The sequence below is a fragment of the Aedes aegypti genome, chromosome 1 (genome assembly GCF_002204515.2).
Source record: "Aedes aegypti strain LVP_AGWG chromosome 1, AaegL5.0 Primary Assembly, whole genome shotgun sequence".
Taxonomy (NCBI): Eukaryota; Metazoa; Arthropoda; class Insecta; order Diptera; family Culicidae; genus Aedes; species Aedes aegypti.
Genome location: NC_035107.1, coordinates 135,870,276 through 136,014,454, shown reverse-complemented (window position 1 = coordinate 136,014,454; position 144,179 = coordinate 135,870,276). Strand labels below are relative to the sequence as shown.

Below are 144,179 nucleotides of genomic sequence, written 5' to 3'. Positions count from 1 at the left end.
ATGGAGAGTTGCGCGAAGAGTGAAACCAAATCTACCTATCGAACTATCAAACCGTCTACCTATCGAGCAGACCAGCAAAACAGATAGGGGCTATTTTCTAGAGATGTACCGAATAGCACTATTCGGCCTTCGGCCGAATACCGAATAGTTGGAAAATTATTATTCGGCCAAACGAATATTCGGCCGAATAATGACCTAATATTCGGCCAAACAAAATCCTAATATTCGGCCGAATAACACCGTCTAATTTCTCTAAAACTATATTTTTAATTCTGGATAAAGGAAAAAAACGAATTTGCTTAAGTAGGGAAAGCTTCTACGGTGAAAATTTGAACGGATTATGAATGAAAATGAATGATCGTCCTCTTGAGCTTTTGAAACCAATTTGTAGAAATCACAAACACAGTAAATTTCAAAGATCTTTCGTATTTTTAAAGTAAGGGATCTGTATTCTATTGCTAGCACTTTTCATCTATCTCATGTTTTGTTAAAAAATAACCCAATATACGTCACTAGATTTCTCATCCGACTTTAGGAAGTGTTTCAAAGAAATTGGAATAAACAGACTGCAGACCACTGACTAGCATAATACAGGAACAACTTGAGCAGGTGTCTCAAACCAAACAATATCGAAAGAATAGAAAGTGCTAATATATGTTAACGGGTAAAATTAAAAGCATTGAGTCCATACACGTCAAACTAGTCTAGTGGTTCCTTACAGCCCCAGAAAAATGATCATAAAGCTATCAGTACACTATGGCAAATATTTGGCATGGATTGATACAGTGCCAAACAAATGATTGTCATCGCATAGATTTGGTTGGTATTGAAACCTATGTTTGACTGTTGGTTTATGATAATAAATCTTCGAGCTGTTTAGTAGAATACCTATAAGTAGATGAAAAAAACCGAATTTAGTACTATACCATTTAATTCCACTAGAGTATGTATCCTTTGACAGATACGCGTATTTCGACCTCAACTGTAAGGCCGTCTTCAGTGTCGTGTACTAGACTCGACTACTAGAAGTCGAGTCTAGTACACGACACTGAAGACGGCATTACAGTTGAGGTCGAAATAGGGGAAAAAGGGCAGTTTGGCCACCTTAAGAAAAAGTCAATTAAAGTGCTGAAAATATTATGGAAACTTTGGGTTTTTGCGTGATTTCCAACAATTCTTAGATCAATACACTAGATCTGTATGATTTCCGTTGTCTTATAATATTCCCGAATGAATGAGAAATTTTTCAAAATTTGTATCTTTTTTAGACGATTTTTTACCGATGGGGTGAAATGAGCACCCTATATTTGGTTGTAAAATTATCTCAGATATTCTAAAAAATCAATTATTTTTTTCACCACACTTGAAAGTTACTAGTATTTATAAACACTCCGTGCAAAAAGATTGAATTTTAAAAATCATTCTAACACTCAAATTTTATAATTCTGAAATGTTGGAATTTGAAAGAGCCATTCGGGGCAATATGGGCAGTTTCGAACATCATTTATTTATTTTTCTTAGAGTTTAGAACACTGACTTCTAGGATGTCTATTGCTTCATTTCCTTGTCAGCTTTGGGGTTGCATGTTATTTCAGATGACATTTCAAGAATTTGTGCAGTTTTCAAGGGGTGCTCATTCCACCCCATTGGCCAAACCGCCCCGACTACCCCTACGCGTATCTGTCAAAGGATACAAACTCTAGTGGAATTGCATGGTATAGTACTAAATTCGGTTTTTTCATCTACTTGTTGGTTTATGCCTAGCGAAATATTTGCACCATTAGCAAAGCTTATAATGTTAGCTTAAGGCTCATTTGCAGAGAATGCCTTATGTATTGAGCAGCACCGTAGTCACCTTAATGCAATAGATCGGAGAAATTCTTACATTTTTTTAATATTTGGCGTCAAACTCCATAGAATGTATGAAACGAAAATTTTAATGTATCATCATTTAAATAAATTCTTTGATTTTTTAACTTTTCTTAAATAGTTAATTTTGTTACTATTCGGTCACTATTCGGCCTATTTGGTCGAATATCAGAATTCATTATTCGGCAGACCGAATATTCGGCAAAATCAAAATAATCGAGATATTCGGCCCGAATATTCGGCCGGCCGAATATTCGGTACATCTCTACTATTTTCGAAGACGAAGAAGAACAACCATTCAAAGAAGCTTCATCGCGCAACTCTCCATTCATAGACTCTGCTTTCGAGGTGGTTGATGAGTTCGTCTACCTCGGATCCTTGTTAACGGCTAATAACAACCTTGATCGTGAAATATGGAGACGCATCATCAGTGGAAGTCGAGCCTGCCAACTATGGGCTCCAGAGGAAGCTACGGTCGAGAAAGATTCACCCCCGCACAAAATGTACCATGTACAAAAGACCGGTGGTCCTCTATGGACATGAAACATGGACCATGCTGAACCTGCCCTTCAAATATTCGAACGACGGGTGCTTAGGACCTGAGACGAGACTCGCGAAGACGGTCTTCTTTTTCTGTGATTGCTGAGTTTTTTTCTTATTCCGCTTTGTGTTTATATCAATTATGCGCATGCTGTTCAAATCCTCACATGAACTTCTCAGCAAAAAATGATTGAGTTTGCATCACATCGAATCATAGATAGCCGTTTGAGTGAAATTTCATGCCAGCAAACGTAGCAGACATTAGAAATAATTAATCTTCTGCTTAGATTTATCAGCAACTTTGGAAAAAACTGCTCCGCCGACTGAGGTTTTTAATAACAGTTTACTTTGAACACAATACTTTTCACTTTTTCAGCCATAAAAACGGTGGGCTGCATTTGACGTTTCGTGAGAGGGGAAACTGGGCTGCATATGACGTTGATATTTTTCCTCTTCGCGAGTCTCTCTCAGCTTAGGACCATCTTTGGCGGTGTGCAGGAGAACGGTGTGTGGCGGCGGAGAATGAACCACGAGCTCGCTAAGCTCTACGGCGAACCCAATATCCAGAAGGTTGCGAAAGCCGGAAGGGTGCGTTGGGCAGGGCATGTTGCAAGACTACCGGACAATAATCCTGCAAAAATGGTGTTCGCGTCGAATCCGGTCGGTACAAGAAGGCGTGGAGCACAGCGAGCGAAGTGGCTTGATCAGGTAAAACAAGATCTGGTCTAGAGAGCGTGGGCCAAAATCGAACTTGGAGGGAAACAGTCATGAACCGAGTTCGTCTACCTTCGTTAGGGACATTTCGAAGTAAGAAACACGTGAATATAAGGTGCGAGTAGCTCTCTTAAGAATGATTTAAGATATATTTCTCATTCATCAAACAGCGCACTTCACATTGTAGAAACATTCATTGTTGTTCTGTACCGTTTATGCGGTGGCCTTGCGGGGCTTGGCAACCTGTCCCTCACGGAAACCGTTGCGGAACTTGCGGCGCACAACCTTCAGGTAGCGCATGCGGCCAGTTCCGGTGGTCTTCCTCCTCTTGGCCTTGATGGACCAGTTGTCTAGAATGTAGAAAAGAAAAACAATCGTTAGTGACGTCCTGTTTAGATATGAAATAAGGTGTAATACAGTTCTATGATGTTATCTTATTTTCTTAATACGATAACCAATGTTCTTGGGGAGAACGACGTTATTCGTATCCTGTTTTAAGATATTTGATATTCGCCCCAAGTTGTATGATAAAAACATATTATGTTTCTATCTACTAATATCGAGAGAGGCGTTTTGAATGAGATAACCTGATAATTTGTTCACTTGTTTTTCGAGATATGTCAACCATTACTGTTTAAATTCAACCTTTGCAAAAAAATGATGTATTTTTTATTTGAAATTCAGAAACTTTATGATTTTTGCACTCATTTCCTTAAGAATTTCTGCATAATTAATTAATCCAGAAATTCCATGAAAAGGAAGTCTAACATGAACTTACTTACGAAGTGAGGAACGCAGGAAATTATCCGCATCCTTATTTGTATGTGCCACAAACATAAATTCTGGAAATCAAGCTTCGCTTTCACATTTTAAAAATCCAGCACGTACTTTTTCTTCTTCTTTTCTTCTTTCTGGCGTTACGTCCCCACTGGGACAAAGCCTGCTTCTCAGATTAGTGTTCTTATGAGCACTTCCACAGTTATTAACTGAGAGCTTTCTTTGCCGATTGACCATTTTTGCATATGTATATCGTGTGGCAGAGGTACGAAGATACTCTATGCCCTGGGAATCGAGAAAATTTCCTTCACGAAAAGATCCTCGACCAGCGGGATTCGAACCCACGACCCTCAGCATGGTCATGCTGAATAGCTGCGCGTTTACCGCTACGGCTATCTGGGCCCCACGTACTTTTTATTGATGCCAATCATACCAATCCAATATTTCGCACATATTTTCTACACAGCTGACAGATTTTAGGTGCTTTCTTGTATGGAGACTGGAAATACAAAACATATGGATTTTTACCGATAATCACATGTGGATCTATCGCCTAGATTTCCATTTTCTTCAAAATTGTAGTTCAGGATTTCTTTATGATTCCAACTAAGAATTTTCTTTGCAAAAATAAGTTTTCCCATAATAGATCCCATGCAAACTTTGAACGGCTGGTGCTAAAATATAGTTTCTCCGATCGAGCTGAAATTTTGCACAGTTGTTATGGGATTTTAATGCAATCCAAAAAGTGGCCTGGAGCGAGATTCTAAATTTTTCATAGAACCGTGTCCCAGGCTAATGTCCACTTCGAATGAATTAATTATTTGAAATGGGCATCAATTCTATCATTGACGCAGAATAATAATACCACCACTACAGTTTACGCCTTTGGTTTCCATCTGGGAGGGAGAAACCAATACAAAATTTCTGTACGTCATAGGCCTTTTCATGTGACAGATCCGTCTATGCATTTGTTTACATCGGTGGAGCACCGGTGCTAACACGGGCCTGTCATTTTCATAGAAGAACTGTCAAAGTGCTTCCCGATCAGCTGATTTGAGACGTCATGTGAATAGGCCTATAGTGAGCCGGGATTCCGCTGTCACGAACTGTCACTGTGAGCCCAGATTTCAAACATTGGACTAACATGGAAAAAGCACGTAACTGATTAAAAAACATTTTCGCATTTCATCAAAAGTGACAAAAATTGAATGAAAATCAATTCATGCACATAATGCAAGTAATGTCACGTGAGCACCTTTCGACTGATTGAATATAAAGTATTGAAAAACGCATGGTTTTACTTTTTCCAATGTAAATTAATATTTGGTGCATAGAAAACTGTGGCCCTTTTTGCATGTTTGTCAGGAAAGATCGAAAATACACAACAAAAGATAACTAGCGATTTTTCCCAAGCCTGCCTTGATTGTTGTTGGCAAGCTGGAGTTATCTTGCAGTTCAAACAAACTTTGTTCTATATTTCGTGTGTAGTATCGGTGCCTCCCTCCCAGGTTTCCAGCATATGGGCTAATGGATTATGCCCTCCCATCGCAACAAGGTTGCATAACCAAGGGGAGGGATTCTGGAAAAAACTTTTGTGGATTTTTTTTTTAAAACACCCACACGTTAATGCTTCCAGTGGGCATTTTGCCCTTTCAAGGAAGCACCACACTAGACAACGGACTAGCATGCAACGCCCAATGGTACAGTCTGAAAACATTTCTCACGAAAAGTTTTCCGGCCTGCAGCGGGAATCGAACCCACACTCCTTAGCACGATGCGGCTAAATGCCTGTTGACACTAACCGCACGGCTACGAAGCCCATATGCTGGATGATTTCCAAGAACAACAGTAACCGGTTGAAAAATTAGTGGAACAATATCGAGAGAAGATTAAGAAACACACTCTTGGCAATTTTCAGCGTAATTTCTATGATAATTACTGAGGGTAGTAACGTTGGAGTACTCAAGGATTGCCTGGAGCAAATTCTGTGGAAATTAATCTAAGCAACTCTTGAAAAATCGCTGCAAGTATTCGGATAATTTGTAGAGAAATCTGTAACTAGAGGGTAGGGATCCCTGAAATTATCTCGGAAGAAAACTCTAAGGAAATCACTGAAATTTCTGAAGCTTTCCTAGCAATCTGAGCAGATATTCATGAAGAACATGTGAAGTAGTCGCTTAATAGTCTACGAAGGTTTTTCTGGAGACTATAGAATTAGGCAGCAATATCTACAGTAAGCAGAATAATGAAATAGAGACTTTAGAGATCATTTTGGATTCAAACAGCCTTTGAACACCTTCCATTGAAAAAATTGTTTTAAGACTTGCATTAAAAGAGATACCAAGTCGCTAAAAAGAGTCCTGCTACCAGCCCTGCAAGTCGAAACCGTGGCAGCTAAGAAGCATTTTTCGATCTGCCATACATAATAATATCATTGTTAAAATTAAAAGGAAAATTAATTGTTTTTCTTTTGTTTTGAACTAGAGATGTACCGAATACCACTATTCGGCCTTCGGCCGAATACCGAATAGTTAGAAAATTACTATTCGGCTAAACGAATATTCGGCCGAACAGTCGGCCGAATATTAACCTAATATTCGGCCAAACAAAATCTTAATATTCGGCCGAATAACACCCGTATATTCGTCTAATTTCTCTAAAACTATATTTTTAATCCTGGGTAAAGAAAAAAAACGGATTTGCTAAAGTAAGGAAAGCTTATACGGTGAAAAATTGAACGGATTATGAATGAAAATGAATGATCGTCTTCTTGAGCTTTTGAAACCGATTGAAGAAATCATAAAAATAGTAAATTCTAAAGATTTTTCATATTTCTAAAGTAAGGGATCTGTATTCTGTTGCTAGCACTTTTTATCCGTTTCATTTTTTGTTAAAGAATAACCCAATATACGTCACTAGATTTCTCATCCGATTTTTGGAAGTGTTTCAAAGAAATTGGAACAAACAGATTGAAGACCACTGACTAGCATAATAAAGGAAGAACGTGAGCAGGTGTCTCAAACCAAACAATATCGAAAGAATGGAAAGTGATAATATATGTTAACGGTTAAAATTAAAAGCATTGAGTCCATACGCATCAAACTAGTCTAGCGGTACCTTACAGCCCAAGAAAAATGATTTTAAAGCTATCAGTACACTATGGCAAATATTTGGCATGGATTGATACAGAGCCAAACAAATGTTTGTCATCGCATAGATTTGGTTGGTGTTGAAACCGATGTTTGTCTGTTGGTTTATGCCTAGTGAAATATTTGCACATTTGGCAAAGCTTGTAGGGGAAGGGGTGGTAAAATGAACATCTTAAGGAAATCATCTCGTTTCTGATAGAAAAACGAGAAAAATGTATAGTTCTATCGCACAACATCAAAAATAGGGATGTAATCTATAGCAGCGACATGGATTCAGACTAAAATAGCTAAATTTTCACATATTTTCATCGCTATCAAAAAGCGATGCAAATGTTCATTTTACCTGCACTATGTGGGTAAAATGAACAGCGGTTGGTGGTAAAACGAACACCATGCGTGAGCAAAACAAATATTTCTAAAAAAAATTATTGCCTCTCCGAAAATACATCCATTAATGATTGTAACCCATTCAAAAAGAATTCTAAAGGTATCAGATTTGACATCATATCATAACGATATTCACGTCACTAAAAAACCTCAAGTCTTCCGAGCTAAAAGTTACGTCAGTTCTAATTTTCCAGAGTGGTTTTTTGTTTTTTTTGTTGATATTTTCACTTCAATTCTTCTACGTATCAACTCGAACACTCAGATTTATGCTCTAAATCGTCCGTGCGTGATAAAAATTCATCGAAATTCGTTTTGTCTCGGTAAAAGGCACGGTGTTCATTTTACCACCCCTGTTCATTTTTCCACCACTTCCCCTAATGTTAGCTTTAGGCTCATTTGCAGAGAATGTCTATATATTGAGCATCACCGTAGTCACCTTAATGTCAAAGATCGGAGAAATTCTCAGATTTTTTAATATTTGGCATCAAACTCCTTTCATAGAATACATGAAACGAAAATTTTAATTTTAAATTTAAATAAATTCTTTGATTTTTTTTCTTATTTTTTTAATTAGTTAATTTTGTTACTATTCGGTCACTATTCGGCCTATTCGGCCGAATAACAGAATTCATTATTCGGCAGACCGAATATTCGGCAAAATCAAAATAATCGTGATATTCGGCCCGAATATTCGGCCGGCCGAATATTCGGTACATCTCTATTTTGAACCAATTTGGACGAGTAAATGAATGTAGCTCTATCATATGAATGTAATCTACTGAACACAAAAAGTTTCATGCTGATTGGCTGTGTAAAACGGTGTTTAATCCACTATGTCTACAACTGGCGTATGGCCAAAAACCGGTGCTTCTCCCCTAGCCCGATATTCTTATGTTTGAAATACATATTTCTCGCGTTGAGTATCATACAAGCGTATCTGCAGTGATCGACTTCTCTTCTTCGATTTTCTCTTTGCATTATTTCAAGGAATTCAATCGATTTTCGAAACATTTTACGGTTCAGTACGATGAAGGATGATGAATACTTTATACTGAGGCAAAAATAACAGTTGAAAGCAGTCGCTCGGCCAAGTTATTAGCCAAAGAGAAAATCGATGAAGAGAAATCGATCACTGCAGTTACGCCCTTATGATACTGAACGCGAGATTTTTCCGATGTGTTCTTCAAATTCTCCATTATATTCAGCCGGTCATTTGAATTTCCCAGGTTTTTCCCGGATGGATGGACACCCCAAAGGAATTTCTAAAACGGACACCTGGAGAGAAGCCTGACAGTTTTCCAGAAGAAATTGCTAGAAGAATTCTTAATGCTTTTCTTAGACGAATCTGAGAAGGAATTTCAGGAGAATAATCGCCTAAGAGTCTCGGAAGATTTTTTTGGAGTCTCTAGTTTTCTTAACTGGGACTCACAACAAAAAAAATGTACCAGGTTTTGTGGTGGGATGTACTATAATTATACTAATTTGTTCTGAAATTCCATGGTAGTGGGCGTAGCCAACTAAAATAGTAATTTTTACCACAGATTTTTGTTTCCGTGTAGGCTTGTACAGGCTTGGATGCGATAGTGTCTTAAAAATAGAAACTTTTGAGACCTTATTTTCTCCAGGGATTCCATCATTAAATAACCCATTACGATTCGAAGATTTTTTAGGAATTTAGCGATTCTGTTACGGACTTCTCAAGAAATTTCTCCATGATTTTCGTTCAAGATGCCTTCAGATATAACACAGAGATACCATGAGGAATTCATTCGAAGATTCTTTCAACAACTTCTGAGAGAATTTACAAATCATCCGTAAATTTATCTAGTGATTTTTCCATCGAATGAAGATTATATTCAAGATTTTCGTTCGGGACTACTTTCAGAATTCCAACAGTAATTTCTCAGGGGATTCCTACAAAAAAAATAGTGCAGAATTTCTTTCAGATTTTAACAAGGAACTTATCTAAGGATACCTGCAATACTCCAGAGATTCTTTGTATGACTTCTTTAGGAATTCCATCAGGAATTCTTTCAGGATTGTCTCCACGGAGAGGCAAAGGATTTTTTTTAGAAATTATAGATATTCCTAAAAATACTCGGGAGGTACTATAATAGGACTTCTCTCATGAAACTTCTGTAGAAATATCAGATGAACTCCTGCAAAGTTCTTGAAGCTCATGAGGAAGTTTTCGAATATTCTCTAAATAAAGACAATCCCTATTTAAGATTATGCAGGATTTTAAGTAGAAAAACATCGGACGGAATCTTATCAAGTAACATGTAGGAATGATCGTTACAATGATTGGGATAATTCCTGTAGTATGTATTTGGTGGTGTGAAACCTACTTTCGAAAAATGCATGGAAATTTTACTTGAGAAATGTTTGGAAGACCTGCAAGAATTATTCCAGCATGGAATGGAATTTATGAAGTTTATGAGGAATCCCTGGACGAATTAGTTGAGGTATTCCTGGAAAATTCTCAACAAATTCCCTGGAACAAATATTGGAAAAATGTTTTGAGCAAATCCCTATAAAAATGACTGGAATAACATGTCGACGTATAAACTTTTTTCAATTCTGAAATTAGCCATTGCATATATGTTATTGGTAGACAGCAAGAATCTTTGTAAGATCTCCTAGAGTAGCAACTTAAGAAAAAGGTGAAATAATTACTGGAAAAAATTTGTGGCAAATCCTAGAATGTTTCAGAGTTATCATCAATAATAAAAAAATAAGCGTAAGACCGCTCAAGTTGAGGCAAATTCTGGAAGAATTCTTCTAAGCTTCCACGCTAATTTTGGAAATAATTTCAGGGAAAATAAATGGCGAAATCTTCCGAGAAACTTCATGCTTCGGAAAGCTGTTTGAGGAGACCATCATAGTAACCATGAAATTCTGTCCATGAGTCGATATCGAGTCAAAGAACATGGACTCAATAAGGTTTCACTGTTATTTTTTTTCTTCTATATTTGCTGGCTTTTTTAAATTAATAAAATCACTTCAATCTCAAAAATATGACTAAATTTTTTGAGGAATAAATACAAGAATTTTCGTCAAATTTTTTTTTTTTCACTAATAAATGAACAAAATTAAATTTATATCAAGTTCGAACTAATGTTCTCGAAAAAAAGTTTAACCTTCCAGTCGTCGCGTGGTTTTCCACCGTCAGAACCATCACGCTGCTGTTGTGAACGAAAAGCGAGTTTTTACTTTCAACAGTGTTGAACAAAATATAAAAGCACGACGACTGAAGTGTTAAGACCAAACACTTACTGGTAGATTCTTGCAAACTTCAAAGCATGAATTTTATACAGAAGAAAGATTTTAACAAACATGAGGCGGATTAATAAATAGTTCATACAATTTTATACCGAATTCTCACAAAAATCATAGTTTCCAATGTTTAATATCCAAATTCACTTCGTTCGTTTCCTTGACCTGAGATTTGTAATTTGTTTTATTGATTACGTTAGCCTGTTAGTCATACTGTATATCAGGTCAAGGAAACGAGAGTTGAGATATAGTTTGTAAACTGACAGGGTATCGTAACGTTAATAAATTACAATTACAATTAAATTTTACGGAAAAGTTGGGCAGAATTCTTACCAAATGTTAAGATTTCACAAATTTTGTAGGATTCCACATCCTAGCCAGGGTTATTACCGAATCCAGAACATGATCCTGGGAAAGGTTTTAAACAATCATTGATGAATTTCTTACAGCAGAAAATACTTCTTCAGATTTTAGAACAGGATTTTATAATGACTTTATATTGGATTCTGGAGGAACTCTAAGGATAATGTTCATAATCCTGCGCTAGATTCTTACAAAACCCGGGAATTCATTCTTAGAAAATCCTGAAGAGGGGTTTTAATTAATACTTGAGGTTCTGACAGAATCCAATACAATTTGTTGATAGAATTCTAAGACTTTTTTCAACTAGGCTGGCCATTTGCCAAAATAATCGTGGACAACACAGGATTACAGCAAGCACAGGATTTTGATGACCAAATAGTGATCAAAATGTGAAGAGTACATAGCATATTTCCTCGTATAATCTCAGAAGAAATTCTAGAGTATCTGTATGAACTCAGAAATCCTAGCGATCATCTCGTAAAATCCATAGTTGAATAAATAAAAAAAAACTAATGATTCTTTGTGGATATTCTTGGAAGAACTCCTGTAGGAGCCTTGGGAAGATTTCCTTTGGCACCAACTGGGAAAATCAGAGGAAGAATTAGTCAAAAACTATCTGGAGAAAGCCCTGGTACTCCTGTGAAAAAAATCCTTGTGGATATTACAGAAGGTAGAAGCATTAGAGTGCCCAAGGACTTCCTGTTGCGAATTCTAAAAAAATATCCAGGCGTTCCTTAGAAATTTGGCGGTGGAGGAATTGGAGGACATTTTGGTGAAATCACTAGAATTCCTGACGCATTTCTTGGAGGAATCTGTGAAGTAATCTCATAAATGAATGAATGAATGAATTTTCTTTATTAAAGAGACTTTCAGCCCTTGGGATAATCTCATAAAGTTTTTTTTCTGTAATCTGTAGATTTTGGCATCAGGATTCGTTGCAAGCAGAAAATAAGGTAAAATTTTTAGAGACTACCTTTATTAAAATAAAGCAACTTTCAATTCCTTCCTTTAAACTATACATTTGAAGACTTAAAAGGAACCCCGCTACCAGCCCTGCATAGAGAAAGGCTTGTTTGTAAATGGAACAGTAGCTTCTAGAATTCTAGAAATTCAACAAAAAATCCTAAGCATTGACGATACGCCCTTGTTATGCCGGAACCCAACACTGGGCTATCTTCCAACGGAATAATGTTTCCTTACTCTTTAATGAAACGACACTGACAAACATTCGTTTCATTTTGATCGGTAAGATTTGGTGTTTAATCTACGTCTGTTCCACAGTTCGAGGGAAACCAATGATTCCCCCGAAAAGTCTATTACTGGAAGAGACGATACTATGAGCACTAAATTCATTGAGATACTTACAGGAACGGATCTTGGCCGCCGGATATCCGCACTGGGAGCAGGTGTGCTTCTGGATGTGGTAAGAAGACCGACCGCAACGACGACACAGCGTGTGGGTCTTATTGCGACGTTTTCCAAAGCTGGAAGTACCCTTGGTCTGGAAGTAGAAAGCAACGGGTCAGTTTCGGCTTCTCGGATCGACGGTTCCCGTAAGCGAATTACAACATAACCTAATATTTTGTTTACATGTCAGAGTTAATGTTTTGAATCACTATTTTCGGCAAGTTCGAAACTTTCAGTCAAGAATTTTATTAAAACATACGATCAAACTTCGGAACAGCAATTTTACACTAATAGATGCGGATAATCACAAGATTTATTTCACATGCAAATGCATTTCGTCAAAACTATCGCAGCCGTATCGCACACTCAACACATCAGATTTTGTAATTCGCTCACAAGGACACCGGTAAATTGCAATTCCTCTGATGAATATTATCAAGCACCAATAGTTATCACAATTTTCACTTAAAATAGCACAATAAAACATATATTAACCATTTTGTAGCCTTAAATGCCAAGCGGTATCGAATTTTAAGTGCGAACACTTTTCTACAACAAAACGGAAAGAGAGATTGTCATTCCACCGGAAACGAGGCTGACGTTTCGCTATCGCTGGCCTGATTTCAAGAAAATTATTTGTACGTTGCAGGCAATCAAACCATTGCGGGGGATAGGACGCTGGCATATTTCACTTCTACACGGGGAAATCAGACTACTCAAAAATAAATTCTTTTAACTAAAATTTTTACCCACACAGCAAAAAGTAATATAATTTGCATCGATGTAATTCATATCGATGTACAAAAAATCCGATGTAACCGCTAAATTTCAAATAAAAAATAGTTTTTTTTGGATGTTATATTACATCGATTTGAAATTACACCTAAACAACGTTACAATTCTCCATTACATTGATTTTTCGTATTGCTGTTTGCATTTGAGATGCAAATCCCCGGTCAACCATATCTTCAAATTTCTTCACATTTCTTTAGGGTTCATTCACAAATTTCATAACGCTAAAAATGGTCATTTTCAACACCCATCCACCCCCTCATAACGCTTTTTGTATGAATGATTCACAAATTTTGTATGAACCGTAACATCACAAGGACACCCACCCACCCCCTTCAGCGTTATGATATTTGTGAGTGAGCCCTTATATCGAGCTTTCAGACGCTCAAATAACAAATAGATAGCGATCGTCATCGATTCATAAAAAAATAACTGTGCATACAGAATATTCGATAAATGTTATCAAAATTTCGATACCAAAATAGCGGGCATCCTCTGCTTAATCGACCTTTAAAAAAATAATCAATAATCAAAAACGTTTGTGGGGTTCCATGGGACCACCTTAGGGTTCATTCACATATTTCATAACGCTGAAAATGGTAATTTTTGACTCCCACCCATCCCCTCGTAACGCTTTTTGTATGAATATTCTACAAATTTTATATGAGCCTTAACACCAGCAGAACACCCACCCACCCCCTTCAGCGTTATGAAATTTGTGAACAAGCCCTTATTTATTTATTTATTTATTTATTTATTTATTTTATTTTTGAGAATTCATCTGATACAGTTTGTGTTTCTAGATTTCTAATATTGTGATATGGGATTCCTTACAGCAATTCAATTGGACAAGAACTAACATTTAATGATAATGCGAGACAAACAACAACTTATCAAAGAAGGAAAATTGCAAAAAAAAACCTCCGAAGTAACTTTAGGAAAAATGAGATAGGAAAGAAAGCTTAATATCTAATATCTCATTTCTTTGCGGCCAACTCTTGTTTGGTTGGAGATGGTTTGGAGAGGAAGAGCAACTTAGTAGAAACTTGGGGATCAATCTCTGGAACCAGTCGTCAATAATCCAAGTAACCACAAGCATTATAACATTGCACGTATTCTACTGCATATCAACACCATTGATGCAACATTGCTTCTATTCAACAAATTTCAAGAGTTGTCAAGCAATAAAGCATTAACCCTACATTACAAATGTATCAATGCACTAACATCACTTTATAAATTGTACTGCTGCATTAATATTAATGAGCCCTTATAAGTTGCTTCATTGCTTTATCATCCTTTTTGCATTGATTTAACTGTAAAAGTGCCCTTTTCCGAGCATACAGCAGTCCCAAGTAACCATACAGCTGTATATAGTTGCATCAATATCACTTTATATGCTTCTATAAAATATGGCATATAAAGTCATACTGCATGACATGTCTCATTAATGCAGTATTATAGTGGAAAAGGGCGCTATTAAAGTGTCAATACGGCTACATTTCCTAGCTCTATGTTGGTAATTGCTAAAGTATAGATACTGTCTGTACCGTATAAAAGCTTAAGCCAAAGTGTATTTAATGCATGAAAGAAAGGATCAAAAATAGAAACACAAAAATATTTTCGTTCGTTGGATGTTGCTTTTTTTTGGTATGATTCATATGTGTATTTTGTTTACTTCCTTTCGCTGGGATTTGACCCCAAATTAATTGTGTGATGTTTTCAATGACTCGCCGCGCCTATCCTCCGGACCATGAATGCTGCATGTCTTGGCTGGGAAAATTGTGCAACTTCAAGCAGCGCCCTTTCGTTGCCAATGATAAACATTGTCGATTTCACTCCAAGATGGACCGTCCCAAGCTCCTTCAAAGTGTGTAAGCAGCTCAGGATTACGTCGAATCATGATGGTGTTTGTAGTACACTTATTTCTTGTGGTTCAAGGAACAAGTTTCCTAATACGTTTTAATGATCCGATGCAAGCGTGAACCCTTATCACACTTTTTTTGCACTCTACGAATTTTGTGATAGTCCAATGGATCATTGAATGTAGTTTTTGTCAGTGCTCACCGCATCAAAACAAAGGCGCCAGTGTATATGGGATTTAACATTGTGGCAGCATTGCTGTTCTGTCAAACACACAAGGCTACGGTGGCGCTATCTATGCTTTTCATGGCGGCCGTTTTGGTTATTTTAATGATCCATTTGGGGTGAAGTGCGCAATAAGTAAGTGGACACGACTGTTGCACTTCCGCAAGTTTACCACGGCTGTCGCTTTTTTGCTGTTGAGATTTTGTTTTGTTTTCATTGTGTAAGGGCTAAATCTTCACGTTTTGTATATCGTTTCAGCATCTCAGCACATTGAATCGTCGATAGCCGTGTGGTGTACGCACGGGCCTATCAATCGTAAGGTTTTTGGTTCAATTCCAGGTTGGCTTATTTTTTGTTTTCAAATTCTGGTTTCTCGTAAGACAAATCTACGAATTTCAACAAGATTTCTTGTGGTGAACTTTCATTAGGAATATTTAAGTATTTTTATAGTCTTTTTTCCTGAGTTAGGGAAAGATTGACATTAAATAGAGCAATGAAATCTTGTCATTTTTGTTGCGATGAAGCATTGAGTAAGATGATGCAATGAAGCATTGAATGGTGACCGTATATCACCCATTAATGCACATTTCATTGCTACAATAGAACAATGCTACATTGCATTCATAAAATGGAATTAAAGCATTACTGCACGCATATTGCACAATAAAAGTAATGATGCATTGCACTCGTTGAATTAAAGTTAAAATACGGTAATACCTTAATGCTTGTGGTTACTTGGGTAGACTTTATAATGTTTATTCAACATTTTATCCACCAGGTATACAGCGAACATCCAGAGATGCTTATTAGGCGTTTGTTTGACAGGATTTCATGACGTATTATTTATAAATTGTCGAAGAAAAGTTGTAGATGCCATTATTACTCATGGTAACAAGTGTACAAAATAGTAGACTTTGTTCAGCATTAGTTCAACAACAACACATGCTGAACACATTCACATTAGTCTTTTTAAGTGTTTTGTTCAACTGAATTAGACATCACATTTATTTATAGAATTAATTGTATAAAGGGACAAAAAAGGTTTGTTCGATGTTTCTTCAACATTTATTTTATAATGGAAACAGCAAAAACATTGGTAGTTATGTGCGCACTTCATCAAATACTCATATCTGGATGTCCAGGAATTTGGCACTTCATTATTAAATTTCGAATAATCAAACATTGTTGGGATGCCGAGGATCGAACTCAGGACCTTCCGATTTACAGGCGCATGCTTCTGCACTGCTCTAACCAAGGTTATGTAGAACAGCAGATAAAGAGCAGTATTTAAAGATATAATAAGATAATCGAACAAATTATCGTACATATGTTGTTTAAACATTGTCTAAGTATTTTGCTTGCCTGCGGTGTATGTAAACATCAATGTTGAACATTGTTTGTAAATGGTCTCAAACGTAAGACTTATTCAAGCTATCAGTTTTATTATAGTTTAATAACAGATGAATCATCACCTTATCAAAACATGCTGTTGAACTAACACTGTACAACGGCTATTTTTGGAATAACGGTGATCATAAGCAATAAGGACTTCTTCAACTTTTCTTCCACAATTTAGTTATTACTCGTTATAAGTCCCTGTTAGACAAACGCTGAACAAGCATTTCTGAATGATCGATGGATAAGTATGCTGCTCAGCTCAATTAAAGTAAAAATTTCTGCGGAAGAAATGGTCAATCAATTTTCTACAGTGAGCTCCATTTGAAATGATATTTCTTTTCAACTGCGTACTGCGATCAGAAAAAAGCGCATTCTTGATCGATTCCTTGCAGAAATTTTCCATGCATCAAGATAGGCTGATAAATTACTTGTCAGCAGCGAATCATGCTTAAAGCTAAGTATGCTGTTCCGCTCAAGAAAAGTAAAAATTTCTGCCCAAAAAATGGTCAAGAAATTTCCTACAGTGAGCTCCATTTGAATTGACATTTCTTTTCAACTGCGTACTGCGATCAAAGAAAAATTCTTTTCTTGAGCTTTTCTTGCAAAAAATTTCCCACGCATCGAGATAGGCGATTACTTTTCTGTTGAAGTGCATACTTCGCTTAACAGTTGGCGCCAGCAATAGGCAAAAAGTACAGGCAACAACCTTTCGAACATTCAGTTTCTTGCACTGGTCGCCGAGCAACGACTCTGTTGTTTGTATTCAACCCACTGATCGCGCTACGCTGGATTCTCAACTTTCAACACAAGCGCATGGAAGAATGGTAGTCGGAGAACTGTCAAAATGTATGGAAAATAATGAAAAATGCAAATTACTTGCAATTAGGAAACTGGATCAAAAAAGTAGTGATTAGAAATCAAGTGTAAAGTGAATACATAACTTTTTGTGTTTAGTTCATTTTCCGCGGTGCTTTCTTCGCTTCAGGATTTTGTTTTTACTACCACTGAAATAGAGCCATCTATTGCCTTTTCAGTTTTGAATATCGCCCTATAAGTTCGTTCAAAATTTCGCTTCGGAAGTCCAACCGGCAAACTCCAGATTGGTGCTGCGAAGTCAATATTAAATAAAAACAAGATTTCATTAAACATTTTAGGACCCTATCCAGGCTTTTACGAGCGCTAATAGTCCATTTTACGAGCCGTTTTGGATCAGCTGATCGCTCATTTTATGAACGAAAATTTGACAGTTGCGTATCGTTTAAAAGTAACAGCAATATCATCAATGTTGTCGTTTCATAAAATGGACTATGACTGCCGCAAATAGGCTCGCTTTCTGGTAGGGATCAGACGATGTGACGTTTGGCTTAGGTCGGTTTGATATAAAACGACCCAAGCCAAACGTCAAATCAACTGATCCCTACCGAAAAGTGAGCGTGTTTGCGGCTACTGAGGTGGACAATCCCGTAGTCCTACGTCATTCGACCTAAGCGGCGAAACCCCTTCGCGCGCATTTTTGTCGTCAGTAGCAACAATAACAACTGTGGCAATTTTTCGGATCGCGCACGCTAACTTTGCTTTTGATAATAAAACCGTGTTTATTCGCCGACGGACGTATCGAGAATTAACGCGGCGCTACTTTTTCCTCACACTTCCTGCTCGACAAAGCTCTGCACGGAAACGGTTTGACGCACAACGATTGCGTTTTGCTTTTATAAGTTTGCCCCTTTCGCTTTGTAACAACGTTTGTTACTTTTATTTCGACGATCGAACCATTCCCTCATTAGCGGCAGCCATTAGCGCTTTCAACACTTCAGTCGTCGCGCTGTTGTATTTTGTACAACAGTGATGAAAAAACCTCGCTTATCGTGCACAGCATCAGCGACGACCGAATGGTTAAAAAGCTGGATTCGACATTAGATTGACAAACCTCCTTTCAAGAAACCTTGGTCGTGTCACTGACGCGTGACGGCACAGGTGACGACCGTAACAAGTGTCAAACGAAGAGCAAAAAAAGGTTTTAGCTGTCCAAAACGTCACATCACAGAGCAAAAAGAAAGCGAAGCGGACTCGCGGTGAAAAACATTTTCAAGAGCATTCTGGTTAGACTCCGGAGTTGAAACGGTAAAATTGCGCGAAAACTTACGATTGCGGTGCTTTAAAGATCCGGCGGCCGGTTATCGATACTTACGGTGGTGATAAATAGTGCAAAAAGTGACGGATTGTGGGTGTTTTGTTTTGGGGATAAGAAAAGAATGCATCAAGTGTATAAAGTCTATCATCACCAGTGTTGAAAGAAGTTTCGGGTTTTAATTTACCTTTTCTTACGGATACCGGTTTCCCGTTGGCGACTCCCATGGATGCCAGAACCAAAACCTGCTTATTTTGCCTGAAACCTCGGCAAATTCTGGTGGACAATCCAAATACCGCCAAAGCCATCGAAGAAATTTACAACATTAAGGTGAGTAAGATTTGTGGCCTCTGAATGTTTTCTTTGCTTTCTTCGTAGTTATCACTTGACATTGCAAACGGAGACAAAGTTGCTCGGATGGCGGAATCAAAAAGAACACGGATGTGAATGGCCACTGCATAAAGGAATTCGGATGGATATTGATGAGAATATCGGCGGCAAATATGGCTACCATTGTCCACCGTAAAAAAAAACTTCGCGGTATTGTTTGAATGGGACATGCGCAAATTTCAGCACGAACTGGAAATACTCCTCAGTAACGAGGATTGGGTAGGATAGTACTGGGTCCTACTATCTAGAATATACCCTCTCTTGACATGGAACTCGCTTGATAACTTTAATCTAAGGTTTCCAAAATTTAGGACTTATGGGTACATTTCTTATTTGAAATACTGTGTCATTATTCGGTCTCTTATTTTCGTCTGTGTCTTCTAAACCACTGCTTCCATCAGTTAGGAATATTGTGGTATGACCCAAAATTTATTTGGTGCTCATCAAATATCCTTTAACAATTGAGATGTGAAAGACATTGATTGATGTTGCACACTGCCTAACCGGGTACAACTCAATTTATACAGTCTATAATAATTACTCTGCTAAATGTCCAAGGGCTCTATTAACCCTTTTCCAAATGTTGACATTTTATGATAAAGCAATGCTCCGCTGTTTCAGAGTGTATACTCAGAAGTTTCGTTTCCAGCTTGACAATTGGATGAGGATTGGATTTTTTTTATATCTTTTTAAGATGATACCTGCTTGTACATTGACAGGTCATCAGGTCAGATATTACCCTAAGATTTCCCTTATTAAGATTCAAAATAGCACGGGCTTTGCCAGGTTTTATTAAGTTTTTCGCTTGCTTGGATGTATCCGTCGAATTCGTTTTTGGCGCAACCCGTTTTGGATCACAGTTTCAACCCCAACCCGATTCAGGTTCGACCGAACTACACTTTGCTTGATGTTGTTTTGTTTATGTGTTGATCACCGACCCAGTTCCTGAAAACGAAAACGACATATGTTAATGCTACGCCTTGTTACGCCATGAGAAAAATGTCCGGTAGGTTTCGCTAAGAAGTCCTGTCTGTTTTTGTTTTGTTGTTTTGTTCCTGTTTAATCTCGTTTTTTGTTCTATTTTCCAGGCATGAGGTATCTGATTTTCCTTATTTTCAGACACGCAGTCGCTGCCAGCCCCTCAAACTAAATTATAAAAAGAATCCCATTTGATATCATTTCTTTATCTTTTGTTTCAGCTTCCCCAGGATGGATGTCGTATTTGCATCGAGTGTCATTTCAACATTGCACGGGTTCAGGATTTCAAACGGACCATTGAAAATGCCGCCGATTTCGACGTCGACAGCTGCTTCGTGTGTAAATCCGAAACCACCGTCAATGAACCGGGTGTGGACAGAGTAGTGGACTATCTCATAAAGCAGTGCACGACGATCGACTTTGGGAACACCGATACGATCAAAGCATGTGTCACGTGTATGCATGTGCTAGAAACCAGCATCAAGTACGAAAAGATGGCCAGGAATTATGCCAATGCGCAACGCTTCTGCAAACAGTATTCTACATTAAAGGAATGTAATATTGCACTGTGGAAGATCGATTTGGATACCCTGGGGGAAATTTGCGACGACGGTGGTGGCGGACGTCGCATTGGTCCGAAGGGTTGTAAGAACAAAAAGAAACGTGCCCGCAGTTCCTTAGGTGGAGACGATACTCCGGCGAAAAAATCCAAGCTAGAGGACGGGTCTGTGCTTCCGGTTATGCTGACCAAGTTGACCCCAACCGGAGCGAAGAAAATATCGCCACCCAGTTCGAAAGGCAAAAGTAAGTTCTAAGTCAATATGATAAACAAGATGATAATCATAAATTTGCAATTTTCAATTTTAACTTATGGTAAAACTTATTGGAAATTGGGTTTTTGAAAAAATGCACTGAGTTTTCATTTTTGAGGGATTTCCTGATAATAAAACAAAAATGTAGCTAATAACTTGTAGGTACTATAAGTATTTGTTAACCTACATTGATTCCTTGATGGCTACAGCGTAGCGTCACGCCATTGCCTCGTAGTTTTCCCCGAAGCCGCCGACCTCTACCTGGTTCCCTGCTGAATATTATTTTCGCAATCCTTTCTTCCGACATTCGCACTAAGTGACCAGCCCACTGAAGTCTGCCGTATTTTACACGCTTGATAATATTCGCATCTTTGTACACTTGATACAACTCGTGATTCATGCGTCTGCGCCACACACCATTTTCGAGTTTCCCACCGAGTATTGTCCGCAGCACTTTACGCTCGAAAACACCGAGAGCTTTCCGGTCTGACTCTTTCACATCCACGCTTCGTGCCCGTAGAGAGCCACCGGAAAAATCAATGTTTTATACAGGGCGAATTTTGTTTCCGTTTGCAAGCTGCGGGACCTAAGCTGGTCACGTAGTCCGTAAAAGGCCCTATTCGCAGCCGCAACACGTTTTTTCACTTCGCGGGAAACGTCGTTGTCACATGTCACAAGTGTGCCAAGGTAAACAAATTCTTCAACAACTTCAAACACATCCCCATCAAACACTACCTCAGCACCTACACCACCATGCCTGTCTCTATCTCTACCTGCAACCATGTACTTCGTTTTGGTGAAATTAATGGTCAGGCCTATCCTCGCAGTCTCCCTTTTCAGAGGCACGAAGGTCTTTTCCACTGACCTGCGATCGATTCCAATTAGGTCTATATCGTCCGCAAAGCCAAGTAGCATGTGCAACCTTGTGATAATAGTGCCATTTCTCTGCACGCAAGATCTCCTAATAGCACCCTCGAGTGCAATGTTGAACAGTAAATTCGAAAGTGCGTCTCCCTGCTTCAATCCGTCTAACGTCACGAACGAGGTTGACACCTCGTCTGCGATACGAACACTTGATTTCGAACCATCCAGCGTAGCACGTATCAGCCTAATTAGTTTCGCCGGAAAACCATTTTCAGACATTATCTGCCAAAGCTCATTTCTTTTCACTGAGTCGTACGCCGCCTTGAAATCAATAAACAGATGGTGAGTCTGCAAGTTATGCTCCCGGAATTTGTCTAGGATCAATCGCAAGTTAAACATCTGGTCCGTTGTCGAACGGCCCTCACGTAAACCAGCTTGGTATTCGCCGACGAAAGACTCCTCGAGCGGTCTCAGTCTGTTAAATAGGATGCGCGACAGAATTTTATACGCCGAATTCAGCAGGGTAATTCCTCTGTAATTGGCACACTACAGTCTGTGCCCTTTCTTGTAGATAGGGCGGATGAGGCCATCCAACCAGCCGGTGGGCAATTCTTCGTCCTCCCATACCTTCAGAAGTACTCGGTGGATCGACTAGTAAAGCTGCTCGCTTCCGTGCTTGAGAAGCTCGACCGGGATCTCGTCCTTCCCAGCAGCCTTACAGTTCTTCAGCTCGCTGATAGCCTTTTTAACCTCTCCTATGGTCGGTGGGTACACAGCTTGATCGTCAACATCTATGTCCATCCTGTTCCTCGCTACATTTCCATTTTCACCGTTCAACAATTGCTGAAAATGCTCCTTCCACCTGGCAGCCACCGCCGTTTTATCGGTCAGCAAATTCCCTTCTCGATCATTGCACATGGTGGGCACAGGTACGGTATTGTGCCGCGCACCATTGGCCGTTGCATAGAATCTCCGCATATCATTCCGGTTCATGCTTTCTTGAGCATCAGCTAACACACTTTCTTCGTGCTGCCTTGTCTTTCTGCGGTGGAATCGCTTTTCTTCGGCTCTCGCTGCCCTGTACCGCTCTCTGTTCTGTCGGGTACCGCCCACAAGCATACGGCTTCTGGCGACATTCTTCATGTCTGTCACCCTCTGGCACTCTTCATCGAACCAGTCGTTTCGTCTTCGTCGTTGACCAGTGCCGATCACTTCCCGCGCCGTTGTTGTCACAGCTTCGTCTCCAGCAACGTTGATTCTTCGGTACTGCGCAGCTACCTCATCAGACGCCAAGCGTTGTGTATTGAAGCGCAGCGTTCTGTTTGTTGTGGAACTCGTGACGCTGGATAACCGCGCCCGAATTTTAGCTACAACGAGATAATGATCCGAGTCGATGTTAGGGCCTCGGAAGGTCCTGACGTGGTCTATTTGGGAGCAGGCATCGCCACTCGGGTGTCCCCAGGTGTGTTTGCGGATATTCTTTCGTGCGAAGTAGGTACTGCTGATTGCCATCCCTCTAGCAGCAGCGAAGGTTACTAGCCGCAGGCCATTATCATTGGTTCCGTTACGCTTTCCGTTCCAATTACTGGTCGGAAGAAATCTTCTTTCCCGATCTGCGCATTTGCGTCGCCGATGACTATCTTGACGTCTTGTTTTGGGCACTCTCCGTAGGACTTATCCAGGCTCTCATAGAGCTCATCCTTCATGTCATCGGGCTTATTGTTCGTTGGCGCATATATGCTGATCAGGCTGTAGTTGAAGAACTTGCTCTTCATTCTCAACACACAGATTTGGTCGCCTACCGGTTTCCAACGAATAATTTGCTTCATCTGCTTCCCAATCACTATGAAGCCAACTCCACGTTCTACTCTGTCGCCACCGCTGTAGTAGATGTGTTACTTGAATGAAGTGTTGGCGATGGGGTTCACCGCTCGGAATTCGCGTTCTCCGGTTCACGGTCAGCGTATTTCCTGGATAGCTGCCACGTTCACGCCGACATTCCGCAGTTCACGAGCCAGGAGCCCAACACGCGCGGGTTCATTCAAAGTTCAAACGTTCCAAGATCCAACTTTCCAATCGTTGTCCTTTATTCGTTGCCGGGTCTGTAGCCGTAAAATCAATTCGTTTGCTCTACTTCTGCCTGTCTTGGTTGATGAATTGTCTTCGATAGGCCACCTAACCAGGGTTGCGCATCTACATCTACCTACATCGTGCTAGAGGGGCTGCCTCCTCGGTGCTGACACGATACAGCATTGTCCGCTTGTTTTTTACATGATGACCACGGTCATAGCCATCACAACCATACACCTTTATCAGGGCTTTGGACATATTGCTCTGGTTCTCAATAGTTTCAAGTTCTTTCGGACATGCACATGGCGGGCACAGGTACGGTATTGTGCCGCGCAGGTAGGGTGGTAAGCCGTCATGCGCTAGCGGTGTTTATTTGTTAATAACTAATTTGAAAAAATAGAAATTGTTGATGAAAATTGTGAATTTTTCAATATTTTCAATTTAAAAAAAGCCCGTTAACATTGGAAACCACCTTACAAAAACCTTTATTCAGTAATTTCCCTAAATTTGTTTCCATAAATTTGAAAGAAACACTTTTTATAGCTATTTACTATTTATATATTTTATATATTATTCCAATATAATCCCAACTATGTTTCTGTTCTGATAATAATTCACGTGAGTTTGTGGCCGGCTTCTTATCAATGAAACTTTTTTTTTCTAATTGTAGTTTCCAAGCAAAATGATAAAATCTTCATCAAACTACCGCTGTTCACTAGGCCGAAGAAGAAATTGAAAAGCAAAAAATACGGTGCGCCACATTCGCCATCTCGATCGATTCCCGCCACTCCGTCCGTGGATGACCTGAACCGAATTTTCAACGTGGAACTTCGTCCACTGACGGTCCGAATAGAGCACGTCGATCTGTCGTCCTTTATGAACAAAACCATTGCTCACGATAAGGCGAACCGACAGATACGAAAGCCCAAAAAAGAGGAATTTATCGGGCTGGACGAAGAGGATGTAGTAGAGCTACAAAACACCAGTATGAACAGTTCCATTAGTAAACGGAAAAGTATTCTGATTACCGATCGAACCGAAAGTCCAAACTCGACGAAGAAGAAGGTGCAGTTTTCTGATTCGCCCAGTATCAAATACGTGGACAAGTTGGACTTTTCAGATGACGACAACAGTGCGAAAGATAAGTCTGATGAAGATGAGGATTATGAGGTGAAAACGGCCAAGAAACGAGGTCCTAAGCCACAGAACGGTACTTCGCCCAGTACGCCAGAAAATGGAAAACCACGTCCGAGGGGAAGGCCGAAAAAGATACCGAACGAGAATGGCGAGGACGGCCAGAAGGCAGAATCGGATACGGCGAACGAAAGCGAAGCAAAGGAAGTTAATGAGGATGTCACGAAAGAAAGCGAACCGGAAGTAGCGAAGGATGAAGCGGAACAAGAAGAGGTATCGCCGAAGCAGCAGCAAGAAGAACAGCAACCGGCAGTCGAAGAAGGGAAAGCAGTCACTGAGGGAAATGCTGAAGGAGAAACTAAGGTAACGCATCATGATTTCCATGGACGTTCGAAATTAGCAATTTTCAGAGCTGGGAGCAGGTCTTAGTTTTAGAGATTTGGTCCGCAAGCCTCTAAAATGTCTCTTGGTCAATGGGAGTTCTCCAAAGTCTCTTTTTTAATCAAAATGGTCTTTAAATACCGTAAATTAGGGTGTTAAGGAATGAAAAAAAAATCGACTCGAATTTTAAGCAACTTCTAGTATGTTAATAATAATTGAACAAAGGACAGCCCTACCATTCTCTCGGCGTGTTAAGGCCGCACGGGACGTCATCATAATCACCCTATCCATGTTAAAAAGCAATTCTCAAGAACCACTCCATATATCGATGCGAAAAATGTATCACTATGATTCTATATGTGTAGTGCACAACCCGATAAATTTTCAGCTTCATCGGTTCACTTAAACTCGAGATTTGCTTCCACAAAGTTTTGATGATACAGAATTGCAAAATGGGGTGTTAAAGAATTTGAGTTTCGAAAATAAAACCATATTCTGTCAACAACAAAACATATTTTTTTAATTCAATAACTTTGATGCTTTCATTCAATTTCATAAGTTATGTACAACCTTAATCAGATAATAAATCAATATTATTGAACTTGGAACTCCTGCAATTAGAGACGAACCAGCCAAGGGCTGAAAGTCTCTTTAATAAAGAAAATTCATTCATTCACTCCTGCAATTGCAAACCGTTTTATTTTAACTGCTAAATTTTTCATAGTTATTGATCCTATTTGGAAACTTTCAATACATCGAAAAATTGTCTTCAAATTATGTTTATACTTAAATGCAACAAGATCATAACCTATATATTTGCAGTTTGCGAATCCTATAAGCTATGCAGAGCAACTTCATAAACAATCTATAATATAAGGATAGTTTCAACAAGCTTTTAGTTTTAATAGGGTAAATGGCCAATTTGCCCTGTAAATAAAACACTACACTAAACAAGATATTTGCATGCAATACCCAGTGGCAAAATACTAAAGAAGAAAATGTTCCAGTATAGAGCGGAAATCTAACGCTCACTCTATAGGGGTAATCGGGGCAATATGGGCCACCTAAGAAAATCGTGGTTGAAAGCATAGAAAATATTAAAAAAGCGGAACAAAAATGTAGTTGACTTATGCTTTGAAGTCTTCCCTTTCATATTGCGTTGAGAAGTAACGAAAAAAACAATTAGGGGTATGGCTGGAAAACATTTTTCATAGTAATACATTTTCATGTGATTCCCGGCTGTACGGGGCAATATGAGCCACTATACGGGGCAATATGGGCCACCCTTCTAAAAACCTGTTCTTTTGTCAAAAATGGGTCGGGAGAGAGAAGAATATACAAAATTCAATACTTTTACAACAGCTCATTGTATTTTATACAAATTAATTCATTTTGGTATAAATCATAACAAAAAAATGACGATATTACAAAATATTCAATGATAAAACGCAACGTTTGCATCAACATGGGCAAATATTTCCATCGCAGCCAAGGACCCAAGAATGGCAACGATGGCATTGGTTCCACCCTTCGCCCTCAAAGGACGAGCTAAACTGATCCCCACATAAGCAACAAAGAGTGTCCTGGGGAACATTCTCATCGTTTTGCTTCCTTCGCTTTCCTCCTTTGTCGGACTGAATCTTAGAGCTTCGCTTAATTTTTCGGATTTGCTTGATTTCTTTGTTGGCGTGCAATGCCTTAAGCACTTCTCGATCCGGACTCAATGTGAGGATGGAGGCTTTTTCCGTTTTTCTCGTGGACATTGTCTTCCTGCGACTTGATTTTGGTAACGGCCGAATTGAGAAGGGAGAAACGCTGAAACAACCTTCCTTAGTCTCGGTCAAGCCTGATACCGTCGCAAGCGGTAACACTAAATCTTCGGTTTCACAAGTGGTCTTTGTTTGGTCGTTTTTCTGTGGTCCTGTCTTCTGTACCTTGCTCTTGGTAGTGGAAGCTGTTCCGGGCACTTGTGGACCAAACCCGTAAAATGGGCCTTCATCATCAGAATCTGGAAAACTAGAAAATGCCGTGTCCCTCTTGGATGTCGTAGCGATAGCCTCGCTCGGCAATCTACTCCCGGGATCTGTCTCGATGGAAGGTGCTTCTTCTGCTGGATCTACTGCAGCACAAGCTAATGCATCCGACAATGCTATGTCAGTAACAATTGATGGAGCAAAATCACTATCAGCGAATGCGAATCTGTTGAACGGGACAATTCCAGTCTTGCGGAATCCGTTAATCGCTACTTCTGCTCTTGCCGAACGGTGGTACGCAGTGGATAATAGGGAGCTCATCTCATTCAATGTCACAACTTCTCCTGGTCTATCTTTGAGGTAGCTTTCAATGGCTTGGGAAAAATACGTTTTAAACGGTCCCATAAAGCTCACGTCCAGGGGCTGTAACTTGTGGCTACAATGTGGCGGCAAGCTAAGTACGTGGACACTGCACTCTCTCGCCCGATCGACAAACTCGAGATTCTTTGTGTGGCTGCTGTGGCCATCGAGTATTAGCAGAACTGGATCCTCCATCGATGGTTTTGTGTGCCTGATAAAGTGTTCAAACCATTTGTTGAAACCTTCTGAAGTCATCCAGCCGCTGGGATTGCACGCGAAAACGGTTCCAGAAGGTGCGCCTTGCTTCAATCTGTCCGTCATCCGAACTCGTGGGAAGATTACAAATGGGGGGATGAAGTGTCCGGTAGCGGACATACAAATACAAGCGGTACTTAACACTCCTCGTTCAGCTGAAGTCAAACAGCCGACTTGCCTCCTTCCCCGTAATGCAAGCACTTTGGATCGCTTGGACTGGACCTATAAATGGAAATTATTAGTAGGTAATCTCCTGCTTACTCACAATCAAATTTAATCATTTACCGGAACGATGGAAGTTTCATCCACGTTATAAATTCTGTGATCCGGAATGTTCTTCGAACGGGTGATTGTTTCATAGAGATCGAAAAACTTGTCCACAGCTACACGGTTAAATCCTTGTGCCCTGGCTGCTGAGGTTGCTTCAGGCGACCGAAGGGAGATTTGCGGGTGGCGCTTACGGAAACCAGTCAGCCAATCGTTTCCGGCAACCTTATTTTTTTTGTTGAATGGATGATTGATGCCATTTTTTTCAGCTAAATCGAAGGCCAATTTTCGGATTTCCTTGATGGTGATTCCATAGAAGCTTTGTTCTATGAACAATATGTAGTCCAGTAGCTCCGATTCTTGCGCTTCCGTAAACACACAGGAAAATCCTCCAAGTTTCTGGATCTGTGGCGGGCGTACACTGTTTACATAGCGTTTCAACGTTGCTCTCGGAATTTGGTAGACGGCGGAAGCGCGACGAATCGGTGTTCCGTTTTTAACAGCTTCGATGGCCGCATTCAGGTTGCTTTGTGGCCAATTATTCCGCTCTGACCGCCGCTTGTAGAACCGCACCATGATTTGACCGTAATGAAACTGATGTGTTTATGTCTTTGATAACTGAATTTTGAGGTTATGTTACAAAAATAAAACTGATCATGTTGTTTCGATCAGGTATGACCATATTGCCCCGTAGCGAGAAGCTTTTAAAAAATCACGTTTTATTGTAAATGCGGTTTAGATCAGATTTGAACATGCTCAGAAAATGTTCAGTAATAGTGGGAGTAACGATTGCACCATACTTTTTGCTCGTAAAAAAGGCTGATATGGATTAAAAGCTTATTTCTGAACTCCATATATTATAACAATTTCAAGGTTCGAGGAAAAAAATACATTTTCAGAAATATTAGCACTTCAGTAACAAATTTTGACACGGTTTTCACTGTGAAGTATATTCGAAGCATTATCTAAAAGATCATATAGCCGGGAGACAATTAAACTTGTTAGTAAGGTCAATTTAAGGGTGGCTCATATTGCCCCGTATGGTCATATTGCCCCCACTGCCCCTAACACAATGCGTTTAGTGCCCGACGAGGCCGCGAAGTTTCTCAAAAAGAGCTCAGAATCGACAGAGTCTATATACAGAGAGTTGCGTGAAGAGGCTTCTTTGAATGATTGTTCTTCTTCGTCTTCGAAAATAGCCCTTATTTGTTTTGCTGGTCTGCCCGATAGGTAGACGGTTTGACAGTTCGATAGGTAGATTTGGTTTCACTCTTCGCACAATTCTTCATTTATAGACTCTTAGAAATTACAAAATATTATTATTGTTTACCACTTCATAGGATTACCACTAGAAGGATCAATAGCTTCAAAACCATTTCCAAATAAAAGAATCATTCGAATTTTTCAAACATTCTACCAGTGTGATTGAACAAGTTTTTCAAGAAAAGTCCCACATATATAGTACGTTGTTATCAAGATTTTCCTACCTGTTTTACCGATTGTCTAGATTAGACATTTTGGTGATATTCAGTAACAAACTTAATAGACCCCTTAAATTTTACAATGCAGTTTTACTTCACGGAACAAGCCAAAAGTATATTGGAATATATTTCGGTATAAATCGAATGAGTTTAGTTACTTGGAAAAAGTAGAACCGATAATCCCTTAACACCCCACTTATTATCAAAAAGAGACTTTCTCCATAAGAAATATTAAAAGTCGAAATCTAGATAAAATTTTCAAAAATGTTTGTCTGCGTTGTAAGCTTAATTAAATATACTTATGTTCTAAGTTACTCACATATTTTTCCTAACATTATTTCATAATTTTGTAGTTAAATGTATTTTGCCAAAAAAAAATTCGAACAAAAATGTTTTGAATCGTTTTCAATAGCTAGACTCCAAAATACTTTATTTTAATAGACATCCCCTATCGCATAATGCAGCTCACAATCCTCCGAACAAATCAAGCATTTCAGATGACTGATATATCGACTTTCTACGTTTTTATGACTTGTCAAACTTGATGGAGAAGTTCAATCCCTTAAAACCCCACGAGTCCTTAACACCCCATTTTACGGTACATTTTTTTTCTTTTGCGTTCTTGCACTAAATCTTGATGCAAAGCTATAGTAACTCCAGCGAAACTTTCCGAGACACTTACGCGACTATTCTACGGGTTTTCCGGTATTTCCTCTGAGGTACCTTGATGATAATGACAGATTTCTCCAGAGATTTTTTCTGGGAAATTTTCAGGCTCTTCTCCGGAAATTCCTCTAGAGATTCTCCAACCAATTCTTCAGGGATTGGTCCAGAAATTCTTCCAGCGGTTTTTAAGGGTTGGCATCAGGGGCGACGCGTAACCTCACTTTCTACCTGTTCTACATTACTAGAAATTGATATTTTAACAAATTTACTATCTAATTCAAAAGATAAATGATTGAAATTGACTATTTAAACCATTCTCTACTAAGTAGATACGCATTTGTCGTGAAAATTGAAACATTTCTATACGTAGAACAGGTAGATTTGAGGTTAGGGAATCGCCACTGGTTGGCATAGAGAAATTTCTTATGAATTTGCTCCAGGAAATTCATGAGCACTCCAATGCTACTACTTCCAGTATTCCCACAAGAATTGAGGGACGAATAACCTTCTGATTAAAGTCCCTCTTAAACGACAACAACAACAACCACAAGAATTACACGTAGAAAGGGGTTATTTCAGGATTTTCTCCAGATCATTTTCCACTTATGCTTCCACCGATTACTCCAGTTGGTTCTTTAGAAGATCAGAAGATTCAGAAGATCAATCCACATTGGGAGCCTTCCTTAGCCGAGTGGTTAGAGTCCGCGGCTACAAAGCAAAGTCATGCTGAAGGCGTCTGGGTTCGATTCCCGGTCGGTCCAGGATTTTTTCGCGGAAATTTCTTTGACTTCCCTGGACATTGCGTATCATCGTACTTGCCTTGCCGTACGATACATGAATGGTTCGTCACTCCAAGTGTCGGCATTAATTTACTTCCATTTGTTTTTTCTTTCATTGGTATTTAATAAAAATAAAATATATACTATCTACCAGCCCAAAGCCATTTTCACATGGATTCCAAAATTTTTCACGAATTAATTCAGGTAGTTTGTTTGGAACCTAAATAAATTCAATCAGGGATTACTTATGAAGTTCCTTCAGGAATATCTACCGTAAGGACGCCATTTAACAAAATTTTAATATGTTGGTTATGCGACCTTGCCGCGATTGGAGGGCATAATCCATTAGCCCATATGATGGAAACCAAAGGCGTAACCTAAAGCGACCATATATGTCCCGCGAAACGCGGGACACCCTGTCAGATCTCGTTCCCAATTAAACATTATTCGTATTGGATATGTATTTTACAAACATTTTGGGTCTAAATCATGATCTAATTGCTTAGTTTAGTCAAACAATTAAATTTGACGCAGTAAAATCATATTGAAAATTGCGTTGTCCCGCGAAACGCGGGACGTCTGGTCACCCTAGCGTAACCTGTAGTTGTGGTATCACATTTTGGCATTTTTTGCTTGAAGCCGCGTCATAATTCATATGGCATAGACGCAATAATATCTCGGATGTGATCCAACGGACATTCTGCGTTATTGATAGAATTGATGCCCATTTCAAATAATTAATCTATTCGAAGTGAACATTAATACTATTGGTGACCATCAGTTAGCCTTTTGCTAACCAGAATGATCCGTAGCCACTCTTACTGTTAGCTAGCTAGACACATCGTTATCATATACGACGTAGGGAATATTACTCTGAGGGAAATGACTAGTAGATTCACTGAGTAGAAATAAGTGGCGACAATCTTATTTTAATATGGTTTTTTCATTGCCATAAAAAGAAATACCTTTTTTGTAACAATAGTATAAATAATCTAATTCCAGTTTCATTTTCGCAAAATTACAAGCCACCGAAAAGTGAATCTTGTAGGAGACTGTAATAGAAGCCTAAGGTAACTTAACTCTTAAATATTCACTATAAAAATGAAAGTAAGACGCTGAGATCGATCGGTAGGGTACACTTGCTAGTTTCGAGAAATTGAAAGTGACTTTTTTCTTTAAGGATATATGAACATAATGACCAATAAATACTTTTAACAACAAAAAATGAAATTAACTTGAACTACTACTAAAAAGCCTAATTTTATTAAGACTTGACGACAATTGACATTTAAGGCCCTAATCTTACGTAAAAGACTACACTACTATTTCAGACAAATTCTGATGGAGCTGCTGATTTTCACAATGCTTCCTTTTCTCAGAAGCAAGGGAATATGGGTATTTTTCAAAAACTACCACGTCACAATACTAATAAAAAAAACAGTGTTCATGTGGGCACCATAGCCTAGTCCGTCTGAGTATTGGTCCTGGTAGAGGGAAAACTTGACGAGAGCCAGTCCGAGGGTTCAACCTTGACAAATAAAGCTGTCAGACAGTTCCAACAATAGAAATATTAGTAGTAGAACGCTAATGGCGCTGTTCTCACAAAACTGAATTAGTTTATTATCACCTTTAACTGTATCTTTTCATTGTTTGTTCGATGCCATGTTGTAGTGGATGATTTTAATATTTATTTGACACTTTGAGGACCGGTACTCAAGCTGTCAGCGCGTGGCAAACTAGATGTTAGTAACACAAACAGTAGCGACATTAGCATTCTTAGGTTAATGCTTCTACTGTTCCAACTGAATACCATACAAAAAAAAATTAGGGAACATCGAGTAAGGCAGGTATCGACTTACTGAGGGTTCAAAGTATGCTAAATTGAAGGGAAAAAGTCGATAAAAGTGCTGGAAACATTATGGAATCTTCGGATTTTTGCAAGATTTCCAACAATTTATAGATCAATACACTACACACTTAAATTATTTTACGGATTCCTGTGAAATCTGAACAGCTGAACAGTTCGGTGAAATAAATTAACGGAGTACGGTAAATTTTTACAGTATTCGGTAAAAATTCACCGTAATCCGTTAAATTCCGATGAAATACGGTGTTTTATTTCACCGAATTGTTCAGCTGTTGAGATTACGGTGAAATTCACCGTAGTGTGTTTAGTGTGTAAATCTGTATGATTTCCGTTATGTCGTATAAAGTTCACGAATGAATAAGTCCTTTTTTTAAAATTTGTCATTTTTCGAGTCTATTTTTTACCGATTATTTTTTTTGAAATTAGCTCATATAATCTAAAAATTCTAATATTTTTTCATCACACTTGAATGGTATTAGTATATAAGCTTTCTGTGCAAAAAGATTAGATACTTAAAAAAAATTCTAACAGTCAAACATCATATATCTGCATCGATATAAGCAGTTTTTTCGAACTTCTTTTATTTCTTTTTGTCTGAGTTTATAACACTGACTTATAGCATGCTCAAGGATGGAAAAAAATCAGCTCTAACGACAAACAACACAGTATTTGAATGGTCCAAGAGGGCCGTCGCTCTTGCAGCAACATGATTTCAACACCTCAACAAACGCGCTAATCATAGATATATGAAGCATCCGATGAACTGTTTGTCGTAGGACAAAAGGGTTTATCGGATATTGTAACATGTTGCGATTGATGCGAATCAATTCAAAATTCACGGATAAACTTTCTCACATACCATGCACGATTGACTTTCTGATTAAAAACGACAAGGTAGAAGACGAATCGTTGAGTGCAATCAGAAAAATCCTCCAAAGTTATGACTTTGATTCGCGAACAATTGATCGCCAGCTCACAGGCCGAGCGATTCATTTTTCGCGGAGCGTAGTTTGTTGTGATGGCTTGACGACTAAGGGTTTATCGTTGTTGCTATGATCGCATGATAAAGAACAACCACGATGCATCATTTGTTTTATCATGATCACTAGATATCCATCCTTCAGCATGCTTATTGCTTCATTTCCTTGTCAGCTTTGGAGTTTTCACATATTATTTCAGATGAAATTTCAAGAATTTATGCAGCTTTCAAGGATTGCTCATTCCACCCCATTGACCCCGACTACCCCTATTTGAAATACCGTAGCAAACTACCTAAATTAGTTGACTCTGAAATCCAATATGGAGACTACATTTTTACAAGTCATTTACTCTATGAGTTATAAAATCAAAAACATTTTAAATTGCAGAATACGCCTAATGGTAGGCAATTTCCTAAGGAAATGTTTTATTCTTAATAGTAATTCGTTAATGTAGCTATATTGAAGATACTTATACAATTTTTAACATGGGAATCGTTTACGGTGATTACATTACATCATTTGCAGAACTCATCTGCTTCTTATTCTTCTTCTTCTTCTTGACATTACGTCCCCACTGGGACAGAGCCAGCCACTTAGCGTAGTGTTCTTATGAGCACTTCCACAGCTATTAACTGATAGCTCTCTTTGCCTAAGTTGCCATTTTCGCATTCCTATCTCGTGTGGCAGGTACGATGATACCCTATGCTCAGGGAAGTCAAGGAAATTTCCATTATGAAAAGATCCTGGACCGACCGGGAATCAGACATCTTCAGCATGGCTTTGCTTTGTAGCCGCTGACTCTAACCACTTCTTCTTGGCATTACGTCCTCACAATATTGATACAGATTCTAAAAATAGAAGAGATTTTTGAGGGCTTGTGAAAAAATGGTGCAATTATAGGGAGCCGGATCCTATTCTTGGCAATTTTGATTCACTTCGGCAGTGGGGTTTATCGAAAGTTACAAAGCAACTAGGGTTGTCATGCCTATTACGGATTAAACCCGCCGACGATGTTTTGAAAAAAAAAACCTGTAGGTCATAGACACAAGTCAATTTGGGCAAATTGAGATGTAAAATTGTCAAACATAATAGAATCGTTCTGGTGGGCTTCGATCCCATGACTCCCAACACACTAGACTGGGCGCGTCAACTTGTAGTTGGAACAGAACGAGTAACGATTCTACATCGCAATCGGCCAACCTGAAACCAAAGTCCGTGACGACCCCATATTCTCCTTCGCAACCCTACATCTCCTTCGGCTCTCTTAGATGCCCAATTTGACTCTCCTAACGCTAAAAATAAAATCTCTCGCTGTTATTCGTAGGCACGCTTCAATTTCTTGAAAATGCGAATAATGCCGATAGTTTTTGAAATCATCTTGCGGGGTTATCAGTTCTTGCAATGTTTTTGAATTTTGTTAAACTTTCTGGATCACTAGTGAAACTTATAAAAAAGTGTGGTTTGACCAACAGATTTTTTTTTTCTTTTGTTAAAGTAAAGTGCTAAAGTTCAATCAGTGATTTTTTTCATTTTTCACTTTTCAAAACATTTAATGATTGTAGTTTGAAGTAATATTTTTTTTTTTTTTTTCTATCTTTATTAACGAGATTTTTAGCCCTGGGCTAGTTCATCTCGGGACCAACGGCTTTACTTCCCTTCCGAAGGAAGTCGTCACTGAAATTTTTAGTGACTATCTCGGGGATGGGATTCGATCCCAGGTCCTCGGCGTGAGAGGCGTGTGTTCTAACCACTACACCAGGTCCGTCCCCATTGAAGTAATATTGCTGTTTGCATTTGAGATGCAAATCTTGACTAATCGTCCTCCAAATGCGGTAACACAAAACAATCAAAGGACACCTAGCAACGATTATAAAAATCATCGCCGTCCTAGCAAGAAAAATCTATCTTTGACATCGCATTTCTTGTAAAAAATCTTACCGCATTTGGTGTTCCCGCATTTGATATTTGCATTTCAAACGCACACAGCAATAATATCATATGGTTACTAATTTTACCAAAATAAGAATGTTTAATTAAATCGAGCTCAACCTTATGGTGGATCATAGCCCTATATCGTGTGGCAAGGAGGAAAAAGTAAAACGAAAATATCGATGGGATTCGACCACATGAGCTTTAGCATAGTCTTGCTGCGCGTTAACCTTTACGGGTTATTAGGGTCCCTAAGCAGTTCATAATACTTATCGTGATTGAACATACTTATTTCATTCAGATAAATGTCGCTCTCTTTTTTGCTATTGATTTCCATAAAAAGTTTCATATCGTCAGTATAAATAAGAATTTTAACATGTTTTATCACATATGAAATATCATTAACAAACAATATGAATAACAATGGGCCTAAATGTGAACCTTGGGGAACTCCTGATGTAACATGAACAGGTTTAGATAGCTTTCCCTCAAATCTTACTACCATCAATGCTCCAGATTCCGCTCATTTAAGGGAAGCTATGTGTCTAAATGTTTATTATAAAATAAATATTGTATCGATCAAAACTATTTTCATGTCACAATGTAGCTCCAAGTATAGGTAATCAGTGGCAAAATAAAAATAATTTGAAAAACTTTCATAAAAAAATATTGAATTGCATTTGTTACTGCATCTAAGTGTTCCTATTTCCGCTCACGTTAAACAGATTTCGGGACGAATTTACTAAAACATGCGTTACTTCGAATTTCGTTATTTATCCTGATATTTTTTATGATCAAACCCCCTGGGCTTGGGATTATATTTTCCAGGGAGCGATGAATTTTGATAATTGATCGCTGTTGTTAGTAGTTTTGATTAGATGTTGGGTAAATTTCAAAGCAATGGCAACCTTTTTATTACAAAATTTAGATTTTATCTTCTGACCTAAAGATTCTGGTTAAACTACTGTACTATGCAGTTGGGCTGCACTACGCTATCACTCATCAAAATTACTTTCACTTCGGGAAAATATAATTTCAAACTGGCGAGAAGATTACAGACTGAGGGTGGGTTAGGAGCACAATCAGACCCTTGAATGTGCAATGTGGGGTAGTAATTGGGAATGCCATTGACGGTTTGTAATCTTCTACGAGGTTTTCGAAAACCAACAGGGCGCGTGCACCGGGTTGCGGATAGGAGCAAAGGGAGATCAATAGCATCTACCTAAAATAATAGAGCAAAAAGCCGTTCCATGATTAGGTAATGTTAAGCGATCTTCTATGGTGTTCTAGTACTATAAAATTCTTCACTCACTGGGAATTCTGGCCTTGATAATATCAATAGTGATAAAAACATAAAATAATACCTAATACTTAATAAGTACAATGTAGCTTCAATGTAGTAATAAATGAAATAAAATTAATTTTCTATACTTGACAAGGTTTTGAAGACAATCAATGAGTGAAAAAACTACCTATTCGAAAAGCCACATCAGCTAAGTCTATACATATACAAATGTTGGTCATAGGGTCATGGCGAGCATTCGATATGTATGTCTATGACTGATTCTGATCTAATAGGGGCACTAGAAGACCACGCGGACAATTTCGAAACAAATTATTTTTATACATCGGTCTTACGTTCCGAAAGGCTCAGCTATGCTGCAAAGTAATTTTATAAGTTATTTTTTATTTTCATTACTGCTGTTTAATTGTTTATAATTCTAACAAAACTACATAATTAACTCATTACTAATCACTGTTCCTATATTCTCTTTTTCTCTCCTTCTTATCTGTTGCATGATTATGAGCATCACTAATATAATGCATGAGCATGCACAATAAGAATAATTTCAGGATTGAAAGCAGTACATGGATACCTGGATAGAATAGCTTCGAAAAGGGCGCTCAAAATATAATATTTCTGGTCAGGGAAGTATTTCATCAAGGATATGTAAAATTTTTCCATTATTAACACCTAGATCACACAAACAAATGAACTAATATCAAATATTTTTTAAATATTTTTATATAAATCAGCATCGTCAATCAGTGTAAAAACAGATAAAGTTTGTAAAGTTATCATTATCGATTAAATTGCGCTCTGTATAGTAATGTTCATTCAGTATCAAAATCTCCTAAAGCGTCGCATTGTGCCATCAGCAGCCCTTAGCATCACTCTCATATTGTTATTATTTTGTTGTTTATAAAATTTCTAGAAAGCGATCAGCATATTCTTTCTTACTTGTACAATGGCCGATCTATTTGGAATTTTAATAAGTCAAATCAAACTTCAAAACTCAAATTAAATTGCTTTCAGCACATTTACATTTTGCAGCATTAATCGCATTACTGTGTCAAGTCTTCTTCATTCCCTATACCCTACCCCAACCCTTCTTATCCTTTCCGATGGTGTTCAAGTGGTCCGCATAGACTATTACGGCCATTACCTATCCCTTACCCCGGCTTTGGACTGACTTGCGCTCTCATTGCCCCACCAAACGCTGCAAAATGAAAAATGAAATGATATTTTTTATGATCAAACCATAGCTACTACTGCAATAAAGAAAGCTGTATACTAAAATCGACATTTCTTTAAAATTTTATTTGATTTTCTGCATGAGCGGTTATTGGAACACATAAAAATACCTAGTGGTCCAATAACCGCTCACGAGGTCTTGTGTTTTCAATATAAAGAAATATTTTATCAAATGAAAATAATGTCAGACGACTTCATTTAAAAGTTGTTAGTATTGCTAGAATATATCCGTGCGAAAAATGTTGGTTTTTGACTCGAAAAATCGATTTTTACACTAGTGAGCGGAAATAGGGGCATGAGCGGATACTGGTACACTGATGGTATTTGTTGGCGAATAATTAGAAAATTTTGCAGAATATTATCCTGGAACTCAATTGATAATATTTTTACTAATAATTTTAGGGCCTGTTCACAAATGTCATAACGCTGAAGGGGATGGGTGGGTGTCCTCAAAATGTTACAACTCATACAAAATGTTTCAAAAATGTTCATTTTTGGCGTTATGAAATTTGTGATCGAACCCTTAGCAATTTCCCCAAAAGATCCTCCAAGTCTAAAAATTCTTGCAGGCGTTCATCATAATTTCTTCAGAAGTTTAATCAAAGATTACCTTACAATTTTCTTTAGAAATATCTCCTGGAACATTTCCGGCTATTTTTCCAATCAGTTCTGGAAAATTTTACTAACAGTTCCCTGGGGACATCCCTGGAAGAACTCCTGTAAAAAATCTTTGAGGTCTTTCCTTGTTAAATTGCTGACTATTTTCTGGAGGAAATCTGGAAGGAATCTACCTGGCAAATTGCTGGAGGATTTCCGAAAGGAATTTCTGGAGTAATTTCTGAACGTATCTTTTTAAAATTCCCACATCAATACGTATACAAATACGAGTACTTCTATTTTCTGGCGTTACGTCCTAATTGGGACAAAGTCTGCTTCTCAGCTAAAGTGTTTTGTGAGCACTTTTTTGTGCTCTCTTTTTTCAAGCATGAGGTCTCTAAAGTTCCTATTTTAAGTTAATCGGTCGCTATCAGTCTCGAATATTTCCTGTGGTGTAACAAATGTATCTTTAAAAAAGTCTTCATCTTTGCCATAGAACGTTTAAAAGTACTACATATACATTTGTTTCACTTTTTAAAAGTATTACATATAATTGTTTCAATCAGTTTATTTATTTGATAAATGATGTTACTAATTGATTGTTTTAAATTCATTCAAATGTTTTCAGAGTGACAAGCATGAAGACGACACCGGTAGTAGTGAACCTAAAAATGACACCTCTGTAGAACAACCAGAACCACCAGTCGCCGCTGAGGAAGATAAACCGTTACCCGACGCTTCTGCGGTAGCTGAAATGGAAACCGAGGATGCAGACTCTTCAGAATCTATGAAAATTGACCAGATTGATCAGCCACCTGCAGACGCGGAAATGAAAGCTGTGGATTCCCCGGAAGACGTAGAGATGGCCGAATCCAAATCTCCTCCAACCGAAGACGTTGAAATGAAGGAAGTTGCCAGTACGAGTCCTGAAGCGACAGAAACCGAGAAGGAAACAGCTCTAAGCAACGATACTGCTTCTACTATTCCAGAAACGACGGAGAAGGTAGATTCCGCAACGGAATCTAAAGAAACTGTTAGCACAAAAGAAGACGAGCCCACGCCAGAGTTTGAAACATCCGATAAAGAGGAAGAAGAAATGGACAAATTCAAGCAAACTCTCAGCAACATTTTAGGCCAGGAAGTTTCGGATTCCGATCAAGGTTTAAGTCAAGACAGCCAAGATAATGCACCTTCGAAGCCAGTAGCCGACGAAAAGCATGAGGAATCAGAAGCAGCGCCACCAAGCGAACCATCTGAGAAAGACGAACCCAAATCTGAAACACCCAACAATACAGATCTAGAAACGCCACCAGTAAACGATTCGGATGAAAACCCAGCTGGAAACGAATCTCCCGAGAAGAAGAATCAATCGTTCGCTTCACTGGAAGACGTAGATGATATTTCAGACGATGATGACATCCTCGATCGGCTAGATGATGCCGACGAATTAACCGGACGGAAACGATCGCCCGATTTGCCTCCCCTGGGTGAGGACAGTCTTTAGGATCATTAGGCCATAAGGATACCGAGATTTATGTTTATTATTCCTTGAGTTTAATGTTTTACTGTATGACCGCTGGCAAACAAAAAAAAAACCGACGGCGATATTATACGCTTTTGGCGACACAGAACATTTGTACACATTTATGGAAAGTGTTTGAATTCAGGATTGAGGAAAACGGCGACTGCGAGTTAGTCCACAGAAATTTTACATTTTAAATAAATTAAACGGCAGAGCATAGTGCGGACACAAACTTTAGATGTAAAATGTAAATGTTCTAGATACATCAGATGATTTGTAGAGGAACAAAAGGCATTAAAATACAAAAATACTGAATTAAGTTTGCACAAGCTTCTGTTGGTTGTATTTAATATCCGAAAAACAAGGTTTGCAATCATCTATTAAACATATCCCCAGTAACCGAGCTACTCAAGCTGCAATTTATAAGTATAAGGTACAGTGGGGGAAGTGTATCAGTGGGGTAAGTGGATCATTTGTCAATATAAATCATAAATGCTTGAATATGTGTAATGTTTTCGCACCATTGCTTCGTTTTAGGTTATATTCTTATGCCCACACTGATACTATTGCAAAACTGGTACTACACGTATACTAACACAAGCAAATTTGTTAGCTGCAAAAAGTAATTTATTTCAACATTGTTTTCCATCAATCAAAAATCCATTGTATCTCTGTCTTAAATCGAATTCTATAATTTTTTTCGACACATGGTGAGCACTTCAGTTCTAATTGAATGAATCACAATGAAAAATATGTGATTTTTATAAATAAATACAAATATATTGGACATGGTACACTTACCCCTACTTTTTAATGGGGTGGGGTAAGTGGATCAAGAATTATTATCATTTATTGGCAGACTGCTTACGAGAATTTTATTAAGCTTTAATATCCGCAAATGTTTTCCTTTGTTTTCTTCCATTCCCAGCTTGAATTTGTCAAATTGACCATAGAAAATTTGAATTAATCCACCTAAAAGTTTTTTTAACCTTTCTGGCATAAAAAAAAATGTAAAAGAATAATAATATCAAAATGTACACGAAGCTTTTCGTGTTTTATCTAAGTTGAGTTGTAAAAGAGCAAAATATACTAATTTTCCAATTGAACGCATAGTATCGTACCTTATTTGACCATATAAATTGTTCTAGACAGATGATACACATATGTTCATAAATAAAATAGAAGTATTTCAGTTTGTTATTCCAGAGTAAAAGTAACTAATGTTTTTAAACTAAGAGTGTTTTTAGAAAATATCGTTAGGAATAATCCAACAATACTTCTTTATAACTTATGCGTATAAATGGATGAATTTTCTCCAAATTTTTCTAGAGTCAATGTTTTTTTTTTTGTTAGATTTAGTATGAACTAATATATACATACTTTTTATTATATTTTGATTAAATAAAGGAACTATTTTTAATTTTAAAGTATTATAATGTAACATTACTAGCACTAATAACAAGAACGAGAGTAATATCATTTTTATTATACACTAGTGGTCCCGGCAAACTTCGTTTTGCCATCAAGTAGGCTGTTGAAAATCGCTTTGAATCGTCCCATACAAAATGACAGCTCCGTTCAGTCCCGTTTTTCCTACTTTCCCGGTGAACATCCTAGAACTTTTATACACACAAACACGTCGGAACCCTTGACGAACAAAATGGAGAAAGAATCATCCAAATCCGTTGCCCCATTCGTGAGCTATTTCGTGACATACAAACACCATTCCATTTTTATTTAGATAGACTAGTGGTCCCGGCAAACTTCGTCTTGCCATCAAGTAGGCTGTTGGAAAACGTCAAGAAATCCCCTATACAAAATAAGATTTTAGTCTTCTCCCGTTTTCCTGATCATTCTGGAGACTTTTCAAAACTTTTTCCTCGCACAAACACGTCGCATCCCTTGTGGATTGCAACAGTGAAAACCTTGCGTCAATCCGTTGACCCGTTCTCGAGCCATTTCGTGACATACAAACACCACTCCATTTTTATTTATATAGATAATCACACCACATTTGTTTCGAGAACAGGTTTTTTTAATTGGTGATCCACTTACCCCATCATGGTGGAACAAGTGGATCATTTGGCGCAAATTTTTAAGTCTCTCATACTCAATACATAGCAATCAGAAAAATAAAAATAAATGACGATTTGAAGTATAATAGTCCCTCATTTGTTATCCACAGAAAAAAATTGATTTACCTTATTCACGTTAGCTGTACATAACAATGAAGTTAATTATTGATTTTTCTGTATCCACTTACCCCACGGTACCTTATATAAAGTGCACAAATCTTCCAAATGGCGGGGAACGTGCCTTTGGAGTCGGCCTTCTGATACATTAACCACAATTATTGTCATTAGGCGAAAAAGATCCCTAATTCCGCGCATTTCATACAACATTTTTTATAGGTGTATGGAAAAGCAGATTAATATTGCAGCAACTTTTTATGCCGTTTGAGGCTTCTTTCATTTAGAATAAGTTTGAATCACAAATAAAAGCAAATAAGACATTTTTTTGCGGCGTTAAAAAATACTCAGTGGAGGCCCGTCTAAGTAGACGCCATTTTTCTAATTTCCTTAGCGTCCGTGCTAAAGCCTGATTCGCTGCTGACAAGTAATTTCTGGGCCTATCTTGATGCATGGGGAATTCCTGCAAGGAATCGATCAAGGAAGCGCTTTTTTTCTGATCGCAGTACGCAGAAATGTCAGTTCAAACGGAAGTCGCTGTAGAAAATTTCTGCAAGGAATCGACGAAAAATTTCTTTAGCGATTTTTTTCCAGCAGCAAATTAGGTTTAAGACTGTAGGACAAAAACAAAAGCGATTTCTATATTGAAAATGTTTCATTTGTTATGCAATATTCCATGGTACTACTTGCTAAAAATATGTTTCTTCTATGAAATCTTATCAAATATTAGCATATTTATTGAGTTTTACCCAAAAAAGTATTGCGCGAAATCAGGTCACGGCTTTGTTTTAAATAATACCACTTTTTTTAATTTCTTTATTAGTATCATTCCAAACATTACATTCATTTCTTAAATCTAGGTGTTCTGTGTTATTAGACAACACTATCATCCTAATTTGGTAAAACAAATTTAAGATTTTATTAACATTTTGTTAACTACATATTACATTTCATTTGCCGTAGCAGTTCAGATTTTTTACAGGTGAGTTGATTACACCTGCTTATAAGAGAAAAAAAAAGTTTTTAATTCACTTAACCTAACTTAACCTAAACATATAACGCATTAATCGTGGCAATAGAAGATTGTAACGATTTTTGCCTAAAATTATTAATTATTTTATTTGACATTTGTTCCAATGTTTCAACATTGGATATTCTATGTAACTCATTGGTACTATACCAGGATGGAAGCTTCAGAATCATTTTCAAAATTTGATTTTGAATTCTCTGTAGAGCTATCTTCCTGGTTTTAAAATTGGAACAACCTTAGCATTTTTCCATTTGTCAGGAAAATATGCTAATTAAGGTGACACATCTCGGAATCCAAACATAGCTGGCACAATGGCCTGCTTGTGCACCTACTCGCGATTTTAAAGGCACTAATCTGCTGAAACAATGAATGTACAAAGTAGAGCTCCTTATTTTAAGCTTTCTGCTAGTGCACAAAGCTAAAATAGAACTTGCACTGTAGTATGATGCTTTTTTCGCGAGATTTGTGCCTTCAAAGTATTGGTAGGTATATCATTGAATTTTGATTCCAAGCTGTTTCACCTTAAAAACATGATAAGCTACTTTCTGGAAGTTTCTTGATGAGGATGTAGAAAATTCCATCATCGCCAGGAGCTTTCATATTTTTGAATTTTTTAATAATAGGGTGATGGCTAGCATCCATCGTATTAAGCATTGATCAGTGAGAACTGCAATTTTCCCAGTGTTGCAGTGAATGATGCTGATACAAACCGATGCCAAACAATTCTTTCTCAAAACGGCTTTAGCATTGTACAATAACATTTTGATAAATCTTGATCTCTTAATGCAAAGAAAATGCATCTGACCGTATTCTCAATCCGTCGTATCGTTTTCAACTCCGTCGCAATCAGTTTCCAGATTCGTCTCACAACTAACGGCTCACTGTGATGTATTGAGTGGTTAAAACACAACATATCAACACTATAATGAAATGTTTTACTAGAATAAATAGATCTACGGGCATGTCCCTCCATTCCTTCAGCATGATGGAATTTACTAATTTTCTTTAAGATTAACTGTTCGTCATCAAAAATCAGCCCAAACATGTGAACACAATTCTTTTTGACCGTACAATTATGGCATTTGCTCACAATGCAGCGAAAACAACACAATCAAAGTAATCATATTTTTACGTGGAGCGTCGCGCACACATTGATGTGCACAAGCTTTTTTCTCAGTACGACGGATTGAACTTTGTTTACATTCTCAATTATACGCGGCGATTGAGGAAATTTCGTAAAATTTGGTGATATATTGAAGTTTTACGGAGTGTGATTGGAATGAAATCCTTCAGTGAAGAACTACGAAAGTTTTCCATAGTGAAAATAAGTGCCCGGCGAAATAAGTCACCCACGGGGGCGGGAAGAAACTTGTGTTGGATAGTGGTGTGGCTCAGTCGATCGCTAAGCATTTCTCTCAAATCGTGTTCGTCCATGCGATTTCGGTGAAAAAGTGCAAAGTGGATAATTGAGCTGAAGTATTTATCGAAATACAGTAGTTTTATTGCATTTTTGGTGTACAATTGTACGAACCATAACAACTTTCACAAAATTACACTTGGATAATGAATCTATGTTGCAGGTAAGTTTGAATATCCGCCGTAGTGGAACATTTAAAGTTTGATACGACGAATAATAGCGCTTACGACGAAGTAGAACAAAACCCTAGGTCTCATTTCTTCCAAATCAGTCTCCCAGGCATTTCCGAAAACGTTCTCTAGATTGAGAATACTTTCGAAGTCCTGAGTATCTTGATTTTCTATTGGACTAGTAAGTCCTAAAATAAAATTGTGCGCGCTTTCAAACTGCATAGCAAGTTTTTGAGCTTTTTCGTAATTAGTTAGTAATAATTTGTTTTCCTCTCTCAATGCCAGTATTGGCTTCTGATGTTTTTTCAAAATTTTAGATAATTTCCAAAAGGGATTAGAGCCAGGGTCCAATTGAGAAACCTTGTTTTCAAAATTTTTGTTTCTCAATTGTGCAAAACGTTTCTTGATTTCTTTCTGCAAATCCTGCCATATAATTTCCATAGCAGGACCGCGAGTGTGTTGAAATTGCCTTCTCCTCACGTTTTTAAAACGGATCAAAAGTATAAGATCATCGTCTATAATCACGGATTCAAATTTTACTTCACATTTTGGATTTGCAATGCTCCTGGCTTCAACAATGGAATTTGTTAAAGTTTCAAGAGCATTGTCAATATCACATTTTGTTTGTAATGAAAAACATCAAGATTAGAGTCAATAAATGTTTCATATAAATTGCAGTCGGCTCGAAAATAATTGAAAGTGGAGCTGATAGGATTGATAATCGCTTCATGGGATATTTGAAATGTAACAGTATGCACGTTATTAGCTGTAAGAAAATTAAACAGCTTGTCCTCTTTACCATTCATTATATAATACCCTAATTCCGCGAGCTGTTCTTCGCTGAACAACAACAAGTTTAACATGCTATATTCGTCTTCACATTTGCCTATTTATCTGACAAGTATCTTCATGCATAAATACGTTTCACGTACAAAGCGGAATATCCGGGTAGTCCACTTACAGGGAAATCAGAAGCGGCCGTCCAGCAACCACGTGTCATTCTAGCGGGAGGAAAAGACCAAATTTCATAAAAATTTAAAAATTGATGTGTGAACAATTCTAGATGTGTGAGCAATATGGAAAGCCCCAAAGGATTATTCTATACATTTACTTAACAAATTTACTTAACATTGTGAACCACAAATAACATTGCCAATGTATGTTTGATTGCAACTCTTATTTATATTATACAATCCTTTTAATCTTATTGAGAAAACAACAAATAAGGATCTTCTTTAAACAACGACGCACTATCGGTGAGTGATTCACGGAAACGTGATACTGCGTATAAAGTTCTTTGTATTGTATGAACAGTGTAGAATACAAATATAGGGGTATACGGGGCGATTTCACCAATGAGATGGAATGAGCACCCCTTTAAAACTGCATAAATTCTTGAAATTTCATCTGAAATACCATGTAATCCATGTTATAAGTCAGTGCTCTAAACTCAAAATAAACTGTATTCGAAAAAACTGCCCATATTGGCCCTGATGGCTCTTACAAATTTCATCATTCTAGAATATTGATGATTGACTGCTACAATGTTCTTTAAAATTTAATGTTTTTGTACAGATTGTTTCTAAATACTAATAACTTTTTTGTTAAGTGAACAAAATAATTAAATGTTTAGATTCTCTGGGATAATTTCACAACCTAAAATAGGGCGCTCATATTCGTTAAAGTTAACGACGGAAATCGAGCGGATCTAGTGTATTGATCTAATAGTTGTTGAAAATCATATACAAAACACAAAAATGCGCTTCTATCGACTTTTCCTTAAGGTGGTCAAGCTGAAATTCACACGTACCAATGCCGCGGTATTGAAATTACCATAACAAATGTTTATCTTTATATCATGTGATAGTCAAAAAATTATGAAAAAAAAACTAGACTGAAGCGTTACGGTTCATACAAAACTTCACTTTTTTCCATACAAAAAGCGTTACTGAGGGGGGAGGGGGTTGAAAATGTTCAATTTCAGCGTTACGTATTAAAAGGATGCTGTCTTACATTAAAATTAATGTTAATTTGTTTGTTTCGCCAGTGCTCGAAGTTAGGCATTCTTCTGCGCGGAATATGGAAAAGCGTTTCAAAAATGCGTGGAATTAGGAAATTTCGACAAGTCAACTTTGTCAATTAAATCACACTTGTCAATTATGAATACAGTATAGTTTATATTTTCCCCATAATCAACAAAAGATTTGCTAGCGATTCACTCATAAAGCTTTTTTGTTGATTCAATACTCATTTTTAATGGTTATTTATTTATTTATTTATTTATTTTAACTAAATAACTTAGAAAGAGGGAAAAGCCCCTTTGAGTGATTATCATTAAAGAAATCGTTCTCAAAAAGGCATAAAACCTCTTTATCTTTTCTAAAATCGTTATAAAAAAATATTATAAACTAAAGGCTCAAACGGCATTGATCCATAGCAGAGCCACAATCTTCAAGGAGGACCAGGAACCAGAATCTACTTGAAATCATCAAAACGGGACAGAGCTGGGAAAATTTTCTTCAAACCAATTCTGAAATAAAAAAGAAACAAGTATCAAACATAATATGAAGCATCATTAAAAAATCTATAAAGTAATTTCAAAGATGGTAGAAATCTACTTCCTAATATGTCTCGTACAGATGAAGGAAGATGATCATAATGGTTCTTTAAATCGTTAACAAATTTATTTCTTGGAATAATGTATCGAGTAGAGGGTCTTGTTTCCCGGGCTCGAAAAAATCCCGGGATTCGGGATTTTATTTTTCAAAATCCCGGGATTTCCCGGGATCCCGGGACAAAAATCAAATGCTTCATAAACGACTTTAGAACGGCCGGAGCGGGTATTGAAGCAATGTTTAGTTTTATAGAGCAGAGTCAAAATAACCAAACCTGTTTTTGAAGGTTAAGTTAAATTATAATAGACAAAACCAACGCTATCTCAGATTTCGTTCAACAATATTTCACCAATTTACAGTTTCGAAGTCAATGGGAATTTGTTTAAAGTAATTTGAAACGAAACGTAATGCATAAAGTAAAGGTACAGATGATACCAATCACTCTAAAATTTTACAAAATCTACTAAAATCTACTCTCATGACTATGCAACTTAGTCACATTGTTGTGTCATATGGAATCTTCATTAAAATTATTGGCATTGTCATTAAAACTATTGGTATAACAACCACAGGCATGTTAGTCCTGGAAAAATGTAAGGTACACCGGGCAAACTAAAACGGTTACGGAAAGATAAAATGGCATCGGTAAAATTTGAATATAATGAAAAATTCAACCACCAAAGCATTTGTTGACAAATGAAACAAACCGTGTAGAAACCTGCCAACGTTTATTGAAAAATTTTTTTCTAACATACCACAAAAAAACAATACGTAAAAGTTGCCTTGAACTTCAATTAAAACGCTTATTGAATAAGCTACACTGAGAACAGCGTTGCGGTTGAAAATACTATATCAGAGGGTTAAATTAAATACACAACGCCACTTGATTTGTGCAGACTAAATTCGCATTTATTTCGAACAGTTTGTGTTTTCAATTTTACCATGGCACCATTCCGACAGTAAAAATGACTATATCATGGTTATAAACTTGCAGCAGGCCAGAATCGAACCGAGGATCTGGTGATTGTCAAGCGCGAACGCTTACCGCTCGGCTAGCGATGCGGTTGGATGGAGAGGGAACAAAACGCAAATAAAAAGCTTCCATCTTAGCTTGGAATAGTAAATTTAAAAACTTGTTCATGGTTCTCATTACTGCAACGCTTGTTTCAGTGTACTTGCAATAACTAAAATACATTCTTGCATCAAAAGTCACCCATAAAGCATGCAACTTATTTTGTGCCATTATTTGAAAATAATTCAACAGTATTTTCTATTTCAACATGTAATTTCGGGAAATCCCGGGATTTTCGTAAATATCCCGGGATTCGGGATTTTTCAAATCCCGGGATTTCCCGGGAATTTTGTCCCGGGATTCCCGGGACAAGACCCTCTAGTATCGAGTACAGTGGAAAACTATATAATCAATATCTTCATAAGTTTCACAACAATCACATAAATTAGAATCACTTATATCAATACGATATAAGTGACTATTACAAATGTAATGATTAGAAATTATTCTTGATAATGTACAAATAAAATTTCTTCCGACAGATAATTTTTTGAACCATGTAGTTTGATTGACAATAGGTAAAATAGAATGACACCAACGTCCTTTATCACTAGAATTCCAAGAAATCTGCCAATTGTTTAAAGAATGTTTTTTTTAATTCAGTGTAATATTCAGATGGTGCAATTTGACGATCATACCATATTCCACAACGAACACCCAATTTAGCTAATGAATCAGCTTGCTCATTACCATAAATATTGGAATGAGAAGGAACCCAAACAAATTTAATAATGTATCCCTGAGTATGTAGATAAAATAGTTCTTCTTTAAGTTTCAAAATGATATGATGAGTTTTAGAATTAAAATTGATAGTTTTAATTGCATTCAAACAACTCAAGCTGTCTGAACATATGATAAAAATATTGGGTAAAAATTGTTTAATCAAAGAACATAAAATATAAGGCTGTTAATTCAGCTACGAAAATTGAACAAGGTGATTGGAGTTTGAAAAAATATGCTGAATAATGATTATACACTCCAAAACCAGCAATACCTTGGGACAATGATCCATCTGAAAAATAAAACTGTTTGGCATCAAGACCTATAAATTTACGTTTAAAAAATAATGGAGCAAAACGAGAATATTCAGTATTTGAAATTTGTTTTAATTCTTCATGCAATGACAAATCAATATTAGGTTGAAATGAATGAATATATACACCAAAACTATGGAAATAAAGAGAATGATTTGAATTTGGTGCCACATTTATAGAACAACAATAATTGAAAGAATCTAAAATTCTACAAGTAGGATTTATGTCATGCAAACATTTCAGTATATTAACTATTGGATGGTTTATACTGAAGCATTGAATCATAAATTTACAATTCAATTCATGTAAACGAATTTTCAACGGATGAATTCCAGCTAAAACTTCTACAGATTTTGTGTGAGTAGAATTCATTAATTTTAAACAAATTCTTAAGCATCGATATTGAATTTTTTCAAGTTTACAAAACTTGGATTGGACCGAACTTGCAAAAGTAAAACATCCATATTCCAAAACAGAACGAATAGTGGTTTTATAAAGTGTAATTAAATCAGAAGGATGTGCACCCCACCAGGTACCTGTAATGGTCCTTAGAAAATTTATTCTCTTTGCACAAACAACTTACATTCATGAATATGTTTATTCCACGATAATTTCGAATCGAACCATAATCCTAAATACTTATACTCATCAACTTGTTCAATTTCGTGACCATCAAGATACAAATGAATATTAACAGGGGAACGCTTGCGAGAAAATAAAATGAATTTGGTTTTAGACACAGAAAAAGAAAATCCATTATTATGAGCCCAAATATTAATGTTATCCAATGCATTTTGCATAAAATGACAAATGATTTCTCTATTATTACCACAAATAGAAATAACCTTATCATCAGCAAATTGATAAAATTGACAACCGTTGGGAATAACAGAAGAAATATCACTCGTAAATAAATTATATAAAAATGGAGTCAAACAAGAATCTTGAGGAAGTCCAAAATAACTATAACGAATAAGTTTAGAAGAACCATCATGAAAAAAATGCATTATTTTAAAAGAGAATAAATTATATAAAAAATTTGTAATTATATGTGGAATTTTAAAACTATTTAATTTATAAAAAAGTAGATCAATTAAAACAGAATCATAAGCTCCTGAAACATCGAGAAAAGTAGAAACCATATCTAGGCTGACCAGAAGCAAACAAGATCAAAACGGGACAAATGAAGAACAAAAACGGTACAATCCAAAAGTTACAAAATATGTAGTGCCACGAAATACGTCAAAACTTGAAGATTTTTGTATAAACCGTAGATATTTTAAAATTGTTTTTTATTTTTTATTATCGATTTTTATCGAAGTTGCAAGTATATCAGATCTTTTTTACTTAAGATAAGCACCCTAAAAAAATTTGCAGATTCTTAAAGTTTAAAAATATTCTGTAGAGAAATTTAGATTTTTTGAACTTTTTGACTTTTTTCCATACTAAGGCATTTCAATAATAACAATTTTGAAGCTCAATCTGTCCCACAAAAAATTAAAAGGAAAATTTTTGACGACAGAATATTTTTTAATTATTTACTTACGAATGCTAAACGTTTTTGCAAAAATATCCCCGGTACATGGAAATTTGATAATTGCGATTGTGACACCGACAATGGATATCATGTTAGTAATAACCTATTTGTGTTTGAATTGAAAATTTAAATTTTCTTAAAAAATCTGTTCAAAATTAGGAACCGCGAAATTTTAGGTTTCCAAATTGAACGGACTGTGATGTTTCAAAATTGTGGCCAGGAAATTGTTCCTAATAATGGTGGTCCATATTTTTAGTTTTTCTACTGTACTCTTCGAATCTCTAGTCTTCTAGGTTATTTTTTCCGTTCTTTTAAGAACGTTGAAAACTTATAAAAAAAGTGATTTTATGCTTTTCTCAAGTTTTTGTATCAATTTTGAAGTCGAGTTTCGGAAATATGTTACAGTTTAGTGTGAAATTTCTTTCAACATAACATTGAGAAAAAAATCATTAAATAAATATACATTGTTATGTTCATATTTATGTTAACTAATTGCAGATTTAAAAAAAATGATCTGATTCTAAAAAAAATGCGAATGAGTCAACTCAAGTCAAGCAGTCTTCAAAAAATCCCTTTCCAAGAGCTGCTGAGATTTAAAATCACCAGAGCAAGATTTGTTTCGCGCGCATTTTTTGTTCAAATCCAGGCATGCAATGAATCATGCCACGTGTATGGGAGGATTGAATCCCAGGATTCACTCCTAGATCAATTGTTTGATGGTAGAATAAATCGAGTCGTCATTGATATTTCCGGCAATGTTAACTGAAAATTTTTGTCTGACAGGACGTTTGTGATGAGTCTATCGATGTATATCGACATATCGAATATGAATAAAATTCTATCAGAATTTCAGATTTAGACTTCCGTGAGAGAATGTCTGAATATACCAAACATAGTGCTGTGACGCTCAAATATTTGACTTGATACACTACACCAAGGCTAGTAATGACCGCCAGTAGGGCCAACCACTAGGTTGGTTTGATACAACTCTTGAACGTTTCTGAAGACGGATATAATTTTCCCTACTACTGCGCCTCTCTTACCATAGGTTTTTCATTCCAATCCTCATTGAAACGTTGAATATTTAGATTGGACAGGAGGAACATTTTGTACTATTCAATTCGGGGAGCTTCTTGCATTCAATTGATCTCCTGTGAGCTTATGACAGTGATTCAATCCTGAGATTGAATCCTGGCGCAAATCCCGCACGCTGAGATTGAAACAATCAGGATTCAAAACGATCCCGCTCATTGAGATGAATTCAAAGCATGCTTGTTTAAATCTTGGAGTAGAAGGATGATCTTAGAAGACTGAAGTCAAGTCAAAAAAAATGTCAACCTAAAATATGGCAAATCGAGACTAAATGTAAACTGAATACTCTCAAAAATATTTTGGAACCGTTGAATTTCATATGTTAGGCTTTCCTGATTTTTCATAAAATACGGGACAAATTGAACACTTTCAATAAAACGACGGGACAGCCCGTCGAGGTCGTAAAAACGGTACTGTTCCGTTAAATACGGGACGTATGGTCAGCCTAACCATATCCTGCTTTCTATGAAAGCAAAGATTAATTTGCGAAGCTAAAAGGGCAGTGCAATCACGAGTACTACAACGTTTCCTGAATCCAAATTGAGAAGATGATAAAATTTGATTATTTTCAGCCCATAATTCAAGACGATTTAGTATCATTCTTTCCATGAGTTTGCGAAGACATGACAATAAACTAATTGGTCTACGACTATCAACCAACGAAGGATCCTTGCCTGGTTTTACAATACTAACAACCTTAATTGAACGCCATTCAGAAGGGAAAATGTTTTGATGAAGAAATGAATTATACAATGCCAATAAATGAGACTTTCCTTCATGGGGTAGATTTTGCAATACAATAAATTTTATGTTATCTATTCCTGGTGAAGTGTTTTTAGTAATAGATAACGCCAAATCTAGCTCTTCTAAAGAAAACAATGCACAAAGCTCAGGAAAATAATTATATTTTTGATTATTTCTGAAAGAAGTAGCGCGAGGAACAAAAGCTGGACAAATTTTAGATGCAAATGTATCAATCCAATCCTCGGAATACTCTAAAATATTTGGAGGAGAAAAATTATAATTTCTCAAATTTCTAGCTACCGACCATAAAGAAGACAAAGCAGAATTTCTATCAAGATTCTCAACAAAATTTCTCCAATAATTTCTTTTTTTTTAAATTTAGTAACTCGAGTAAATTGAGCTTCAGCTATACAATATGAAAAATAATTTTCCCTTGATCCAATACGACGGAATTTTTTGAAAGCTTCTGATTTATTTTTAAGTGCTATCGAACAATCATTATCCCACCAAAATGAATGACGTCTGTTTTTAGTGCAAATATTTGATTTAATTTTTTTACTTTGAGATTTCAGTAAACAATGATTTAATGTCTTAGAAAATTGTTTATAATTTTCTAGTGGTGGTAAAGAATAATCAAAACTGATTAATGAAAAGGAAATTAGATCAGAATATTTTTCCCAGTCTACATTTTTATACAAAATTTTTAATGGTTGATTTAATCTTTTTATTCCTTAACTGCGCTGAATTACGATACTTTACGGTACCGGAAGGTAAGAATTAAACGCAATGTATTAGAGGATTCCCGAGTTATGTCCCTCATTTTCCAAAGCTTTGCCCGTCCTTCTTCTTAATCTTTCTGACGTAACGTTTCAACAGGGACAACACTTGCTTTTCAGCTTAGTGTTCTTCACTTCAAAAAAAAAGCGGGCCGTTAGGAATAACGGCCATTTAGCAATATTATCCGAAAAAAGGTGAAAATCAGGACCTGTCCTGCTAATTTAGGACGGATGTCAACGCTAGCGAAATTAGGCATTCAATTGCGCGGAATATGGGAGAGCGTCCTAAAAATGCGCGGAAATAGGGAATTTCAATGTGCAAACTATTAAAATAAAAAATCACGATTGTTCATTATGGATACAGCCCAGTTTATATTTTTAACATAATCTAAAGCAGATTTGCTAGCGATCCACTTATAAAGCTTTTTTGTTGATGCAATACTCATTTTTAACTAACCATTTGAATCGTTTTATTCCTTAACTTCGCTGAATTACGGCACTTTACGATAATTCCATTGTTGATCAATACCATAATGAGAAGTAAAATTCAAATCCGTGATTACAGTCAATGATCTTAAACTCTTGATCCAAAAAAGCAATAAAACTCGCTATGCAGTCTGAAAGCGAACATTATTTTAATTCAGGAATCACTAGTCAAATTGACAATCAAGTTACTCAGGACTTCGAAGCATTCTCAACCAAGAGAATGTTTTCGAAAATTCCCGGGAGACTTATTTGGAAGAAGTGAAAACTATTATTGGAAAACAAAAACGAAAATTTGAGAGCCCCTGCCGATGATGGATTTTTTTTACATCCTCATCAAGAAACTTGTGGGACCTTCCTTAGCCGAGTATTTAGAGACCACGGCTACAAAGCAAAGTAATGCTGAAGGTGTCTGGGTTCGAATCTTTTCGTGAAGGAAATTTCCTTGACTTCCCTGGGCATAGAGTGTCATAGTATCTGCCACACGATATACGAATGCGTAAATGGCAACTTCGGCAAAGAAAGCTCTCAGTTAATAGGTTAACACTGTGGAAGTGGAAGAACACTACGCTGAAAAGCAGGCTATGTCCCAGTGAGTAAACTTTTTGAAAAAGTCATTTTGAACAGAATGATGGTCCACGTCAACGAAAATTTATTTTTTTGACTAACTGGCACGATTTACCTGAGTTACCTCAGGGATGTCAAAAATCTTTGTTTGCGGATGACACAGGCCTCTCCGCCAAAGGATGATGCCTGCGTGTCATCTGTACTGCCCATAACTGCATACTTGTAACATTCGACAAAAGTAGGCATTGAGTAAATGAAATACCAAGTGTGCATTTTGTGGCACTATGAGAGGAAACTTAAATTTCTAAAAATGACCAGGAACTCAAAAGTGCTTATTTGCGGCTGATATTTTGTGCAACTCATATCGCATACTAGGTTAATAGTCAGAAAATAATTCTCACAGGAATTTCATTACTATTACATTACGAGGCTCATTTATAATCTCAATGTGACTGTTATGCGGTTATAATTACCAATGTGACAAAACAACTTGGTAATTTTTCCGAAATTTCTAGAACAATCTTACAGATTTCAGTAAGGTGATCGAAAGTATTAATCATTTGATGACTCTCCCCGCTATTTACTCCAATATGTCAAAAATGTCGAATGTGACTGTTATGCAGTTATGGGCAGTGTAGTAGATTGCAGTTTAGATAATTTTTCTTCATACTTGCAAAAATGGAAGATTTCTCCTAATGCTTCTAAAACTCAACTAATAATATTCCCACATAAACCAAAAGCTCTTAATTTGCAACCTGCAAGTAGACATATTGTTACGATGAGAGGAGTTCCAATAAATTGGTCAGATGAAGTTAAGTATGTAGGGCTCATGCTAGATAAGAATTTAACTTTCAAAAATCATATTGAGGGCACTCAAGCCAAATGTAACAAATATATAAAATGTCTGTATCCACTTATTAACAGAAAATCGAAACTTTGTCTTAAGAACAAGCTTTTGATATTCGAACAAATTTTCAGGACAGCCATGTTGTATGCTGTACCAATATGGAATAGCTATTGTAATACCAGGAAGAAAGCTCTGCAGAGGATTCAAAAAAAAAATATTGAAAATGATTCTGAAGCTTCCTTCCTGGTATAGTACCAACGAGTTACATACAATATCCAATGTTGAAACATTGGAACAAATAAGCAACTCCACCGAACATGACGAATTTTTTTTTAATTTAATTTTTGTTTTTTTGAATCGCCTGAAAATTTGCATACAGATTCTTTATGACCAAAAATGCCATTTTGCACCTTCAGACCACCATTTTGAACCTCGCCTTATTTTTGAGAAGGGCGTATCGGAAAATGCATGGCAAATCTTTAAAAAACTGTAACTCGAAAACGGTTTGTCCGATCGATTTGAGATCTTCTACAAAGTTGTAGGTATTGCTTAGGACTATATGGAGAAAAATATGCACGGTAAAAAAAAGTTACAGATATTTTTTAATTTCAAAAACAAAATTTTTAAATCGATTTTCTCCAGAAACGCAGTTTTGATTTTTTTTATTTTTGGATATGTTTTAGAGGACAACTTATGTGATTTATTGCACATTGTTTCAAAATGGAAGAATTATGGACAAACAAGTTATGATTTTAAAAAAAATACAGATTTTGAAAAAAAAAATCGAAATAGAGGAAAACAATAATTTTTTATGTGATTAGTTGAAAGTACAGAAAAATTGCAATCGAAAAGTACTTAAGTAATTTTTTTCTAGGTTGCATCAATTTCGAGATATACTAATTATTTATATAAAATTTTCAAATAAAAAAAGTAAAATAGGCCCTTTTCAAACATATTTCGTGTTTCTCCATTCCAGATTTTTTTTTATTTTGATTGAGTGAATCGTAGCTGAATTGTTTATTGTTTGATCAAAACCTATATACTAAAGTATTAAAAAAAGTATGCACGGTAAAAAAAATATAAACGAAATTTTCAAATGAAAATTTGAAGTTCATTGTTCTTAAAAACCGCAAAATTGATGTTTTTTATTTTTGGATATGTTTTGCAGCATATTGTTTGTAATTTCTTGCACTATGCCTCAAAACGGAAAATTTTTGGATAAAAAATAAATTATTTAAAAAAATAAATAAAACAAAGTTATGTAAAACCGTATTTTTGGTGCGTTTTTTTGAATACAGAAAAATAACTATATATTTTTAAATATGAAAAATTTCTATCGAAAAATACTCAAGTAAAATTTAGCTAATATACATCACTTCCGAGATATACACGGTAAATATAAACGTGGCGTTACAAATGTGATTCTATCACAACGGTGTACCTTAGGTCCCCAGGGCTAAGCCCGGCTAATGGGTAAAGCCCTCTCATCGCGGCAAGATCGTACAACCATGGAGAAGAAATTGATGCAACCTAGAAAAATTTTACTTAAGTACTCTTCCAATGCATTTTCTGTACTATCAAATAAACACATAAAAAATATTGTTTTCCTTTATTTCGATTTTTTTCAAAATTTGTAATATTTTATAAAATTATAACTTTTTTGTCCATAATTCTTCCATTATGAAACATTGTGCAATAAATCACATAAGTTGTCCCCTAAAACATGTCCAAAAATAATAAAAATCACAGATGCATTTTCATAGAAAATCGATTTTATTTTTTTTATTAAAAAAATCTGTCATTATTTTTTACCGTGCATATTTTTCTCCAAATAGTCCTGAACAATACCTACAACAACCGCAAAATATATCCAAAAATTAAAAACATCAATGTTGCGGTTTTTAAGAACTATTAGCTTCAAATTTTCATTTGAAAATATCGTTTATATTTTATACCGTGCACTCTTTTTTCAATACTTAAGCATAAATGTTTTGATCAAACGATAAACGATTTAGCTACGATTCGCTCAATCTGAATTTTTTTTTTTTTTTTTGGAATGGAGAAACACGAAATATGCTTGAAAAGGGCCTATTTTTCTTATTTTATTTGAAATTTTTATATAAATATGAGTATATCTCGAAATTTATGCAACCTAGAAAAAATTACTTAAGTACTTTTCGATTGCAATTTTTCTGTACTTTCAAATAATTACATAAAAAAATATTGTTTTCCTCTATTACGATTTCTTTTTCAAAATCTGTATTTTTTTTTAAAATCATAACTTTTTTGTCCATAATTCTTGGAACATTGTGCAATAAATCACATAAGTTGTCCCCTAAAACATATCCAAAAATAAAAAAATCAAAACTGCGTTTTTGGAGAAAATCAATTTTAAAATTTTGTTTTTGAAATAAAAAATAATCTGTAACTTTTTTTTACCGTGCATATTTTTCTCCATATAGTCCTAAGCAATACCTACAACTTTGTAGAAGATCTCAAATCGATCGGACAAACCGTTTTCGAGTTACAGTTTTTTAAAGATTTGCCATGCATTTTCCGATACGCCCTTCTCAAAAATAAGGCGAGGTTCAAAATGGCGGTCTGAAGGTGCATAATGGCATTTTTGGTCATAAAGAATCTGTATGCAAATTTTCAGGCGATTCAAAAAATACAAAAATAATCGGGTTTGCGAAACGGCGTGGAACCGCTCAAATGTCAAATAAAATAATTAATAATTTCAGGCAAAAATCGTTGCAATCTTCTATTGCCACGAATAATGCGTTAAATATTTAGGTTCTTTCTTAAGAGTTCTTTAAGTTCTTCTTCTTCTTTCTGGCGTTACGTCCCAAACTGGGGCAAAGCCTGCTTCTCAGATTAGTGTTCTTATGAGCACTTCCACAGTTTGCCGATTGACCATTTTTGCATGTGTATATCGTGTGGCAGGTACGAAGATACTCTATGCCCAGGGAAGTCGAGAAAATTTCAGTTAAGAAAAGATCCTCGACCAGGATTCGAACCCACAACCCTCAGCATGGTGATGCTGAATAGCTGCGCGTTTACCGCTACGGCTATCTGGGCCCCTAAGTTAAGTTGGTTAAGTAAATTGAAAGCGTTTTTTTCTCTTATAAGCAGATGAAATTAACTCACCAGCAAAAAATTTTAACTGCTAAGTTTAATATAAAAAAAAGTGTAGTTTAACTGCTGCGGCAAATGAAAACTTATATGCTGTTAACAAAATGTTAATGAAAGCTTAAATTTGTTTTACCAAATTAGGATGATAGTGCTGTCTAACACAGAACACCTAGATATAAGAAATGAATGTAATGTTTGGAATGATACTAATAAAGAATTAAAAAAAGGCTATGTCACAGTTGGGACGTTTCGCCAGACTGAACTTTGTAAAATTGTTTAAAACCCATTGCTCATTGTGAGTAATCAGCTTTCATTGCCGACTACAACAGACACTACATTCCACAGATTTTTTCAACACTCGTCATATATGGCAAGTTTTTACGATTTGTTTTCCTTCATTTCCCAAAAGAACGCACGCGACATTTCCAGCAGTAAAAGGATGTCTGTTCGTTCAACAATGAACCACACTGCACACGAATCTCGGCGTCGCCAATCTATTCAGGGGTAGCCGAGTGAAATGTAGCACCATGCAATGGCACAATCCCGGTACCTACCTATATAACATTTTAGTTTTATCGAAGTTTTATGTACCCCAGATTTTTTTCTATGACGATAAGTATCCTGACAAAATTTTCACAACCTGAAAATTCGAGACATGACTATTTTAATGCAAAATATATCCTTTACTGAATTTACAGAGAGAATTTCGTCGACAGTATATTTTTAACATTTTAATTTATAACTATCAGCCTAATTTCTGAACGAATTTATGAAAATATTCGAGGTACAAGAAAATTTGAAAATAATCGAGATTTTTTCACAATGAAACATGTCGATGAGTTTAAATGTCGGTAAATTCAGAATTTTGTAATTTTTTTATTTCATTATTTAAAATAATCTATCTAAAGGGAACGGTCTACTCCTTTTTCCCACGTGTATTCCATATACATATACACTGCAAGCAAGTTTGAATTTCCCTTTACAGTCATCCCACTAGAAACGTGGGTTTGCGATAAAAGCGTTTATGTAATAACGCAACTGTCATGTTCTAACATTATATCGTAATCTTAGTGCTCTATGGATCCGCAGTTCTATTAAACAGTTTATGGAATGTTTCGGAATTAAAACTTTTTGGTTTTTGAGTTGTGTATAATAACTTGGGAAGACTTGTGTAATTTGTCCTCCAACCTAACCTTGCAATGGGGGAATTCAGAGAAATGAGATGTAGAGTTATTCAACTTATTAGACAAAATCTGCAATAAGGAGTTAAAAACGTTGTTCTGAACTGAAAAACCAAGAAAATTGACAAAACAACTCTTAAAATTGGCCTAAATAACCGTTACCAGCGTTGAGAGAGAGAAACAAAATATGATTTACAATCAGCGAAAAAGCTTAGAAACATGCAAGGCACTTTGAAAGTGCGTACATTTTTAATTAAGGTCTTAGTAGTTCAATTGAAAATAATGTTGCACGTGATTTCGAACGATCTTGACAATTCTTGGGGAACCTTTTTGGTAGAATAAGAGACGAATTCCATCCAGAATGAGTCGAAAAAAATAATAAAAATCGTGCTCGATAGTCTTCAATTTGGATTAAATTTTGCACATCTTTTTTGTATGGTAGAATACGTGTTTTCATAGAAAAATTTATCATTTTGACTCAAGTGTAACTTCTGAAAATGGTCTATACATTTTTGCTTGCAACTTATTTGAAAAATTCTAACTCCGAAACTATTGATTTTAGAGAAAAATGTTCTATGAAGAAGTTGTAGTGAACCGTTTGTACTATCAAAAAAAAATATACACTGAAAAAATATTTTTTTTTTTTCATATAAAAATCAAAAATAAAATTTAATTTTAAATTACACAAGAACCCCATTTTAAATATTTTTTAAATTTTCACCACAGAATTTTGATAGTAAACAGATGTTTGAGACAAAGTTTCATGATGGAGAAATTTTTAATAAAAAAGTTTTTCTAAGAATAACTTTTGGTCGATTTTCAAAATTTTGAATTTTTTGTCAAAATAAATACGTTTTGATGATATAGTAAACATCTTGAAATGATTCTAAGCCATGATGATCATACTAATAATTTCTCTAGAAGTAGCCATTTTTAAATTATATCGAGTTTAATGCAAAAAATATTAATTAAATATTAAAAAAGGCCATTTTCATTAGTTTTTCGCGAATTTTGAAAATCGAGCAAAAATTGTTCTTAGAAAAACTTTTTTATTAAAAATTTCTCCATCATGAAACTCTGTCCCAAATATCTGTTTACTATCAAGATTCTATGGTGAATATTTGAAAAATATTACAAATGGGGTTTTTGTGTAATTTAACATTTAAGTTTTATTTTTGATTTTTTTATGATAAAAACAAATATTTTTTCAGTGTATATTTTTTTCTTATAGTCCTAACAGCTCACTACAACTTCTTCATAGAACATTTTTCTCTAAAATAATCAACAGTTTCGGAGTTAGAATTTTTCAAATAAGGTGCATACAAAAAATTATAGGCCATTTTCAAAAGTTATACTTGAGTCAAAATGATCCAATTTTCTATGAAACACACTTATTCTACCATACCAAAAACATGTGCAAAATTTAATGCAAATCGAAGATGGTCGAGTTCTGTGACTGACCGATTTGACGTGGAATTCGTCAAGAACTATGGGGTGGTCCATTAATTACGTAAGGGTTTATGGGGGGAGGGGGGGTTGAAGATTTCTTACGCGCCATACAAATTATTTTTGGTTTTCATACAAAAAATCTTACCATGGGGGGAGGGGGTGTTGAAAAACCGCTAAAATTGTCTTACGTAATTAATGGACAGCCCCTATTATTAAAAAATCGACGAGATCATCGAGAAACTGCAAGAAAGCAGCTTATCATTCTTGGTTGACATAGGGAAAGTGTACCAGTAATGACTATAGTGATTCCCTACTCATATGGCCATGTTTTCTCGAAAACTTTTACATTTTGATTTTTTTAATGTTTTAACATCAAGATATCAAACTACTCAAACACACAGAATGGTTAAAAATTTGAAGATAATCAAATTACCAAGTATGGCAAAATAGGGAACCATTATGTCCATAACTGGTGCATACACCCTATTTAACAAATGTTTTCAATTGCATATTTTCCTGAGAAAAAGAAAATGCTAATTTTGTCCCAATTTTTAAATTGCACAAAAGTCCTGCCGAAGCTTGTAGCTGTAGTCCAATCAGCTTGCTTTTTATCAATGAAAATCTTCTTGAAAAAGTTATTTAGAACAGAAAGTTTCACATCAACATAAATTCAATTACGCCTATACACAATTTGTATTCTATAAATAAGCCACTCATCAACTTTTAAGAATTTGATTCGTTCCAATAACCCTGAAAGCTATTCAACTGGTCTTGCTCTTCTAAACTTAGAGACAGTATTTAACAGTCTTTGGCATAAAGTTCGGATTGTAAAATAAAAACTTTAATTTTTATACTTATATTGTAAGAATTATCCAAAGTTACCTTGCAAAACGTACACTTCAGGTTGATTATCAGAACTCCAAATCTGAAAGATTTCCTGTAAGAGCTGGTGTTCCGCAAGACGATATCTGGAACTGATATCATAAAATATTTTCACATTTGACTTACCTGAGAGATGTCAAAAATTTTTGTTTGCTGTTGACACAGGCCTTTACGCCAAGAGCAGGTCTGCCCAACGTACGGCCCGCGGGCCGCATCCGGCCCGCCACTTCATTTTGTGCGGCCCGCAAAAAACTTCAAGATTCTTCTTACATCTGGCCCCTTCACTGCTCTAGAAACTATAGAACTAGATGTTTGAACATTCCAAGGCGGATTATCAAAACTTTAGATTCTTAAATTTTATTTCGAGAAATTTTATTTTGTGGATTATTTGCAAGTTTTTTATCCATGCAAATTCACTTTATTTCATAAATGGTTGAACATGTTCCATTTTAGAAAGTACCAAATTTTATGTGGAATTAAAATGTGCGAGGAACATTATATTATATAACACTTGAGCATGAATCCTATACATGAGAAAGATTATAACCAATATTAGGCAGATTAATAGCTTTTGAAATTTTATGTAGCACTTTCACATAAATTTCTCGGACAATTTAGGCAGGATTTTCACAAAGAGCAATTTTGTCATAGAATCCTTGTAGGAGTTCACGAAATGATGGCAAAATGACTATCACCAAATACTGGATATTAGTATGCAAAATTGTCTTAAGCTATCCTTAGTGAATTTATTACATAAATCTGAGTAGGACTGAGTTCTCCAGATTCTAGATCAGGATTTTATAATAATTTTAGAGAGTTGTTTTGCGGAATATTAAGGAAAATTTTCACAGAATCATGCACTGGACTATCGTTACATCCATGGCTTCAAATTTATAACATTATCTTCAATTTTATAAAACTAATCAGGTTTTCAAACAATAGTAGATGAGATTCTGGTAGAATCTTACTTAAATTTCTGATAGAATTCAGAGAACGATTCTTATAAAATCCTGGACAACGATCTTACAGAACTGTGCTGATTTTGCAAAGCAGGATATCACATTGCTCACCGAATTATCGAGATTATCACATAAGCAAGTATCTATTCAAATTTCTCCAAAAGATATTTTAATAAATTTTATTTCACATTGGATCGCTACATTAAAAAAATGTTTGGCCCGCCGTACAATATTGTTTCTGAGATTTGGCCCGCGGTTCAAAAAGGTTGGGCAGGCCTGGCCAAGAGTGAAATTGCTTAACACAGGCCTTCTTTAGCCGAGTGGTTCGAGTCCGTGGCTACAAAGCAAAGCCATGCTGAAGGTGTATGGGTTCGAATTCCGATCGGTACAGGATCTTTTCGTAATGGAAATTTCTTTGACTTCCCTGGGCATAGAGTATCATCTTACATGCCACACGATATACACTACCAACCATAAGTATGGAATCGCGTATTGCAACACTCACACTGAATATTGCAGCACCTTGAAAAGTTTAGCATCACCTAAAATGAATATTATCTCGTGATTCTGAAGTACTAGATCAAAGTATTTTTGAGGTCATTTTAAAAAATACGTCTTTAAGCCCCTGCGATTTTTTATTTTTGTTGAAAAAAAATTTATCACTGGATTTTGGGTGATGCTAAACTTAAAAGTGCTGCAATACTCAGTATTGCAACGATTTCATACTTATGGTGGGTAGTGTACGTATGCGAAAATGGCAACTTTGGCAAAGAAAGCTCTTAGTTAATAACTGTGGAAGTGCTCATAATAACACTAAGCAGAGAAGCAGGCTCTGTCCCAGTGAGGACGTTTATGCCAATAAGAAGAAGGACACAGAAATACAAGAAACTAATGTAATGTTTGATTTGATACTGAAAAGAAATTAAAACAAACTATCTCGTATGCTGAGCTGAGAAAAAAAATCTGGATTCTGTTTACATCAGGCCTGCCCAACCTTTTTGAACCGCGGGCCAAATCTCAGAAACAATATTGTACGGCGGGCCAAACTTTTTTTAATGTAGCGATCCAATGTGAAATAAAATTTATTAAAATATCTTTTGGAGAAATTTGAATAGATACTTGCTTATGTGATAATCTCGATAATTCGGTGAGCAATGTGATATCCTGCTTTGAAAATTCAGCACAGTTCTGTAAGATCGTTGTCCAGGATTTTGTAAGAATCGTTCTCTGAATTCTATCAGAAATTTACGTAAGATTCTACCAGAATCTCATCTACTATTGTTTGAAAACCTGATTAGTTTTATAAAATTGAAGATAATGTTATAAATTTGAAGCCATGGATTTAACGATAGTCCAGTGCATGATTCTGTGAAAATTTTCCTTAATATTCCGCAAAACAACTCTCTAAAATTATTATAAAATCCTGATCTAGAATCTGGAGAACTCAGTCCTACTCAGATTTATGTAATAAATTCACTAAGGATAGCTTAAGACAATTTTTCATACTAATATCCAGTATTTGGTGATAGTCATTTTGCCATCATTTCGTGAACTCCTACAAGGATTCTATGACAAAATTGCTCTTTGTGAAAATCCTGCCTAAATTGTCCGAGAAATTTATGTGAAAGTGCTACATAAAATTTCAAAAGCTATTAATCTGCCTCTGGATCTGCCTAATATTGGTTATAATCTTTCTCATGTATAGGATTCATGCTCAAGTGTTATATAATATAATGTTCCTCGCACATTTTAATTCCACATAAAATTTGGTACTTTCTAAAATGGAACATGTTCAACCATTTATGAAATAAAGGGAATTTGCATGGATAAAAAACTTGCAAATAATCCACAAAATAAAATTTCTCGAAATAAAATTTAAGAATCTAAAGTTTTGATAATCCGCCTTGGAATGTTCAAACATCTAGTTCTATAGTTTCTAGAGCAGTGAAGGGGCCAGATGTAAGAAGAATCTTGAAGTTCTTCGCGGGCCGCACAAAATTAAGTGGCGGGCCGTACGTTGGGCAGACCTGGTTTACATGGTACATGTATTCTCTATAATAGAAAACCTCATAAATTGAAAAATTTTAGTGCATTAAAAACATCATTCCACTCAATCTCAACTGGTTAACTTCGGCCCTTCATTTTTTTTTATGAAGTTGGCCTTCCTTTCCAGTAGATTCGAATAACTTAAACTGAAAAAAAAAATGCAAATTATCAACAGTTTCAGACAGTTTATGTACTTAGATTAAGTTTATTATAATGCGTTTTCTATCCCATGAGCTGGGCAATTCAATTCAGCTTTAAAAAATCTGAACTGCAAATGAAATGTTCTTCTTCTTTCTGGCATTACGTCCCAACTGCGACAAAGCCTGCTTCTCAGATTAGTGTTCTTATGAGCACTTCCACAGTTATTAACTGAGAGCATTCTATGCCGAATAACCATTTCTGCATGTGTATATCGTGTGCCAGGTACGAAGATACTTTATGCCCTGGAAATCGAGAAAATTTCCTTTACGAAAAGTTCCTCGACCAGCGGGATTCAAACCCACGACCCTCAGCATGGTCATGCTGAATAGCTGCGCGTTTACCGATACGGCTATCTGGCCCGTATCTGAAATGTTATGATATAAATAAAATGTTGATACAGTCACCCCACAGCTATGGATAGCACACAGATATGGATCAGATTTGGATTAAAACGGGAATATCTCATCAAATAGAGTTGAAATTACGCAGAACACATTTTACCTACGTGAACCATAAATCTGTACAGCATCACAATCAATTGTAATATGCTTATTCATTTTCTTTCTGTTCGTAGGAAATAAAATGTCAAGCGTATTCCCAGATGCGTTGATTCATAACTGTGGGGCATTGAAACCCATACCACAGTTATGAATCAAAAATAAGACGATTCCGAAACAAATGCCAAAACGTATGCTTTCACTTGCACACCATTCGTTTATCTCGCAGATAAATTGCTGTTATAATGTTTTGATCTATAATATGAGTCGATTTGATCCATAATACGGATCCTCCTCTCCCACTGATCCACATCTGTGGGGTGGACATCGTTTGCAATTTCTTTCGAAATCGACACTTTTTCGTAAATAACCGGGTATTTTGAGGTGTATTCTCAAAAACAACTATATTCCGCAGTGCCAGGGAGGTAATTTTGTTCTGTACAGCTTTACCATATTTTTTAATCGTATTTTATTCTGAAATATTACCCTTAGTTGATCCATAACTGTGGGGTGACTGTAATTGCTTTATTTGATTTTACAAAATTAGGTTTATTGTGTTGCTTTATACAGAAAAACTAGATTTAAGAAATGAATTCAATGTTTTAAATGATGCTAATGATGCAAAAGAAAAAGACAATTTTCACTTTGATTATCCATTAAACTTAATTAAAAAAAAACTTGTCTTTATCTATTCCTTCTAATAATTGCAGATTGACGAAGATTGAGCTGACAAAAGTTTCAATTGTTTATTCTTATCACGAAGCTTCCGTAAAATTCTCATCATGTTTATAAAATCAATTTCTTGCTTATACTTGTTTTATAAATGTCAAGGATCGAAACATTAAATTACTAAAACCACAAACTAAAGAACTGCCGTGCCTATGATGAGAGACGAGTAATATGAAAAAAGAGATCGTACCGGTAAAATAATTGTTTTAATTCAAAAACAAGTTCGCAAGAATGCCTCTCTCCAGCACATGACTGTTAACAATCAGAAGCGGCGACATTACGGATAACTGATAAAGCCATAAAGGTATGATAAAATTTTAGTCGATTCGTTTCATATCTCCCACACAAAGTCGCTCAATGTTCCTGGGTTAATGAACGGTCCATTTTAATGACCTGTGCAGCTTTGATGCATATGAATATGAGAGAGCGTATTGCATTCGCTACTTTGGACATCCTTATGATAATGCAAAGCATTTTTGATCCATTTTATTCGCATGCTACTTGTTGCTCGATCAACTTTGTACATAACAGAAAAAATAAGTATTCCTGGTCCCTAGTTTACTCTCGATATTTTGACTAAAAGGTCGCTTGTTGCGGTTGTTCCTTTCATATTAGTGGTGCAGCAATAAATGGTGCATCGCTGCCAACTAGTGGCGTTTTGTACCCATGTAGCGTACAGTAGAGCAGCGAGCTCGATTTTGTGCATTTGGGGGTCATCCACACCTGATACCTTCAAGGCCGTTGGGGGACCACTCAGCGTTCACGTACGGACTTCAAATGTTTTCTTACCAAAACGAGCACTTTACAATGAAGATGTTAAACATTTCGCATTTTCGAAAAATAAGGGAAGGCCTATGGGGTACCCTCTAGATATGTACCTCAGCGTAAAAAAAAGTAAAACTAATTTGGTTTTGTGTTTAAAATAACTTATTAATCGCGAGTGGAAAAGGATGCAACTATGTTGCGCCCTGTGATTATCATGACAATTTTGATTTAATTGCATCACAAACGATTGCGAGTGAGCTTGCTTTGTTGTTTGTTTTTCATCTGTTTTGACGACAATTTGATTCACTGTGGGATGTTTATTTCTAATATTTTGAATAATAACCATGTGTCACTGTTTCGTTTCGTGTAACGTGAAAAGGTGTAATACGCCTCCCAATTTGGGCGGTTTCCATACAGACTGGCGGCCAAAAATATTTTTTCCATCTCATGTCGTATTTTTAAGATTAGTGATTCAAATTTGATGTTTTATTTTCTAAAACAAGTTTTCGAGACTAACTTTTGAATAGGGCCTATTGCGAAATAATAAGTTTTGTTACTAATGATGCATATAACCCATTTATGCGATTAACGTTGTGCAAACCATTATAAATGTTAGAACTTACGTAGAAATGATGATATGAATGATTAAGCGATATTAATTTATTCTCTGAATTATTTTTTGGCTGTTTTTAATAGGAAATGATTAGAAAAAAATTGAAAAAAATCAAAAAGCTCTAAATCAAAAAAGTGCAAATTTGTGCAGCTAAATTCTTTACGATCCTAAAGTTTACATCTCAAAGTACTCTTGGAAATAAATATTAGCCTGGGACAACTTGGGACAAAAAAGTATGGGATGTATAAAGTTTTAATATAAAATCAAATATATTTTTTTCAGTGCACTCCACACATATTTCCGACCAAAAATATGGATTTTTATTTAATTTTATTTTTCTTAGATAGCTTTTTGAATAAGCTTTTGGACGGTGTACAAAGTTTTGCTTAAACTATTACGATTATGCAGTATATTGTACTTAATGTGTACCTTGTGTTTGCACTGAATTCTTCATTTTTCTTAAAAACTCTTACTTTGACATACTGTATTAATTAAAATATAAAAGATCTTGCCCTGATATTCCAGGAATAACTTAATAGAAGTGTTAACAATTGAATGATGTACAAGAAAAACCTATCAGAACAAGTCATTTTTTCGTTTAATGGCCACCTGATCGCCCATAGTGCCTCCATAAGGAAAAACTGCTCTATCGCAGTAGCAAATGCATTACTTCTATAGTTTTGCGTATCAATTTGTCATTCAGTTGGCCTTGCTCTGCATGCAACTTTATCTTGACAAGTAGCTTCTAAAAAGGGTACCGTAAAAAGGGGTGTTAAGGGATGAAAAAAAAAATCAACTCAAATTTCCAGCAACTTCTAGTATGTCAATAATTGAACAAAAAACAGTCCAACCATTCTCTCGTCGTGTATATTAAAAGCCAAATACAATGATGAGGATCCTATGACAGATTTCAGAGATAATCATTAAAATGTGTGATTTTTTATGGAAATGCAAAATGGGGTGTTAAGGAATTTGAGTTTCGTAAATTAAACCATATTTTGCCAACAACAAAAACTCATCTTTTTAATTAATAACTTTGATGTTTTCGTCAAATTTCATAGGATGTGCTCAACCTTAATCAGATATTATTAAAATATTATTGAAATTGGAACTGCTGCAAACGAAACCCGTTTTATTTTAACTGCTAAATCATTCATAGTTATGAATCTTATTTGGGAACCATCAATACAATTGTCTTGAAATGATTTTTATACTCATATGCAACAGGATCATAACCTATTTATTTACAGCTGTGCAGAGGAACTTCGTGAATAACCTATCAAATAAGGATAATTTCAACAAACTTTTAGTTTTAATAGGGGAAATGGCCAATTTGCCCTGTGACTAAAACACTACACTATAAAACGTATTTGCATGCAACACCCAGGACACTACGGAGCGGAAATCTAACGCACACTCTATAGTACAATGCGCTTAGTGCCCGACGAGGCCGCGAAGTTTCTCAAAAAGACCTCAGAAATGAGATGTTTACCACTTCATAGAAATACAACATAAAGGATCAATGGCTTCAAAGTCATTTCTAAATAAAAGAATCATTCCTATTTCCAAAGTTTATCCGTGTGATCGAACGAGTTTTGAAAATAGTATCAAGGAAAATTCTATATTCACTTAAATACGTTGTTATCAAGATTTTACTACCAGTTTCACCGATTTTCGAGAACAGACATTTTTGGTGACATTCAGTAACTGAAAGTATTTGTCAATATTTAAACTCAAGAATACTTTATTTTAATAGACATCTCCCATCACATAATGTAGCTCACAATCCTTCGGATTAATCAAGTATTTCAGATGACTGATATATCGACTTTAGACATTTTCAGGACTTCTCAAACTTGATAAAGAAGTTCAATCCCTTAAAACCCCACGTGTCCTTAACACCCCATTTTACGGTACTAGATGATTTTTGTAAACGGTCCACCACTTACTAAGCTTAAAAGGGTCCATTAGCAGTCGTCTGTCGATGATTTTTTTTTTTGTAATAAGAACAATAGTAAAAAATGGGCTACATTCACCCTGAGGCTTGCTTATCGGACGTTAAATTGTAGTCAAAAAACCTGATCTTCCTTTTTTTTAAATTTCTATTAACTGCTCATACTTCTCAAAGAACGTATATGAGATTTCTTACGCACCATTTTTTTTCTGTCGGGTGTGAGATCACTGTGTCCATTTTTTTAGAACTATTGTGATATACCCTTTTGCTTTTACAAAGACCCTCAGTGGCGGGAACGCCACCGGAATACTTTGCGCGGTGACTGAACTTTTAGCCATCTGCCATTGATGGGCAGAAGTCCTAAGTTGCAGCATTGTGAATCCCCCAATCTGGTACGATCAGCCTGATAAAGCCGACCACTTCCCTGGGAGATGCGTTCCTAATATCGGCCGGCTCCAAAAAGGGCTTGCCAAATATTTTGGATCTTCGTTGTATATGTGCACTGCAGGAGCAGAGAAGGTGTTGTGAGGTTTCGCACGTTTCACTACAGAAACGGCAATTTGGGTTTTGGATGGCTCCGATCTTTTGTAAATGGTATCTGCTGGGGCAGTGTCCAGTTATAAGACCGGTGTAGGTGCTGAGGTCCCTTTTGTTGAGACCAATGAGTTTTTGTGTTTGTTTCGAATTAATTGTGACGAATTACGCACCATACACAACATTTTATACTTTCATACAACATATCTTACTATGGGGGAAGGGGGGGTCCAAAAATTACCAAAATAGTCTCACGTTATTAATGGACAGACAGATGCGTTTAGTGGCTATGTTGAAGAAATACAAAGCAGTAGGAAAAGTGACGGCAAAATGAACAGGGGTGGAAAAATGAACACTGTGCCTTTTATCGAGAAAAAACAAATTTGATTGAATTTTTATCACACACGGACGATTTAGAGAATTAAAACGAGCGTTCGACTTGTTACGGTGATCAATTTAAGTGAAAATTTCAACGAAAACTAAGATTTTAGAAAACCTGACGTAATTATTAGCTCGGGATTGTTGAGTTTTTTCAGTAAGGAGAATATTGTTATGATATGATGTCAAATCTGATACCTTCAGATTACTTTTTGTATGGGTTACAATCATAAATGGATATATTTTCTGGAATGCAATGAATATTTCTGAAAATATTTGTTTTGCTCACGTATTTTGCATGATGTTCAATTTACCACCAACAACTGTTCATTTTATCCACATAGTGCAGGTAAAATGATCATTTGCTTCGTGTTTTGCTAGCAATGAAAATATGTGAAAATTTTTGACATTCTAGGTTCAATTGAACACGATTAACATTTTTTTTTTCTGAACCAAACAATAGATGATGTGCTGTTTCTCATATGTTTTAGCTGGAAATCCCATATTAACTTCAATTCAAATGTTGTTTTAGATTTTTTTTTGAATTACTGAGAATTTAACCAAGAAATACTATACAAAATCTAAGAGTCTCAGCGACATTGTCTTCCAAATCACCAAGCAAGGATTTTTTCCACAAATTCTTCAAAAAGTTCACCAACAGTTATTTTAACTTTGCTGTTGAAGTTATTACTCAAGTATCTGTTCAGATACCATCAAAAAATCTTCTAGAAAATCTCTCCGAACTAATTCAAAGACTGCTTGAAAAATTTCCAGCAAAAATTGTCCAGGACTTTATACAAAATAAATAAAAAAAAATTAATGTTTCTTCCAGATGTTATTCTAAAGATGCCCCATAATAATTTACATATTGCTTCCTAACATTATTAAAAATTCCTTCAGGTATTCTTTCAAGTTCTAGAATTTTTTTCTTAAGAAGATTGATAGATAATAAATTGAATTTGGAAATAAAATACTAAATTATAGTCGGAAAATTCGAGAATTCAACATAGAATCTCAGAAACTTTTTGACAAAATTCCTTAGGATATTGCTGACGGAAAGGCTAAAGTGTTTTTTTACTTACTACTTTACTTTTTACTAACTTTTACTTAAGGTATTTGTATCTGATAATATGTTTTGACTGGAAAATTTGTTAACTTATTTGAGAGTTTCGGCTTGCAGTCTTTCAAAATTGCGTTGATTGATCATTTGTCATCGCCGACGTTTCGGTCCTGCTATTGGACCATCTTCAGGGGCCCTGAATCAGGGCTCAATACGGAAATCAACAAGTTAAAAATATTTTGTTAATATAAAAAAATGTTGGGTTGAAAAGGGTCACACTGCCTGGTACACCTTAGGGCCATCCGTTTTAGTAAGTTTGGGTAATTGTTTCTGTCACTTTTGAAAAAGTTTTGCATGAACTCCGAAATTTCACGCAACTATGGTGAACAGATTGACGCAGAATCTTTTTTTTCCTACTTGCAAAAACTCCAAACAAACTTTTTTTGAGGAACTATTATTGTGGTCGGAACTGCAAAAAATTATCGCGAACATATTGACGATATTTTTAGAAACATTGCCAAACATGTTTTATGGTAAAATTCATTATGTAAAATTTGTCTGAATCTTAGAAGAAATTTTTGCATCACTTTGAAAATTTGTTTAAGTGTTCCTGATACAATTTCAGAAATCAGGAACCATTGGTATAAGATTTCAGCAATTTTCCAAAAAAATCATAGAATTTTTATTTAGATTCATTAAAGTGTTTCTTTTTGGCGTATGAAAAGATATTTGTATGAAGTTCCTCAATAAAGCGTCCAAACAACGAAGGATAAGTGATTATTTGAAATTTTCTCTCTAGCGGTGAATAGTTTTAGGATAATAAAAACCTCTATTAAATGAAAAAAAGTACATCACGAATATATTTTTCAGGAATATTTTTGCATTCTCCAGAGCTCTGCCAGAAAGCCTCTAGAAATTTCCTCCCTGGAAATACAAAAGAATTCAATTCCAGAATAATGAACCTGCAAATAATTGTTAAAAATATTTCTGAAGAAATTTCCTCCCTGGAAATACAAAAGAATTCAATTCCAGAATAATGAACCTGCAAATAATTGTTAAAAATATTTCTGAAGAAAAATTTTAGGGAAGATCTTTGCAAAATTCTTTGTAAATATCTTAATACATCCCTTCCCTCTTCCCAGCTATATTGCTTAAAAATTCTCCCCTGTTTTTCTTAGAAAAATTGATCATTTTGAATCAAGTATAACTTTTGAAAATGGTCTATAAATTTTTGCATGCATATTATTTGGAAAATTCTAACTCCGAAACTGTTGATATCAGAGAAAAATGTTCTATGAAGAAGCTGTAGTGAACCGGTTGGACTATAAGAAAACAATATACACTGAAAAATTATTTTATTTATTTTCATTAAAAAATTAAAAATAAGACTTAAGTTTTAAATTACCCAAAAAACCCATTTTTAATATTTTTTTAAAATTTTCATCATAGAATCTTGATAGTAAACAGATGTTTGGGACAGAGTTTCATGATGGAGAAATTTTTATTAAAAATGTTTTTCTAAGAACAACTTTTGGTTAATTTTCAAAATTTTCAAAAAAATCAAAATTTTGGAAATCGACCAAAAGTTGTTCTTAGAAAAACATTTTTATTAAAAATTTCTCATTAAAAATAATGATCATATGAATATAATTTCTCTAGAAGTAGCCATTTTCGAATTATATCGAGTTTAATGCAAAAAATATTGATTAAATTTTAAAATACGCCATTTTCATAAGTTATTCGCCATTCTCCATTAACAATAATACGTTTTTGAGAGTAAAGACCATATTTCTTTTCACTTATTTATTTTCCTTGATGGAGAATCGCGAATATCTAATGAAAATTGCCTATTTCAATATATAAATAAATTTTTTTGCATTAAACTCGATATAATTCGAAAATGGCTACTTCTAGAGAAATTATTCGTATAATCATTATGGCTTAGAATCAATTCAAGATGCTTACTGTGTCACCAGTACGTATTTATTTTGACAAAAAAATCAAAATTTTGAAAATCTACCAAAAGTTGTTCTTAGAAAAACTTTTTTATTTAAAATTTCTCCATCATGAAACATTGTTCCAAACATCGGTTTACTATCAAGATTATATGGTGAAAATTAAATAAATATTAAAAATGGGGTTTTTGTGTTATTAAAAATTTAAGTTTTAGTTTTGATTTTTTTATGAAAATAAATAAAATATTTTTTTAGGGTATATTTTTTTTCTAATAGGTTTACTACAACTTCTTAATAGAACATTTTACTCTAAAGTCAACAGTTTCCGAGTTAGAATTTTAAAAAAGACACATACCGTAATTCGGGGTGTAGTTGATCAGCGGGGAGAAGTTGATCTTTCCCGTACCCACATGTATAGGCTGTTATAAGAGCTATGACACGATTTCAATTATCACAATTTCTGAGTTGTGGCATTACCTGATAGCTACTCTTGATTTTCATAAATTCGGTTTGGCGTTCAAGGTACCGTCAAGCTACCATTCACCGTGCATTTAAGAAAAGTTTGCACTTCAAAAAATTATATAACTTTTCCAAATAATTTGAAGCGTACTAGAATACTACTACGTAGCGTGAAATTGTATCATAATTCAGGAAAAAATCTAAAACTAGTGATGCAAAACAAAAACTTACTCAAAAATTATGTTTGAAAATTTCATGTTAAGGTCGCCTCGTACCGTTCTATGTCACCATTTACCGTGCACACTAGTGCACCATTCACCGTGCATATAGTTTTCGTCATGATTTTATTTCGTATCTTGAAAAAACGTTGTTGATGGAGCAACTATGTTGCTAGTTGCGTGCGCATTTATTTTTAAGAGTATTCAAATCTTCATTTACAATAAAAACCTTAAAAAGTTCAAAAATTGGCTAAATAATTATTTTTTGATTCAAATCGTTATAGGAGGTTTGACTGTATTGTCCAAGCCATTCCATATTCACTCAAAAACTAAATGTGTCCGTAATGCTATATGTTACATGAGTCCTAATTCAAAAGTAATAAAAGGTTCAATTTTAGATTCCTTCAAATTTTGTTTGCATTGTTTTAGATTTTTAAAGAAATTTTGTGGGCCTCGTGGCTGTGCGGTTAGTGTTACCAAGCATTTAGCCGCATCGAGTCAAGGGGTGTGGGTTCGATTCCCGCTTCAGTCCGGAAAACTTTTCGTCAGGAAGGTCTTTCGTTTATGCCATTGGGCGTTGCTTGCTAGTCCATTGTCTAGTGTGGTGCTTCCTTCAAAAGGCAAACCGTCCACAGGGCGTAGTAACGTGTCGGTGTCTTAAAAAATGCATTTAAAGGTTAAGGGTCATAAAAGGTATTCTCATACTCTGTCTTTTCGTTCACCAAGGACTTTTTCATATATAATATTAAAGTTCAATTTTTCACTGATATAATATTTTGAGGCATTTCTAAGTTTAGACCATAATTTTAAGCCCTACGAAGGAAAATCAGTTTGATAATAGGGGAAGACGGGGTAAGAGCGCCCGCCGGGGTAAGACGAACCACCTTCAGTTTGGCAATAAAATGGCGGTTTTCTTAAAAGTTTATCAAGCACTTTGCATAAATACAAGATTTTTGTCATTCCGAAGCATTTAGGGTGATATTTTTATGAAATTTTCCATAACAAATATCAAAAACAAAGTTTCTGCTTGTCGATATTGAATTTGATCTAAATTTAACAGATGCTCACTTAAGGATTTCGGAATGGATTTTTTTTGTAAAAACATTACAAATTACCCGTCCATGCTTGAACAGCAATGTGAAATATGCATTAAAGAAGTGAAAAATTCATTGTTAATATTTAGCTTTGAAATAAGGCCATAGTACTGAAAATTACGCAAGTGGGGTAAAACGGACCACTCTTGATGGGGAAAGACCGCCATCCCTAATTTATGCCAAATTAAATGTCTAAACCATTTTTTAAGTTGTAACTACGTTGTACATTACTATTCAAGTAAAATTAAATAAATTTTGTTAAAAATTCAAGCCAAATCCGTATATTTTTTTTTAATATGATAAGGGTATGATAAGTATATATCTAAGTTTTTTGAATTAATTAACCCTAAAAATGATCCAATATCCACGTTAATCAATGTAAAATGCATAAAACATTATGCTTTTTAGAATCACAGAGAACTGATATATTTTTTTCGCTAAATTGTGTACAAAAATCGTGGTGGTCGCTTTTACCCCGTGGGTGGGCGGTTTTACCTTACCTTGATACCTTGATGGCTACAGCGTAGCATCACGCCATTGCCGGGCGTATTGTAGAGCTCCATCTTCGTCGGTCTTGGGCGAAACTTCTCCAGTTGCCCCGAACGTTTAGGGTCGCCAGGTCCTCTTCCACTGCGTACAGCCAGCGTATTCGTGGTCTTCCCCGAAGCCGCCGACCTCTACCTGGTTCCCTGCTGAATATTATTTTCGCAATTCTTTCTTCCGACATTCGCACTAAGTGACCAGCCCACTGAAGTCTGCCGTATTTTACACGATAGATAATATTCGCATCTTTGTACACTTGATACAACTCGTGATTCATGCGTCTGCGCCAAACACCATTTTCGAGTTTCCCACCGAGTATTGTCCGCAGCACTTTACGCTCGACAACACCGAGAGCTTTCCGGTCTGACTCTTTCAACGTCCACGCTTCGTGCCCGTAGAGAGCCACCGGAAGAATCAATGTTTTATACAGGGCGAATTTTGTTTCGGTTTGCAAGCTGCGGGACCTAAGCTGGTTACGTAGTCCGTAAAAGGCCCTATTCGCAGCCGCAACACGTCTTTTCACTTCGCGGGAAACGTCGTTGTCACATGTCACAAGTGTTCCAAGGTAAACAAATTCTTCAACAACTTCAAACACATCCCCATCAAACACTACTTCAGCACTTACACCACCATGCCTGACTCTATCTCTACCTGCAACCATGTACTTCGTCTTGGCAGAATTGATGGTCAGGCCTATCCTCGCTGTCTCCCTCTTCAGAGGCACGAAGGCCTCTTCCACTGACCTGCGATCGATTCCAATCAGGTCTATATCGTCCGCAAAGCCAAGGAGCATGTGCGACCTTGTGATAATAGTGCCATTTCTTTGCACGCCAGATCTCCTAATAGCACCCTCAAGTGCAATGTTGAACAGTAAATTCGAAAGTGCGTCTCCCTGCTTCAATCCGTCTAACGTCACGAACGAGGTTGACACCTCGTCTGCGATCCGAACACTTGATTTCGAACCATCCAGCGTAGCACGTATCAGCCTAATTAGTTTCGCCGGAAAACCATTTTCAGACATTATCTGCCAAAGCTCATTTCTTTTCACTGAGTCGTACGCCGCCTTGAAATCAATAAACAGATGGTGAGTCTGCAAGTTATACTCCCGGAATTTGTCTAGGATCATTCGCAAGCTAAACATCTGGTCCGTTGTCGAACGGCCCTTACGAAAACCAGCTTGGTATTCGCCGACGAAGGACTCCTCGAGCGGTCTCAGTATGTTAAACAGGATGCGCGACAGAATTTTGTACGCCGAATTCAGCAGGGTGATTCCTCTGTAATTGGCACACTCCAGTCTGTGCCCTTTCTTGTAGATAGGGTGGATGAGGCCATCCAACCAGCCGGTGGGCAATTCTTCGTCCTCCCATACCTTCAGAAGTACTCGGTGGATCGACTGGTAAAGCTGCTCGCTTCCGTGCTTGAGAAGCTCGACCGGGATCTCGTCCTTCCCAGCAGCCTTACAGTTCTTCAGCTCGCTGATAGCCTTTTTAACCTCTCCTATGGTCGGTGGGTCCACAGCTTGATCGTCATCATCTATGTTCATCCTGTTCCTCGCTACATTTCCATTCTCACCGTTCAACAATTGCTGAAAGTGCTCCTTCCACCTGGCAGCCACCGCCGTTTTATCGGTCAGCAAATTCCCTTCTCGGTCATTTCACATGGCGGGCACTGGTACGGTATTGTGCCGCGCACCATTGACCGTTGCATAAAATCTCCGCATATCATTCCGGTTCATGCTTTCTTGTGCGTCAGCTACCACACTTTCTTCGTGCTGCCTTTTCTTTCTGCGGTGGATTCGCTTTTCTTCGGCTCTCGCTGCCCTGTACCGCTCTCTGTTCTGTCGGGTACCGGCCACAAGCATACGGCTTCTGGCGACATTCTTCATGTCTGTCACCCTCTGGCACTCTTCATCGAACCAGTCGTTCCGTCTTCGTCGTTGACCAGTGCCGATCACTTCCCACGCCGTTGTTGTCACAGCTTCGTGGATAGGGTCCCACAGGCTGTCGACGTCTCCAGCAACGTTGACTCTTCCCAACTTCTCGTCTAGTTGCTGACAGTACTGCGCAGCTACCCCATCAGTCGACAAGCGTTGTATATTGAAGCGTAGCGTTCTGTGTGTTGCGGAACTCGTGACGCTGGACAACCGCGCCCGAATTTTAGCTACAACGAGATAATGATCCGAGTCGATATTAGGGCCTCGGAAGGTCCTGACATTAATGACATCTGAGAAATGTCGCCCATCAACCAGCACGTGGTCTATTTGGGAGCAGGCATCGCCACTCGGGTGTCGCCAGGTGTGTTTGCGGATATTCTTTCGCGCGAAGTATGTACTGTTGATTGCCATCCCTCTAGCAGCAGCGAAGGTTACTAGCCGCAGGCCATTATCATTGGTAACGGAATGAAGGCTTTCCGTTCCAATGACGGGTCGGAAGAAATCTTCTTTCCCGATCTGCGCATTTGCGTCGCCGATGACTATCTTGACGTCTTGTTTTGGGCACTCTCCGTAGGCCTTATCCAGGCTCTCATAGAACTCATCCTTCATGTCATCGGGCTTATCGTTCGTTGGCGCATATATGCTGATCAGGCTGTAGTTGAAGAACTTGCCCTTCATTCTCAACACACAGATTCGGTCGCTTACCGGTTTCCACCGAATAATTCACTTCATCTGCTTCCCAATCACTATGAAGCCAACCCCACGTTCTGCTCTGTCGCCACCGCTGTAGTAGATGTGGTACTTGAATGAAGTGTTGGCGATGGGGTCCACCGCTCGGAATTCGCGTTCTCCGGTTCTCGGCCAGCGTATTTCCTGGATAGCTGCAACGTTCACGCCAACATTCCGCAGTTCACGAGCCAGGAGCCCAACACGCGCGGGTTCATTCAAAGTTCTCACGTTCCAAGATCCAACTTTCCAATCGTTGTCCTTTATTCGTTGCCGGGTCTGTTGCCGTAAAATCAATCCGTTTGCTCTACTTTTGCCTTTCTTGGTTGGTGAAGAGTCTTCGATAGGCCACCTAACCAGGGTTGCGCTACCTACATCGTGCTAGAGGGGCTGCCTCCTCGATGCTGACACGATACAGCATCGTCCGCTTGTTCTTTACATGATGACCACGGTCATAGCCATCACAACCATCCACCTTTATCAGGGCTTTGGACCTGTAGCTCTGGTTCTCAATAGTTTCAAGTTCTTTCGGACATGCTACTACGATGAGCCGTCATGCGCTAGCGGTGTTTACCCCGTCGCTAAAAATAATCGTGATAAGACATCACTTTTTCAAGCTTCAAGAAATAAATAAATTTTGACAAATACAACACCTGTGATATTTTTTGATCATGCCTAAGGCTTCAAAATAAGAAATGCTGCGCAGAAAAATGATTTATTGATTCTTGATTTTGACATATGAATTAAATTAGGCGGGCGGTCTTACCCCGTCTTCCCCTATTGTGACTCCAGGTATGCGAGACCTGTCACATGATATACGAATGAAAAAAAGGGATCTTTGGCTAAGAAAGTTCTCAGTTAATAACTGTGGAAGTGCTCAAAGAAAACTGAGCTGAAACAGTACCTTTTCTGAGTGGGGACGTAATCCCAACAAGAAGAAGAAGAAATGTAAGAAGAAGAAGAAGAAGAAGAAGAAGAAGAAGAAAAAGAAGAAGAGAGGTTAAAGAGAAGGAAAAGAAGATGAAGAAGAAAATCTTTTTCGGGTTTCGGAGAAATGTGATAGAATTTCATTAATTGTTTAAGTATGCACTCTGGCGCTACCAGTCATTTGAAGTTTTGTTCATAACATCATTCAGTTTTATCAGAAATTTATCACTTATTATGCACCATTAAACATTGGGTACAAGGGTTTCCATACGAAGGTCCCTGTAAAACGCTCTGTGGAATCGCTTACTGTAGCTTTTCCTCTGCGTTTTCAGCATCACATCATTACCCACCGAGTTTTGGGTAGCGAAATTCGGCACATCGGAGACTATGTTGGTGATGACGATGCAAACCGGGACGATGTCGAGGGATACCGTACCGTGTGGCCCCAGTCTGATCTGAATCTTCGTTGGACTCGGTTGCCCAACCGAATAGTATGCAGGGAAAATCCCGTGAAAACACGCGTGAAAAACCGATTGTGATATCGAGTGAGCGTGAAAATTCAAACGAGTTTTCACCCGCGGCGTTCTAATCTTCTTTATTTTTGCTTTCTCGCCTGTCGAGACGCGGTGGTGTGCTGTTACTCAAATTGGATGGAAATGAACCATCTGTTGATCGTTGACCGCAGGCAGCAACTATGAGTATAAGCGGAAGACGTGAGCAGAGCGATGAAAATTAATAGCAAAATTAATATGCCATAGAGAAGCAGATTATTCGAAGCAATCAGTGAGCTGTCCAGGGAAATTTATGGCGGCAAAATGTGATATAGTGCTGTACCTTGAGGAAAATTTATTGAGTTAAACTAAGTGATAAACACCAATATCGGAGAGATGGCGAATTCTCCGGAAAATGGCACGGTCAACAATGATCTCATGGAGCATTTCAAGAAGATTGATGTGAAAATCGTCGATCAAGAACAAGAAGCATTTACGGTTAGGTTTGTTAAGTTCTGGAAAAGGCTGGAAATTAAAACTGCATTATCACACGTCGGTTTGCTGTTATCGTTGGCGATATACTGTGGTGTAGGAGGAGTGGTAAGTTTAATTAGCATTGTTGCATTTTTTTTTATTGTTTGAAATGCAGTTTTATGCTTGCACAGCTTTTTTTTAAGAATCCGAGAAGGTTCTTGGTCCTTGGTATTATGTAGACTTACTGATCAATATCTAGAGTAATACCCTAAAACTACTTAATACAAATTACTGGGAGAATTCCTAGATTGACTTGTTTAATTAAAACTGTGATTTGTTATGCTAAACAGTCCCTCAGGGTGTGCTTGGTGCTATTATGGGCAATGAAAGTGTAATACCAAACCGATTGAAGTTTTAGAAAATTTCAAGAAATTGAGATCAATCTAATTTTGATGTTTTAGATCAATTTGAAACGGCTACTTAACTATTTATATGAGTTTGAATAAGGTTGATTGATTTGCTTTAAAGATATACTGTTTTTAGTAAGCCATTCCCTTTTTACTGCAAATGTCCGAAAAATTATAGTTTTGAATACCGTTTTATCTCAAAGTCCGATTATGACTCATATTTGTAACATTTGCCTTAATAGCGATTCTTCTACAAAACTATTGGAATTACTTCACTAGATGATCAATCCTTCTATGTTTCAAGTACACTACATTTAAAAAGTTGTGGAAATAACAGTTTTTATCTTTGAAATTGTTAGTTTTCGGAATATGAGTCATGTTCGGAATTTGAGACAACTGTATAACGAACCAAAAGAGGTATTTTTAGATTTTTGATTTGATATAGATTGTGAAAAGACTTTTGCACTAAAAAATATGAAATGCTTTACAAACTTGAGATAAACCCAAATTTGAAAAAAAATATGATGATGATGCCGTTATTTTAATTAATATCAACTCTGGTGATATTGCTGGTTCAGTCAGCCAAGCTTGACGAGCCTTATACATTTTTTGAAGGACTCATACAAAAAACGTGACAAGGAGGGGGAGGAGGTCGAAAAAGCCGAAATTTAGCGTGACATAATTGGTGTACCACCCTAATGTGTTTGAATCAATAGTTAGATACGCGCAATTTAGTCAGGGGTGGGTGTTAAAAAAGATTATTACCCTCCTCGCCTGAACTAATTTTCTCAATGGTCAATCTTTACGGTATCGCGAGGTAAGTGAAACGAAATCTTAAAGTCTTCACCCGTATCAAGTGCCATCAGTCTTGTTTAATTTTGTTTAACGCCACATTGCGTTCTGCCAATGCAAAAAACGGCACTTGTTCGCATAGTTCTTTCATGAATTTAAAATTCCATTCCGCTGAAACGAATCTTAATATGCCAATAAGCTCCGAAATGAGGGCAGCCAAATGAGAAAACAAGGCAGACTGGTTAAATTTTCTCCTCGCTTTTTCGCAGCTCTTTAAGAGCGTTTTTTGGGGGAAGATGTACCCAAAACGCAACAAATTCTCCGCAAAATATTTTTGCTGAAGTGATAGGGTAAAGTTGGGCAAGAGTTTCTTTTTAAGATTTCTAGCTGAATTTAAAACAAATGTTATAGGTATCATGGTTGTTCGACTTTCATTAAAAAAATCATAGAAATCGATTGAGATTAGCAAAAGTTATATCTGTTTGTTGTTTTTAGACATAAAAATAGTAATTTTTGGTCAAACTTCTTGGATTCCACTTTTGGCCCATAGTGGGGCAAAAGTTTGACCCACATATTATCTCGGGGAAAAATATCAAATCGCGTAAAATCCACATATCCCTTTTAATTTTAGCGAAGTATGCCTGACAGTGCTAAAAAGTTACAAAAATTTCACGTTTTTACTAAATTTAAAAAAATCCAATTTTGGATATATCCGGGTTGATGAGAATTGCAAAAGAATAACAAAACTTATCATTAAAATAGAATGTTTGAATAGCAAATTTTTTTCTTTGTTTGTTTGAAATAAGAGATAAATTAACAAAAATAATAACTAAGTTTATATGGCATAAAAACTAAATGATATCATATTTTGCCATTTTAATAGCAAAATAGCAAAAATATAGGCAACCGTAAATAACAAAATATGTTATTATTTAGATATTGATAACAAAATAATAACTAAATAATAATTATAAGCTATTCACGAGTAGATCAAAATAATGGTAATTTTAGTTCTTTGACTTTAATATCTAAATTTAGCATGATTGAAAAATAAACTTTTTGTTTTCCAGCAAAAAATATTTGCTTTTTAAATCTTCAATGAATATCATCATCATATCATTTAATATTTTTGCACAAATAACAAATTTTACCATGATAGTATATTTTGTTATTGATTAGGCATTACATGACTTTCAAGTATAACATACCAATGACAAATTTAGCTATGATTGTATGTTTTGCTATTGATGAGATATTTATGTCATATATTTATAACATAATAATGATTAAACTAGATATAATTGCAAAATTTGTTCTTATTCAACTATTGTTTTGTCATTCACCTCTACCCGGGTATTGCAATCAACCCTGTTTTGGACAATTTTTAATGAAAATTTAGTATGTATTAATCTGCAAACATAAGTTCACGCCTGTTGTAAAGTATGCCTGTCATAAAAGTATTAATATTTTGTGTTTCAGCCAGCGAACTTTTGCCCATTAGGCTACCAAGAAAAACCAGGTTACGTATACTCTTCTTATTATTCTTCATTTTCCTGACGTTACGTCCCTACCGGAACCGAGCCTGATTCTCAGCATTATTAGTTTTAAATACAGGTTATTGAATAGGGACTTTCGTTTATAATGCAATTTTCGATAACATAATTAATTCTTCGGCATATCTTTGAATTCAGGAATAATGATTAAAAAAAATCAATAAATGAAAACCGTTCAAAAACATTGATTGAAATAATCAAAGTTTTTTACTACCATATGTATTGTTGTTCATTTAATGAAGTTTATAGAATGCGCTTTGTGGTCTTGTAGTAATATCTGTAGTTTTAACATAGAACGTTGCCAAAAGTGCATTAATTTAGAATGGAAATCTTAAGTTTCTTAAGCTGTTTTTGGTTGATTTTTCGTAAACTGTAAAATAGCGAAATAGGGAACCATTATGTCCATAACTGGTACACCTACCCTATATCCTTTCTCTATATCAGGGTTTCTCAACCGGTGGTCCGCGGACCCCTAGCGGCCGTGACGACTTCTCTCCACGAAGCCACTGTAAATGTGTCCTTTTTCTTGATTGATAAATAAATTCAAGGAATTTTTACTTCTTTTGTTTTGCATAGAATATTAGTAGTGGCGTTCAGATTATTTATATTTCAAATATTTAAAAATAGACTTCAATTTTTATGTACACAATGACTGATCAATACTTGCACTGTTTTTCTGCCAATAAGTGATTACAATTCCAATTTTACCTCACTGACTTTGCATCCTTTTTTCAAATGTAACAACAAACCTAATCTCGTTCATAGAGGTATCCATAGGAAATTCGTGATATAATTTTGGCCTTATCCAATGATAATGCAGGTATTTCCAATTCAAATTCAAATTCCAAGCTAAAACCATTTTTCTAAATTTCTTTTTTATCGATCTATTGAGGAATTTGAATAAATTCTAAATTCTTCTTTGTTTCTGAACAATAATACCAATTTTCTAGAATTTATTTGCATAATTTTAGTGAGATTTTTGACTTATATCTCTGTAGTGATCTTATGAAGAGTTCTTCAAAAAATCTTGATCTGACAAGACTCTCGAAGAACTCCTGGTGAAATTTTAACGAAGTCCTGCAATGGCTTTCAGTTAGCTTCTTAAAAGCTTATTGCAAGTTCATGAAATTACTCCAAGCAGCTTGCATGGAGGACATCTAACCTTTCTTCGGGACATTCCTTGATGAACATTTTGAAGATTATAATGGAAAGCTTGACCCGAAGAAATGTTTCAAATCTAGTGAAAATCTTTTGGATTTCGAACAGTCATCATTACAGTACCTGATTTGCTGTTGATTTTGGAAAAATCCTTCTCAGAAGTTTATTATTGGACTCTTGTTTCATAAACTCTTGGTAAGATTCTTAGTAAGTTTAGTGGACTCCAGATGATTTGATCAGAAGTATGATTTGATCAGAAGTATACACGTATGAGCATTTGAAGAGTTCTCTACATCTTTCTTAAATAGGTGATCACTTCATCACACCTCAGCTTTTGCAAGGACGTAGCCAGTTGATAGGCCAATCTTGTGTGAGAGTCATGGGTCAGCTTCAAATCACTGACTCCGTTACTTAAGGAAATGAAGGGGACAACTTTCATACATCAGTATAAAAATGATCCACTTGCAAATGTATGCGAATTAGTTAGTTACAATGCTATTTTAATGATTTCCAGACATGAATCAACTCTCGAGTGTCCCTGCCAAGGGAATCTGTTGGTTCATAATGAGATATTTGGAAGGCTTCCATAAACATTCAATTCGAGACTATCGATTTTAGGGGTCCGCGGGATGTTTGTAGAACTTCAAAGGGGGTCGTAGTGGCAAAAAAGTTGAGAACCACTGCTCTATATGATGCCACTAATTTTGCTGTGTGCTCCAAGGGATGTATGATACATATCACGTGAAGAAATACCCAATATTTATCAAAAAATGGGCAATTTCGCAAACTGTTTAGCTAACTGGCGTTTCGTAAATAATTTGTAATGTTCTCCATGTACGACATAAGCGATCCAGACTTTTCCAGACAAATTTTCAAAATCTTCCAGATTTTTGAAAAATTGACTTGGCATCCCTGCTACTGGGTGTTCAGTGTTGTCCGTTGCCTAGTGTTCAGTCTGTGCAGCCTTTGGCTGAAGACGGTGTAAATTGTCTTTTTTAAGTTTTATAGAAAACTAGCGATCAGAGACATAAAATTGGAATTCTAACGATGGCGGCCTGGTTTCAGCAAGTATTGCTCCCCTCCTCCCTCTTTACTCCCAGGTGGTCTCTGACACAAAAGAAATTTAATATTTGTATCAGCTTAAGGGAAATGTTGGATAAACTTTTTCTGTAAAAATCAAGTAAACTTCAAGAATAAGTTACTATGCCTGGATTACACATTTATGTCTTAGTCCTACTATTGAGGGATTCCACGGAGGCATGCAAGTCGATTCTGATCGACCATTTCAAAAATATCTGAAACTTTGCACAGTTTTTCAGTTTCATCTAAATCGTCATTTTCCGATATCAAATCTTCAAGTTGAGTCACGACTAACTTTTCAAAAGGGTGTATGTGAAAATGGTTCAAAAATATTCAAAAAGCTGCACAGCAAAAACGGTTCGTTCGATTGTTAGACAACTAAAGAAACAAAGTTAGACAACTAAATAAAGATTCCAAAAAAAAATATACACAGTAAAAAAAAATTTGTTTTGCATTAAAAAACATAATTTTTGTCACAAAAACTCGAATATCTCAAAACCCTATCGGAATACCAACGTAATTTTTTGAGGGAAAACGGTCCATTATATTAGCTATCTACCATAAAAATTTGGTGATGGTAAGCCAATAAACAAAAAAGTTATGACATTTCAAATATTTCACAAATTTGACACTTAGTGAAAATTTAAGAAATCTAATATTGAAGACAAAAGCTACAAAAAAAAGTTTTCTATACAGGTATACGACTAGTTTACCTGCAAAAAGTTTACCTCGTAGAGAACAAGGCGGGTCTATACACAGGTGATCTAGTATACGTAAAGCAGGTCGGTTTTCTCGGCGCTGGTTTTCTCCACAAAGTTAAAATCTGATTACTCAGTATCTGTAAATTTGATTACTCAGTATCTGTAAATTTGTATCTAAATTTGACTCAGTATCTGTAAATTTGTTGATTGCCAAAATGATTAACTTTTTACGCGTTGATAAGGATAAAGAAATCAGAAACATATATTTCATGTCTGATGGAGCAGCATCGCAGTACAAAAACCGTAAGAATTTTTCGAGCCTATGTCAATTTAAATCAAAGTACGGAATTGATGCAGAATGGCATTTCTTTGCTACGTCACATGGCAAAGGTCCTTGTGATGCTATTGGAGGAACCATAAAGCGCATGGCCACAAGAGCAAGTTTAGCCAAAGAACGTGAGCATCCAATTAAAACTGCAAAAGAACTATTTGATTGGGCGAATCGCAGAAAAGAAGAAGATTTAACAAAATTATCATTTTGTTTTACTACTACTGAAGAGTACGAATTAACGGCATCAGAGCTCAGCGAGCAATATAATAACGCGAAAACGATCCAAGGAACCCAAAAATTTCACTGTTTCATTCCATTGTCAGAAAATAGAATTAAAGCAAAACTATACTCGAACTGTACTGATAATGATGCAAAAGTGTTCGATATTGTAAAAAAATTGAATAACAATAAATAAATAAATAAGTATTAATAAAATGTTTTCATGATCTCATAACGCATACCCAAATCCAAAACTTTTAAAGTTTATATATAACATTTAGAAACTCATCGATCATACTCTAAAAAAAATATCCTGGTAAAAAAAAAAAATATTTTCGTGTAATCTGTTAATTCATTTTAATTTATACATATATACATATACATATAATATTTATACATATACATAATATTTATACATATAATATACATAATACTAATGAATACATGAAAACGACTTGTTTAATTCACGCAAGGCCCTTAACAATAAAATCAGCAACAAACTGCGGTTCCCGTATCAATTTACACCGAAAAAAAAAAATTGTTTCTACTAAATGTGAAAATTGTGACATGTTTGAAATGTCATAACTTCTTTGTTTATTGGTTTACCATCACCAAATTTTTATGGTAGATAGCTAATATAATGGACCGTTTTCCCTCAAAAAATTACGTTGGTATTCCGATAGGGTTTTGAGATATTTGAGTTTTTGTGTCAAAAATTATGTTTTTTAATGCAAAAACATTTTTTTTTACTGTGTGTATTTTTTTTGGAATCTTTATTTAGTTGTCTAACTTTGTTTCTTTAGTTGTCTAACAATCGAACGAACCGTTTTTGCTGTGCAGCTTTTTGAATATTTTTGAACCATTTTAACATACACCCATACATGAAAAGTTAGTCGTGACTCAACTTGAAGATTTGATATCGGAAAATGACGATTTAGATGGAACTGGAAAACTGTGCAAAGTTTCAGCTCAATAGAAAAAAATGAATTAAAAAATTTACCAAATTTTGGTGCTGTTGCTTGGAATCACTCTATTGTTCTATTCTACACATATAACGTCTTCTCGGGGCCAGATTTACAAATTTGAGGGTCCGGAAGCCACAGTTTTGTAAGGGCCTCTTTTCCCAGGACAAACAAGGAATTTCGTGTTACAACACTTTCATGAAGAAAAGATGATAGTGATAATTTAGTCGATTTGCCAGATTTCAGCTTTTATTGTTACAATTTGCTAGATTTCAGCTTCTATTGTTATCAACAAGTCATATAAATAATTAAGTTTTTGCTAAACTTTCGCTACCATGAGCTAGTAGTTGCCATTGTGTTCCAGTAGTGGATCATCTAACAGAAGTAGTTCTTTAAATTAATATGGGAAAATGATGAAAAGTCCCTGCGATGATCTTTTAGAGGTTGAAATCTTTCGACTAATTTCGTCATTATGTTATGATTTTTGTTTTTGTTTAGGTACCGTTAAGTCACTAGTCACCGTGCGGCCTCCATTCACCGTGCACATGTACAAATTCCTACAGAATATTCATACAATTTTCACAAATTATTCTTTTGTCAGCAAAATAAGATAAAACTGATGAAATGAAGTAGTTTTTGTCACAAAGCATTTTGAAAAACCTAGTTTATGTAGTCAAAATCATGTGAATTTTGTTTGGTAATGAGATTTTGCAACACTCTTAGTAAAAGCGCCAAAAATTCAGATTTGCCCTTTTAACGATAGAGTATGAAATTTTTCAAAATTTCAACAAGTTTTCACTGTGGACACTATTAGTAAGATGTATTTCATCGTATGAGCAATGAGATTTTATGCAAATTAGATTTTTTTTTATCTGTTTCAATCGAAACCCAAATGCACGGTGAATGGATCCTTTTCAATATATATGGTTCCTATTACCGTACATTAGTGTTAAAGGCATGAAAATATTCGGTAATATTAGATTTATTGTTATGTCGTCATTAAACTGCTTCATATTTAGTTTTTGAGTGAATATGGAATGGTTTGAACAATACAGTCAAACCCCCTACAACGATTTTAATAAAAAAATAATTATTAAGCTAATTTTTAAACTTTTTATGGTTTTTATAGTAAATAATAAAGATTTTAACACTCATAAACATGAGTGAGCATACTACTAGCAACATATTTGCTCCATCAATAACGTTTCTTCAAGACACAAAATTAAATCATGACGAAAACTATACGCACGGTGAATGGTGCACTAGTGTGCACGGTAAATGGTGACATAGAACGGTACGAGGCGACCTTAACATGACATTTTCAAACATAATTTTTGAGTAATTTTTTGTTATGCATCACTAGTTTTAGATTTTTCCCTGAGTTATTATATAATTGCACGCAACGTAGTGGTATTCTGGTACGCTTCAAATTATTTGGAAAAGTTATATAATTTTTTGAAGTGAAAATTTTTCTTAAATGCACGGTGAATGGTAGCTTGACGGTAATTCTCTTTTGGCACCAGCAACCTAGGATGTTTTCTTTTCAGAAACAATAAGCTACTCTCTAGGTTACCATTACGGCGATATCATGAATATGCGAGATATGTATTTAATCAAAAGTTATGTATCGAAGAAATCGATAAAGCGTTGTTATTTGCTGATGATTGATAATGCTATGTTTAAAATGTAAAACGTATCTAACTGTATGATCCACATAGTTTTTGTGTCTTCATTTTGTTCTCAATTTCGTATGGTCAGCTGTGAAATTCATAAAAAAATCGAATATTTTATTTCAGTGTTTCGTTTTGAGTTTGAAAGTGAGTGAATATTTTTAAGCTTACTGAATAACCTTGATTCTTTCAAATCTTTCTATATGATTTACAATAGTTGATACCACCCTAGTAAAAGCGGCATTGCGTCTTCTAAAGCATAACTAAAAATGTTGCATAATTTGAAACTAGCAAGCAGTATTTGTAAAAGATCTATTTAGTAATGTTTTCAATAAAAAATTTCAATATCATATACAGCCCAGATTCCGCTTGAGCTTGAGCTTGATTGGCCGCCCGTGGTAGCTACTTCAGTATCGCCAGATCAGCTGAACTTACACAAGGAACCAACCAGATGACTGCTTGGGATTAACAGACACCTTCAGTGTATAAGTGCTGGTGATCTTATATTTTTAGGCAACAGTGGCGCCTATCACGTCAGAATGTAGACCAATGAGGGAAAGGGGAAGGAGTGGATGATACATTCACCTGGCTCCCACGGTAGAACCTATATACCACTGCGTCTACACCAGTTCATGCGTGAAGGGTGGTTACCAGACTGCCTATGTATCAGACGTGAGGATAGGCGTGTTATAATGATGAAAGAATGGAAACGTAGGGAAAACGGTTTATTTCTGTCCGACTCGGGTTCTAGCAAATGCTATGAACTGTGATAGATTAAGTGTGATATATTAAAAGTGGTAGATAGAAGCAAGTGAGACAAAGTATGAGGAAAGGGACGGGCCTGGGATTGAACCCACGACCTTCTGCTTATGAAGCAGAAACAGTTGCCATTAGACCACCAAACCCCGTCTATATACAGCCCAGATTCCGCTGTCACGAAACATCAAATGCAGCCATTCGTAAAGTAAAAAGTAAGTAAAAAGAATTGTATTCAAAATAAACTGATATTAAAAACCTCAGTCGGCAGGAGCAGTTTTTCCAAAGATGCTGATAAATTTCAACACAATATTAGTTATTTATAATATCTGCTACGTTTGCTGGCATGAAACACTCAAAAAGCAAAGCTATTTATGCTTCGGTTTGATGCAAACGCAATATTGTTTTGCTGAGATCTTCATTGTAAGGGTTTGAACGGCCTGTGCATAATTGATGTAAACATAGAATGGAATAAGAAAAAATGATGAAATACATGTGAATTATGAAAAGTTTACGTCGTAATCTCACCGGGGAAGTTTTAAGGATAGAAGTACCCATAACGCACAAATGAAAACTTATTATTTAGGTATATGCGTTTCATGGAAAATGCAAACTTTGTATATGTGTGTTGTGTAACGGAAGTCGAGAAAAAACTTTCAGGTATCCAAAGTTATTTATCATTTCGGTGATTTTTTCTCAATCATTCCAAGTTTTCCAAACAAAGAGCGTGGTAGACGCCACAGATTTTTTCCGCATCGCAAAGTACTAACTACATTCAACTCTCCATAACTCCATAACCATAAAATTAGGGATGTACTGAGCTTAGAACACAAATTCAGTGCAACTGCGTTCCAAGGGACCATCGAGATATGAAAACCAACTTTTACTATGGTGTATAGCTCGATATCGAGCTTTGTAGAGTTAACTGTACATAGTTTATAATAAAGAGATTTTTGAAGATTTATGATCAGGGTTGTAGTTACCCATTTATAATCAGCTTTACGGTACTCCCGGTTGGATTGTGTTTTTCAAAATATACATTTTGGACCATCTACCCCGATGACTGAGTTTCATTACAACAACGAACCTGTTAGTTCTCTCATCTTCTGAAATTCGTTTTTATATTGCTATGTTCTTACCTGTACTTACCACACAGAAAGGGACTTTTTTCGGTACGGTGAAATCCTCAGCAGGAGGCTTCGATATAAAATTCATTATTTGATGCATTGAGATATGATCAATTTTAGAATGTAACATTTTCGATGTATGTAAGTATAAACGAATAATGGTAGGTATTGCTTCCTGCTACACAAATCCCAAACACCCATTTACGGTTGAAGTCTATTACCGGTCGTTCGGTTTCCTTCCTGTTCGGAAGCTTCTGATGGTACTTTCCGGAATCATCAGTGCGTTTGGTGTGTTTTCCTTGCGCATCCAAAGCCATCGAGTCTGTATTCTATTCTTGACCGCATTGTGAAGCAAATAAAGTAAACTATCCGGTCACACATGATTGTTGTTGGCCTTCCCACGCTGCTGGGAAGAGAGGCCGGGTGGGGTATAGTGACGAATGATGGTACCTACTCGTTCGTTGGCATATCTGTGAGGTAAATCATCCTCGTGTTCTGTATGGATTACTTTCACAATGGTGGCGCCTTGTATTTGCGGCGGCGGCGACGGCGGCTTCAAGTGGCGCAGCAAAAAACAGACTGTCCTAATATTCTACGTAAACCAAAGTGAAATGTTACATTTCGTTCACAAAGAAATCTGGTTAGCGTGACAATGGCTGTCCGTACCACATTTAAAAAGAAAAACTTTACCCATTAGTACGATACGAACCAGCTTTTAGTGTAGATTAAAAAGTCACGAGCACTGCATTTCTGTAATGTGTGAATGTGTTTTGCTACTGTCTTCAGATGCCTTAAAATATTTATACTTTCTTATTATAAAGCTTCACTTAACTTCTGTTTAATTATAACAAAGGAAAGGATTTTTTGTTACGGGAAAGTGTAAATGAAAAAGTAGCTGCCAGCAACCGAATAACGGGATGAAAAACAAATTAATTAGGTTTGAAAAGGTACACAATGCACGAATGCTCAAATTGGTAAAAAATCTTGAGTGGTGTGTTAAACTGTGTTTTTATCGGCATGGTGTCTACGGATGAAAATTGTCAAAATATATGGGGCGTCGCCACAGTATTTCGATCGGCCGAAATCGTGAACTTAATTCTGTAGCACCTTTAAACATGATTTTTTCGGGATGGTGTCCTCGGACGAAAAATTTCTAAAATTATAGCGCATATATTGACGGTAAATGTTAGTTCGCAACTTTTCCACGGGCGGCGCTGCGAAACTATTTTTTTTTGAAATGACGATCTTTAAATATAATGTCTTCGGCAAAGTTGTAGATAATTCAAATACAAACAACTTTGCCAAAGACACCTAGTGTGTATTCAGCCGCATTTCCAAAATACGGGAGTATTTTATGAACGACCCCCTAAAACTAGTTTTTATCGTATATTTTGAAAATGCGAAGTTTCCGGTAGCAACAATGTTCTACAAAATTGTGTGAACAGTCAAAATGAATCATTCTCTAGAAGACACTAGGTTTCTAAAGATCCAGAAAAAGCAATTACAACCATTTTAGTGCAAAAATCAGTCATTTTTGGGGTCCGTGTATTTATTCGGGTGGCGGGTGGTGGCAGATGAAACCTAGTAGGATTCATAATACATCATTAGTAGTTGTAAATGTCGAAAGTGTTATTAGTATCCACGAGTATCCCTTTTACTTAGAGGACGTTTCATCAATGACTCTTATTACCCTGTAGTACTTAGTTATATGATGGGTAGATGGCTATGTGACTCCAAACTTCTGCTTTTTCTTCTTCTTGATACATTCTTCATGTTTATACACACACTCAATAGGTTCCAAATACTTTTATGAAGAAAGTTCTCAATGAGTCTTTACAAAATGACTCGCCATACAACTATTTTACGCTTACAGTTTTAGCTATTTTTCGTGCATAGACACTATAGCAAGTGCAAGCTATGCAAATTTGGTAAAATATTTTGTTGAGAAAAGACTAAATCATTGAATCACTATTGTGTGAATCAAATCAGTGTTTAAATGTTAACGCAATTCTTATGGTTGCAACACTCATTTACAAAATGATCCGATATTGAGGCTCTTGCCTAATTTTTGGATTTGGATACATCACTTAATTTGCTACTCACCGCATCGTGCTTGCACGTGTCATAGTGTAACTCAAGTAAACACTAGCCTGCTAATTCATCTTTTTAGTCTTATAGTGTTATTATTCGACCAATTAAGCATTTCAACTGTATAATGCTAGCACGCAGAGCGGATTAAAGTGCTATTTGGTTACTTAGAATGTACGAAAAATCGCAAAAATCTCAAGTAAAAAATAGTTGTAGGGCGAGCCATTTCGTGAAGCGTCATTTCTCGAGATTAAGTATTTTCTTCAAAAATGTATTTGGAACCTATTGGTTGTGCGTAACGATAAAGAATGTGTCAAAAAGAAGAAAAAGAAGAAGTATGGAGCCACATAGCCCTCTACCCATCATATAACTAAGTACTACAGGGTAATAAGACTCATTGATGAAACTTTCTCTAAGTAAAAGGGATACTCGTGGATACTAATAACACTTTCGACATTTACAACTACTAATGATGTATTATGAATCCTACTAGGTTTCATCTGCCACCACCCGCCACCCGAATAAATACACGGACCCCAAAAATGACTGATTTTTGCACTAAAATGGTTGTAACTGCTTTTCCTTGATCTTTAGAAACCTAGTGTCTTCTAGAAAATGATTCATTTTGATTGTTTACACAATTTTGTTGAACATTGTTGCTACCGGAAACTTCGCATTTTCAAAATATACGATAAAAACTAGTTTTAGGGGGTTGTTCATAAAATACTTCCGTATTTTGGAAATGCGGCTGAATACACACTAGGTGTCTTTGGCAAAGTTGTTTGTATTTGAATTATCTACAACTTTGCCGAAGACATCATATTTAAAGATCGTCATTTAAAAAAAAATAGTTTCGCAGCGCCGCCCGTGGCAAAGTTGCGAACTAACATTTTGTCATTGATTTTTAACATTTGATCTCTCGATTTGATGCACATTCAGTAATGGTTAGCTAATCCCAAGCCCGATTCATTAAATCTCTGTGCAACTTGCGCTGGTCAATCACGGAGTAGCAACTAAGAATTGTACGGTCATCTATGCTCATGCTCATTTTATAATATTATTTTCCTCTTACTTCTGTGTATAATATTTATTTTTTGAATGACATTCTATCCAATACAACAGAATCTATGGAGTTTTCTAGTACTTTTTTACAGCTTACAGTTTGATGTACATTGCTCATTCGATTTTAGCAGGGTTCTTTTTTTCACGGATGGATTTGGGCACGATTTGATCTAGTCAACATGAAAATGTATAGGGAGTCGATGCCGGTTATGGACCCTTTGCGTATTATGGACCCCCTACAGAAAAATATAAAATTAACACTCAAAGCAACTTTATTCCTATGAAAATCCACCGGGGGAACTTCGATTACATTCCCAAGTAACCACAAGCATTATAACATTGCACGTATTCTACTGCATATCAACAACATTGATGCAACATTGCTTTTATTCAACAAATTTCAAGAGCTGTCAAGCAATAAAGCATTAACCCTACATTACAAATGTATCAATGCACTAACATCACTTTATAAATTGTACTGGTGCATTAATATTACTTTATAAGTTGCTTCATTGCTTCATCGTCCTTCTTGCATTAATTTAACTGTAAAAGTGCCCTTTTCCACTTTTGAACTACTTTAATGGTAGGCTTACGGCAATGCAGCTGCATTATATATGCAATGATATAATGCTCCATGGTTACTTGGGATTGTTAGTCAGCAGTTTCAGGCAAATTATTTGGTTTGAGACGCATAAATACAGATATTTGAACAGTTTTGTAAATGAAACCACACAGAAGGGTCCATAACACGCATTTCCAGGTGGGTCCATAATAGGCTCGTCGGCAGCGAGCCGGATTACATGGGAATCAAATGGAGGGTTCATAATACGCAATGTCAAATTTGTAAACAATCCCATTATGGACCCCGGGAGGGTCCATAATAGGCACTCGGACAATAGTTTTTCAAATGCAGCGAAATAGCTGTAAAAATCGAATGATTTCGTATGTTTCATAGGCGTACTATGAAGTAAAGGCATTGAATTTGTTGTTAGGCTCCACAAAATGTATATGCGTTTGAGATATCATTGCGGGAAAGCGTCTAGAATGAATTTCGGCTACTAAGGGGCAGTGTTGCTCAGACTCATTTCCCCGAAAATATCTGACTTACCTGAGCTACCTCAGGGATGTCAAAAATCTTTATTTGCGGATGACACAGGCCTCTCCGCCAAAGGACGAAGCCTGCGTGTCATCTGTAGTCGATTGCAAAAAAGTTTGGATATTTTTTCTTCATACTTGCAAAAATGGAAGATTTCCCCTAATGCTTCCAAAACTCAACTAATAATATTCCCACATAAACCAAAAGCTCTTTATTTGAAACCTTCAAGTAGACATGTTGTCACGATTCCAATAAATTGGTCAGATGAAGTTAAGTATCTAGGGCTCATGCTAGATAAGAATTTAACTTTCAAAAATCACATTGAGGGCATTCAAGCCAAATGTAATAAATATGTAAAATGTCTATATCCCCTTATTAATAGAAAATCAAAACTTTGTCTTAAGAACAAGCTTTTGATATTCAAACAAATTTTCAGGCCAGCCATGTTGTATGCTGTACCAATTTGGACTAGCTGTTGTAATACCAGGAAGAAAGCTCTGCAGAGAATTCAAAATAAAATTTTGAAAATGATTCTGAGGCTTCCTCCCTGGTATAGTACCAATGAGTTACATAGAATATCCAATGTTGAAACATTGGAACAAATGTCAAATACAATCATTAATAATTTCAGGCAAAAATCGTTACAATCTTCTATTGCCACGATTAATGCGTTATATGTTTAGGTTAAGTTAGGTTAAGTAGGTTAAGTTAGGTTAGGTTAAGTTAGGTTAAGGTGCAACGGCAAATGAAATGTAATATGTTATTAACAAAATGTTAATTAAATCTTAAATTTGTTTTACCAAATTAGGATGATAGTGTTGCCTTATAACACAGAACACCTAGATATAAGAAATGAATATAATGTTTGGAATGATACTAATAAAGAAATTTAAAAAAAAAAAAAAGAAATGAAATGAGTGAGTGAGTGAGTGCGAATCATTTCACCGAAACTTGAATTACGGCCCACCGAGATCGAAACTGTCGGATCCCATGTGCAACACTCAAGCCCAACCACCTCCCCCTCCATGTAAGGAATACAACGCACAGTTATAACAGTTCATGGCTTCACAATTCGAATTTCGGGGAAATGAGTCTGGTCAACACTGCTAAGGGGTCCATTACTAGCATTGAAACCCTATACAAAATTGATCATGGGTCGATTGTATAACATTTTGCGGTAATCCTCTTCGCGGTGTACCATTTCGCGGTTGGTTATTTCGCGATACAACATTTCGCGGTTAGTACCATTTAGCGGCATGTCAATTCGCGGTCAGTACCATTTCGCGGTGTACCGTTTCGCGATTTGGACCGAGATGTTTCATCTATCCTAACAGTGCTATTTGAAGGAAAGCTGTGTTGAAAAGAAGGGTAAGTCACCGATGAAAATATTATTTGTGATAATGCCAACAATTTTTAGTGCAACTGGTAGGAAAAATCACACCGCGAAAAAGTATAGATTGCGAAACGGCATACCGTAAATTCGGGTCAAATTGATCAGTAGGGTAAAATTGATCACCGTGTCGGTGTCACATGATTTTATTTCTTCCTATTGGAGCACAAATATCGATGCAACCTGTAGTGAATGAACGTTGTTTGTCGGAACTATTGTCGAGCACACAATGTGATGTTAAAGAATGTTTATTTCAATGAAAATACTGTAAAATTTGAAAATCATGTACGGTGCAGTATTGACAAACATCCATAAACTTCTTGTTCTAAACAAGGTTATGAACACTTAGCTTAGCTTAGCTTAGCTTAGACTGACTACACATATCAATGGTTGCTATTCCGTGATTGACCGAAGTCAGTGAAAATGCACAAAGAATCAACTAGAAGTTCGGCTGGGATTGGCCATAATCTTCTTCAGTGTGCATAATTCAGTGCCTCTATTTATACAGGGTCAATAACAGCGCCGGCCACGTCCTTGCAGTCAGGTGGGATTTGAGGAAGGAATGTTAGTGTGTTATTTGGAGACCGTGTTTGCCTCTGCATCTCCACAAAGGTTACTGGGAGAGATGTTTGTTAATGGGGAGGATCGTTGGGTCACAGGATTCACTTTGATAAGCGATTAGACCATGATAATGATAATTTGACGCGAACAAAGGATCAAACACTACTAACCTGCTTCGCGAACTAATTAATCATTCCACGCGAGCCTCTTGTTCTAAACAAGGTTATGAACATGGTATGAACCTGAAAGTTTGTAAGGATGCTTATAATATATTTCCAAACTAGATTTCATCATCAACACTCATACCAATTTGCTCATTCATTTGAAATAATTGGATTTTCTGTTCAATGCCTGAAATTCCTTAGGCAATCGCCTACATTTAGGCGTTTTCCGCGTAGCGGACTTTGGGGCAAGTGTGCCATAGGGGCAAGTGTGCCACCCCTGCTTTTTATAAAAACTACAATATAGATTTTCTTTTTGAGCTTGACAATATGTTCCCTTTTAGTTCACAATACAATGATCAAAATATGATGAAAATTGCTCTATTTTTCACGTATTTACAGCAACTTGTGCTAAGACAACCAAATTTGAGTAATTTTTTATAAGATTTCGTTATTTCTAAATAGCATGGTAAAAGGTAAATAATTAACAGATTTTTCTAACGTACTGTACATCGTGAAACTATTCAAATGTGTAAGTTATTGTGGCATTTGAACGAAAAAAGTATTTAGTTTTACCAACGAAATCCAGTTTGGTTTAAATGTATACTTATTGGGACAAGTGTGCCACCTATTTGGTAAACCAAAATTGTTGGAGTGAAATTTATAAAAATGTAAACATCATCAACAAAATCATAATAAGTAATCAAAATGAGGCACCAGTAGTAGTTTCTGAAGTATAGTAGGGGGATAACTGACATGTTTGTCCCCTAAAGTGATTTTTTTCTCAAAATATTCAATATCAATACGTTTTTCGGCTTATAAAGTACAGTTTTACATTTCTATATCAATATTTCACTGTTATTTAGTGCTGATCTAGTGTAATATTATACATATTCGCCGTAATATAAGGGTAATACATATATTGTATTGAATGGAGACAAAAATAACCATTTTAGTTATTCGGATTGAGTAATAGGGAGTTACGCATATTTTGAACCCTGTTATAAAGCATCCCCTTATTACGGTAAACTTATTTTTTTTAATTATCGATTAGCGTCTGTTTTGTAAGTATTATTATTAGGAAATAAAGAAAATTTCATTACAAGTAGAATAACATGCGATGTTCATTTCGGTGGCCGTCTTGCCCCATATGGGTGGCACACTTGCCCCATAGTGTCGAAAAATAGGTTATTTTGGATGATATTTGAGAAGCTCCAAAACTAATACTTTTTGAAATTATTTTCTTTTTAGATGGCACAGTGGTTATGAAAAGATGTAAAACTAACATCATGAGGATAAATTGGTGGATTTTATGAGCTTTAGACAAAGTTAGAGAACAATTTGCTTAAGGTGGCACACTTGCCCCAAATTCCGCTAATTATTCAAACTTAATAATTCGTTATGTCTATGAACATTGTATTGTTTAGAATTTGGCAAGCATATTCGGATTCAGAGACGTCAAGTTCAATATGTAGAGTTGTTTTAAAAACTTTGAAACAAACCGCGAAATGGTTGACTGCGGAATGGTTTACCGCGAAATGTCGGACAACCGGTAAATTTAATTTGTGGTCATTATGTATTACGGTGATTAAACTTTTGATTTAAACAACCGTTCCGATTTTAAATGATCCGTTCGAACGGACATTACAGTGATAGCATCCCAATCAACCAGTTTTACAATTTCTTTATAGGCCTTTGTCCAACAATAGCGATCGCCAACGTTTCAAAACGAATCGACATCGATCGCTATCGGAAATCACTGAGTGGTTAACCAGGATAATAGAGTACCGTAATTCGGGGTGTAGTTGATCAGCGGGGAGAAGTTGATCATTCTTGTACCCAGATGTATAAACTGCCAAGAGAGCTATGATCCGTTTTTAATTAATACAATTTCTGTGATGTCGCATTAGCTGATAGCTGCTATTAATGTTTCGAAATTCGGTTTGCCATTAAAGATAATTATACCATGGAAAAAAACAGATTTTTTTTTGGAAATTTTTGATGAACTGCTGACGGGACTAGTGCAAACATTCGTCTATTGCCTAGGCTACATAATGACCCATTTAAATAAACCGTTTCATAAATTCCACATACGTTCTGTGAACCCAGTTTTTAATTTGCATTGAGGATAAAAATTCATTTTCAAAGAAAAAATGTGTCCTTTTTGTGAACGAGTTGCTAATTTCAAAGAAAATTACATACTTTCAGGCGTATAATGTGATGTATTCTGTAATTTACAACATTCAAATCCAAAATTAAGCGGTTTATCAACCAGTCGTAAGATTTTTGAGACTTGATTCGGGATCAGTGACCCCAAATTTAGTTAATTCCACATCCATTTATTTTAGGAAACCTATCACAGCAATTGATCAACTTCACCCCGGAATCAAAAATTCCACTTTTTGATTTCTAAAAAATGTTTTTGTTATTATGATAACATTTCGTAAAAAAATTGTTTGTATAATTCGATAAACATCCAACCAGTACAGGTTTTAAAAATATTTGTATGATAATACATGCATTCTACTCGGGATTATAGAACAAAATCGCTCAAAAGTGATCAACTTCACCCCATTTTACGGTACTGACTTTGAAAACCATTGAAACTATCAATTTTCATCCGCATTCACGGTATTAAAATCTAAAGGAAAAATATATCCACCAAAAGTATCGATTTGTGGAACCAAAAGCTTATCTTTGAAAGAGATTTTATGAGGAGATCGACATTTTTCTGAGCATATAGAAACGTGTTTGATATTTATTTTCACCAAAGCACCAAAACTCACACATCATACAGCTCATGAAAAGATTGTTCTGGTTGATCATTAAATGACCTACACATGACAGTGTGTTTATTTTTATTCAGTAAGCAAACCGTATAGCAAATGCTATTTAAAATATATTGGAGAATAATAAAATGCTCAAGGTCAAGCTTGCATGGGGTTTTTGTACGAAAAATCATGTAGGCAACATCCGTCGTTGTGATTTTAGCTCATGCAACAAATGTAGACATGATCGCAAACGATTAATAGGAAAGTTCTCTACTATGCCATAGTTATTTTGATATGGATAATATTAAAAAATAGTACATAATACATGAACCAATACTGTAGGTATAAAACAAAAACATTTGCAGAAACGGAGTAAATTGGCTACACATATACGGTTGTAGGCAGTAACTTACGAAACATAATGCGAATTGAAATATGCGACTGCTGTCGTTGTTCCGTCCGGAGGCTGGCTACCGTATCTTTATGATTCCGAAATGGGGACGGAGTCTCTGGGGACATATTTTCAGCACCAACTGTGCTGTCTAAAACATTCACCACTCTGCACTGCTGCTGTACCTCCATTAGCTTGCCCCCTTCGGTTGTTTGCCTGACATCTGACACAGTTCAAAAGAGATGAAATTTATGATTCTGAAATAATTTCAACGACATACTGCCATGGTCTTTGCGAAAACCGTAGAAGTATATTGTTCAAACCTAGTTGCTAGAGCAATTCAGTGTTTTTACTTGAGAAAAATGAAATTCAGAAAATTGGACTTAAAACATGGAAAATGCATTGCATTCTTTGGAATTGGAAGTAATTGAGACGCGTGTGTAATTGGTCTTTCGTCAACTTTTTATTTGTTCATATTAAATTGAAGCTATCCTCTTGTTGAGCAATTTCACTTGGCTTCATCTGCACAATATACGTTTTTTTATATTTTATCAAATTTTTCTCTATTAAGATTTAAGCCATGAATACACCGATACACTCGTAATATTAGAAACAAATTTGATATACCGTAAAACGGGGTAACTTTGATAATGCGGGTAACTTTGATAGTGCGAGACCCCCAACATACTAAACGAAATAACGAAGTTTCTGTCAATTAGTTAAGAAAAACGAATGCAAAAGTAAAGAGTATTAATATGACACTTCATGTCAAAGCTATTTTCGTTGGAATCAAGTGCATTTGAGGATTTTTATGCAAACATTAATAACTTACAAGATTTTAGCATTTTTGCAAAGCTTACAAACAATCTGTTCTACGACCACTATTTGATAAAGTAATAATGAGTTCGTCACTTACCCATGATAGCCTAGTAATAGTAGAACATGAATTCGGTCTCAAATCTCTTAGCGAAAACCATTTTTACAAACTGGGACCATATTTGTAATCTAAGTCAGAAATTTCCATATAGCGTTAAACGCCTAGAGGTATGCAACGCCCTATAAATGTTCCATAATTCGTTCAATCTTGTTCGATTCATACTCCATTATCAAAGTTACCCCAAAACAGAAAACCGACTTTCGATTATATGAAAAATTATATATCCATTCACAATAAATCTTTTGGCAATCTATCAAGTGCAATCGATAGCTAGGATGTCAGTACTTGTTTTAAAAATATAAATTGTAATTCTTTGAAACAGCATGCATAAATATTGAAGTTTTCTTCGAAAAAACTATCAAAGTTACCCCGTTTTACGGTACCATATTGATTGTTTAACGAGAAACTTGCGACGACCGACGCGCCCCCATTATTCATATAATGGTTGGTGTTAGAACTAAGTTGGAGGTGATGATTTCGTATTTTGGAAGAAAACATCACCTCCAAACACTAGCGATTTTGCGGTGGGATGTTGACGTTTGATCACGAATTCTCTAGTGACTAACTGATCAATGGATAAGAACATTGACAAATTCGTGTTCTTTCCGTTCTGATTCAACAGAACATATTAAGGGTATTATAGAACGAAGCCAAACTTTGAATTTTCAAGTGCACACACACATCGTTAATAGAGATAATAATAATAATCGATATTTTTTCCCTGGGACACCCTATTCTGCTCTCTTATGTGGAAAGATGATTTATTTTTCTTTGAAGAAGTTTACAAAATCGAATAGTGTTTGTAGCTTTTGCACTGCCCGACGAACGCGTTTCGTAAACACAGTGAAATCGATTCGTTACGCTCATTTTGCTTTCGTAAATCAATCCTTATGTTTGAACGGAAGGAGAAATATTTGGCATTAGAAAAGCAAACTAGCCAAGGAGATTCCAGAAAGCAACCGATTCCATTGTCTAGCGCTAAACTACAAATTGCACTTGATCGAGATACGTTCAATTTTGACCCGCAGCATCAATTTTATCTCATCTAAAAATATCACCTCATCCTATTTGTTTGTCTCCACATTGCATTATCCAACACGTCCCATACATCAAGCCCAATGTTTGCGTGTGACTGGCGGTATGCTGAAATGCCTTGTCTTATTACCTTTGATTATCACATCTGATATCGCTGCTTGCATACATCTGACCAACGACCGGCGGTCGAGAATGGTGAAAGAGCGTCGTCGTCGTTGTCGTTTACAATTATTTTTAGTTTTCCACACACCACTTTAAATGGGCCAATTTGGTCGCCTCCTAAATGACTCACTTCCTTCGACGTTACCGGCCGCCGGGAGGTCGATATGTATGCAGATCATCATAACCACGTTTCGTGCTCATTGAAAAGGAGATTGCTCACTTGAAACGAACATGTACTACTCTTTCTTGTTCAGTGAGAATCATTAAGGTGTATCCTCCAATGCCAAATTCCTGAACAACAGCAATGAATTAATGAATATTGAATTTGCGAATATGCAATAATATTACAAATGAGAAATACTTCAATAGGGCCTAACTGACATGAGCGATTTCTCTTAATTTTCTCTTCAAGAGTCTTCATCTTTCCTCTCTTTTGCTAATTACATCGCTAAATTAGATAAATCTGTAATATTTCTTGTTAATGAAACAAGATATAGTGATCGTTCAATAACGCAAATGATTTTTTCGGTCCCATCAATCTGCATACATTTTCACTATCCATATCTGGATATCTTGCTTATCTCGATTACTCCCTACCTCGAGATGATTTTCATTTCGATTTTTCTCTCCGTATGTCGATATGCCAATAATCAAAGGTTACTAGACTAGATTTTAGGGATTCAAAATAATTGGCAAAGACGTAATAACGTCTGTTTGTTTTCAATTTTCCTGGTGACGGAATGATTTTCAATCTAGAATTAATTAAAAACTTGTTCTATACTCGGTCTTGCCCCATCTCGATGGTCTATCCGGTCTATCGAGATGTGGAGAGTCAACTGTATACAATAATATTGCTGTGTGCGTTTGAAATGCAAATATCAAATGCGGGAACACCAAACGTGGTAAGATTTTTCACAAGAAATGCGATGTCAAAGATGGATTTGTCTTGCTAGAGCGGCGGTGATTTATGTAATCGTTGCTAGGTGTCCTTTGATTATTTTGTTTTACCGTATTTGGAGGACGTTTACTCAACATTTGCATCTCAAATGCAAACAGCAATACACACATACAACTAAGCCATACAATCCAAAAACAAAGTAGTTGGTTTTCATGGCTAGCTCGATGGTTCCTTGGATTGCATTTGCACTGGTTTAATGATCAGTAACTCGATACCTCCCTAACTCCATTATCCCTTCAATATCAAGTTGTGGAGAGTTGTATTTGTTAATTACGATGGAGAAATTATGAAAAATATTACTAACACGTTAGTACTGTAATGCAAGTACAAATTTATCATCACAAGATAGTTTTATAGGTGTTAGAAGTATTTTTTTTTTTGCATCTTCGAATTCTCAACGTCTTCATGTGATGCTCTGTTTATATCATAAAGATTGTAAAAAAGCTTTTGAAGATAGAATTTTCCAACTTCTTTTTAAAATTTAAACCATCTCAATATTCACACATTAAAATGCGCCAGTGTTTACTTCTGTGTGTGAAAATTCAATACTTTGTCGAAAATCGATCAATTTCTATATATGATGTATTTTAATTTAATCTGAACCTTTGGAATTTATTTGGCCTTTTAATGAAAACTTAATCATTTTTTTTCTTTTTCTTGGCATTAACGTCCTCACTGGGACAGAGTCTGCTTCTCAGCGTAGTGTTCTTATGAGCACTTCCACAGTTATTAACTGAGAGCTTTCCTTGCCAAAGTTGCCATTTTCGCATTCGTATATCGTGTGGCAGGTACGATGATACTATGTCCAGGAAAGTCAAGGAAATTTCCATTACGAAAAGATCCTGGACCGACCGGGTTTTGAACCCAGACAGCTTTGTAGTCGTGGACTCTAACCACTCGGGCTAAGGTAGGCCCCGAAACATTTAAGTAGCTGCATTAATTGGTTATAGCAAAACAAGTACCTTTCGCTGATTTTTTAGAGATTTTAGGGCAATTTCGGTAATTTCGGCACTACGGACTGCTATGAACTCGTCAATGGTTCAAGATTTTCCGGAGTATTTTTTTCTTTTCAAACAGCTCCAAAAAATAAGTCAAAGGAGTCAAATCAGGATCCTCAAATCCAAATTGGAGCGATTGGAGGGACGCCACTCAGTTTCAAGCGTTTATTACATAATGAGCCAGTTAATTCATTCATTTAGTAAGCATCTAAACAAATAACACTGAATCACAAATTCCACAGCACAGTACTCGATTCGTAGCCGTATCTCTCCATCCTCGGTTCTGCCATACGCTCGCCAAATCGCTGCGCACTTGATCCGTCTACCTAGATCGCTGCGCACCACGCCTTCTTGTACCAACCGGATTCGAAGCGCACACTAATTTTGCATAGTTGCTATCCGAAATTCTTGCAACATGCCTTACTCATTGTATCCTGCCAGCTTTGTCCACGTTCTGGAAACTGGGTTCGCCGTAGAGTTCAGCGAGCTAGTTGTTCATTCGGATGGCTGGTTGGTTTCTACTACTTATTTCGCCAATTCACTCGGTTCATGGCCGCTTCTCTCCATCCTCGACTGTGACCCACGCTCTCCAGGTCCTGGTGCACCTGATCAATCCACCTAGCTCGCTGCGCCCCACGCCTTCTTTTTTCCGACCGGATTCGTAGCGAACACCATCTTTACAAGGTCCGGCATTCTTGCAACATGCCCTGCCCAGCGTATCCTTCCAGCTTTAGCTACCTTCACGATACTGGGTTCGCCGAAGAGCTGAGCGAGCTCGTGGTTCATCCTTCGCCACCACACGCCGTTCTCCTGCACGCCGCCGAAGATCGTCCTTAGCACACGGCGTTCAAAAACCTCAAGAGCTTGCAAGTCCTCTTCGAGCATAGTCCACGCCTCATGCCCATAGAGGACTACCGGTCTTATGAGCGTTTTGTACATCGTGCGTTTGGTGCGGGGGTGAATCTTTCTTGTCCGCAGTTTCTTCTGGAGCCCATAGTAGGCACGACTTCCGCTTATGATGCGCCTCCGTATTATTATCCTTCGCGTTTAAGGCGGGTGAACAAATCTACCACCGTTTCAAAATTTCTCCCAATAATATCCACGTCGTCCGCGAAGCAAACAAATTGTCCTGATCTCGTGAAAATCGTGCCTCGACTGTTAAGTCCGGCTCTCCGCATGACACCTTCAAGCGCAATATTGAACATCGTCGCCCTGTCGTAGTCCCCGCCGAGCCTCGAACGAACAGGAGTGTTCTCCCAAGATCTTCACGCAGTTTTGCACACCGTCCATCGTTGCTCTGATCAATCTTGTGAGCTTCCCGAGAAAGCTGTTCTCGTCCATGATTTTCCATAGCTCTACGCAATCGATACTATAGTATGCCGCCTTGAAATCGATGAACAAATGGTGCGTAGGGACCTGGTACTCATGGCATTTCTAAAGGATTTGCCGCACGGAAAAGATCTGGTCCGTTGTCGAGCGGCCGTCGATGAAACGTACTTGATAACTTCCCACGAACTCGTTTGCTATAGGTGATAGACGACGGAAGAGAATCAGAATCGGATAGCACTTTGTAGGTGGCGTTTTTGTACATAGGGCATATAACGCCTTGCTTCCACTCCTCCGGTAGCTGTTCCGTTTCCCAGATTCTGACTATTAGTCGATGCAGACAAGCGGCCAACCTGTCCAGGCCCATCTTGATGAGTTCGGCTCCGATACCATCCTTGCCAGCGGCCTTGTTGTTCTTGAGCTGGTGAATGGCATCCTTAACTTCCCCCTTCGTGGGAGCTGGTAGGCGCTGAACTTTCCAATAGTCGGTCTGAACTCCTCCTCCTGGCCAACCTGAGCGTTCAAATCTCCTATGATGATCTTGACGTCATGGCTTGGGCAGCGGTCGTACTCGCGTTCGAGCTACGCGTAAAATGCGTTCTTGTCATCATCAGTGCTTCCGGAGTGTGGGCTATGCACGTTGATTATGCTGAAGTTATATAATAGGCCTTTGACTCTTAACTTGCACATTCGTTCATTGATCGGCCACCACCCGATCAAGCGCCTTTGCATATCACCCATCACTATGAAAGCTGTTCCCAGCTCGCGTGTGTTTCCGCAGCTCTGAACGTTTGCACCATTGCTCCTGCCCAGCACACCTCCTGTAGCGCTACGATGTCGGTACATCGGAAAGTAGGCGAGTACTTCCAATGAAGTTGAGAGATTTGCAGTTCCACGTACCGAGTTTCCAATCGCTAGTCCATTTTCGTCGCTGTGGTCTTTGCCGATTGTTCCGGTCCGTATTCTCTCGTTGACGTTCCTGTGCTGATGTGTTTTTTCGGTTGGCTTGCAAGGCCTGACACCAACCCCCTAGATTTCCGGAGGACCATTCCCCCTAAATGTTCGGAGGACCATAGTGCGCAGTTTAGCTTAGAATCCTTCTCTGGCACTCGGACGATGATCAGCCACCCCTGACATGGGGAACAGACGCTGGTGTGAGCCGCTCCTAACATGGAGTACAGACGCTCCAGGTTTGCAGAAGCAAAAGTAAAAGCAAACACCCTCTTCCCTATCAGCATACGACCAAAGTTCCCACCGGAGTTTGTTTACCCGATCTTCCCCAAGGTTACTCGTATCCCGGCCAGTACCACGAGGAGGTAGGGATAGGAGTTGATGGGTAAGAGGCTAAGGACCGCACAAAGGGGTCTATTTTATTCCTGCAGATACGCGAGGTACCAATGGTACGCCATGCCCAGCCATTTACCGAGCCTGGTTGGTTTCTATCGTCTGCAATACTTCATTGCTTGCGCTCTCATCGCCATTCAGATGTTCATCGAAATGCTGTTTCCACCTTCCGATCACCTCACGTTCGTCCGTCAGATGATCCATCCCAAGGAACACACATGTTATAATTGATGCATATTAACTCTTATATGACTATATCTTGTCATTTAAGAGTTAATATGCATCAATTATAACATGTGTGTTACTCGGGATCCTTATCCCTACACATCTCGGCTCGCAGAACGAAACCATTGCGGGATGCGTAGAGCTTCCGCGAGAACTTCCGTGTGTCTTGAGACCGGCACAGCTGTTCCATCTCCTCGCACTATAACGAGCCACGTTCTGCCGGGTCCTTTCAGCTGATGCGCAGATGCTGCGAATGGCTACATTCGTGACCCTTTTCGTTCGTCAGGCAATGAGCGCTGAACTTTACAATTGCCAGTCCGAACTCTTCCTTCTGGCCGCCCCTATACATATCACCCATCACTATAAAAGCTATTCCCAGCCCTTTGTGTTGCTGCAGTTCTGGTTGATGGCGTGGTTACCTTTAAAAGTTCCCACCATTGATCTCTTCCACCGCACCTCTTGCAACGCTACGATGTCGATGTAAATCTCTCATCTTCATCAGGAGCACACGCATACCCGCCGATGTTCTGAAGGACCGCGTACCTTCAGAACATCGGCGGGTATGCGTGTGCTCCTGATGAAGATGAGAGATTAACATTTCCATTTACCGAGCATTCAATCGCTTGGCCCTTTACGTCGCTGTGGTCTTCTTCAATTTTTCCCGCTCGTATTCTCTCGATGATTCTTCGTTGTTTTAATTTTTACGGCTGGCTTGCAGGGCTTGACACCAACCCCCTAGATTTCCAGAAAATCATTCGGCAAGTTTCTCCAAGGCAAGGACCATATTGCACAGTTTAGCTAAGAGTCCTTCTCTGACACTCGGACGATGATCAGCTGCCCCTGACATGGGGAACAGACACTATTGTGAGCCGCTCCTAACATGGAGTACAGACACTCCAGGAGCAAATCATTCCCTTCTCTGTCAGCATAGGACCAACTGGGGTTGGTTACCCAATCTTTCCTAAGGTTGCTCGTACTCTGGCCAGTACCGTGGCCAGTACCGTGACCAGTAGGGATAGGATTTGCTGAGCAACAGGCTATGGACCAGATAAAGGGGTCCATATTTTATCCCTTACCTACGCGAGGAAAGGCCATGTCCAGCATTTACCAACTATTCAGAAAATTATCTTAGATAATTAATAGACAGCCCCTGTTCAGAAGAATATTATGAACTGTTTTTTTTTTTCATTCATACACAACTGAAAATATGTTGTGAATTTCAGTTTATTTTCACGTACATATTGGGAGCATCAAAATAAACTGAAATGTCAACGACAAATCACTTATTTTTTATTCGAATACAATTAAAAATTTACACGATCATGTAACATTCAAGCAGTGGCGCGGGAAGTGGGTAGGACAGGTAGGACATGTACTACGCACAAAAACACCTGGGTAGGATAGTCAAAAGATTGTCCTACCCACGATTTAACAAAAAAAAAGTTCAGCAGAAGGCTTAAAAAATAAATTTAACTATTTATCATCTGTTTAAAATACATATAAACTATTTGATGGAGTTTCAGAACGACGAAACATGTTTCAAGCATCTACAGTTTTTTCTGAATATACTACACAATTCAACAGAATTTTTGCTGTTCATTTATTTGTTATCTAGAAATAGATGAGCAATTCAGAATAACCTCACTGGTTGAATAGGCAAGTAGTTTTGTCTATTTTTGTCGAATGTGTTTAATAACATTGATTCAAAAAGGGTAGTTTTATATAAAAAGGATAGTTTTTTAATATGAATGTTAATAGAAGTTGATCCAATGAATAATCCTAAGGACAGAACTGATAATAGTTTTTTTGACCTGGTCTCTATTTCAATGTTAGTCTCTAAAATGTCTCTTTTTCAATGGAATTTCTCTAAAATATCTATTTTAATCAAAATGTCTCTAAAGTCTCTTTTTTCTTTATTCTGCTTGCTTTGAGTCCTGATGCAAAATCGTACAGACTTCAAAGAAATCTTCCGGGACTATAGCGGGTTCAATAGGTTCTTCAAGAATTTTGTCTCAGATTCCCCGAGGAAAAGCTTCAGAAATTATTATAGTGATTTTATTTAGAATACATTCAGGGTCTCCTACAGGGATCTCTCCAAACATTCTTCAAGTGATTTTTCTACCAATTTACAAGAAATTATTTCAGTGGATTGTCAAAAAATTGTGTCAAGAATTTCTGCAGATTTTGCACTAGGAAATCCTTGAGAATTCCAGAGCTACTACCTCCAGTGATTTCCTCAGGATTCTTTTTCAAAACTGTCCTAGAATTTCCTCCAGCTATTTATTTCACTTCAACTGAATTCTCCGGTTGTTACATTTCTACAGAATTTTTTCTGAGGAAACCACAAAGTTTTCCAGAGTTTTCAAAAAAATAGCCTGAGATTTTTTTATTTATTTATTATTATTTTAAAGAAACCCTGCAAGATTTTTTCCGCTTCTTCCTTCAAAAATTCATCCACGTCTCCTCTCAGAAATCCAAAATTCCTTAATTTCTCCAGCATTTCATTCAAGTTAAAAAAGTTTCTCTAAAAAACCCAATCTACAAACCAAGTTTTCACACTAGTTAATAAATACGAAAGCAATTCTTCAAACGATTCCTCTGATCTTTCCTAAACAAATTCCTGTAGAGATTCTGTTCAACGTTTTTCGAGAAATTTCTTTAGAAAATACTGCGTAGCATGCTAAATTCTCGATGCTATTGATAATATAAATTCGTTGCTGCAGATCTCGTAAGAGCACACCCTCGAAGGCCGGAACGGGTTTGATATTATCGCACGTTTTGATCGGGAATCTTCAAGGATTTCCCAGGAAAATCGATGGATGAATCACTTTATAAAATCTTGGAGGAGTTAGGACTCCATCAAAGAATTTTTTTGAGGAATTCAGGAAATTTTTTTTTGGAAATTTCCTAGGAAAATTCGTCTCAGGAGAAATTTCTTGGGAAATATTAGCTTAAACCACTTTAGAAAGTTTTGGAGTACTCTGCAAACATTTAGGCAAATAATTAAATGAATTTCTAATGAAATTCCAAGAAAGAATAATGAAAAAAAAAACAGTAATACTTGTCGTAATGTCTCGAGGATTTCTAAAAAATGTATTAGATTTTAGAGAAATGTCTACTCTGATGCTTAGAAGAATTGAGCTCTTATCTTCTGGCTCATATTAGGTTTTGTTTTGTTTTCGTGGTTACTTTTATTTATTTTTTGTGGCTTTATTCAGACAAAAGGTTTCTAATTTCCTAATTCCTAATTGTTAAAGAACTCAGTCGCTCTAGTTTAATAAAATCCATTTAAAAAAAACTGCTTTGAATTTTTGTCAGCAATTTTTCATTCTATGGGAGTCAAAATAATAACAAATCTTCTAAGAATTACCTATGTATTTTTTTCAGTTGGGCAATAGAATTTCTTCAACTCAACTCAAAACCGACCAAGATGTCACTTACATCCCTTGCACTTGAGCCCCTCAAATATAGTAACTTTCAATTATTATTATTATTATGCTTTATTAGAGACACTTTACCACATATCTGAGTGGCATTCGTGTCTGAGTAACTTTCAATTTCCAGCCTAGGATTCCATAGGATTAATATTTTTCTAAGTTTCACTGTGCAACAAATATTTGCGAATGTTTGTCCTACCCATGGTTTCGAACGTGGACGCGCGCTGCATTCAAGCAGCTTAAGTTTAAAATCAAACGTGATGTTGTAACAATAAATGAATTTGGTTCACTTGTACTATCTTCTTCTGTTTACGCTACATTGAAATTTAAATATTTTTATCAGTGTATTGAACCATAAATAATTTAGGCCTAAAGAATGATACATTCTGCATCAAAAAACACGGTTTGGACTAATAAAAAAAAAATATGCAAAAATGCTTTTTTTTTTTTCATTTCGCTATATTTACGGTTTTGCCAAATCAACGGCAAGATTTTTAGGGGTTGAACAAATCAAAACAGTAGTTCCAATATTCATTCGGTTTTTAAGACCAAAACTCAAAACTATGCCCAACCTTCAGACCTCTCCCCTAGATAAAAAGAAAAATATATCCTTACCTGTTCCAAGGTTTTCACCATATGTCATGATTACTAGCCAAGCATGTAATTCCTATCCTACCATTATTTTAGAGATGCTGAGAATTTTGGATACTAAGCAGCCTCATTGTTTAATAGTTTAAGATTCTTTACTTTCAAAATCCTAGTCACGTGCTTTTAACGAATGGGGATGGAAAAGGATTTAGAGTTTGAGATGTGTGGCTGGAAGAGAACGAGACCATGGATAACTGCTGTGCCACTAGGGCGGTTCAAAATTTAAAAATGTTTGAAAATCCAATCTCCCATATGCTCCTTACCATCCTTACCATAAAAATAGTGTTCTGTGAAATTTTCAGCTTTCTAGGTGGTGATTTAAAGGTGGCCCAAAGACAATATAGGTTTGTATGGAAATTACTATGGAGAAATTTTGAGATATGTTCCAAACACGGTAGTTCTGTAATATTAATACAAACTTATTATCCCATATTGAAAACTCGTTTTTCAAACCATAATGAAGAAATTCGCTCAAGAGAGAAATTCAATCCGAAGGATAGCAGAAGAGATATCCATGAGTTTGTTTGCTATTATTTAGCTTAATATGGGATTATAGCCCTGCAAACATGTACAAAAGTCCCAAACAAAATTAGCTCAAAAAAGATTTGTTTCTTCAGCAACATCCTTCATTAAGGTTTGAAGAATGAGTTTTCAATATGGGATGATAAGTTTCTACTTACATTACAGTACTAGAGTGTTTGGAATATTTCTCTAAATTTCTCCATAGTAATTTCCATATAAACCTATATTGTCTTTGGGCCACCTTTAAAACACCACCTAGAAAGCTGAAAATTTCACAGAACACTATTTTTATGGTAAGGATGATAAGGAGCATATGGGAGATTGGATTTTGAAACATTTTTAAAATTTGAATTGCCCTACTGTGCCACTGAATCACGTTTTGTCTTACATTAATAGTTGGCCATGCTTAGTATGCAGTCGTGTAACTGTTATTTTTTTTCAATTACAGTACAAAATGAATGTCTTATTTTGGGTGCATAAATGCACAGGCAAGTATTTCAAGTGGAAAATGTTTCTAAGAGCACTAAAACGAAAAAAAGCAGGTCGTGTTGGAGTGATCTAGATCCAGTCCTTATTTGCTGATATTTTGTACTTTTAATGTAACTGAAACGTTTCAACGTTTTTTTTAGCGCGCAATCGGAATCGGAATATCACTCTTTTACAATATGTAGCAAAAAAAGTAAAGCTAAAATCATTTGAATCGTTTATCTCAAATCATTTACACTAGGCTGACCTAATGTAGATTAAGGTTGATTCGTTGCTATTATACGTTTACATGTTTGGGACTGATTGCAGACATATATTCGACGACAACAATCAAACAATTCGCTTGGCAAACATTATAAAACATATGTTTCATAAAATAATATACATCTTGTATGGATGATCCCATCGTAAAGCAAACACGATTTTCCGACCGTCTGAATTACCGCTGTATAAACATGTCGATGGTACGATGAAAAATTAAACCTACAAGACACTGTGGCGGGCGAATCTGTGCTGCCGTATAGCTCGTTTACAAATGGAACGCAGAGCAGAAAATCCGATACACTTCGCTCGAGTCACACACTTATTAATCATCATCATCAACCACTCGCCAGCAGATGGGAAATGTGAAAATAAGAACTTGGATGAAATTATATTGAACGACGAGACACAATCGGAGAAGAAGCAACACAATTTTGTCTTCCTGAAAACTAGGACGTCTGTTCGAAAGAATTAAAACATGTAGCTAGTAGTTTCTTAAATTCTCTTGATTAAGAAATCTTTAATTAATATATCCCTTCTATGACAAAGCGACCAATTAGCAGGTGATGAAAGTATCTAATCAATGTACATACACAGCAAAAATTTGTGCATATTATGCAGCACGTAATTTGGACATCGACGGAAAATTGTGGCAGGCATTTGAAAATTACAAGTGTTAGCCTACAGCTGAAGCAAATAAGACCATCTGTCAACCAATCAGGGCCCTTCCAACTATATTTCAGTTAAATCCGCTAGAAATTTACATGAATCTGGCACAAAACAAACCTACACGGAGAAATATTTTTACCTAATTTTTGAGTTTACTTCACCCAAAATTAAGTATATCGATTATAGTTTCAACCCAAAATCTCTCGGTTTTCTCTTTCTCCTACACGAATGTTGTCAAAAATAGAGAGAGCTGCATCTACCCAATGGGGGTACTTTTGCCCAATAAGCCAAATTTGGGTAAATTCAACTTTTCTTATGGTTGCATCGAAAGAACTCAATTTTGCGTTAAATCAACCCAAAATTGAGTATATTTTTCTAGTGGAATTAAAGCCAAACTACCTAGTGGGGACCATGGAAATTTAGCCAAAATTGAGTTATTGGGCTCAACTACGGAATTGCGTTGAAACAACCCCAAAATTGAGTTGAATTCCGTCTCCCTGTAGCCACACTCAACAATCACGCGACCGAGAGAACGCTATTTCAATCCGCATTGTTGACTCGTTTCAATTCTGTGATACACTCATTTTACGCAGAACGTGTTCAACTTTCGTCAACCTCTAACCAAGGTGGTGAGAAAGCCAAGAGAGCTCGGGCGTGTAGTTATCGCTCCAGAGGTCGCGAGTTAAATTCCCGTTTAGAGCTTTTTTTTATATATTCATCTAGTTTGGTAGCTAATTATAGCTCATTTTCAAACCAGCATCAATGTAATTTTAAGATCACACATAAATTTCTATCATATATGATGGAGTCCTTTTGTTACATTCGACTCGCTATAATTTTACATGTTTCGTTCGTACTGTGTACACAGTACAACATTCGTGTGGGAGAAAGAGAAAACCGAGAGATTTTGGGTTGAAACTATAATCGATATACTTAATTTTGGGTGAAGTAAACTCAAAAATTAGGTAAAAATATTTCTCCGTGTAGGTTTGTTTTGTGCCAGATTCATGTAAATTTCTAGCGGATTTAACTGAAATATAGTTGGAAGGGCCCTGATTGGTTGACAGATGGTCTTATTTGCTTCAGCTGTAGGCTAACACTTGTAATTTTCAAATGCCCGCCACAATTTTCCGTCGATGTCCAAATTACGTGCTGCATAATATTCACAAATTTTTGCTGTGTAAGATGAGTTCAACCGAAAGCTTACAATATGTTTCTAGCAATTTCTATGCATTTGAATAGGTTAGAGCAAGACAACTTTAATGACTATTAGTGATCACATCAGTATAGGGCAGTGGTCCTCAGCCTAACTGACTACACGGGCCATCTGACCGCTTTCAAAATAAGTCGCGGGTCGCAAGGTTTGTAAGGATTAATTTTAACAGCTTTTAATGTGATTGCAAAAAAAATCACTATTTCGATGAAAATGGATAAACATTTCTGGGAACCTCATGATCAAAACAGAGGGGTTTTGAAGCAAAGGAAATAAATGTCAGATTTCTCTGACATTTATTTCCTTTGCTTCCAAACCCCTCTGTTTTGATCATGAGGTTCCCAGAAATGTTTATTTGGAGGCCATTTTTTTTTTATTTATTATATTAGGTAATATAACAGAATTCATGAAAATTCATTTTGAGATTTGTGTTCTAAATTTTTACTTTAAGTTGTGACATTTTTTCAAAAAAACACACTAAAAACATGGATGATTTTCTCAGCATTGGATTGACTAGAATTTTAAATCAAAGTCTTTTTAAAATCATAATCATATATTCTTTGAAGAGCACTCACAAAATTTTAGGGTAAAATCTGAAAACTTTTCAAAATCAATGAAGCAGTCATTCAAGTCATCGTGCAAAAGTTTGGGTTCACCTGAACTTTCTTAAAACACGAAAATTCAGTGAAAACTCAAACCAACCATGTACGCACCATTATTTGAGTTTGACAAAGCTGTACAAAAAATAGTATACAACACTAGTATACTCAGCCAGCTCATCAAAGTTGACCATTTTTTATGGAAGATCGAAACAAACACTGGACTAAGGAAACGATTGAAGAAGATTCTCTTTGCCTAGGTTTGCCTAAATGATAGTTGTTTGAAAAAGTTGAGGACCAAAAAACGTATGAAAAACAGCATTTTTGTTAGAATTTTGCCCTATGACAACCAAAAAATTGTGACTATGCCCAAAATAGAGGCTTCAACCCTAAATCATGTTCCAAAGCATGATCCAAATATTGAGAATGCGCAATTTCTGCCATGATTTTTCAAAACTGGACTAATGTGCGGCTAAGCCGTACGGTAGCCAATGACAAGCAGTCATCCACTGAACGAAGAAATATCATAGATAGTATTAAAAACGTCACATACTTCAACGATTATCGAATTCACATTTATCTTATGTGTATCCATTAAATTTCATGTACAAAACACGTGAAAATCAATATGATACCTAATAATAACAGATAAATTATACCGGTAAACTATACATGAGCAAGTGTTATGGATGCTACCCGATAAAGTCTATGTGATGTGCACATGTGAAAATTTATAGTACAGTTTGAAGATGGCGCAGCTGTTTGATCCACTCTTTGCAGATTTAGGATGCTCGTACAATTCATGGTAAGCTTTTTAGCGTATAATTCGTAAATACCAAATAACTAAGCACATTTATCTTTCAGAATGCGTTTCAGAGTTCCATTGATACTTTTAAGCCAGAGCGACGTGGATTCGAATATTTGATAACGAAATGTAAGTTGAATGCTCAAACACACAACTAATTGGCGTTAAATTATTATTATTTTGTATTTAAATTCACAGAAAGTAGCAGTTCTGAGTACTTCATCGCTCGAGTTTCTGGTGCAGCAAATCAACAATTAGGGAACAGCGGTGATATAGGGGGACATGGGGCAAGAAGGACACCCGGGGCAAGAGTGCCACCTCTAATTTCACGTAGTTCAAATCAATTTTTTGATGTTTAACACAGGATAAGTATAAATTGAGTACTAATTGAGGGTTGTGTAAATATTACAGTTAAAAATGTTTAGTACAAAAAAAATAGAAAAATGTCTTGAACTTACCAACGCAAAATATGCGAAATATTATAAGAATGTAAGACTGGAAAACAAGGTTTGACTCCCAATAAATACAAAACATATTGATTTTTCCGCACAGTATTGATGATTTTCAAGTGTTTAATATAGCTGTGAGGAATTTTTTTTCGAAAAAGTCATTTTGACATTAAATTTTACATATATAATAACAGTATGTCTTATGGGGCAAGAGGGACACCGCAATTTTCTCATATAAAATCAAATGAACTTATATTTTTCTTGTTTAATATTGCATTCAATCAATGTTTCCTACTAAATAAAATCAAAATAAACCATCTTCGACATTCAAAATGGTTTCTGAAAATTTTTACTATTATTGTTACAGTCAAATAAGATGAAAACTAAATTAATTTCGTAAAATTACTTTTTAACTATAAGTCAACTTTTATCCCTCAGTTTTTATCTTTACTTACTCTACAATTTATCCTTTAGGCGGGGAAATAATAATATACAAAATTTGTGGCATTTTGCTCTGGTGGTCTTCTTGCCCCATACGAGTGGCACTCTTGCCCCGTGCCTCGTTGAAAAACCTCATAAGAAGGGACATTTTTAAAAATCTCAAATCATCATGTGTTTCTTATATTTTTGAAATCTATCGATAACATCATTTAGAACAAGAGCTGAGCTTGCCCCTACACGGAATAATCTTCAAAAATTGTGCTAATCAACCATGATTTGAACCTATATATCTTAAGGTGTCCTTCTTGCCCCCAGCCCCCCTATTTGGTAGTCCGCCAAATACGTTGCTAAGGTAGAACATTATTTTCTGGTTCAACCATAATTTCAATGAAAACAATGTAATTAAATTGTAAATAAATCATTTTCAAGTTCAAATATTGTGTATGTTAAATTTAGTGAAACAAACTCGAAAACACGTTTATTTAAAATTTATTATAATATCACATGGAAATCAATAAAAAAAATTATTCATTATCATCTGAAATTCACATGAAGTTCATTAACAGAGTCCCATAATTCATATATATTTATCACATAAAAGGTATGTGTTTCATCAGATAAATCCAATCAAAACCATCTCGACACTGTTTATGTGATATATTGATGAACGTCATGTGAAAAACTACATGGAAAAAAACTATATGTGTTTTCAGATAAATCGGACATGATTCCTTGGTTCAGTGTCATTCTCCACGAAACACTTCCCAACTTGCACTCCACCAAAATCAAAGACTTTGATGGCAAAAACTGCACCATATACTTCATTAGTATTATTTTACTTTTGCACTGCACCGAGGGCTTCAAATTAACTTTGAAGAAAATAACAGAAACTTTTTTGTTGTATAAATTTCGAAAAAAGTTATTTTTTAGACGAATTGACAGTAGTAAAATTTTACACGTCCGTCCATTTTTACGCACCGCCTACTCTCATTAGTACCGGCACTCTAATTGTCACAAAAACTCATGCATCTGTAAAAACGCACTATACTATACACTATATAAATGTTTCCTTCTCCAGAGCAATTTAACTACGCACATATAACTATTTAATAAATGGTAATCTGGCAATACTGGTAAAATTTTGGGGTGTGAACGTGATTTAAAACTTATTCTGCAGACAATAAATAGACTAAGTCCCGAATTTGTTATCAATGTTTATGTTGCCTTAAAATAAAAGCAGTTTCAGCAAAAATAAGTAAAACTCTATGGTGAGCATCCAATAAACTCTTGAAAGAGTTTCATCGTTATCTGACAGCTCCATAGAATTATTTTGTGTTTTATTAAAGTAAAATTCATGCTAGTTGAATCTTTAGAAACAGTAAGTATGGTAAAAAATTATCTAACTACAAAGCAAAGTCGGAAAATGTCAAAAAGGAAAATTGATTTTCACATTTTCGATTGGAGGTTTTTCTTTGGAAAGTATTGCCAACTATTGTAATCGAACATCAGAATGATATGGTCTGGCTCACCAAATATATTTTTTCAGGAGGCGTTGAAATTTACAAAATGCAAGTGTCATTTAATTTGAAATTCATTTACATTTAAAGGCCCTGCTACAAGGAGTCCAGAAAAAAAAATTAAACGTTTAATTTTAACAATGCATATCTCCATCGTTTTCTAATCGATTTTCAATTGTTTTGCAGCAATGGAAACAAACACTATTCAAGATTAATATTTTTTCAATCCATTTGAATGGATAGTCTATCCAACGATATTTAACGAAAGGTACTTTTTTCGCTTTATCTGGCACAAATTAAACAATATAACTATGTTAAAGGTGATAAAGTATGGTTGGTAAAAAAAAGTTCCTAAAATGTTTGGGTTGAAACATACATTTTTGATTACGCTCAACACATGCTTTACTCAAGAAACCGCGAAAACCCCTATTTTAAACTTTTTTTTCCTATAAATCAACATTCGACCCGATGACATGTAGTTTTTTTTCTCCATGAATTGGTTTGTAAAAGCCCAGCGAACATTCTTGGACAGAAAAAGACATTTTTTGATTACGCTCAAAATATTTTTTTTAATTAGAAAGTAACTAGGGTAAGTGTTCCCTTAGTTGTGGGTGTTCCTATTTTATTGCATTAGTCACATAACCGACACTGCCAATCGACGTATTGGCTTGTTGATGCACAGAATATTTGAAAAGAGCGTTCAAATTACCTGAAAACTGATGAATATCACTAAAATTGATAAACTTTTTCTAACTTGTACCAATAGTTGCGGTAAAGTGTTCCTATAGTGGAGGATCCCATTAGAAAACAGCGGATACCGCGACTATAGGAACACAAATTAAAAATATACCGCAACTAAAGGAACAGTGTACCAATAGTGGAGGTATTATTTTTCACTGACATGCCGTGGATTACTGCGATGAAATTATTTTTCTCATTGAGTAAATGGGCGTTACTTCCTGTTACAACATTAGTTTGTACATTAATTGCGCTTCTTGAATTTAGGCGTTTGAATGAAGTTCAATCGTGCTTAATACCTCCACTATTGATACATCTACCCTACGGACAACTTTGTTCTTCAAAACTGATTGTCTATGAAGCAAAATACAAAGCAAATACTAGTGATTTTCATGACTGAAACAAGATTTCTGAAGTCAAGTGAATATGTTTGCACATAAACATAAATTTTTGATTATATGCTTCGGCAGAAATCAGAACTTCTGATCGTATTGAAAATTGATTTTAATCAAGAGTTTTTGGAGCTTTTCAAGTAAGAGGAATTTTTAGTGTAAACAAAAAGTTTTACTTTTGCTCTAACGTGTTGACTACACTTTGAAAATAAACGTTTTGTAGTAAAAAAATACATGCCATCACCATGAATTTTGATTTACAGACAAACAGCCTAAACAAACCAGATTTTAAGTAGATTTTCAAGAATGTCAATGAAACTACATGTCATCGCTTTCAAATTTGATTTTTAGGCAAACAGTTTAAAATAAAGAGTATTTATTATTACCAATTGTAATTCTAGAACCATAGCCCTTACCCGGTCAACCAGTCAGTGATTTTCGATAGCGATCGATATAGATTCGGTTTGAACCGTTAGCGATCACCATCGTTGGTCAAAGATCTATAAAGAATTATGAAGACTGGTTGGTCGGGTACCGTTTCTTATGTGAGCTCAGAAAGCTCACATAAATAACAAACAAACAATTTGTTTTATTTCAGCTAAAACTGTCTCATATAAAATGCATGGACAAATTTTGGACAACATTATTATCGTGAATATAAATCTAAGCCCTACCTGTAATTTTCAAAATCAAAACAAAAAAAACAGTTCGTTGGGATGAAAATGTGATTGAACAACGTGATCAGCAATTGGCTTGTTTTTGACATATTCTGATTCTACGTTACAAACTGAGCCAGAATCCAAAGTTTCATAATTTTCCGTGCCCTGGAACTATTTTCAAAACACGTTTGAATTTAGTATGGAAATCGCGTTTGAATCACCCCTCGGCAAATTTTACTTCGGGACGAGCTGTCATTATGTAAATTGAAATGTCAATGAGTCGACGTAATGAAATCTTTTTCAATCATTTACTAAATCAAAATTAAGATATTGAAGCGCAATAAAATCGTGTTACACTTAGAAAAATGTGCTCTTTCGATCAAGCTACAATGAACTGTGAATTTTTCATCACTAAACAACCCAATTTGGTCCTCTTGATTAGCGATTTTGAAAAATCCAATAGTGACTTCGTTTTACCTTATCTTCTAACAGCCACAAAAACTTCTAAATGGCAAAAGTTCATTGCTGTTTGCAATAGTTGTAGTGCCACAAACGTTAGCATGATGGCTTTAGAAATTTTTTTCGATACATTGAATGATTTTCAGATTGATGCATTTCGTGAATATGCATTTTTAACGAACAATTTGATTGGAAAAAAAAAATCCGTTATTCGTCTCAGAGTTTATCCTATAATAGTTTAATATTACAGCTTCGATATGTCGAAACTGGCATCCATTGTCAAGTTTAAAGCATAAAAGATAATACAGACAGTCTGGTTCCACTTGAACACTTTCTTCATAGTTACAACTATTTCCCGAGATGTGATTTCCCCTTTCATCTTGTTATTGTCTGGCAAAGTTTAATTTTCATTATTTAGTTTTCTAAAAATATACAACCACCCACTAGAACGGCTGGTACACACGCCGCAAAGGCATCAACAAACGTGTGGTCGTCGCTCGCTGCGCTGAGAGTTGTGGAATAATAAAGCGGATGAAGAATATATGATGGGTTATTCTGAAAAGAAAACAAAAATTAGAAAACGAAACATCCCAGTCTAGGTACTTAGAGAAGGAAATTGAGTTATGTAGCTGTTGCCCCTTAGGTGTCATGTGATCTGAGAAAATAAAATTTAAATTTTTGAGACATTTCGGTAAAGTTATAATCAATCATAATAGAAGTAGATACTAATCACAGAATCATCATAATGGTATATCAAATAATAATAGTTTGATGATGATTTTTCTCAAGTTTTGCTGAATTTTTTTTGCCAAGGAGACAAATAATATGACATGAATGACGTTGTCAGTTTATTAAAAACTGCATACAAACGTCCATAAATCAGACAACCCATTTAAATTGCATACGTACATGTACGCAATTACGCTAGACGCTGGATACACCAGATTTCTTCAATTAATCGGTCAAGTCGCCCATCTGATAACACAATGACATGCAAATTAAAAGAGTCATAAAATCGTACGCGTCGAGAATTACTACTTGAGTACAACAATTTTTAACGCGCTAAACAACAAAAGTGGAATTTCTCAATGAGTGTTAGCGCTGACCGACAACATATGACAATTTAACGGCCATGGTTGAACTCAACCTTGACTTTGTTGAGTAAATAGTTTGAAATTGCAGTAATCTCGTTTTACTCGATCTTCTTCAACTCGACAGTAACTCTATGAACCTGTTCCTCACTTTGATCGAGTTCTTCATGCGTACTTTAATTTGTGTACTCCTTTAATGTTTTGTCTTTTCTATTATCTCTTTCTATCATACTTTTAGTCAAATTTTAGGGATGGTACACAAATTATATCACGCTAAATTTCCACTTTTTTCATAATGGCACAGCGTGACCAAGTCAAATAACGTGCCAAAATGCAGAGAAAAACTTTCTCTACACGGCAACGCGGATCTACTCATATTTGAGTTGTTTCAACGCAAAACCGTAGTTGAGCCCAATAACCCAAATTTTGCTAAATCTCCAATGCCTCCATTAGGTACTTTGCCTTTAAAGCCATAATAAAAATTTACTTTAAATTTGGTTTGATTCAACGCAAAATTTAGTTCATTCAACCCAAGCTTGAGAATAATGCATTTTACCCAAATTTGACTTATTGGGCCAAACTACCCCCATTAGGTAGGTGCAGCTCTCTCTATTTTTGACAACATTGGTGGGGAAGAAAGAGAATACCGAGAGATTTTGGGTTGAGAGAATAATCGATATACTTAATTTTGGGTAAAGTCAACTCAAAAATTAGGTGATCTGTTTTTTCCGTGCACGAGATAAAAACGTTTACACGGTCAAAAATAAACCAAGCTCTGTATTCCATTATTTTAAACACTTTTGAAATTTTGAAAATGTATTGGTTTTGGACACTCAAAGTATATATTTAGGACCCCCGGCATTTATATTCGGTTAGAAACAAAGTCTAAGATACTGTTTGTTTAATATGCTTGCGCATAGTCTAAGACCAGGCCTGTCCAACCTTTTTGGCTCTTTTTCGATATAAATTGTTGGTGTGTTCACAAGAGTAGGCCGATATGAACAAAATTAGTCTCAAATGAAAGCTCGGTAGTAAATCTGTCTAATCAATGCTGAAAATTTTAAATTTGTATCAAACTCTTCGCTAGCGATGCAAGCAAAGGTAGAAATTAGTTGGATCATTTTTTGGACTTAATTGCGTCGATAGCAAAAAGGTTGATACTAATTTGAAATTTTCAGCTTTCATTTGAGACTAATTTTGTTCATATCGGTCTATTCTTGCGAACGCACCAGCCATTTATGTCGGAAAAGAGCCAAAAAGGTTGGGCAGGCCTGGTCTAAACAATCGATTATCAATTGGAAACTCTAAAAATCACAAGCTTGTGGTCCAGAAATCTGAAAAATAGTTTTGTATATATTTGGAACATTTCGGGCGGCTTCAATTTCTGTGTGTAATGTGTCGTAACGGTTGCATGGATATGCCGATAGAATTAAATATATTTCAGTCAAATTAAATACATTTTCTATGTAAAAACGATTGGTGCTAGTCCTATCTGTTCAAATAAATTGCAAATTAAGTTGGCTATTTGATTTAAATATTAAAGTTTGTATAAAAATGGCTTATGAGGTGTAAAATATGTAGGACCAAGTTACATTGGTTACTGAACAGTCCTAGATTCCGAGGAAACGGCCATCACGCCTAGACTTACACGAGCTCCGAAATGGTCACCGTTGCCTAATGCAAATACAGACGGGATCTTTTGTAGTTGAGCGCGCGGAGGATGGCAGTGCAGGGTCGGATGAATGCACATAATCTGATGGACGTGATCAACAGTGCTGCCAACTATTACACAGTTACCCTATATGTTTGTCATAACTAAGAGATTTTGTTACAGTTCTTTGTTTTATGACCCGAAAAGGATTGTCTATTTCTCGACTCACCAGGGCATAAAGTAACCAATAATCATTCTAGTGGAATAATAATTGTTGAACAAACCACTCTAAAGATTATTTCAGCTGAATAAACTGTTGTTCAGCTACTGATTTTAGTTGGGTATCTTCGCGCCCAATCGATAAACAAATGTAAAAATGACCAATTGATAAAGAACCCGAGGAATCTGAAGTTCGGATTGAAGAGCAACTTAGAGGCTAAAAAACTTGTTTGAGGTCTTTCTAAGCAATCTCATTTAATTTAACTGTGATGTAGATATATTTTGTTTAAATGAAACGTGATTAGTGGAAACTAAAACGTTTCGAATTCCATCTTTCAACATTATCCGGAAAGATCGCAACACTGCATATGGTGGTGTGTTTATTGGGATTCGAGAAACTATTGAGTTTAAATATTTGGATTCAGAAATTGAATATGTGGCATTAAATGGTTTGGAATTTTCAATTATTTGCTTATATATTCCTCCCCAAACTAAATTTTCCTTATTGGAGCTTAAACCAACTTTAAATAATTTTTCTCCCCCTTTTATATACTAGGCGATTTAAATGCTCATAATTTAGCTTGGGGTAGCCATAAAACTGATTAATTAAGGATGACTTAAATTTAAATATTCCCAACGATGGTTCTTTCACTTGAATTGTTGTAGGGTCGGTGCTCCCTTAGTGGACAGTCCCCTATAGTCGCACTAGTGCCTTTTTACGGCCGTTTTACTATAAATCTTTTTAAAACATTTTTTTGACATGAATGTCATCTAAGTAACATTGATACACAGCTTGATTTTGTTCAAAAAATGATCGAAATAATTAGTTTTGCTTAAAATTTGAGCTCCCTTACGCCTATAGTAAACCTATTGTTCCTATAGTAGCACTACTGAGAGAAACTATTTTTTATTATACGAAATAATTGATGAATTAAGAACTTTTTTACATCAAACGAAAGCTTTTGATCCACACTTTGTAGGAAAAATTTAAAAGTTTTGTAAAAATACGGTTTTGATAAGTATTTTGCCAACGCCGTAATGCTAGTGCTACTATAGGAACAGAAATTAGAAATAGTGCTACTATAGGCACATGTATTCCTATAGTGGCACAAGCGATAATAAATACAAACATATGAGTTTTCGTAGTTTTCATATTTTTCCTACAAAACCTAGATAAAAAGCTTTCAGATGATGTAAAAATAATGACGCTAGCGTTATTTTTCGATTTTAAACGAATTTTTGTTCTTAGCTACGCGGCTATTGGTACATCGACCCTACCTCCTGGTAGCCATTCTTGTATTGATTTATCTATGTGCTTCAATCGTTTATCCATGAATTCTTCTTGGGAAACTATTGAAGTAGCAAATGGAAGTGATCATCTTCCTATATTTATTAGTATTTATAACCAAAATAATCATAGTATTTATGATCAAAACAATCAAGAACCTTGTGTTCCTGATTCGACTAAATTTAATTTTTAATTAAATTAATTTTATTTATTTTTTAATTTTTCGATTGGGTTAATTTTTTTATTTAGTTTCCCTTGCATTGCTCGATTTTGATAATTCACTTTTCACAATTGAAAGTTATAAAAAATTTTCAAAATTATAAGTTGAATGTTAAAAATAAATGCGATCTTCATCTAAGAAAAAAGACTCTTTATTTTGGTGGGACCATTGCTTTGAAAAGTAAATCTAATGCCTTTAAGTTATTCTGGCGTTCAAGATCTTTGGAGCATTATATTTTATATTGTTAAACAGAAGTTCAGTCTACCAGAATTACAAAATTTAAAAAAGAAATTATTGGAGAAAATTTATTAAAAATCTTGATTCTGATACATCTTTATCAAAATTGTGGACTGTTGCTCGCAACATGAGAATTTATATTTTTACCAATTGTTAGGAAGTTACATTTACTTTCAATATATAATAATTTTTTATTTCAAAATATTTTACCAATGGAATGGCGTTTTGTAAAAGTTGTAAGTATTTTAAAAACTTGGTAATAATCCTTCACTAGTTAAAAGTAGGAGAACAATAAATTAATGGAAAGGATGATTTTAAATCGGCTCGAATTATGAACTGAGAAAAACAACACACAACGTGATTGTGTAGCTCTTTTAACATCACATGTTTAGTTATCACTTAACAAGAAACAAGATATAGTTTCCACATTTCTTGATCTTTCTAGTGCATATGATTCTGTTCTGATGGATTTGCTTTAAAACCAAATGATCGATTGTAAACTTCTCTTAAATATTGCAATTTTTTTGTGCAATTTATTTTTTTCTATAATTATGAATTTTTTTATAACGGTGCAACGAAAATAATCCGTCACAGTTTTTTGGTCTTCCACAGGGGTCTTGTTTATGTCCATTTTTATATAACTTATTCACTAGAGATGTTGTTTCTAATATTCCTAAAGGATATTATTTTATTCAATTTGCTGATGATAAGGGTATTTCCATCAGTGGTAAGAATAGAGAAGTTATTCGTCATTTTATGCAAAGTTGTTTAGACAATATTGATGCATGGGCACATAATAATGGTTTTACTTTTTCAGTGCATAATCACCATATTGATCACGTTTTTCAATATAAATATTTAGGAATATGGTTTGATCCTATATTAACGTGGAATAATTATATTCAATATATTCGAACAGTTTATTCTAAGAGAACTAATTTCCTTCGAACGATCACTGGTACTTGGTGGGGAGCTCATCCCAGTGATTTATTTACACTTTATAAAACAACTAATCATTCTGTAATGGACTTTTGGTAATGCTATTCAATCACATTTTTCTAAACTGGAAAAAAATCACTTTTCGTTTATTAAGAATTTATTTGAAATTAATGAATTCAACTCATACTAAATCTGTTGAAGTTTTAGCTGGTATAACTCCTCTCCGAATTTGTTTCGATGAATTAAGTTGTAAGTTTTTTAAATAATCATCCAATAATAAATATATTGAAATCTTTGTAAGGAATTAATCCCACCAGTAAAATATTGAGCTCATTTATTTATGGTTCTGCTCATCTCCTGGTTTTCATGGATACAGCATAAATGTTCTTTCTTTTCGACCTCATATTGATTTTACATTACATGAAGAATTGAAACATATTCATCCAAATGCTCGTGCTTCTTTTGCTAATTTATTCTATCAGCGTAAATTTATTGGTGTTGAACCCAAACAAATTTATTTCACAGATGGAGCTTTGATAAATAATGTAGCAGGTTTTGGAGTATTTAACTTTCACATAGCACATTTTTTCAAATTAGAAACTCCTTGTTCCATTTACATAGCTAAATTTACAGCTCTTCATTTTGCTTGTTGCTTGATCAAAAATTGTGCCGCAAACATTTATATGGTTCGCTCTGATATTATATTATATATTGAGTAATTTTATATATTAAAGAAATATCAAATGGTTTATTTTGGAGAGGATTTGTCATTAAATTTGTTTGGGTTCCTGCACATTGTAATATGTATGGTAATGAACAAGCTGATTTTTTATCAATATTAGGTGTTTCTCGTGGTAAAATTTATAATCGTGTAATTTATCCATCAGAATACTTTTCTAAGTTGAAACAACATTCTATGAACGTTTGGAAATTACTTGGGGTGCAAGTGATAAAGGACGTTATTGTTATTATATTTGTCCACAAGTAAAGTGTTTGCCTTGGTTTAACCAAATATCACTTGGACGTAATTTTATTTGTTTCTATTCTAGACTTATGTCTAATCACTATATATGTAACAGTCATTTATATCGCAAAATATCAAAGATTCAAATCTTTGTGAATGCGGTAAGTCATATGAAGATATAGATCATATTGTCTTTAATTGCACTCGTTTTAATTTGCTATTAAGCATAAGCATAAGCATAAGCATTGATGACCGTACAATTCGTAGTTGCTACTCCGTGATTGACCAGAATAGTCAAAGTTGGACAAGGAATCAACAGATGTAGCTTGGGAGTAGCTTTCCATCTTCAATGTACACTTTCGAGAATCCCAAACATTATAAAGTCAATAACGGCGCCGGCCACGTCCTTACGGTCATCGGGGGAAAGGAAGGATTATGAGTGTGACACCCATTGTTACTAGAGACCGAGATCACCTCTGCATCTCCATGGTTGTCACAGGAAGGAATTTGCTAGTGGGGAGGGATTGAAAGCTACATAATCAGGATTCACCTTGGGAAGTGATGCGATTCATGCCGCCTCAGTTCAAAAAGTCACACATAAGACACTGAAGACAACGTGAACCTATTGTAAGTCGACGTTTAGTGTCGAACCATTCAAAGTTGTTTCTGTAATGACCAAAAATAGGTAAGAGGAAAGGTGTTTATGTGACGAACTATTCATATCTTGTTGTATCAATACATAAATGAGTGACACTCGTTGTCATGATGGAAATTTGTAATATGAAAAGATAATAATTAAACATTTCTCGCATAACTTGTGATTTCGCCCAAAAGCCACTGGCAACCAAGTATGTAGCCTGTTGTTACCGAGCAAACGAATGGTTTTACACGTTGTTCAACAATGCTACGACGAAGAGAAGATTCTCCTCTATCTCACAGTGGTGATAGTTTTCATTCTGGGCCATTAAGGCTAAGTAGCCTGTCATTCGTTTTTGTAACAATGATGACTTTTCAGCTTGCATTTCAAAGTGATAAAACTCAATCTTGATAGTTTATATTGACTTGAAAAAGTATCACTGTACGCGCTAAAATGCATAAAGTATGCTGGTACTTTTTCAGCTGTGTCAGTGCAAAACCAACTGATTTTTTTTTATTCAAAATCGTAAGATGAATTAGCAACAATCATGAACGACGCGTACAAATTTCAATGACGGCCTACTTCGCCTTAATTTGCTTAGAAACAAGGAGCCACACACCCGGTTATCAATAGCTTTCAGGACGAAATCCCAAGTTGTACGAGATTTAAGATAAGAGCATGTAACGGGCTCACCAAATTAATCATTCATCCATGACTTCTCAGGATCATAACGCACTCCAAATCACAATTAATCTAAATTAACTAAAACAATAAACATAAACAGAAAAAAAACGCGAGCGAAAAATTTTGACGTCCGTATTTACACACGGATTACTACGATCTTGATTTGTCAAGGAAGGCTATTTTCGAAACAAAAATACAAAATTGGGTCACAATATACCAAATTCTATCCGTGATATTTTGGCGTATAAAAATTTAAATATTAAAAAAAAGGGAATCTTTATGAGATTTCTTATTTTAGTTGATACGTTTTTTTATATATTTTCAGATAGTGGAAGATTATCGGGAAGCATGCCAAGGGAGTGTTCATAAATTACGCGGCCATTTTTTTGGTTTCCCAGACCTCCATCAAAGTTTCTTGTTATTGATTTTTTTTAATTAGTATCAACCGTGGTCTTTCTCAAGACCAATATCTCAACATGACAACGTAGTTTACAAAACAAACTTCTGAAGAAAGTTTAGAATAATAATCAAGACATAAAAAATAGTATTTATAATTTATTGGCAAACCTATCTATCAGCACCCTTTGGATACGTCCAATGATCGTTTAAAATGAATATAGAGTGCATTCGTGTTGGCAACCCTGTGAGATTTTAGGGTATACAGTGATACACTTTCAATTATTTCGCATTGAAAATCAAATCCCACATGGAAATGATGTATGAACGATATGTTTGTAACACTCAGATTAAATGGATAGTTGAATTGGATACAAAATATAATAAGATTTTTATCGGAATTTGTATGTCAAACAGGAAAAACATATTGCTTTTTCAAAGATTATTTGACTAAATACGTTAAAAGCATAATGAAGAAGCATTCAAAACACCCTAGTGTCTTCGGCAAAGTGATAGACAATTGTGTTAGCAAAAGGCTAGTGGTATTTTCGAATCATTTTCAATTATATTTTTGGGTTTCAGGTATGTATTTCAGTGAAAACGTCCAAAAAACCATAAAATCTATTTGATACACCTCTAAATCTTTACCAAATTGGCTCATTTTTGGACAGATAACTTGGTTTGATTAATAAGTTCAGAATATGATGTGGCAAGGATACCTTAGAAAAAGTGAACAGGTTTAATAAATACAACAATGATAGAAACAAATCAATCTTTAGCAGTTAAGGGCAGCCTTAGAAAAAATATTTGGTCTTGGTCTTAAAAATGAAAACAATGTCTAAATCCCTTTGTAAAATTGTAAGTCGTCTAGACGAATCAGCTCGCCGTAACTACATTTTAAAAAGTGATATATGCTCTATCAGAGTGGTACTGGCTTAGAGGGTCGGTGGAGGTACTCCCTGAGCTATTGAGCTATCTTCTCATGTGTCTGCAAATTTTCCTCTTGGAAAAAGATCGTCAATTGTATATCCGTATTTGTAGTAACAATGTAGCGTTTCGTACATCTTTGTATGCTTAATTAATGCAATTATAAATGAAACCTAATTTCTGCTTATTATACCTGTAACGTTATTCAAACAAAAATCTGGAATAAAATTGCTCACTATTTTTCGCAAGTCACCAATATCGTTTCTTTTATCTTCAAACCCTAATTATCATTTCCCCGTTTCGCTTTCAGACATTCAATTGCGCCGTTTGTTCCAATTGAAGTGTTTGACTTTTGTCCTATTGAATATTAATTGTACCAAACGTGTCTACGGTTGTCACCTTCCCTTTTTCCAGTCTACATAATTCTACGGTGTTAGTAATTCACTTTATACGTTACGTTCCATTTCCAGATATTCAGGGAACTCGAGTTGCCGGCGGAAGTGGCACGAATTAAAAACCTACGGGAATCATTGGTGGAACAACGTGAGCATTTTATTTATTCCATCGTGAACAATACCGATGTAAGGAATCTGGATACATTGTTCTCATTAGAATTAGAAAAGTACGAAAAGGTACGTGACCAGCCTTAATTAACGAAGACAAAGTAACTTAACAATTCATACATCGTAGGTTGTACAAGACGCCGCTCAGGGTGGGATTTCCATAGACGTGGACAACAATTTTCCAGTGGAATCGGAAAAATGGAGCATCCTACAGGCAGTGTTCTTTGCTTCAACGGTTCTAACCACTATCGGTAAATATGATGAATGGGCCTAAATGATGGGCGCGTCACGAAAATCCTAATGAATTATGCTTGCTTTGAAATAAATTTAACTCATCGCCACATATTGCTGCCAAGCCCAGCTCGATTAATTATCTGCACCGAATCATAACCGTAACTCATCATAGCCGCGTGGACACAAAATAAAACAAAATAGACCGTCCTATCCCAGTACATCTTATTTGCAGTGCGGTCTAATTGATGTGGCTTGTCTCAGTTTTTCACTAATTTAATTACCCGTTTAATTTCACATCATCGTGCTGTCTCCACAGGTTATGGGAATATAGTGCCAGTAACGCTCTGGGGACGAATTTTCTGCATACTCTTCGCACTGATCGGTATTCCTTTGACGCTGACCGTGATTGCCGACTGGGGACGCCTATTTGCGACGGCGGTTTCCGTCATTGGGAAACACTGGAGATCTATAGTTCCCTTTGCAAGTGAGTATTCGGTCAATGATTACCTAAACCATTTTATTAAATAAAGGATGGTACACAAAATATGTCACGCTAAATTTCAATTTTTCAGACCCCCTCCCCCCTTTGTCACGCTTTTTGTATGAGTCCTCCAAAATTTTTGTAAGGATTGTCACGCTTGGGTAGACCCCTCCCCCCATGGAGCGTGACATAATTTGTGCATGACCCCTAAGACGGGAACCATAGAGATAAGGATTTTTAAACTCATTAAACGTGTATATAAATATTTAAAAAACCTTCCGATATTGATAACATAAAAACAAAAAGTCGAAATCAACAACTTATCTTATAAAAATGTCGAGTTATGGAGAAAAATGCTGTATGTACACTCTCGTGCAAGAGAATGGGTTTATCTTCTTCAAATCATACAAGTGTTTTGTCCATACATCTTTGATAACATGTCTAATTGAAGCAGACCGTGCAGTGCTGACTTTTTCCATTTGACGGTAACGATTGTCCACCCTGTTCTCTACGGCTTAGGCTTTGAACCGTTTCACCAGTTCGTTTAACTATTAGTTAAAATTTGACATTTCGATAGTTATTTTCCCCTCAAATGGTTAAATTGAACATCGCAGTCGACCCATTTGAGCTTTGACAGTCGAGTAGTTATTTCAGAACAAAGTTGACAGATGGTTAGTTATTCTCAAATTCACGGGAGCAAGAAATAACTTTCGAACTGTCAAGTTTAACCATGCTCCAGGGCAGGGTTATCTCTAACCGGAGGGGAAATAACTATCGAGCTGTCAAATTTTAACTAAAAGTTAAACGATCTGGTGAAACGGTTCACAGCCTTAGTAAATTTTTACTTCAAGTTTTGACATCTTCCAAAAAATACACTGAAAAATAAAAAGATTATCAATTTTCTCAGCAATCGACGAAAATTGACAATTTATGCGCCATTATAACTGTAATCTTATACTTGTTTTTAATTATGAATCGTGGTTTTACGGCTAACCAGCCGAGTGGAAGTTTAACAACTACCGAAATGTAATCTTATATTCTTTGAAGAACAGTCGCAAAATTTTTACGGGAAATCTGAAAAAAAAACAAAGAATAAGTCATTGAATTCATTGTGCAAAAGTTTGGGTTCACCCCTTAGTATGATGTATGTAAGATGAAGTAAATCATTTTCGTCAATAATTCTATCATTTTTCAACCGATTTTAATAGTTTACAGCCTATTTTAACGTAAATAATGGTGCTTACATGATTCGTACGAGATTTTACAGAATTTTTGCCACTGTGCTCTCCTGGATCCATTCAGACCACAGGAAATATAAGCAGTTTGTTGCTTATAGCATAGGGGAATTCCTGAGCCTTACTAACCCACATGAATGGATCTGGGTCCCTACAAAAAACAATAAAGGGTGCAGAGTGCTTGGGCACTTCCATGATTCAACAAGAAGCGTATGTTGTGGCCAAATATGAGCTCAGTAGCTTTCATAAATCCCTACTGCCGTAGTGAATCAAAAATGCCAAAAATAGGATCCAGCTTCCTAGCTGATGTGTAGACAAAGTGGAGGAAGAATGGCCCACCGCTAGACTCTAATGCAGGTCTGCCCAACCTTTTTGGCTCTTTTTCGACATAAGTGGTTGGTGCGTTCACAAGAATAGACCAATATGAACAAAATTAGTTTCAAATGAAAGCTTTGTAGTATATTTGTCTAATCCATGCTGAAAATTTTAAATTTGTATCAAACTCTTCGCTAGCGATGCAAGCATAGGTAAAAATCAGTCCGGCTCGCGGGCCGGATCATTTTTTGGACTTAATTTCATCGGAAGCAAATATGTTGATATAAATTTTAAATTTGTAGCATGGTTTAGACAAATATACTACAAAGATTTTATTTGAGACTAATTTTGTTCATATCGGTCTATTATTGCGAATGCATCAACCATTTATGTCGAAAAAGAGCCAAAAAGGTTCGGCAGGCCTGCTCTAATGTATAAATGGGTGCGTGGTCCTGAAATTCTTTACAAACCGAATGAAGAGTGGTTCTAACAAGAATTACCAGCTTCAGGCGTAAGCGAAGAATTGCGAGCTCATCACTTGTTCCACGAAATTTTGTCTTCCCACAGAACCTGGTAGATACCACTTGATTCTCGCACTATACTATTCTGGTTCGAAGCCTTGCTTGCGTATTTCGTTTCATTTCGAACTGCTGGAAAAAGGTTTAAGGGCAGCCGATCGAAACCTTTCAAGCTACTCCAAAATTGGGAAAGTCGATTATACGTGATGTATTTTCCAGAATAGTTCCTTTTAAACGTGAAGAATACCGAATAGCTAAGAGCTGCTTGTAGAGAACGGCGCAGCAAGAAGGTTTTACTGATAAAAGAATGACGCTGTTGAAGAACAAATAATTGCCCCAGTCTAAGTGGCATTTCATCGAACGTTCTAGTCCGCTTTATAAACTCGCTGAATTGATTTCTATCGAACAGCGGTTTCCAAACGTGCTGCCAAAAGCAATTGACGATTAAGGATCAATTAAAAAAAAAAATCAAACAAGAAGAACTGAATTAATATTGAGAGTTGCTAATTTGGAACAGTTGTAAAATCTATTAGAAATTGGAACTGAACTGGAATTGGAAAGTGAACTGAAAATAAATTGAAAACTCAAGTTCTCGGATATGTAAGTAAAAATAAATTAAATATTTGTCAGGTAACAGAAACCACATGGAGGAATTCTCGCTGAAACCAGGCCGCCATCGGCACCCATCGTTAGAATTCCAATTTTATGTCACTGATCGCTAGTTTTCGATAAAAATTAAGGGTGGTCCTTTCGGTTTTCTCAAATTGTTGGACTCTTCGTACGCCAGCTAGCTAAATAGTTTTCGAAAAAGCCCATTTTTTGATGAATCTTGGGTATTTCTTCACGTGAAATTCTCATATTTCCCTTGGAACGCATAGCAAACTTAGTGACATCGTATAGAGAAAGGATATAGCTCTCATATAAAATTAAAAAAATGTTGGCGGCTATTTTGAATTTGGTCGCCGTTTTGAATTTTGTTAGAAAAATCGTTTTTAGCGCACCGCTAGTTTTGAATTCTGAGATCACCATCAGAAAGCTGAGGAAAAATTGAGCAAGATAGGCTGCAGAAACTAGGTGAGCAATGGTATTTACCCTATAAAATGCATGATTTTCTAAATCATGTTCTACGATTTTGACGTATATGGCGAGTGCAATCAATGCAAACATTATTTTTTGTACAACAAGTATTCAATCGTTAGTGTATTATTTAAGTCGAGTGAAGAATAAGAGTATTATTTTGAGTGATAAAATCTGGCGGCCATATTGGATTTCGACGCCATTTTGGTTTAAAGTAGTAGAATGAATTTTTCACCTTGATAGCACTCAGAATGTCGAGTTTAGAGGCTACCAATAAAAACAAGGTTACATATACTCTTCTTCTTATTGTTCTTCATTTTCCTGACGTTACGTCCCTACCAGAAGCGATCCTAACACTCAGATTTATTAGTTATAAATACAGGTTATTAAAAAGGAATTTTCTTTTATAATGCGAATTTTTATAACAGAACAATTCTTCGACATATCTTTAAATTCAGTGATAATGAACAAATGAATATAATGTAAAAACCGTCCAAAAACATTTATTGAAATAAACAAACATTTTTATCATTGAATATGCATATGCATTTTTATCAATGAATTAAGTTTATAATTTGCGCGTTGAGACATTAGTAAGTTTTGTGGAAATATCTGTCGTTTTAACGTAAAGCATTACCAAAAGTGCAATAATTAAGAATAGAAATCTTAAATTTTTAGGCAAAAAAATATTTGATTTTCTGAACCATAATGTATCGTTTTTACTACCGCGCAACATGTATGTGAAATATTGCGGCGCTTATATTAAATCCACATCCAGCGGCGACGGTAACGCGCAGAAGATAGGCGCTCAATTCAAACGCAACGTTAAAATTCAAGTAGGCTTGGATTTTTTTGTCCTTCAAGGACTCAAATGTTTCAAAATTGCTAAATCTGAAACATTTGGTGATTTTCATTATCACTGCGACGGTATATCTAAAGACAAATTAAAGACCCCCATGTCCCTTGCAGTTGCTCAAAATTTTATGGCTCATAAGGTAATCTAGAATGCCGTTCAAAGTGTACTGCGATCTGTCAAACTTGGGTACCTTTTGCACTACCGAGGGACCAAATGCAGTACTAGAAGTGGTACCCAATCTGAGCCCGAGTGTGGACCTGGTATATCGACATTTTCAGATAATCGCATTACGTGGATTTATCTTGCAGAGCACAATATAGCGAAATCGAAAGATGAGAAGCAGGCTTTGTTCTTATGTGGACGTAATGCCGAAACGCAGGTGTATCATTTTGAGGTTGGAAAATCTGGCGGCAATCTTGCGGATTTTGACGCCATCTTAGTTTTTAGCAGTTGAATGATTTTTTACCATCTCAGCGCTCATCATGTTGAATTATTAGGGCTTCGTTAAAAAACAATCAGATTCTTTCTTTCTTGTCTTATCTCAGCTGTTCAACTGATTGTTCATTTCTATCAATGGCTCTAGACCAAATAAATGAGGGAAATAATGCTATTTTTCAACTCGAAGATAAGCAGAAGCATCATTCAGGTTGCATATAAGCATTAAAAATTCCTATTTGATAATTTGTTTTTAAAGCTAGTTAAGCTGAGGGGAACCTCTGCTCCAGTAAGGACGTAAAATCTGAAAAAAGAAGAACAAGAAGAAGAGTGAGTGGAACGGTATCATTAAAATTCAACAAGATGAGTGCTAACTCATTGAAAACTCATTCTACTACTTAAAAGATGGCGTCACAATCCAAGATGGCCGCCAGATTTTTTTACTCAAAATAATACTCCTATCTTTCATCTGACTCGAATAATACACCAATGATTGAAAACTTGATTGATTTGATTGGACTCGCCATATACGTCAAAATCGTAGAACGTGATTTAGAAAATCGTTCATTTCATAGGATAAATACCATTGCTCACCTAGTACTTGTAGCTTATCTTACGCTATTTTTCCTCAGCTTTCTGATGGTGATCTCAGAATTCAAAACTAGCAGTACGCTAATGGTAAAAAAAAGATTTTTCTAACAAAATTCAAGATGGCGCCCAAACTTAAAATGGCCGCAAAATTTTTTAACATTAAATGAAAGCTATTTCCTTCCTCTATATGATACTACTAAGTTTGCTATGTGTTCCAAAGGAAATATGAGACATATCACGTGAAGAAATACCCAAGATTTATCAAAAAATGGGCTTTTTCGCAAACTGTTTAGCTAGCTGGCGTACGAGGGGTCCACCAATTTGAGAAAACCGAAAGGACCACCGTTAAGTGTTATCGAAAACTAGCGATCAGTGACATAAAATTGAAATTCTAACGATGGGTGCCGATGGCGGCCTGGTTTCAGCGAGAATTGCTCAACATCAATGATGTAAGTAGTTTTTTGGTTAACAAACTTAATTCAATAATTGAAATAAATTATTTCCAATTTTGAGCTGTATGCTACTATCCCTACAAAAAAAGTGTATTTCTTCTACGTGTCATGGACAGAAATAATAAATAAATATATATCAATAATACCGTCTTTAACGCTTAAATGTAGACAATTTCTCAATATCTAAAAGCAATTCGATTTTTTCAACGAAATCAGTGAATTACTAAAATTTTCCATGATGCAATCAATTCTGTGGATAACAATAAGTTTATTAATGTCTGTCTGAGTCATACTGAATATGATTTAGGAGCTACACAAAAACAAAACACATGTCGACAATAGTCAATACAAACAACAATAGGGTTTCCCTAGTGATCCTTTATAAGAGAGATACGCGGAAGCTGACATTTCTGTCAAAGTGTGAGCCAATCGAGCAGCGAGAGCTGTCAAAGCGTGAGCCAAACGAACATGCATTATGTTTGTTTTGAATTTTTCTTGAGGAGTTATGTAATCCGCTTGAAATTACTTCGGTAAAAGTTGTTTTGTATAGAGCAAAATATATGAAATATTTACCTTTTTTGAATATTTGTCAATGTGATATTTAGTTAGTTATTTTTCTGCTGTTTATCAGTTTGGAAATGTAGCTGAAAGATCTATAACGAAACAAAATATACTTTTTAGCAATGAGAAAGTCATGTCCGTGTTACAATATTATTCTCGACGCCGAGCAAACTCAGCACTGCTGGTCTGTTGCCAAATCATTCCATTTTACTTCCGCTAATCTCTCATATAAAGGATCACTAGGTTTCCCAATCGGGGGTTCACAAACGTTCAGAAACCGTGATGACTTCCACAGGGATCCGCAAACTGATGATTCAATGTACCACCGTACGGGGTGACATTGGGCCTAGGGGGTGACTTTTTCGTACGGAAGTCAAAACATTAATCCATGACCATCCAGCGGCTATTTGTAACGTATTCTATTTTTAGTTAGCTGTAAAAATATTGGCCCAATGTCACTCCGCACGACGGTAAGAAATATCTTACTTAGCTTGTTTTCCAAGAAAGCATTGTTAGTGATTTTCAAATTCATGATACATCAAATATTTCAAAAATACATTGTGCTTTGCTTTGATAGATGGATTCTTGGGAAAGTTGTGTTTCGCACTACTGAGACCACCAAGCAGTGGCGCCAAATATTCTTCCGTGCAAATGGAGCCCTACTCAAAGTCCTTCACGTGCACATTTACCCGACAAATATGGAGGTTTTCCTATCCAAATGCAGACTATCACTAAACTGCATAGTTACCACAATTAATTATAATCGATCAAGCCTTGAAATAGAAATACTTTAAAACATGTTTTACAAGCCAGTTTTTTTGCAAGACAAACAAACTTTTTCTAAAACCGATTCACTGCCATTTGTTGTCCGCCAACGGCGAAAACGCTTCCGCACTTATGAACCCGCCCGCACTTCTGAAGTGCGGGATCCAGTAAGGTGGGAACTACGTAATAATATCTTTCAAAAAGAGATTGCAAGTCTTGTTTGACTTTAACGGCTTTGTTTAAAATTAATACTTAGCTAACACTTTGTAGCAGACAAGACTAGAATCCGCCAAATAGTTTAGGGAATTATTAATCTATTGCAAATATTGTTAGTCATGTTCTAAAAATTCCTTCGTGAGCTTTTAGCAAGTTTGAAAAAAAAATCGAAACTCTTCACTGTTTCCACCATTGCTGAAATTCTCTCGGAATTATCATCCTGCTGATGATTTATGTGACTTTTAAGTGATATCTATAGCAAAAAGCCTTGAAAAAAAAATTGCGAAGGTTCTTGATGATAATGTCTCCATGAGTTTCTGGCGAAAGATTTAGCAGTTTTTTGTCGACGGCCAGTAAGCTGCCTTCTAAAGTTCCATGAGAAGGGTTTTGACAATATTGGATAAATGTTTGGCACTGCTTAAAAACTATTTTGAAACTAGTGACAACCTTTCGTGAAAATTCTTGAGCAGATTTCTGCATCAAACTTCTACAAATATATTTGCTAAATTTTGTGGGATTTAGAATCTTCCTTACATTTTTATCTGTAAGATTATTTATAGGCTTTGCGCTTTGTTAAGATTATTTATGGAAATTCATTATCAGATTCTAAGAAAGATGGTTGGTAGACTTATGGATAGATTCAGAGAATCATAGCACAATTCATACATTACGTTCATTGCATAGTGGATATAAGACTTTAGTTTTAGGTGTGCTTGCCAAGAATATCTGTTGATTATTATGAGAATGTTCCATATATTTTTATTCCAAGAATATCCGTTTTTAGAGGTCTACGGGATGTTTGAAAAACTTCAAAGGATGTCACAGCATCTGAATAGTTGGGAACCACTGCATTGCAGGTTACATTAATACTGGTGCACTATTTATGAGAAATGAAACCATGTGACATGGTGATGTATTTCACCCTACTGGTATGGATAGTGCCCTAAGGACACCAATTGGAATATTTTATTCTTTCAGGGTACCGTAATTCGGGATGTACTTAATCAGTGGGGAGAAGTGGATCATTTTTGTAGCAACGTGTATAGACTGTCAAGAGAGCTCACAGCTTTAAATTATCATTATTATCCGATTTCAATTATCAAAATTTCTGTGATTTCGCATTATCTGATAGCTACTCATGATTTTCCTAAATTCGATTTGACATTCAAGATAAGTATACCACATTTTTTAAAGAAATGTTTGATGAACTGTTAAAAGTTTCTTCTCTTAACAATCGACTATTGCCAAGGCCACATAAAGACACAATTTAAATAAATTGTTTCATACATTCCAGATTTGATTTGTGAATCCAGTTGCAAATTTGCATTGAGGATAAAAATCCATTTTCAAGTTTTCTTTTTATGATCTGTTGATCATAGAAAATTGCCTACTTTCAGGAGTTTAACGTGGTTTATTCTGTAATTCACATCATTCAATTCAAAAATTGACCGATTTATCGAGATGCTGTTAAACCTTCGAGAATTTGTTCAGATTCAGTGACCCTAAATTGATTTTGTAGCATATCTTCTTATTTCTGGAATTCACTAATTGATCAACTTTATCCCGGAATCAAAAATTTGACTTTTTGATTTCTGAAAAAAAAATGTTTTTGATATTGAGTTATTTTACATTTGCAGGATTTTGCCCCGAAGATGGGCTAAAAATGAGTGACAAAAAATGGTTGTATGCAGTTGGTGCTGTTTGCTTCCTAGGAGTTTACCTGGCGGCTGGAACTGGTCTATTGCTGTTGTGGGAAGAAGATTGGAACTTCTTCGATGGATACTACTTCTGCTTTATCACTATGACAACCATTGGATTTGGAGATCTTGTTCCGAGTAAGATTATTAAGATGGAGATGAATCGAAGCCAAACCACAAATATTCAAGAGTACAAATGTTGAGAAACATACATCCGTTCAAGCGGAAATCTTGCTTGTGATGACCAATCGTTCAAATTTTCAGTGTGATAGTTTATCTGGTTCTCCAGATTTGTGATCTAGACATTTTGTGGGGTGGCCACATTCATCTTCACCTTAAACTTTAAGCTTTACGAATCATCTACCATTCGATGCATTACAGGTAAACCGAACTACATGCTTCTTTGCACTTTGTACATTTTGGTTGGTTTGGCTTTGACTTCTACTATCATTGAGCTGGTGAGACGTCAGTATGCACAAAGCTGGCAGAAACTGCAAGTATGATCAACCCATTTATTTCAATATCACAGAATGTCTAGTAATGAAAAACCTTCCCTTACGATTCTAGGCATTATCAGGCCCACTTGCCGACACGCTGCGACGGCTCGGGGAATCAGCTGGAACTGGAATCGATGTCACAGCATTACACAACGATTTGAGACGAGTGCTCACCGTGGTCTCAATGCCGCGACGTCACGGAAGCAAAAAGAATGATCCTAGTGAAATGGCCGCTCTGGAAGCAATTACCAATGCAATACTGCAAGATATTAAGGAAAAACAGGAAAGCAAAGAACCACCGAAAGTTGTTCAGATTGTCATCTACGAATCATCCGTCTAGAAGAGCGATATCATCGAACCGACACGTGATTGAAATTTTTACGACGATGACACCTTCGATGCACTTGAGTGAAGGAAGATGCTGCCGTTTATAATGGTGAAACCCGTTTGGCGCGTCATCATAGAACATTCTCAGTATAACGTCCATAAAGTGTAGGATTGATAGTGTACAGAGAACCGTAAATTATAAACTGGAGGACGGTACTAAATGTGTATTCTTTTAATTAATGTAGCGTACTATAAGCCAATGAATTATCAAATCAAGAGATAAATTATAAAATTATCGAAGTTCAGCCAATGATGTAAAATTAGAGACAACCAAATCACACGACAGACACCCGTAAGAGTAGAAGCATGTCAAAAAATCTTAAATCGCTTAAAATAAAATTTATCTGAGGCCTTTGTATATCGTTAAGTATTTATTATATAACCGATGTACATGTTGAAAAATAACATATTGTGCACTGAAATATCAATACAAATCTAGTAGAATGAATACAAATTACTATCATCCGAAATTCATTGAATATCTTATATTTTTACATTTCCCATATTATGTTAGATTATGATTATTTCTCATAAAACCTCTCCCAGTCATGATGCAAACCATCATTTAGAGAGAATAGTGAAATATGTGAAAATCATTCAACCTAATTTATTGAAAAAAAAAACAGCCTAGGTCCTTTGCATTTTGAACATATTGATAACAAAGCCTTTTGTATTCCGACGACATGACCTAGCAGATGAATACTAAACGTTGAAGAACGTCGACCAAAAAGCGTTTGCAGTTTTCAAGCGTAAGGGCAATACTCAGCGGTAAAAAAGAAAGTAGCATCTGGAGGTGGTTCTCAAGAAACTCGGAAGTTCAACCACAAGCTTAACGCATCTCACAAAGGCGGCGAACTTAAATGTGCAGAGGTAAGGGCGGGAGCATCTTGACGGACCAAAGAGGTTCAGTTTTCTAAAAATCTGTCAAAATACCCACTACGGAGACTTCGAAAGCCAACGTTGGTTAGTTTTTTTGCACTGAGTTGTTTCTTTCGCTGTTGTCAAACGAATACTACTAAATGAAAGTCATCGATCAATAGAACCGTTCCACTATGGGGGATCAGGCGGTCATAAATCGAAAAAGTTTTGTTTCATAAATCATTTTTGGTTATTTTCTACATATTACTAACAAAATTATTAAGAATAATCCAAAATTTGAAGATGCTACTTGCTTTAGTTTCTGAGATATACAGTATCAAAGTCAAAATGGATGCAAAATTTACTCTTTCCGGCAAAAAAGCTTTTTCTTCAAGTTTATAAAACACTTACATTTTTCATTGATGCTCTTCATCTGAATATGTTCTCAAAGAGGTTTTTACATAAGCTTTCTGTTGTAGTATTAAAATTATGTTATATCACTAATAATTAAGTATTAAAAATGAAAAAAATTGAAAATTTTAGAAAATAATGCCAAATTTAAACTTTGATAGTCAAGATCTTTTTTCCTCGCATTTCTCCACACTTCTGTTTAGATAGAAATCAAGCTTGAGACTTCTACAAACATTTCTCGCAGATCTTGTAACAAATTACAACTTTGAAAGTTTTATGTATATTTTTTTTTTGTCATTTGATTTATTTTACCGTGCATGCTCAGAATAAGTTTCCCTCCACATAAACAAATTTTACAGATGGCCATAATCTCGTTATTTTTAGTTGGCCTAAAACTTGTTGATTTAATTCGGACCAATATTTTGTTTTGCCCTGAGGATAGCCATCTTAACTCTTCTTCTACCAAGGGGGTGAAAACTTACGCCAGCTACCAAGGGTTCATAAAAGGTCTCCATTGTTTTCGAAGCGATTTTCATTTTTTATCAGTAATGGAACCGAACACTATTCGATTATCGAAAATATATTGTTTTACTCAAACATGTTCACTTGGCTTTCACAGTCAATTTCATGTTCAGAAAACTATATGTCATCGTTATGAGTTACAGGCAAACGGGTCCAAAAAATAGGGATTTTCCTAGTATTTTAGGTAAAACAAATTT

At 36.0% G+C, this 144,179-nt stretch overlaps 4 protein-coding genes across 4 annotated transcripts; 2 read left to right on the top strand and 2 right to left on the bottom strand.

Annotated features, from left to right (window-relative positions):
* Positions 1-3,234: 3,234 nt before the first annotated feature.
* LOC23687618 (probable 60S ribosomal protein L37-A) lies at positions 3,235-13,115 on the bottom strand. Its single transcript, XM_011494916.2, has 3 exons — positions 12,978-13,115; positions 12,441-12,576; positions 3,235-3,473 (listed from the first exon to the last, which is right to left on the bottom strand). Exons 1-3 carry the CDS (start codon positions 12,978-12,980, stop codon positions 3,337-3,339), a joined length of 276 nt encoding a protein of 91 aa, XP_011493218.1. The 5' UTR covers positions 12,981-13,115; the 3' UTR covers positions 3,235-3,336.
* Positions 13,116-18,797: 5,682 nt separating this feature from the next.
* On the top strand, positions 18,798-41,058 carry LOC5564063 (retinitis pigmentosa 1-like 1 protein). The gene is made up of 4 exons (XM_001648328.2): positions 18,798-19,218; positions 20,478-21,060; positions 24,673-25,499; positions 39,836-41,058. The coding sequence occupies exons 1-4, from the start codon at positions 19,114-19,116 to the stop codon at positions 40,709-40,711; spliced, it is 2,391 nt and encodes a 796-aa protein (XP_001648378.2). The 5' UTR covers positions 18,798-19,113; the 3' UTR covers positions 40,712-41,058.
* On the bottom strand, positions 26,225-28,969 carry LOC110677233. Its single transcript, XM_021848305.1, has 2 exons — positions 28,391-28,969; positions 26,225-28,327 (listed from the first exon to the last, which is right to left on the bottom strand). The coding sequence occupies exons 1-2, from the start codon at positions 28,946-28,948 to the stop codon at positions 26,978-26,980; spliced, it is 1,908 nt and encodes a 635-aa protein (XP_021703997.1). The 5' UTR covers positions 28,949-28,969; the 3' UTR covers positions 26,225-26,977.
* A 39,677-nt stretch (positions 41,059-80,735) lies between the features above and the next one.
* LOC5564046 (TWiK family of potassium channels protein 7) lies at positions 80,736-142,629 on the top strand. Its single transcript, XM_021848293.1, has 7 exons — positions 80,736-81,628; positions 131,782-131,943; positions 132,002-132,125; positions 132,425-132,592; positions 141,248-141,445; positions 141,689-141,804; positions 141,875-142,629. The coding sequence occupies exons 1-7, from the start codon at positions 81,425-81,427 to the stop codon at positions 142,142-142,144; spliced, it is 1,242 nt and encodes a 413-aa protein (XP_021703985.1). The 5' UTR covers positions 80,736-81,424; the 3' UTR covers positions 142,145-142,629.
* Positions 142,630-144,179: the final 1,550 nt, after the last annotated feature.

Bases quoted from the DNA above. Each gene is read 5' to 3' on its own strand.
- LOC23687618 (XM_011494916.2), bottom strand. The intron at 3,474-12,440 runs GTAAGTATCTCA...TCTACATTCTAG, and splicing joins GGCGGCCAAGATCCGTTCCT to ACAACTGGTCCATCAAGGCC.
- LOC5564063 (XM_001648328.2), top strand. From the start codon at position 19,114: ATGGATGCCAGAACCAAAACCTGCTTATTTTGCCTGAAACCTCGGCAA. The intron at 19,219-20,477 runs GTGAGTAAGATT...CTTTTGTTTCAG, and splicing joins AAGAAATTTACAACATTAAG to CTTCCCCAGGATGGATGTCG. The intron at 25,500-39,835 runs GTAACGCATCAT...AAATGTTTTCAG, and splicing joins ATGCTGAAGGAGAAACTAAG to AGTGACAAGCATGAAGACGA.
- LOC110677233 (XM_021848305.1), bottom strand. From the start codon at position 28,948: ATGGTGCGGTTCTACAAGCGGCGGTCAGAGCGGAATAATTGGCCACAA. The intron at 28,328-28,390 runs GTAAATGATTAA...TTCCATTTATAG, and splicing joins ATGAAACTTCCATCGTTCCG to GTCCAGTCCAAGCGATCCAA.
- LOC5564046 (XM_021848293.1), top strand. From the start codon at position 81,425: ATGGCGAATTCTCCGGAAAATGGCACGGTCAACAATGATCTCATGGAG. The intron at 81,629-131,781 runs GTAAGTTTAATT...TTCCATTTCCAG, and splicing joins ACTGTGGTGTAGGAGGAGTG to ATATTCAGGGAACTCGAGTT. The intron at 131,944-132,001 runs GTACGTGACCAG...CATACATCGTAG, and splicing joins AATTAGAAAAGTACGAAAAG to GTTGTACAAGACGCCGCTCA.